Here is a 143798-nt window from a genome sequence, read left to right as displayed (position 1 = left end):
GTTCAGTGGTTCGAATCCCTAGCACCGCGTAACGGAGCGAGCTCCTGTTACTTGTCCCAGCTTCTGTCAACAGACAAATGGCTATCCAACATCTTCTTAAAGATTTGCAGTGTTGAGGCATTCACAACCTCTGGAGGCAAGCTGTTCCACTGATTAATTGTTCTAACTGCCAGGAAATTTCTCCTCAGTTCCAAGTTGCTTCTCTCCTTGATTAGTTTCCACCCATTGCTTCTTGTTCTACTCTCTGGTGCCTTGGAAAATAGTTTGACTCCCTCTTCTTTGTGGCAACCCCTGAGATATTGGAACACTGCTATCATGTCTCCTCTAGTCCTTCTTTCTCTTAAACTAGACATACCCAATTCCTGCAACCGTTCTTCATATGTTTTAGTCTCTTTGCTACACATTTTGTTCACATGCTTACTTCTGTGTGTAGCAAAAGTTTCACAGAAATTGACTGAGGCTGAAACTGGTACTTGCCAGTGTAATTTCAAGTATGTTATTGTAACTATTAAAAAGATTTACCATTTGCATATGATTTTTAATAATCTTCCTCTGGACAAAATTCAAGGTCATATTTTTCCAGTTTACCCCTACATCTTAATTCTATCTCATTGAGATTAATTTAACTTGTCTTTCACTCAGACCAAATCATCTCTTCTCTAATAGATTTTCATATCATACCTTCAAATATAACATTCTTGTAACATCTTTAATCTTAGCAAGATTAAATTTTATGACAACTAGAAGTGCTGTTTTCATTCTGATATTTCCTCATGTCTAATTAAGACTTCCTTTCATGGTAGCTGTTTCAGGCACTGCAGCTTATCACAAAAATTAGAGAACTGTGCTGGCCGCATCCATTGATACTGTAACTTCAAAACGCATGTTAGAAAAATAATGTAAGAAATTACCTTAAACTATGTTACATCACTGGCTGTGAAGCTCAGTAGTGGTTTTCGAATACTGCTGCACTGTTGGGAATTGTACTTTTGCCTTATCTGGAGGGCCACAGATATTCTACTTCTACTTTGCAAACTGATTGATAGCAATTCTCTAGGATGTCAGATATGAGCCTATTCAGTTCCTAAATAGACGTGGACCTGGATTCTTTTATATTCAAAACACTACAGCTAGTCGAGCAAGAAGGTGCACTACATTTCTTTATAAAAATCAGGTATGGCCACAGCACTATGCAAATGCCTTTCAAGTCAGTGCAGTTTGCTTCTTTCTACAATTCCTCTTAGAATTGTATCGTCCCCTCATTGGGAGACAATAGGAGCAACCTTGATAAAGTTGAATATGAATCATGTGAGAAAAATAGTATGTTTGAGCCTTTCTAAGGAAAATGATGGAGAAGGTGGTAGAGAAGTGCTATAGAGGACTGTAGAGAAAATGGATTGGCAAGATTATTTTTAATCAGGATTCAGGTCTAATCATGGAGCAGAAACAGCTTTGGTCAATCAGGTAGATGGTCTTCATCAAAACTTGATTGCTCCCAGTAAGATTTGTGGTTCAGCACACTCCATCTTGAATCTAGAATGCATAATCAGGCAATTCAAGGGTAAATGAATTCATGCCAAGAACACACAGCAACCAGGACACATAAACAAATAGCATTAAGATTTACATTAAAATGGGACACTACTAACATATGATAGATTGCACTTATTATGGGCAATCTTCTCAAACATATAAAACCCATGTGCCATAGTAGGAGAGTGACATTCCTGGTCCTGGTCTTTGTGGCATTCACTACCAAAATCCATGTTATTCTTCCAGATTGCCAACAAGAATTAAGGATTTGAGATTCCATTTTATAGTGCTGGGTAGGACCAGTTCAGAGGTGGGTTGCTCCCGGTTTGGCCCGGATTGGGCGAACCAGTAGTAGCGATGGCAGGAGGCTCCACCCATCCGCTTGGACGCTTGTGTGCATGTGCAGAAGCATTGCGCACGTGTGCGAGCGTGCACAGAAACAAGCAAACTAGTAATAATGGAAACCCACCACTGGTCCAGTTGGTGGTGCTTTGAGAGAAACACTTGAGCATTTTGAATTCTAGTAGGGTTCTCCTCTATGCTATTTAATATTTACATGAAACTGTGGAAAGAGGTGACCTCAGAAGTATTCCTCTCTTTTCCAGAGGTATATGTAATTGGTACCCTCTTTATAATTCAATTGAAGGTGAAAATATCCTTTTTCCATGAGATACCATGGCAATTTAAAAATAGAATAGAATAGAATAGAATATACTTTATTTGTATGCCGCCCTTTTCCCTGAGGGGACTCAGGGCGGCTCACAACTCAGGGGGAGGGGAGGACAAACAAGTTATAAACATGAAAAACAATACATTGTTAAAAGAAAGCACAACAGTCATACCATTCGGGTGGGGTTAGGGTCTTTAGCCCCAGGCCTGCTGGGACAGCCAGATTTTAAGGGCAGTGCGGAAGGTCTGGAGGGTGGTGAGGGTACGAATCTCCACGGGGAGTTCGTTCCAGAGGGTCAGAGCAGCCACCGAGAAGGCTCTCCTCCGGGTAGTTGCCAGGCGACATTGGCTCGTTGATGGGATTCGGAGGAGGCCTAATCTATGCGATCTTATCGGTCTAGTGGAGGTAATTGGCAGTAGGCGGTCTCTCAAGTACCCAGATCCAATACCATGAAGGGTTTTGTAGGTGACAAGTAGCACCTTGAAGCGCACCCGGAGATCAACAGGCAGCCAGTGCAGCTCGCGGTGGATAGGTGTTACGTGGGTGAAGCGAGGTGCACCCACGATCGCTCGCGCGGCTGCATTCTGGACCAGCTGAAGTCGCCGAATACTCTTCAAGGGCAGCCCCATGTAGAGCACATTGCAATATTCCAGCCTAGAGGTCACAAGGGCACGAGTGACTGTTGTGAGGGCCTCCCGGTTCAGGTAGGGGCGCAACTGGCGCACCAGGCGAACCTGGGCAAATGCCCCCCTGGTCACAGCTGACAAATGATGTTCAAAAGTCAGCTGTGGGTCCAGGAGGACTCCCAAGTTGCGAACCCTATCTGAGGGGCGTATAATTTGACCCCCCAGCCTGAGAGATGGAACACTTGGCCAATTTGTGGGAGGGAAGCACAACAGCCACTCAGTCTTATCTGGATTGAGTACAAGCTTGTTAACCCCCATCCAGTCTCTAACGGCCTCAAGGCCCTGGCTCATCACGTCCAAAATGATTTGATATGGCACTGAGTGTAGTATTTAGTGATATTGTTTATGCAGATTTCATTTTCTGCTGTTTCTTTTCTGGATTGAATTTGAAATGCCAATAGATAGCCACATTCATTTAATTCATTCCTGTGAGGAAAGAAGTTGGAAGCATCCACCTTATTAAAAGAGAACCAGGGCACAGAGGATAAGCAAGGAATGTTGAACTGATTGAGGAAAAGATCCTGACATAGCCTATGTTTCAACTTTGTATTTTTATACCAAATTAGGTGGTTTAAAAATGGACAGATGGAGTATTTTAAGAGAATAGCAAAACAGAATAGAGCCTAGATATGTACTTTAAAAAAGACAGCTCTTTCATCATCTAAGGTCTCAGTCATCCAGGTCATGGTTGCTCCAAAGGTGCTTTTTCAAAAGGCAACTGGACTTCGTTTATCTTGAAGATGTTTTGCTTCTGATCCAAGAAGCTTCTTCAGTTCTTGGATGAGAAGCAAAACATCTTCAAGGAAAGATTAAAAAAAAGTCCAGTTGCCTTTTGGAAAAGCACCTTTGGGACCTCTCTTTCATCACTGCTCTTCCTCGCCTTAATTTGTTTATTTGAGACTTACACAGAATGCTGAATCTTCCAATCAGCAGCTGGCCTGTTCTCTAAAATATGAGGAAAAAAAAACCGTGCCAAATTGTTTGGAAGGACTGTAACTTGGAATAAAGTGTGGTCTTGGCATAAGGCAATCTTGTATGGAATGAGTATCTGGGCACTCAGTGATGCTTCTTCCTCAGGGCTGAGTTAACATATTTTCTAATACATGAGTTAACATGTATTTCTATCTTGAGGCTGCAGAAAACTATACAGACATAAAAGTGACTCCCTCCATTGGAGATTCCTATCTTGCCACTGGGATGATATCAGCAAAAAGGGCTGCCCTTATTTATTGTATACAGTTCATGTTATGTACAGAGATTGTGGACTCCTCCAGGTTCCCCCCCCCCCATATCATTAGTTGGAAGAAAACATCCATCCATCATTCTGATTAGTGTGGGATGGTCTTGAACCTGGAGGAAGCAGCATATTCTCATAACCAATTACCAGGGTTGTCCAAACCTAGTCTCAGTTTGTGCAAATCTTTTGCATTGATGTATTCAAAAGAAGTCCCTCTCTGGGTGTGTTTAGCAGTACTTCAGAAGAGTGCTCCGCCCATTAAAAATAGCTTGAACAACTGACAGGCTTGGGGAGAAATTGAACTATGAAGCATGATCAAGTATCCATATCAGGTGCTGGCTTGGAGATCTGGTGGGTAGAATAGGAGAGTGCACTTTGAATGGACTGGATATTCGTGTTCTGAAAAGAACAGAATAGGCTTGTATCAGTCTGAAGATTGCCTTAGGGTAAGTGCTGGAAATCAGATGGAGACTATTTCATGAGGACATAGTAGAAGAAAGAGTTTAATAAAACATTTTTGGAAACAAATATAATTTTCTTAATTCAGATTTGTGGCTGCCTTTTCCCCTGCCTGTAGTTTTAAATAGAGAGAAAATGAATGAATGAATGTATGATTGAATGAATGAATTTGCAGGAACTTTTTCCAACCTGACCAACTGACCACATGAACCCCACACAGATTCTACAAATCTCTTTTAACCATAAAGCTATAAAGCAAACTTTTGGAGGTCTGAATGCTGGCCTGTGCCAGGGTTGAGAAAATATCCATATATTTATGCAAGAGTTTCTTTTTGGCAACCCCACAGAAATGATTTCCCATGGTCTCCTTCAAGCAGGCATTTTTGGACTGGGATTCCTTCTTAAAAAAACGACGACTGACCTTGCTTAACTTCTGAGCTCAGACAAGGTAGGCCCTTGCTGAGACTCTAATTTTAACATAAAGTAATTGAAATCTGGTAAAAGAAATATGGTCAGCATTGTTACTTGTCGTTCAACTTTCTGTAGGAATTTCAATTCAATGGAACCTTTAGAAGGATTTTGGGGGCCACACTTAAGGTTGTATAGTATTGTATGAGACCCTTTGACTTTAGCCTATAGAGACACGTTTGAAAAACCTAAAAGGAAAATCAACTTAAAAAAAAAATCCCAAACCCTTCTGCTTAAAGGTAGAAAATATTTTACCAGGCTGGTGGTCCTTAGGTATATGAAGATTGTAAGTTCCAGAATCTCCCAGTCAGGATGAGCTCCACATTCTATATGGAAAGTTATGGAAAACTGAATGTCCCCACTCCTTAGGGCAGAATGTGTATCTAGGGAAAAATAGGGCATTGTTTTGTGTGTGTGTGTGTGTGTGTGTGTGTGTGCGCGCATTGAAAATTTTTTACCCAAACAGAATTAATTAAGATTCAGACAAGCTCAGAATTGCCTCTATTGTTACTATGATTATTAAAACAGACTTATTCCATCAAAAGCAAAATATTAAGATCAGTCTTTTTCATTTTACACAAAGCTGGAAATCTTAATTTGGTTTATAAAAGTCCCTTTCTTCTGATCACCCTGCCTACAGCAGTTTGTACTTCCTTGTTCCTTATGCTGTAGATCAGTGGGTTTAACATGGGGGTGATCACTGCATAAAACACAGAAAACACCTTGCCCTGGGCTGGTAGAAAGCTATGGCTGGGCCGCACATATATACAGAAGAGGGTGACATAGAAGATGGAAACAGCAGTGAGGTGGGTGGAACAGGTGGATAAAGCCTTCCCCTGCCCCTCCGCAGATTGCATCCTCAGGATGGCACAAAGAATATAGATATAAGAGATGATAATGAAAATGCTGCTGAGAGAGCCATAAGTACAGGACATGATAAAAAGCACCATCTTGTTGATTTGTGTCTCAGAGCAGGAGAGGGATATGACAGCAGGGATATCACAGAAAAAATGATTGATCTTGGACTTGCAGAAAGTTAGTTGGAAAGTCATAACTGTGTGTGTCATGGCATTTAATAGTCCAGCAAAACAAGGTGGAACTAAGAGTAACAGGCAGGTTTTCCTAGACATCATAACCGTATAAAGCAATGGATGAGAAATAGCTACATACCGATCATAAGCCATAGAGGCTAAGAGATAACCTTCAGCAGCCGCAAAGAAGCCAAAAAACCACATTTGTGCTGCACATTCCCTTAAGGAAATGGTTTTGCTTTCCGTTAGAAAACCTATCAACATCTTTGGGGTGACCACAGAAGAATAGCAAAGGTCAAGTAATGACAGGTTACTAAGAAAGAAGTACATGGGGGTGTGAAGTCGAGAGTCTATTTGGATTAATAAAAACATTGCAAAATTTGCCAGCAACGTAATGGAATAAATTATCAGGAAGAAAATGAAGAGCAAAACCTGTAATTCGGGAGAGCCAGCAAATCCAATCAAAATGAATTCATTAACCAGTGTGTGATTGGCTATCGCCATGTGTGCTTTTTCTGCAAAGAAAAGTGAAATGTAAGCTTAGCTGCAAAATATCATAAAACATTGACAATGAATGGAAGAAGATAAAAAAGGACATTCTCACATGCAACTTTTTTTTTGCACAAAAAAATCCCCAATTTCTACTGTCATCTAAAAAAAATAGAACGTTTGGATAGCAAGTGAAACTTGACTTAAAAAACAAACAGATTACACACATCGTGTGCAATATAAAAAAATACGACTAAACATGCCTCTTAACTTTTCCAAATTCTGCAATTTTATATTTCTCTTGTCCTGAAATCATACCCCATAAAAAGCCACAATCTCTTTATGCTGTAAAACTGCATTTTCCCTTCTGTCCACCTCAACTATGAAATTTATTTCCTTCTTGTTCCTGACTGTAACCTTAATCACTCTTACCTGGGATTAAATTGTACTTTGCACAGAGAGGATCCTTTTAAGCAGTGAGATCAGAGAAAACCATGCATGGGTTCCAGAGAAAGGCTCCTTGGGATGGATTTCTGGTCTTGCAACACAGAAAGACCTCTTTATATTTGTCCTCCAGCCTTCTTAACTAGCCTTTGGGGAGTGTAGTGCCACCATCAGGTAGTAACCAATAATTACTTTTTGTTGTTCCAGAGGGCATAGCAATTACTTGCACTGAAAAAAATTGTATTTAATCTGAAAGTGCTTCAGTTTCTGCCTGTTAGTTCACATTTCTCATTGGTTGTCTTTGCAAAATACACCTATGTCTTAGAATCTGTGGAACAGGTCAGATCTCTAAGAGTCAGGACAGCTGCCCTTATCAGGGCTGAAATCCAGTTACCTTTGCTACCGGTTCGGTAGCAATGTGAGCGCACATGTGTGCATTCACCACCTCTGTGTATGAACAGTACATCCCGCACATGCACAGAGAGTTAAAAAGGTGAGGTAATCGAACAGCGGGAGGGGGGGAATCCTCTGTACTGCATGATTTATATTAGCTAGAAAGCATCCTACTGGTTCAGGTGAACCAATCCAAACCGGTAGCATTTCGCCCCTGGTCCTTATGTATTTGAATGGTTGACATATAGAAGGTGGGTTACAGTAAGAGATCCTGTAATGTTAGGAATCACCTACTTGGGTGCTCCCTCCTTTGCTGGAGGGGATCTCTTAGATGATCTCCAGGATCCACTCCAGCTCTTTTATTCTAAAATTCTCTAAGTAGTTTTATACACATCTTTCCCACCAATTTCCTTAAACATTTTTTAAAAATTGTTATCCGTGAAGTATTGAGCAGGCTTTTATTTTGCAAAGACACCTTGAAATGGGAATGACATGTTCCTGCCTTCTTTCTTAAAGCAGGGACTCTGTAATTTGGCCAAGAGCTAAAGCGGTTCAGCATTGTGCCAGATTTTCTCCTTTGAAACACGGGAGGTGGTTATTTATGGAGATGAGGTTGAGATGTAATTGGTGAAACCTTGTGAGAGATATCATTGCTTGTTTTGTCAATCTTAACCTGGCTTTAGTCAAGGGAATCTCACTTTGCAGTTTGGAAGAAAAAAGTCTAGCCAGGTCTTTCTTTGTAGCCAAAGTATTTTCCTCTGCATTTAGATTGGTTAGAGGGGAGAGTCATGCAGGGCACCAAAAAAGTAGATAAGGATCAATCAAGGAGAACCTAGGTTCAGCCACTGTGTTCTGATCCAGCTCTCCAAACATGTCAAACCCTCTGAAGTTAACTCAAAGATTCCTTTAGGAGGACGCCAGCTGTCCTGGCAAAATGTTTCTTTCCCAATGCAGGCTAACAAGTCTGGCTGGCCAGAAGATGAATAGTTGCCACATCTATTCATCTCCGCTCCATGCCTTTTATCCCCAGACCTAGGGTAGGGCTTTGCTAGTGGTGGTGGCTCTTCTGTCCCAAGGATTGGCCCATAGATTTCCACTGCTCTCCTCTTCTGCACATGAGACATCGGACCCAGCTTTTCCTATTCTTCTTCATCAGCCACCTCCAGACCTGGGAGCTGTTGACTTGCCATCTGAGGGCTGACAGATGGCCCAGGCTTTGCCCCCCCCTCTCCGCCAGCTCCATTCCCTCTTCCCCCTCGGAGCTCTCAGATTGCCTTAATGCTGACTCTGACTCCCACTCCTCCTCCTCTCCTCTTCCTCCTCCTCCTCCTCCCCGAGGAGCCAGCAGGCGACAGGTCACAATCCACTGGCTATGCAAAATCAAATCTTGTTTGGGGTAGTCCATGTCTCCAAGCTGAGTACTCATTGGAGCTCCAGTTCTTGAAGATCAGGAGGAAAGAGGTGGACCTGCACCAACCTAATGTGCTTAATCGGTGCTATACTGATCCCATTCCCTGAATGGGATCCATTGAGTGCATCACCAGCAGAACAGGGGGCCAGCTGTCTCTGATTGTATCCAGGGCAAAATCTTTTCCATTATGGGGCGGAAAAAAAGAACCCAGTGAACACCAGGACAGCTAAGGAAAACCTAAGGTTACCTTAGAATGGAGATCAGGGGACTCTCCAGAGGGACTATGTAGGTGAGGTCACAGCAGAAGAGTTTAACAAAACACAGATGGGCAACAGGTAGATACTAGCTTCTTACCTGAAATTTGTGGGTACTTCCCTGGTCTCAAGTGAAAATCAAAAAGAGGATGAATGAATGAATCTCCAGGAACTTTCTCCCATCTTGACCAACTTGACCATAGGCATATTACATATAGTATCTTATAACAGAAAATTATATATCTAAACAACAATTTGAAGGGAGGGGGTATAGCTGAAGGCTGCACTTGACCTTTGAACACAATGACAGGAGATATATTGACTAAAAATCCATATATCCATGCAGTTTTCTTGGCAATCTCATAAAACTGGTTTCCCATTGCCTTCTTTCAGGAAGCATTTTTTTGACATCCCAGGCTAGCCAAGAGTCCCAGGTGCCACCTCGCAAAAACATTTCATGACACCAGGGTTCCTTGGTGTCTCCCATCCAAAATGTAACCATGGCTGACTTTGCTTAATTTCTGTGCCCAGACAAGATAAGCCTGTTGCTGCCCCTTGCTGAACCTCTCTTCTTAGATTTCCTTTACTTTATGTTAAGATGAAACAAAATATGGGCAGCACTTTTCCCTGTTGTTTATCTGACAGTTTTCCATTTCATTCAGTGAAAACTTTGGGAGGATTCTGGGGGAAGCACGTAAGACCTTCAATGTTGCAAGAGTCTCTCTTACCGTTGAACAACTAAAAGGGAAAAAAACCTTTTTTTAAACCTCTGCTTGAAAGCAGGCATTTCTTTCCCCTAGACGAGGGGTTCCTAGGTGGTTGAAGGCTGTGATTCCCTGCCAGGGTGAGATCAACATTCTTTGTGGAACATTATGTAAAACTGCATGCACCCATCCCTCAGGACTAAAACGAGTACAGTTAGTTAATACGGGGGTGACGGAATAAGAAAGGTGAAAAAATATTATTTACAACAGAAATAATTAGCAATCATAGAAGCTCAGGATTAATTTTATTGATTCCACAGTACTGTTTTGTAACTACAACAAAATAAAATTTTATTCCGCATGATCTTCGTTATTAAAAGCTTACCTGTTGCAGGTAAGAGCCAAGGTGGCGCAGTGGTTAAATGCAGCACTGCAGGCTACTGCTAGATCAGCAGGTCAGTGGTTCAAATCTCACCGGCTCAGGGTTGACTCAGCCTTCCATCCTTCCGAGGTGGGTAAAATGAGGACCCAGATTGTTGGGGGCAATATGCTGACTCTCTGTAAACCGCTTAGAGAGGCCTGAAAGGCCTATGAAGCGGTATATAAGTCTACTGCTATTGCTATTGCTAAAAGCAAAAGATCTAAATTTTATTTTATTTTATTTATTATTAAATATCTATGCCCCCCATCTCACTGAGGCAACTCTAGGCCGCTTACAATTTAATGGCAATCATACAGTTTAAATGATGCTTTTTCTTTTTGGAGAAATATTCATCACTTAGGAGACGAGCTCAAGAGTCATGGAAGTCTTTTTCTTCTGATCATTCTCCCTATGGAATCTTTTACTTCTTTGTTCCTTATGCTGTAGATCAGTGGGTTTAACATGGGGATGACCACTGCATAAAACACAGAAAACACCTTGCCCTGGGCTGGTAGAAAGCTATGGCTGGGCCGCACATATATACAGAAGAGGGTGACATAGAAGATGGAAACAGCAGTGAGGTGGGAGGAACAAGTGGAGAAAGCCTTCCACTTCCCCTCCACAGATCCGATCCTCAGGATGGCACAAAGAATATAGATGTAAGAGATGATAATAAAAATGCTGTTGAGAGAGCCATGAGTAAAGGACATGATAAAAAGCACCATCTTGTTGATTTGTGTCTCAGAGCAGGAGAGGGATATGACAGCAGGGATATCACAGAAAAAATGATTGATCTTGGACTTGCAGAAAGTTAGTTGGAAAGTCATAACTGTGTGTGTCATAGCATTTAATAGTCCAGCAAAACAAGGTGGAACTAAGAGTAACAGGCAGGTTTTCCTAGACATCATAACTGTATAAAGCAATGGATTAGAAATAGCTACATACCGATCATACGCCATGGAGGATAAGAGATAACCTTCAACACCCACGAAGAAGGCAAAAAACCACATTTGTGCTGCACATTCCCTTAAGGAAATGGTTTTGCTTTCTTTTAGGAAATCTATCAACATTTTTGGGGTGACCACAGAAGAATAGCAAAGGTCAAGTAATGACAGGTTACTAAGGAAGAAGTACATGGGGGTGTGAAGTCGAGAGTCTATTTGGATTAATAAAAACATTGCAAAATTTGCCAGCAATGTAATGGAATAAATTATCAGGAAGAAAATGAAGAGCAAAACCTGTAATTCAGGAGATCCCGCAAATCCAATCAAAATGAATTCATTAACCAGTGTGTGATTGGCTTTTGCCATTTCTGCTTTTTCTGCAAAGAAAAGTGAAATGTAAGCTTAGCTCAAAATATCATAAAACATTGACAATGAATGGAAGAAGATAAAAAAGGACATTCTAACAAAAAAAACCCAATTTCAGCTATCATCTAAAAAAATAGAAAGTTTGGATAACAAGTGAAACTTGATTTAAAACAAGAAAAAAAACAGATTGCACACATTGTGTGTAATCTACTAAATATGCCTCTTAACCTTTCCAAATTTTGCAATTTTATATTTCTCTTGTCCTGAAATCATACCTCATAAAAAGCTGCAATCTCTTTATGCTGTAAAACTGCATTTTCCCTTCTGTCCACCTCAACTATGAAATTTATTTCCTTCTTGTTCCTGACTGTAACCTTAATCACTCTTACCTGGGATTAAATTGTACTTTGCACAGAGAGGATCCTTTTAAGCAGTGAGATCAGAGAAAACCATGCATGGGTTCCAGAGAAAGGCTCCTTGGGATGGATTTCTGGTCTTGCAACACAGAAAGACCTCTTTATATTTGTCCTCCAGCCTTCTTAACTAGCCTTTGGGGAGTGTAGTGCCACCATCAGGTAGTAACCAATAATTACTTTTTGTTGTTCCAGAGGGCATAACCATTACTTGCACTGAAAAAAATTGTATTTAGTCTGAAAGTGCTTCAGTTTCTGCCTATTAGTTCACATTTCTCATTGGTTGTCTTTGCAAAATACACCTATGTCTTAGAATCTGTGGAGCAGGTCAGTTCTCTAAGAGTCAGGACAGCTGCCCTTATCAGGGCTGAAATCCACTTACCTTTGCTACCGGTTCAGTAGCAATGTGAGCGCACATGTCTGCATTCACCACCTCTGTGCATGCGCAGTACATCCCGCGAATGCACAGAGTGTTAAAAAGGTGAGGTAAGCGAACAGCGGGGGGGGGGGGAATCCGCTGTACTGCGTGATTTATATTAACTAGAAAGCTTTCTACCTAATATAAATCGTGCGCCACAGCGGATCGTCAAAAAAAAAAACCAGTTCGCCCAAACCAGTTTCATTAATTTTACTACTGGTTCAGGTGAACCAATCCAAACCGGTAGCATTTCGCCCCTGGTCCTTATGTATTTGAATGGTTGACATATAGAAGGTGGGTTACAGTAAGAGATCCTGTAATGTTAGGAATCACCTACTTGGGTGCTCCCTCCTCTGCTGGAGGGGATCTCTAAGATGAGGCTCTCCAGGATCCCCTCCAGCTCTTTTATTCTAAAATTCTCTAAGTAGTTTTATACACATCTTTCCCACGGATTTCCTTAAACATTTTTTAAAAATTGTTTTCCGTGAAGTATTGAGCAGGCTTTTATTTTGCAAAGGCACCTTGAAATGGGAATGACATGTTCTTGCCTTCTTTCTTAAAGCAGGGACTCTGTAATTTGGCCAAGAGCTAAAGCAGTTCAGCATTGTGCCAGATTTTCTCCTTTGAAACATGGGAGGTGGTTAATTATGGTGATGAGGTTGAGATGTAATTGGTGAAACCATGTGAGAGATATCTTTGCTTACATGTTTTGTCAATCTTAACCTGGCTTTAATCAAGGGAATCTCACTTTGCAGTTTGGAAGAAAAAAGTCTAGCCAGGTCTTTCTTTGTAGCCAAAGCATTTTCATCTGCATTTAGATTGGTTAGAGGGGAGAGTCATGCAGGGCACCAAAAAAGTAGATAAGGATCAATCAAGGAGAACCTAGGTTCAGCCACTGTGTTCTGATCCAGCTCTCCAAACATGTCAAACCCTCTGAAGTTAACTCAAAGATTCCTTTATTAGGAGCACCAGCTGTCCTGGCAAAAGCAGTGACGTGTGGTCAGCTTTAGGGCTGGTGAGGCACTTTTTAGACTTGTGGTCTTCAACTCCCAGAATTCCACAGCCAGGCATGCTCAGTTCCGATTTAAAGCGACAGCATTTCCCCCCCTTGCAAAATAAGTTTTCCCATTTTTTTCTTCTCCCTCCCCCTCCTTCCTCCCTCTCTCCCTCCCCCCCCCATCTCAAACAGACACACACACACAGAGAAATTGGATCCCTCACTCACTCTCAAACAAACACAAACACAGAAGTTGGATTGGATATATTTTCCAAAGGCTTGAAAGTAGCTCCTCTGCTATACCCCTCCTTCCCCTGCTGCCTTCCGATCAAACTTTTTGAATTCCTCCCCCCTCCCCACACACACACCTTTTCCAGCTGTCTCAGAGACGATTTCAACTCTGCTTCTGCCTGCCCTGCCCTGCCCACATGAAAGGCCAGAGCTCTGAGTCAGACTGAGTTAGTTGCTCCCAGAGAACTCTAAAAAGCCTCTAAAAATGCCCTCTACAGGAGGCGAGAGAATACGTGCCTCATTTGCATAAGGAATTCTTTGCATTTTAACCCTTGGTTAACTTTTAAAGGGCGAAAAATTCCTTATGCACAGGAGGCCCCTATTTCTCTGGCCTCCTCCTATGGTTAACACAAAGCACTGTTCCAAGTCACTGTGAATCTGGTAGCAACTACCTTGGCTTTAATTATTTTTAAAAAATTCTTTAAAATTCTTTCCTTTTCCTCATGACTGGTGAGTCCATGCCTCCCCTGCCTCTAGTGACTACACGTCCCTGGGCAAAAGGTTTCTCTCCCAATGCAGGCTAACAAGTCTGGCTGGCCAGAAGATGAATAGTTGTATGCCACATCTATTCATCTCCGCTTCATGCCTTTTATCCCCAGACCTAGGGTAGGGCTTTGCTAGTGGTGGTGGCTCTTCTGTCCCAAGGATTGGCCCATAGATTTCCACTGCTCTCCTCTTCTGCACATGAGACACCGGACCCAGCTTTTCCTATTCTTCTTCATCAGCCACCTCCAGACCTGGGAGCTGTTGACTTGCCACCTGAGGGCTGACAGATGGCCCAGGCTTTGCCCGCCCCCCCTCTCTCTCTGCCAGCTCCATTCCTTCTTCCCCCTCGAAGCTCTCAGATTGCCTTGATGCTGACTCTGACTCCCACTCCTCCTCCTCTCCTCTTCCTCCTCCTCCTCCTCCTCGAGGAGCCAGCAGGCGACAGGTCACAATCCACTGGCTATGCAAAATCAAATCTTGTTTGGGGTAGTCCATGTCTCCAAGCTGAGTACTCATTGGAGCTCCAGTTCTTGAAGATCAGGAGGAAAGAGGTGGACCTGCACCAACCTAATGTGCTTAATCGGTGCTATACTGATCCCATTCCCTGAATGGGATCCATTGAGTGCATCACCAGCAGAACAGGGGGCCAGCTGTCTCTGATTGTATCCAGGGCAAAATCTTTTCCATTATGGGGCGGAAAAAAAGAACCCAGTGAACACCAGGACAGCTAAGGAAAACCTAAGGTTACCTTAGAATGGAGATCAGGGGACTCTCCAGAGGGACTATGTAGGTGAGGTCACAGCAGAAGAGTTTAACAAAACACAGATGGGCAACAGGTAGATACTAGCTTCTTACCTGAAATTTGTGGGTACTTCCCTGGTCTCAAGTGAAAATCAAAAAGAGGATGAATGAATGAATCTCCAGGAACTTTCTCCCATCTTGACCAACTTGACCATAGGCATATTACATATAGTATCTTATAACAGAAAATTATATATCTAAACAACAATTTGAAGGGAGGGGGTATAGCTGAAGGCTGCACTTGACCTTTGAACACAATGACAGGAGATATATTGACTAAAAATCCATATATCCATGCAGTTTTCTTGGCAATCTCATAAAACTGGTTTCCCATTGCCTTCTTTCAGGAAGCATTTTTTTGACATCCCAGGCTAGCCAAGAGTCCCAGGTGCCACCTCGCAAAAACATTTCATGACACCAGGGTTCCTTGGTGTCTCCCATCCAAAATGTAACCATGGCTGACTTTGCTTAATTTCTGTGCCCAGACAAGATAAGCCTGTTGCTGCCCCTTGCTGAACCTCTCTTCTTAGATTTCCTTTACTTTATGTTAAGATGAAACAAAATATGGGCAGCACTTTTCCCTGTTGTTTATCTGACAGTTTTCCATTTCATTCAGTGAAAACTTTGGGAGGATTCTGGGGGAAGCACGTAAGACCTTCAATGTTGCAAGAGTCTCTCTTACCGTTGAACAACTAAAAGGGAAAAAAACCTTTTTTTAAACCTCTGCTTGAAAGCAGGCATTTCTTTCCCCTAGACGAGGGGTTCCTAGGTGGTTGAAGGCTGTGATTCCCTGCCAGGGTGAGATCAACATTCTTTGTGGAACATTATGTAAAACTGCATGCACCCATCCCTCAGGACTAAAACGAGTACAGTTAGTTAATACGGGGGTGACGGAATAAGAAAGGTGAAAAAATATTATTTACAACAGAAATAATTAGCAATCATAGAAGCTCAGGATTAATTTTATTGATTCCACAGTACTGTTTTGTAACTACAACAAAATAAAATTTTATTCCGCATGATCTTCGTTATTAAAAGCTTACCTGTTGCAGGTAAGAGCCAAGGTGGCGCAGTGGTTAAATGCAGCACTGCAGGCTACTGCTAGATCAGCAGGTCAGTGGTTCAAATCTCACCGGCTCAGGGTTGACTCAGCCTTCCATCCTTCCGAGGTGGGTAAAATGAGGACCCAGATTGTTGGGGGCAATATGCTGACTCTCTGTAAACCGCTTAGAGAGGCCTGAAAGGCCTATGAAGCGGTATATAAGTCTATTGCTATTGCTATTGCTAAAAGCAAAAGATCTAAATTTTATTTTATTTTATTTATTATTAAATATCTATGCCCCCCATCTCACTGAGGCAACTCTAGGCCGCTTACAATTTAATGGCAATCATACAGTTTAAATGATTCTTTTTCTTTTTGGAGAAATATTCATTACTTAGGAGACGAGCTCAAGAGTCATGGAAGTCTTTTTCTTCTGATCACTCTCCCTATGGAATCTTTTACTTCCTTGTTCCTTATGCTGTAGATCAGTGGGTTTAACATGGGGATGACCACTGCATAAAACACAGAAAACACCTTGCCCTGGGCTGGTAGAAAGCTATGGCTGGGCCGCACATATATACAGAAGAGGGTGACATAGAAGATGGAAACAGCAGTGAGGTGGGTGTAACAGGTGGAGAAAGCCTTCCGCTTCCCCTCCGCAGATCGGATCCTCAGGATGGCACAAAGAATATAGATGTAAGAGATGATAATGAAGATGCTGCTGAGAGAGCCATGAGTAAAGGACATGATAAAAAGCACCATCTTGTTGATTTGTGTCTCAGAGCAGGAGAGGGATATGACAGCAGGGATATCACAGAAAAAATGATTGATCTTGGACTTGCAGAAAGTTAGTTGGAAAGTCATAACTGTGTGTGTCATGGCATTTAATAGTCCAGCAAAACAAGGTGGAACTAAGAGTAACAGGCATGTTTTCCTAGACATCATAACCGTATAAAGCAATGGATGAGAAATAGCTACATACCGATCATAAGCCATAGAGGCTAAGAGATAACATTCAGCAGCCACAAAAAAGGCAAAAAACCACATTTGTGCTGCACATTCCCTTAAGGAAATGGTTTTGCTTTCTGTTAGAAAATCTATCAACATCTTTGGGGTGACCACAGAAGAATAGCAAAGGTCAAGTAATGACAGGTTACTAAGGAAGAAGTACATGGGGGTGTGAAGTCGAGAGTCTATCTGGATTAACAGAAACATCCCAAAATTTCCTAGCAATGTAATGAAATAAATTATCAGGAATAAAAGGAAGAGCAAAATCTGTAATTCGGGTGACCCAGCAAATCCAAGCAGGATGAATTCATACACCAAGGTGTGATTTGTTTTTGCCATCTATCCTTTTCTGCAAATAAATGTAGAAAGTAAGTTCAGCTATAAATGTTTCCCCAAAAACAAAAGTGAAAACAAAACAGACTTCAGTCCCCAATATAGCATACAGTGCTGTTCTCATGCAAAAATAATAATAATAATTCCCAATTTCAACTCTTACTTAAAAAATGATTTGGTTAAGAATTCAAAGTTGATATATATATTTTAAAAAAATCAGACTACAATACTACTAAACATGCCAGTTAACCTTTCCAGATTTTGGTAGTTCTATTGCATGCTTATCTTCCCCTTGTTCTGAAATTGTATCTCATAATCACTTTAGTGTGGTAATGCTGCATTATTCCCACCATCCACCTCAATTATGAAATGATACATTATTTAGATTCCTTTCTTTCTCATTCCTGACTGTTATCCTAGGTCCTCTTACCTGAGATTAAACTGTATTTTGCTGAGAGAGAAATCCTTAAGCAGTCAGATATGCATGGTCTTCAGAGAAGGACTCCTTAGGGTGAATCTCTGGTCTTGCAGCACAGAAAGTCGTCTTTATATTTGCTTGGGTCTTTCAGCTTGCTTGCTGGAGTTTTGGGGGAATGTACTGCCACCATCAGGTGGTAATCAGCATTTTTTTTTGTTCCAGCGGGTATAAAGATTACTTGGACTGGAAAAATATATGTCAGGGTTCCAAATAGCATTCATAATTAAATCAGAGTCCAAGGCAAATCATTCCTCAAAGTTCCAATTTATTAAGAGAGCCATGTTGGCACATCTGGGAAAACCCGAATCTGAAAAGTTCCTGGTTTTCCCCACCCAGTTGAAAGTTCAAGATCTTGCCCTCACACCCACAAGTCCATCACATGGTCCAATCTTCTACTGCCATGCTGGCATTTCCACCCAACCAGTTCCAGGCAGGTGCAGAAGTGCAAAAACAAAGGATGACCTTGGCTTTCTAGAAATAATTTTGTTATGGCTACATATCATCTACAACTGTACAACCCCCCTCCCATTTCCCCACAATAGAAAATGCATAGTAGAATAATAGAAAGTGTGGCAGGCCAAAGATCCAAAAGAAAAGATGGCTGCAGGCCTGACAATATATTTAATCTGAAGATGCTTCAGTTTCTGACAGTTAGTGCATTATTAGCTATCTTTGCAAAATAAACCTGTTCCTTGGAATCTGCAGGACAGGTCAGATCTCCAAGAGTCTCATGTTCTTCAGCATTTTCTAAACCCATCTTGAGTGTCTGGCATCTCTTTCCACTTAGGGATCTAAACTGCATTGGAAGATCTTACAGTGGCATATAGAAATGGTCATGAGAGATGAGGAAGAGATTCTGCCTAGAGAAGAGCCAGATAAGAGGGCCCATAGCCTGCAGCTGCATAATGGTTGGAGAAAGAATCTTAGGGACCCACATCCAAAGTTCTCAGGTTGTAAAAGAGATGGCAGGTAATTTGTACTTTCAGATAGCAAAATTATGTTAATGCCATTTTACAAAAAAGTAGAATTTACTTATTTGGAATGACTGTGTTTGGAAAACAATTGGCTCACCTTATACCAAGGGCTTTAAATGAAAAAAACCAATTTTTCGGACCTAACCTCTAGCAAAATAGCACTAGTACTTAGACTTATGTACCAATCCATACTACTTTGCAGCCCTCTGAATGGTTTATAAATGTCAGCATATTGCTCACAACAGTCTGAGCCCTCATTTTACTGATCTCAGAAGGATGGGAGGTTGAATCAACCTTGAGAAGGTCAAGATCAAACTCCTAGCTGTGGGCTGAGTTAGCCTGCAATACTGCATTCAAATCATTGTACCACCATGGCTCCATAAACCTCAAGACAACCAATCAAACATTGAGATAAGGACTAGTGAGAAGGAAAGAAAACTCAGATATAAAACATGTGGATATGTACAAAGCAATTAAAAAAGCCAATGCAGTTCTAAACTGTATTGACAGAGGGATAATATTGTACTGGTTTATATTGTGCTGGTAGGACCACCCTTGGAATACAATATTTAGTTTTGGTCACCACAATATAAGAAAGATGCTGAGACTCTAGAAAGAGTGTAGAAAAGAACAACAAAATTATAAAGGGTTTGGAGGCTAAGCCATATGATGAACTGTTGTGGGAACTAGGTATGTCTAGTCTAACAAAGAGAATGACCAGAGTGACATGATAGTCTCCTGGTACTTGAGGAGCTGTCACAGAGGAGAGGGGAGTCAACCTATTCTCGAAAGTACCTGAGGGCAGGACAAGAATGGGTGGAAGCTCATTAAAGGAGGTTCAAACTAGAATTAAGGAGAAATTTCCTCATAGTAAGAACAATTAATCAATAGAATGACTTATCTCTGGAAGTTGTGAGTGCTCATTCACTGGAGGTATTCAAGAAGAGATTGGACAATCATTTGTCTGGAATGGTACAGGAAGAAGAGCTTGAGCAAGAGATTGGATTACAAGACCTCCAAGGTCCCTTCCAACCCTGTTATTCTATGTTATTCTATGACTGGTCTTTCCGGGAATGTTGACAGTTCTTAAGCACTATTTTACTACATCTGAAATTAAGGACATAGTATGTTAGTTTGCATATTCTGCTAATTCCCCCTTTTTTGGTATTGGAATGTAGATTGATTATTTAAATTAGTTGACCACTATTGTTTTCTAGATTTGTTGGCACACTATGATTAAACCTTTATTGATTCTTCTTCAGTTCCTTGCCATATTTCTATTCATATTCCATCAGTTCCAGGTGCCTGGTGACTAAGCAATGTCAAAAGGGCTGATCTAACTTTATCTTCTTGGGATTTTTGTAAGTAAAGACTATCTTCTAAGGCAGTGGTCTCCAACTTTGGCAACTTTAAGACCTGTGGACTTCAACTCCCAGAGTTCCTCAGCCAGCTTTGCTTTGCTGGCTGAGAAACTCTGGGAGTTGAAGTCCATAAGTCTTAAAGTTGCCAAGGTTGGAGACCACTGTTCTAAGGTATCTCAGGTGTTGGCATGTCTCCTGTACGATATTTCAGTGTACTCCTTTAAATCAGTTATTGTCTGTTCACTGGAATACTTTAGCATAACAGTTTGATATGAATCCTCCTTTCGAGTTCAGTGATGTTTTGAAATCTTATTTTTCCATCTTCTGTATCTTCATAGAAGCTGTTGTTATACTATTTTTTGTCTCTTCTAACAGGTCTCTGAAATTTTTGTTTAATTCCTTTCTGAGATTCTTGTTTTTCTTGTCTTCTCTTTTTGTTTCTTGTCAATTTCTGCAGTTTGTTCTGACCTTTTGTTTGCTTTCTTCTTATTGTTTTTCATTTTTGACCTTCATTCTTTACAACTTCTTTAAGTTCATTCCATAATTCCTGATTCTTTTCTCTTTGAAAATGGTGATTTTATAGGTGATAATCTTGAATGACAGCCAGAAAGAAAATGGAAGGCAGTGGGTCTCACATAGCAATGACATAATGTGGGAGAACTCTGGGGTGCCAAGAATTTTGTGTTCCGCTGCACTCTGGACCAGTTATAATTTCCAAATGAAAGGCTATAAGTCAGATTTCTCTCTTTTCTTAGGCAGAACTCATAAGTTCCAGATTAGATAAAGAGCAGAAATAAAAGCAACATAGAGGTAATTTTTATTAATAAAGGTGGAAATTAACTTTAAGTAGCACAATAAGCAAACATAATAAGGAATTAATGGATGAAGCCATTCTCAACCTTTCAAAATTCTAGATGTCTCATCCAGCCCCCTCCAAAACCATCAAAATCTTGTATTTCCACAAAACTACTGGTATTTTCTGAGATTTATTTTAAGAATACAGATATTTTGCAATCCTTTGAAATCTCATTAATGGACAATTGATTTGTTTATATTTAGGTCACTTTACAATCTCTATAATAGAAAAAAACACAAAACAATGATGGAATAAACAACAATGACACTTCTAAAACAAAATGAATATAGGAGAGGCTAAAATAAGCCATTGTATCTCAAGACTGGATCACACAAACTGGACTATTTTGAGCAGCATATTCTATAAATAAAATGGGTTTGAAGATAGGGCTGTAAGTCCATATTTAGATATAAATGGTGTTTTTACTGGAGATATTGCCATTTAGTGTTTTATTTATTTATTAATCAGATCTACACTGTCTATGGAGATTCTTAATCATCCAGAACATGGGTATTCCAAAGGTTTTTTCCCCCAAAAGGCAAATGGATTTTCTTGGTATTTTCTTTGAAAATGTTTATCTTCTGATCCAAGAACCCTTTGGGAGATCTACACGGAGGTCCTCAAACACAAAAATCCACCATCAGATCTAGACTGAATATAATACATTCTATGTTCCTAGCAAAAATACCTTGTATTTTCAGATTCCAATCTTTACAAATGTTATTTTAATATAATGGTAAGAATTAAAATGGACTTGTTTGCCCCTATATATCATATTCCTCTGTGTATGAGACAAGATGTTTTCCTAGTTGGACTCTGGCTACTCATGCCTATTTATTTTGTGTGGATGACATTGAATCAGACTTGACTTCTATTGACTTCATAGAGAAATACTTACCATATTGATCTGACCTTAGAAATAACTTTTAATTCTTCTAATTGACAAACATATACTTTCTTTGATTCCACCAGATTCCACTGTTTTTTTTTACTTCTGATAACTTTGCCAAGCATAGTAGTTTTTCTGTTTCATCATCCATTTTCATCACACGCCCAAAATATAAGGGGCTACTCTTGTTGATCAAGGAAGTAGGCAAATTTTATTTTGTCCAGGACTGACTTTTCCAGTCTCTAATTTATGAATGGTATGAAATGAATATACAGTATATGGCTAAATTTCATATCACTTTATAGTATTCTACTTTGAACATAAGTTTATATCATATGGAAGTAAGCAAAAGCTTAAAGCAATTTCTTTTGCTGAGTAAAAATATTCACAAGCTACTTGAACAATCAATCCAGAGCTCTCCCCAGGCACAAATGAACAGGTTCAAATTATATTTGTACAGACACATTGCATGAAGATGTAGCTTTCCATAAAAGTCTCCAAAGATAAAAAGAAAGACAAGGAAAGTATGGACAGCAGCAAGAAAGGTTGACTCAGTTATAGTGATGAAGTCATTGTTGGAAGACATGAAAGAGCAGATTAGGGACAGATCACCACGGAGAAAAACTATCTAAGCAGTTGCTAACAATCAACAATTACTTGATGGTACATAATAAATCAAGAACAGAATCCATTATAGTACATGCCTATTTATTTTGTGTGGAACTTTTTGCCTATAGTCAATTTCCTCATTGCTTCTTTTACATCCTGGTTCCTCAAGCTATAGATGAAAGGGTTCAACATGGGGATCACCACAGTGTAGAACATGGAGATAATTTTGTCCTCATCTACTGTTGAGAAGGAGCTGGGTCTCACGTAGGTGAAGAAGAGGGTTCCATAAAAGATAGATACTGTTGTGAGATGGGTTGAACAGGTCGAAAAAGCTTTGCGCCTGCCCTCATTGGAGTGGATTCTCAGGATGGCTAGAACAATGTAGGTATAAGAAACAACAATAATAGAAGTGCTTACAATACCAAGGGTGCAAGATAGACCAAAAAGCACTCCCTTGTTGAGTTGAGTATCTGAACAGGATAAGGATATGACTGCAGGGATATCACAGAAGAAATGGTTAATTATATTGTCATGACAGAAGGTCAGCTGAAAAGATAAAGTTGTATGTGTGGCAGCATTCAGCATTCCTACAAGGTAAGGAATGATTGCCAACCTGGTGCACAATCTCTGTGACATGATGACTGTGTACAAAAGTGGATTGGAAATGGCCTTATATCGATCATATGCCATTACAGCCAAGAGGAAACATTCAGTGGCTAAAAAGAGACAGAAAAACCACATTTGTAGAGCACATCCAATCAGCGAAATATTTCTTTTCTTTACAGCCATGTCTAGTAGGATTTTGGGCGTGACAACAGAAGAGTAACAGAGATCTACAAAAGACAAATTGCTTAGAAAGAAATACATGGGGGTATGAAGTTGTGAGCTCATCCTGATTAATAGGATCATCCCAGCATTTCCAGTCACTGTGATAATATATACTGTTAGGAAAAAAACAAAGAGTGGGATCTGTAGGTTTGGCAAGTCACTAAATCCCAGCAAAATGAACTCATGCACTTTGGTATAATTCTCCATGGCTTCCTATATTTTGTAGGAAAAAGAAGGAAATATTTATGTTATCAGTATAACTTCCATATCCCTGGATATTGCAAACTAGTAAAGGTAATTTTGTAGATTTTCTCAATTAGGGAAAAACAAATAGTAGCCACTAGATTCCTGGGCTTTAGGGATGTTGCCTGAATATTTTAGAAAAAGCTCAAGAAAATGGCACCCATTTTTCTGGACACATGATTTAAAACAGTAGTTTTCAGACTTTATATTTTAAGTTCTACTAAGCACACTAATAAAAAACCAGTGTCTCACCAAGAGAGGAAACAAAAACGGAATCAAACAAAAATCTAAGGCTATATATAGATTTCCATTTCCATATATTTGAAGGATATAAAATTTCAATAATTGATAGACAATATTGTTATAATACCCTATTGAGATCTAATTAGGATGAAGCCATGTTGACCTAAGCCTCAGTCAAGAGATACATGCAAATAATGAAAGTTAACTAGGATTGAAGCAGTTGCTTTTCTGTTGAGCATTCTCTAACTAAACCTGAACAAGAAATATATCCCAAAAAATGAGAGCAAATTAGGACTGAAATGTTTGCCACAGGGTAGTAGTCCGTGTTCCCCCAAGCCCCTCCCCCATAATAAAACTCATATTATACCTAATCCAAAATTTCAGAAGCTGCTCCCATCACTGGCTATAGAAAATCCTCTGGTGAGATGCCATATTCCTTTGACTCTCAGCACATATAAATGCAAATATATACATTTATTCTATAGATCACCAGTAGCGATATTTTTCATAGGCCTAGAAAGAAGGCAATGACAAATGATTTCCATTGCCAAGAAAACTGCACGGACTGTCCTTGTAATGGCCAAGAATCATGAGTGACATGAAGAACTGTAACAGCAGCATATATGGGTATTCTTGCTACTACAACATGCCCTAGATTTATTTCAGGTACAAACGACATATGATGTTAAATGAATCACTGGAAATTCTGGGATTTTTTACAGTGTTTGAGAAGGCTAAGCCAAATCTTTAAGGAACAGTGTTTAATTCTTTCTTCATCCATAGTTTCCTGAAAACCGCTATTAATAAAAATATTCTTAAAGGTGCTTACTGATTTTTGTGGTTAGTTGCAAAGTCATGTCCAACCCATCGCAACCCCAAGGACAACATTCCTCCAGACCTCCCTGTCCCCTACCATCATCTGGAGTCCATTTAAGCTCACGCCTACTGCTTCAGTGACTCCATCCAGCCACCTCATTCTCTGTTGTCCCATTCTTCTTTTGCCCTCAATCTTTCCCAGCATTAGAATGGTGCTTATTGTAGTTTACTACAATAAGTTGTAGTTCATTACAATAAGTTCACTACGATAATTAGAGGACTCATTGGAAAAGACCCTTATGTTGGAAAAATTGAAGGTAAAAGGAGAAGAGGAGAGCAGCAGATGAGATGGTTAGATAGTATGTTTGACACAATGAACATAAATTTGAGTAAACTGCGGGAGACAATGGAGGACAGGGAGGGTCTGGTGTATAATGAAGAGTTAGACACAACCTAGCAACTGAACAACAACTAGAATAATTGCAACACCAAGGAAGATGTTTGTAAAAAGCAAAAGAGAAAGGTTAAGAATTTCACTTTCACAATATGGAGCACTAAGTACAGTTCAGATGTACCTAGCTCATAAATAGCTGGAAGCATCTAGCGAGTGCTTTATTTGCAATATTGAAAGTAGGTGAACATCTGGGGTTGCTAGCAACACCATTTTATTTTTCAGACTCTAAACTAGAATTTAAATGGGAGGAAAAAAATAGAAATGCATCAAGAGAAATGGTAAATTATGTTGCTGCAATCCTACTCACCTCTGGGATAAAAACAGTACACTTTTTAAAAACTTGGTTTTGAACTGAGATAGAAAGGAAGATAGGAAACCAAGAAGTTTTATCCTTCTTTTCCAATTCATCTCATCTAATGGCAGAAGGCAGTGATGGGATTATTAAGGTAGAATCTTGGGATAGATAAAAGCTGTTTTTAACCTACCTGTTCTCTTGGGCTCTGCTACTTCTTTTTCCTCTTCCAGTTACTTTGAAATTCCTGTTTCACATTGCTGAGGAGGACACATTTGCTTATTTATTGTCAAAGAAGCCATTTCTGATTATATAAATGCAGGAAATTCCTGAAAGAGGCCATCGTGACTCTTTCTCTGCAATGGCTATATTGAAAGAGACTTTATATACTGAGCGACTGGACCTAGGGATTTTGACCTCCCAATGGAATGTATCTTTAATGGCAATTACAATTACCTTAATAGGTTTAATGGTAGAAATTATTTCCACTGCAGTGTCATTTGAAGATTCATCTTCTACAGAAGAATATTGTGTAAGATGTTGGTGATGATGGCATATTGACCCATCAGAATTCTTCAGGATGAAGATCCTGTTAGTTTAAAAAATCCTAGATTCCCTGATCAAGACGAAAAGGTCCACCTAGAAAATAAGCAAATGTTCTCCTCCAAGGCTTAGAAAAATTGCTATCGATGCTCTGGGTATGTTTAAGTAAACTTCACCCAGCCCCCAGGTCTACCAAAGAGTTCATCAAGCTCTTGTGGAATTCTAGGGTTTCACAGAACACAATTTGGAAAACCCCAACCTTGTTAATTAATCCAGGTATTTAAGTTCTGTTTTCCTATAACATCTCAGAGGTTATAATGGGTGGGGTAATATAATGCACTGAAGTGATTTCCCCTCTAGTGATTTATAACACCCTCTCATAACAAGTCATCATTATTAAAATGATGTAAATTATTTCTGAATTACTATTATTTTGGCACCAATCAACAATGCTTTATGTTAGTAGTGCATATATAACCTAAGTCAAACAAGCAGTAAGTCACACTAAGAAAAAAAGAAACACGTCTTGACATGCTTTATAAATCAGTTTTAACCTCCATGGGTTTTGAAGTCAGGCTTCATAAATCATACAGCAGCCATGGGTAGGGAGCCCTTTGCAGTGGTGAAACTCAATTTTTTTACTACTGGTTCTGTGGGCGTGGCTTAGTGGGTGTGGCGTGGCTTGGTGGGTGTGGTGTGGCTTGGTGGGTGTGGCTTGGTGGGCATGGCAAGGGAAGGATACTGCAAAATCTCCATTTCACCCCACTCTGGGGCCAGCCAGAGGTGGCATTTGTCGGTTCTCCAAACTACTCAAAATTTCTGCTACCGGTTCTCCAAACTACTTAAAATTTCCACCACCAGCTCCCCAGAACCTGTCAGAACCTGCTGGATTTCACCCCTGGTCCTTTTCATAGCCTTAGGTTGTATGTCAGTGTCTCCTGTTCCTGGTCTGGGGGACCTTGATCTCAGTCACTCATGTCCCTGTGACTGTCAGGATAGGCTATTGCATGGGGTATTGCTCTATGTGGGGCTGCCCTTGAAGACTATTTGGAAGTTTCAACTGATACAGAATGCGGCACACGGGCAGTTTCTGGTGCTAGTTATTTGGCACATGTGACACCCCTGCTCTGCAAGCTGCATTGGCTTCCATTTGTTTCATAGTGAAATTCAAGGTTTAAAGTTTTCATGGCTTACTTATAGGATTGTCTCTCTCCAATTGTTTCTACATCCTATGTCAGTTTGGCCTAATAGTTAAAGCACCAAGCTGGAAACCAGTACACCATGTATCTGACTCCTGTTTTAGGCATGAAAATCTGGCTGGCTGCCTTTGGACCAGTCATTCTTCTCTTAGCCCAACTCACTTCACAAAGGTTTTGTTGTGGGGAAAATAGGAGGAGGAAGGAGTAGTAAGTACATGGACTGCCTTGAAGTTTTTTTTAAAAAAATAATATTTTTATTATTAAAAAAATAGCATACCAAGGCATAGGTTTCTTTTTCTAATAATTTTGTAAATTTATTTTTTAATAATGGGATTAAAAAAAATCTTTTTAAAAAAGCATTCTCATGTTCAGTGTGATGTCAGAGCAGGATGGAGATACAACTGCAGGGATGTCACAGAAGAAGTGCTTGATCTATTCCAGTCTAACTGGAAAGATAATAGTATTTATATTGTGGCATTTAGCACTAGAAAGAAATAGGATATAATTACCAAGAGAGTAAAAACTCTTTCTGAACCTCAATTTGCACCAGTTCCCGTTTACCTAAACCGTCATTAGGTTGACCATTCACCCAATTTAAATTGATCCTTCTCAAATTCTTCATAACCTGGAGTTCTTGAATAATGAAGTATAATCCACAGACTTGGCTGGTTTATTGCTTATCCATAAATCAAAATCTTTGATGACATGCATCAGGAGGGGTAGCAAAAAGACTCTGAGTTAATTACATGGAGGTAATTTCTGTGCCAGCAGGCATTGCTATCATATGGCAAAGAAGGAAATGGTAGTTTTGTCAGTGGGTCAAGTGGATGTTGCTGTGATACAGAAACAGCACAGCAGAAGAGGAAGATTTTGTTACCTGGTCTCTTTCAAGTCAGTCAACACTCAGCTGTTGCTGTAATTCATGATTCAGAGTCTGACTTTGACCTGGAATCTGACAATGTTGCTCCAGCTGAGCCTGTGCTTCAGGATGGTGAGCCTCAGGAATCAAGAAGGCAGGATTCAAGTGAGGATGATCGACCATGGTAATCTCCTGTTCAGCTGGAGCAGTCAGGTGATGAGGCCCAATCCCTAAGACCCAGATCTAGGCAAATTGAGATGTGAGCAGAGCAACATTCCCCAATGAGGCTTCTCTCTAAACATAGGGCAAGACATAGGTAACTGTAGCCAACTGGATACGAAGCTTTAAATAGCCTCTTTGCTTGCAGTTTTTGTTGGAGATAACTTTCTTATTTCCTAGCTTTTGCATCTTATTTATGACCTTTGGACCAAATGACTACCAGATTTGGCATTCTGTGATTCTTGGGCAGTGGTGAAATCTAATCCCCTCCCAGTTCTGTGGGCATGGCCAACTTTTTTTTCACTTTCAGCAATTTTTTAGCTTTTAAAAACATTATTTCCCTGCCAGTTTGCCCGAAACAGCAGGAAAAAATGCTTTAAAAAGTGGAAAAAAAGCTTCCGATGATTGTACGGTTCACAGTTGAGCTGAGTGACCCTCAAAAGTTTTTTTTTTTTTTTACTACCAGTTCGCAGAACCAAGGAGAATCATCCCTGCTGGTTCACCCAAACTGGGCTGAACCAGGAGGATTTTGCCCCTGATCTTGGGTGATATTTGGGCGATGCTATCGTTCCTTAGACTGTATTCTGCTGTTTTCAGGCAAGCTCTTTCACTAGGCATTTGGCTCACATTTGGTGTTTGACCATTTTGCAACATGGGGATTATATTTCATTTCATTTTCATTTTCATTTCCTTTATTTGTATGCCGCCCTTTTCCCTGGGGGGACTCAGGGTGGCTCACAATTCAAAAAGGGAGGGGGGGAAAGACAAACAGTATTCCAATATGGAAACAATACAACATATTAAAAGAGAGCACAACAGTCACACAATTCGGGTGGGGTTGGAATCTTAACCCCAGGCCAGCCGGGACAGCCAGATCTTCAAAGCGGCGCGGAAGGATTGGAGGGTGGTGAGGGTCCGAATCTCCATGGGGAGTTCGTTCCAGAGGGTCGGAGCAGCCACCGAGAAGGCTCTCCTCCGGGTAGTTGCCAGTTTGCACTGGCTAGTAGATGGAATTCGGAGGAGGCCTAATCGATGCGATCGTATTGGTCTAGTGGAGGTAATTGGCAGTAGGCGGTCTCTCAAATACCCAGGCCCACTACCATGAAGGGCTTTATAGGTGATAAGTAGCACCTTGAAGCGCACCCGGAGATCGACAGGCAGCCAGCGCAGCTCGCGGAGGATAGGTGTAACGTGGGTGAAGCGAGGTGCACCCACAATCGCTCGCGCGGCCGCATTCTGGACTAGCTGAAGTCGCCGAATGCTCTTCAAGGGCAGCCCCATGTAGAGCACATTGCAGTATTCCAGCCTAGAGGTCACAAGGGCACGAGTGACTGTTGTGAGGGCCTCCCGGTTCAGGTAGGGACGCAACTGGTGTACCAGGCGAACCTGGGCAAATGCCCCCCTGGTCACAGCTGACAAATGATGTTTGAAGGTCAGCTGTGGGTCCAGGAGGACTCCCAAGTTTATAGCAGTGATGGATGCTTACCAAGGCAACTGAGCTGACACATAAGATAGGGCAGATGAGGAACATTAGATAACCAGTTTAGTGATTTTGTCTTTTAATGGAGGCAGAGTAGTATACCTTTTGATCTCTTTTTCATCTGAATAATAATGCTTTCCCTTTATGCCATGTAGGCAATCTGCAGGACACCTTCAGTCAATGGTGTTTCATTTGTGGCATTCTAGAATGCTGAGATCACCTCACTGAGATTTGGCAGGAAAATGATTGATTTTCAGTGGTATGATTTTTGGTAGGCAAATCTACTTCCCATACACTCAATCTCTCCCTGCAATGACCTAAAATCATGCCAAAAAACTGCTTTGGTGCGCAATTTGGTACCTTTAAAAATGATTAAAAACCTGGGGGCCCATAATCTGGCCTTACATCATCAGTCATTTTATACTGTCAATCTGTGTGGTTTTCTGGATAAAATACAGGAGTGGTTTTACCATTACTTCCTCCTCTGCAGCATGAAATCATGCATTTGCTGTTGTTGCTAAAGGGATCATTTGTCTCCAGAATCTTCTTGCATCCCTATTGCCTGATCCAGGTGCCCACGTGCTTGGGCTTGGCAGCTGGGATGACCGTCACATCCTGGGTGACTCTTCTGGGAGGAAACAGTCCTCCATGTATGACCACAACTGAGCCCAAAATTTCTGCTAAGTGAGAAATTTGTGAAGTGAGCTTTGCCCCATTTTACGACCTTTCTTGCCACAGTTGTTAAGTGAATCTGGCTTCCCCATTGACTTTGCTTGTCAGACGGTCGCAAAAGGTGATCACATGACCTTGGATCATAGCAACGGTCACAACTTTGACCCAGTTGCCAAGCATCTGAAATTTTATCACATGATCATGGGGATGCTGCAAAGGTCATAAGTGTGAAAAACAGTCGTAGGTCACATTCCTGTTGTAGCTTTGAATGGACAAAATGAGCTGTTGTTATTCGAGGACTATGTATGTGGCTGTCATAAATTCCTGGAGTTGCCTGCTCTTCCCTCCTAGGAACACCCCCCCCCCCCGCTTTCACACACACAATGAAGCAGTATATCAGTAACCTAGGGGGAATCATTCTCATATATAACTCTAAAACATTTCTTCCAATATTTTCTTCCTTCAGTTTCATTCAAAATAATTTCATAATTTTAAATTTGAATTCCTAGAGGCTTCTTGTTTCTCCCCCACTACCCACTATCCCATTCCCCCTCTCCCCCCTCTCTCCATCCAAATCAGTGCACTTTTGCCTTTCTTCATCATAACTATTCCTTGTTTTATTTCAGTTCACGTTTTTCTCTTTATATACATTGTATCAGTGTATTTTTCATTACTTTTTCTTAGCCGCAGTTTCTTTCACTTTCTCATTCTACACAGAGTCTTTTTCATATCTTCCAGAAGCATAATTCCACACAATCTTTCATTAAGCATGTATTTAAAAGTTAATATTCCTCCCTTCTCTCCTTTATTATTTCAAAATAGTAAGTTATTTCTTGGTTATACAACACAATCCTCTATGTCTATGCTTTCTTGGAAGAAAGTCACACTGTTCGGTGCCCAGTGCAATTTGTAATTCTCAGTATGAGGAAGTGTTATGCCTGAGCAGAAACCCATTTCTTTCTCACGATCCTTTTCAGCGCTTCCTTCACCTCCTTATTCCTTAGGCTATAGATGACAGGGTTGACCATAGGAATCACTACTGTATAAAAGACAGCAGCAACTTGGTCTTGTGCTCCAATGTCACTTGAGGAAGGCTTCAGGTAGATGAAGAGAATTGTGGTGTAGAACAAGGTAACAGCCATCAAATGGGAGCCGCAGGTAGAGAAGGTCTTCTTCCTTCCCCCGCTTGAGTGGATTCTTTGGATAGCAGTGATAATGTAGATGTAAGAGATAAGGATGATGAAGAATGAACACAGTCCTATCAGTGAAGAGATGACAAAAAGCAGAATCTGGTTGAGCTGAGTGTTTGAACAGGCAAGCTTCAGAATTAAAGGTACATCACAAAAAAAATGGTTTATGACATTGGAGCTGCAAAAGGGGAGGCGAAAAGTAGTGTTTGTGTGTACCATGCCATTGGCACAACCCACAAGGTAGGAAGCCAGCACCAGGCAAATGCAAACCTTCTTGGACATGACAGTAGGATACAACAGTGGGTTACAGATGGCCACATAACGGTCGTAGGCCATAGCAGCTAGCAGGAGACATTCGACACTTGCAAACACAGCGTAGAAGTAAAACTGAGCAGCACAACCAATGAAAGAAATGGATTTCTTTTCAGCCAAGAAATTCACCAGGGTTTGAGGGACAATGACAGTAGAGTAACAGAGATCTGAGAAGGACAGGTTGCTAAGGAAAAAGTACATAGGTGTTTGGAGATGGGAGTCAAGACGAATCAGTGCAATCATCCCTAGATTTCCAAGAAGAGTGATCACATAGATAGCTAGAAACACCACAAAAAGAGAGGTGCTGAGCACTGGATTATCTGTGAATCCTACAAGGATGAATTCTGACACTGTGGTTTGATTCCATTGGGCCATGGCATTAGTTCAGTAAGCCTGTAAGATAAAGAAGATTGTCAGGTCCAAGCCCAGAGGACAGAGCCAAATCCAACCCAATCCTTTACTTCAGTGGTTCCCAAACTTGGCAACTTTAAGACTTGTGGACTTCAACTCCCAGAATTCTCCAGCCAGCTCCAGCTCTGCTGGCTAGAGAATTCTGGGAGTTGAAGTCCACAAGTCTTAAAGTTGTCAAGTTTGGGAACCACTGCTTTACTTGCTAACCCCCAATGGACAGAAGGTTGCTAAACTAGCTATAACCTTCTAACCGAGTAGAGATATCCTGAAGGATTCTAGGATGAAGCTACCCCAAACTTCTTTCTCCCTCCTCCTAGGACTGCATACACTCTTGATTTGGGCTTCTCTCTGAAGGGAAGTATTCCCTCCTCCTTTGAAAAGCTTTGTGATGCCAAAGCTCCACTATTTCTCCAGGTTCACATTCTACACAAAGATGGATTGACTCATACTCCTGTAAATCTAAAAATGTGAAGAACAGCTTAAAATATATAGCTGTTATTATTATTCATTCTCTTTTAAGCTTCTTTTTGTTGCAATTTATTAGATATGTTAAAACAACCCAGGGACACATATAATAATTAAAGATGTAAATGTGATGCTGAATTATACTCCAGATACATGGAATCTAACATTTTATGGAGAATTCAGCAAAGAAAATTGTCCTACAGAGATTTTTAAAAAAGTATGCTCCTGGTATTGAACTGTGGAATTGATAGATGGGTTCTTTTATGAGTTTTGAACATGTTGTTGTATTGTACAAATAAGAAGATGGAACACCATGTTTCCATATGATCTAGATTTAAATATGTTAATGAATTTAGTTACTGCAATATTAATATTATATGCCTCATTTTTCCCCTTCAGTTTTAGTTCATGTTAATCACTATTTTGTATATATTTTTTCTGATTGTGTTACCACTGTTGCATTATTATTAGGATATACATATTACAAAATAAATAACTATCCTCCCTCCCCCAATATGAAATAAATCTTTGCAGGTCTGTCTACATCGTAGTATACATCAAGATCAAAAACCATATGTGGGAAAATCAAAGGGCTCACATCCACTATAATACTGGCATAAGCACACAGAGGAAATAAATAGACTATAAACAAACTTGAACCAATTTGATTTTGTGAAATTGTAGAACACAGCTGCCACCTGTGACTTTTTAACATTTGAAATATTTGAAAATGCACTTGAAATGAAGAACCTTGTTAGAAACATATTATCAAGGGAAGCCTTAATGTGTTTAGATTATGCTTAATGAACTCCTATTAGAAGCTTTTAACATTCTATTTTTAAAATCAATACTAGTGAATAGGGTAGAAGATAATGCATTCTTTTTGCTTAAAGCTAAGTCTACCCTATTCAAACAAGTATCACTATAATCCATCTACCTGCTGCCTAAAAGAAAAAGACACTAAAGTGCATTTCTCTTCAATTGATGTGTGCTGTCACATCCAGGTCCAAATATACCGCACAAAATCTTGAGTTTGCAGTGTGGAGAAAAGAAGATGAAGGGAAACACAATTGATATGCTCAAGTACATTCAAGAAAATGCAGAGTAAATGGGCAGGAACTGCTTCTCATGCAGAAACTAAGAGTCTAAGTAACAGGTGGAAATTGTAGTTATCTGGAACAGTCAAACCATGAAGGTTGTGGATTATCCATTTCTGGAGGTTTTTTAGAGAGGTTGGACAGCTACTTCTCAATGGCTGAATTGGTATTCCTGCACATTGCAGAAGGTTGGATTAGATGATCTGTACGGCTCCTTCCAACCTTGCAGTTTTGTTACTCTATGAAAATTGCCCATGCTTAACCTCATCTGAAGATATAGATGGGCAAACCATTTCTTGTAGGCAGTGGATGGACTCCACCCCTAGCTTTTGCAACCCCCTATGATTATTCCTGCTGTTTTGTGATGGCACATATCCCCCCACCCCCTCACAGGCATAGCATAGGTATAGCATAGCACTTAGCACTTAGACTTGTATACCACTTCATAGTGCGTTTATAGTCCTAAGTGGTTTATAGAGTCAGCATATTGTCCCCAACAATCTGGGTCCTCATTTTACCCACCTCAGAAGGATGGAAGGCTGAGTCAATTTTGAGCCGGTGATATTTGAACTCACAAATGCAGCTAACAGTCAGCTGAAGTAGCCTGCAGTTGCACTACATTCTAACCACTGTGCCACCTCGGCTCAGTATGTTAAATCTTGCAGCTTAATCTTTCCCAGTCAATGACAAAGGAGAGGGGGAAATCCATTTTAAAAGGAATGTGCAGCTCTTGACTGGAGAACTATTTCCTGCTATTAAGGAATCAGCCACAGCTGCCACAGCTTGTTGCTCTCTAAGAAAGCTCATTGATATTTACCTTCCTCTGCGGAAGATGTTGTGGGGTGTCATCTGAGATGGCTGCAACTTATTTGTGGCAACAGAAACCATTAATAAGCATTCTTATGACTGATTGTAATATCTCCATGTAATCTTTGTTTTGATTGTATCTGTGGAGAGAGATATTTGCCTCAGTTCTGAATGAGTGATGTACCAAGTCACATGAATTTTAACTGAGTATGAAATATGTTCAGAAGGATTTTAGCTCCTGTCCTGTGCTTATCTCATTATAAATCAATGGAACTACTTTGGAACATGTTCCAAAGGGCTTGCCATGCTAATCCATTCTAGAAAAAACAACAGATAAGAGTCTTTAAAGCAAGTAAGCGCTGAAGTGCAATGTGGGTTCTGACAAAATGTTACTCATTGTTGAGTAATTTCTACAGGTTTCTGTTCATTTTTTAAGCATTGCATTTTTTAAAAAAATCTGAGAGATCTCATAGGATTAATTCTCCTGAAGCCTCTGAAAAGTCTGGTGACATGACAACAATTTAGCATGGGATAACAGGAACTAAATATTCAGACTTCTGTGTAACATAATTATTCCATAGGTTTAAGGAATTGCAAAGTTTGTGACATTGCTCAAATTATATTTCTAAAGTAATATTTTGCAAAGACTTACTTATTCTGACATTCACAGAAAATTGAGACTTGTAAGGAATCAAACCCACATCTACACTTGTTTAAAACTAATGTTGAGATTGATTTCCTTTTAAATGGGCATGTTATAATTGTTATTGAAAATATCAAAGACCAAGGCTTTGAACTTTACTCTTTGTCTCCTCATCTCACATTCCTTCAGGCCACCCCTGATTCATTTCAAGTAAAGAACTAAGACTGGAATTTGGAATAGATAGTTCTGGGATTGTGAAGGAATTTTTCTCCAGTAACGCCATGAACCCACAGTTGGCTCAAAATATTTTGCTTCTTGAGACAAAGAAGAAAACAACATCTCCTCTCCCATTCATTCTACAAGACTGAACTGTGTGGGCAATAGAATGTTTAACATTGACATGAGGGCAATATCTCCATCACTCTTGCAGGCACTATACTAATTTAGAATCCATGGTCAGATTTCAGTATATAATATTCTCTCTCTCAATATCTTGCTAATGCTTCCCTGGAGGAACTACAGCACTTTGTCCAAAAATAGGACTAGTTTTGTATTAATTTAGCAAAAAAACTCTTACAAGGTAAATATTTTGAAAAGGCAGCCCCTCTAACGATAAAGAAGACATCAATTATTTAGTGAGAGAATTTAAAACCACTTTCTGAAGCTCTACCTCTTTACAAAGAACATGTTTTTGCTTGATCTCTGGCCAAGGGAAAGCAAGCACTGATGTGGACACAAGACACAAAATGTACTCTGCATGATCCTGAAAGTGACTTTACAAAGCAGAACTTGCCATTTTTGAAAGCCAGTAGTATTGCTCATGTTTTAACCATTAAAATAGCCATTAACTAGCTTCTATAAACATTAGAACATTATAGAAAAGAAAACATTTGAACAGAACTTTGATCAAATAAAACTGTGTCAGTTTCATGGCAAGAATAGCTGTTGCTTAAGAATGCATGCATTTATTAAAAGAACAGTGCTAATGTCTAATGGTCTATTTCTCTCAATGCTTTTGGGAAAGGAAGGACAAGAGTCATTTTCTTTTCACACTTTGAATTAAAATTATCAATTTATCCCAATAAGGCAATAAAGGCAAATGTTATCACTCTTTTTTATGCCCAGTGGTTGGAATTTCAGTGGATTCCTCGCCACTGTAGGAGAAACAGCACCTGCCAATATTCTATACCTCTTCATTTTTGCATCATGACATCCTAAATTTCATTTTTCTCTTGTAAGGTTCAGAGCCACTGAAATGCCAAAGAGAGTGAGACTCAAGACAAGGCTTGCAAAAAATATCAGCTTTTATTTATGGCCATAGCAAAACCTGGGTGACAAAACTATATCCAAAACATACAAACAAATGCATGTAAGGAATAGCCACCCCCTGGAAGAGTGGCTCAGAGTATTATGTACATTTTAGGCAGATAGAAACTAAGTTTATCCAATCAGAGACAAAGATTTGTTACCAACATGATCTTTAAAGTGTTCTTTTATTCAAGCTCCTGTCTCTGTCTACCTTATCTATGGAGCATTCCTATAGCCTTGTGTAGGGGGTGGCAGTCCCCCTTTGCCAAGTTGTTTTTCTGCAGAATGCTTTAAGGATTTATGAGCCAGGAAAACTTCCTACTTTGGTTTCTTTATCTGTGCGCGATGATATTCCCGTGTAACAATTTCTTCTATGTTTTCAAGAATGTGTCTAGCTTTGAAGCCAAGAATAGAAGCGAGACACAGCAGCGAGATAACATTTGCAGTAATGCCATACAGTATTAAGGTTACAATTTGCTAGGCTACAAAGCAACTAATTTCTGACAGTATACAATAATATAAGCAGAAGCCAATATTGATTCATATTGATTCATATACACCTTCACTTTGATAGAAGAGCTTGATAAAAGTTATGGGCAAATGACACAAATGAAGGTAGAATTTTGCAATGCTCCTGTGCTGCAAATTAATTCTGAACCTATTTTAATTGTTTGGGGAGGAAATCACAGTTCCCTAGCACAATATAAAACATTTAAAAGTCTAATGGGGAATCTGCCTTTCATGCAGGCTGTAAGTTCTCCTATCTTTCATTCCATCCTATGGATGAGGAAAAGAATACTGTCTGATTAGGTTGTCCTTTTAGAGTCAATTAGCATCGTTTTACACTTACCATTTATGTCACAGCTCGTCCCCCCCTTTTTTGCTTCTGATATAGCTAGAGAGTCTCATAAATATTTACAACAATTCTGGGCCTACACTCTTTCTTTTAATATTAATTCTAAGAAAAGACATATTTCTTTCCCTCTATATTCTCCTGTCTGCTTTAGCCTTGCTACTACATCTCACTAGTTTTGGTGCTCCTCCCTATTTATGGGATTTTATCATTAGAGAAAAATCTTTATATGGTGGATTTGTGACTTTGGGTCCTCCTCCCTGAGGATTTCCTATCCTCAGCAGCACAGATAAAGTAATGATGGCTATTAATTGGCTTATTTCAAAACAAAATAAATACAAAGTGAGTGCTGCATCTATATTTAGGCCACAGAAAAAGATAGACTGCTAAATATCTCAAAGTGAATTAATTTAGTTGTGCCCAGGATCAATTTAAAGAGTTTGGAGACCCAATGCAATTGCCAACTCTGCAAGGTAGACCAGAACTGAAAAAGAAATTCACAGGAAGACTAAAATAAGATTTTATTGGGAGTGTATAACAGAATCTTACAAGTTTGACTGTCCTTTTCCTCCTTGTCCTTTTGTGCTCAGGGTATTCTTAATGCTATTTCTATTCCCAGCATTTAAAGAATGCTTTTATCTTTGCTGCTTACATAACAGTTTCTGTATGCTTGCTTCAGAATGACTTCCCTTTCTATACCACCCAACACAACCTTAGCTTGATACTGCAGATGGGTTCTTCCAAATGAGATGGAAGTGGAAACAATAGTAGGTTTGCTTGCATTGACAAATTAATTTGGGAACACTCATCATGTAGTAAAATCCTACTTAGAAGAATTATGCCATTGGTTTGATCTACCCATTGCCTAAGACTTGGCTTGCTTCAAACCCCTTTTGGCCTGTATGGCCAAGATGCATCCCACTTAGCCCTATACTTGAACTTGACCGCTTGAAAATCTTTTTAGCTCAGTCTACCCACTGGCTAACAAAGAGCTGCCTTGGCCAGCAGGTAGACTGGACTTTTCAATTGGTCTGTGACAAATATGAAGCACTTTTTCAAGAGTAGAGTGACAAGGACAGGCAGTGTTCCCCACCCCTCCACTTTTGCATGCCCATAAGTCACATCTTACTGTTGTTCTGCTCCAAGCTCTGTTTTTCTGGGCTACAGTGTAGTTACATTATGACTCCTGAAACTGGTACTAGTTGTGATTCAGGATAGTCAACATGTTCATTACATATGTGATTGTCCACTGTGAACTGAACATCATTTTACTATGTGAGCTCTTTATCAAATTACTATGTGAGCTCTTTACCATATTTCTTCCAAATTATTATTCGTTTTCTAGAAACTTAAGAACTATGATATCAGACTACTGTACATTGTGAATATTTGAAAAACAAATGAAAATTAACTGAAATATTGTTCAACACTGTTACTGTGATTACATGGGAAATAACACACAGGTGACAGAATTCACACTCACTGGATTAACAGAGAACTCTCAATTTCAGCTCATCTTCTTTGGGATATTTTCTGCTGTTTATGCCATCACCCTGGTGAGTGATGACCACCCTCCGTCTGGTGATTAATGCTGACACAGGCTTACTGTTAGCCACACTTTATTCACAGCAATTACTGACAGGCAAGACATTGGCAGCAACCCAGACTCCCACAGATAAGAGATACAATACACACAAGAGCTTCTCCAGCTTGTAATGAACGGTTGTGTCCTGCAAAAGGTATCCTCCCAAAATCTCTTCTTATATACTCTCTTGGGAGGAGCCAAGCCACAACCACCTGGACTTGATTATCTCTTATGTTTCCATAACTGCTGCCTTGGTTTCTCCGTCCTTCTTTGCCTGACATCAGGGACAAACTCCCTTTGATCTTCCCCACTGCCCCATAGCCGACTCATAGGGTCCCTCGCTATCGGAGTCCATCGGCAGCTCCAACGGCTCCTGCTGGGGCACAACAGAAACCTAAGCATGATTATCTTGATCAGAATCAGTCCTTCTCTTAACACATTTCTTCCTTACCAACTTATCTTTTTTGAATACTTGTTATTTCTCCTTTGTTACCCCACAATTCCTAACCAGTCTTTTAAAAGAAAAGTTTATTTCCTATGGGGGTTGTTTAACTTAGCCTTACTTTTATAGTCTTTTGACCACCACAGAGTCAGGGACGTGCAGTCAGGGGAGGCAGGGCCTCACCAGTGTCATGAAGAAAAGAAAAGAATTTTTAAAATAATTAAAAAGGCTAAGGTAGTTGCTGCCAGACTCCAGAGTCACAGTGACTCTGAATCTGCTTAGTGCTAACTGTAGGGGGAGGTGAGAGAACTATGGGCCTCCTTTGCATAAGGAATTTTTCACCTTTTAATGCTTGCTCAGAGTTAAGCAAGGGTTAAAAGGCAAAAAATTCCTTATGCAAAGGAGGCACGTGATTCTCCTGCCTCCTGATCTGGGAGCAGCAAATCATGCCTTGGCAGCCTTGCCTAAGTAAGTTGCTTTTTTATTAATTTTTTTACATTTTCATCATGGCGGGCGGACAAGAGGAGAGTTGAAATCCACAGCTGGAAAAAGTATGTGGATCGGACGGAGGGAGGGGGGAGAGGCGGCGGAGCACAGCAGCGGCAGGGATGTTCTTGCCACTGTGTCCAACAGGCCAGGCATCTCGTGTTTATGTCCACCATAAATGCGAGATGCCTGGCCTGTTGCACATAGTGGTGGTGAGGGGAGGAATGAGCTGGCTGGGCTGGCTGGCTCACCTGGTTGAGTTCCCAGGGAGCCGCCTTGGGCACCGTGACTCACCCTGCAGCTGTCTGGCAAGAGGACCAGGCGAGCGATGGGCCCCGCGTCCAGTGCAAAGCGTTGCAGCGCTTCCCCGGTGAAGAGGTCCCACCAGATGATGCAGGAGTCCCAGCTCCCGGAGAGCAGTCAGCAAGGTGCCAGCCAGCCGGGCGGCACCAGCAGGGCTGTCATGGCGCTGCCGCTAGCGCAGCTCAGCATGCATGCCGTGGCGGTGTCTGTGAGAAAGAGTCAGGCAGGTAGCGGCCAGTATCGCCAGGATCACCCCCCGCCCCATGTTTCTGCAGCCCAGGAGCCCCACCCGAGGCGGCTCCCATGTGGGCCGGCTTCTGCTTTGCTCCAGGAGTTTTGGGGCGGGCTAAAGGGGGCTCCTGCCCTGAGCGCAAGTGCCCCCAATGCCGCCCACCACATTTAGCTCTTCCCGACGTCCCTCCTGGGCCCGACCGAGGAAGTCTTCCTTGCCTTGTCCCGGGCAGCCTCACCGGCCATGAAGCTCACTGCACGTCACTGCACAGAGTGCTACCTCCTAGCTAAGATGATCTATAATCACTATTTGGCAATATGCATTCCTCTACTCTACTTCATCACAATGTCCCAAACAAAGTGTGTTTAGCTAGTAACAATTTCCTGCATTGCTGGCATCTTAATGCTTTCATTCATACAATGGCTGCATCTAGACTGTCCTTTTGTGGCCCAAACATCATTAAGCACTTTTATTGTGAAGGTCCTCCCCTTTTTTCTCTTTCCTACTCAGATATCTTATTCTTAATTACCTGCTGGTATTTGTATTTATTTCAATTTAATAGCAACAAGCCTGACTGTTCTCACCTCCTACAAATATATCCTGGTTACCATTTTAAAGATACGATCTGCCATGAGCCATAGGAAAGCTTTCTCCACTTGTACATCTCACCTTGTGATCATCACCATTTTCTATGGATGTTTCAGCTTTATGCATGCACGACCAAGCTCTAGGTCAAATTATAACCTAGACCAAATGGCCTCTGTGTTCTATGTAGTCGTGACCCCCATGCTCAACCCATTAATCTACAGCATGAGGAACCAGGAGGTAAGAGGTGCCTTCAGAGGTATAATAGGAAGAAAGTTTCATCTTCAACAGATATATTTTTAAAAACTGTTGCTCTTTGCCAAAATTCAGGTTTAGAAAACAGCTGCTCTAAGTAGAAATTTTTTTACTATTGTGTTTCATTAGTTGTTGCCTTTGTTTTATCAAGGCCATCTGCAAATTGGTCAGATGCTATTCCTAAAATTCCTTTCCTTGGAAGAGGGTATGAGACTTGCAGAATTGATGTTAGCATTCTCAAGTAGAGCAGACTGGAAACACGATCAGAGGAGCTAATTTGACATTAGTGTAAGGCTACATTACCAGAATCTTGCTTGTCTGATAGTATAAATTTCCCACTATCTTTTTTGTACCTTACAAAGTTAGCGGGTTTTCTTTCTGAGTTTCCTTCTTTGCTCATTATGTATCTGAGGGCTATATCCTCACTTATCTGATCACCCTCTATGCAGCATTTCTCTCCTCCTCCCCATCTTCCATTGACATTCCCACACAGTGTTACAGTGAAATTTTAGTTACAGACCTCAGATTTTACTTGTTTAACTAATTTATACATTCAGTCAAATGAGTGCCTAACTCAGGTAGTGTGCATCTTCAATAAAAACATTCTGTTCCAAAGGATAGGAATAGGAACTGAGAAGAAATATCTGACAACATCTCTTGGAGGTCCATGGTTGAGATATAGAATTGAGTATCATCAGCATCCTGATGATATCTTGTCCCATGCCAATGCATGACTTCATGCACTGGTTTGTGTAGATATTGATCAGGAGTAGAAAAGAACTGAATTATGAGGCACATCACAAAGTAAGTGTCTTAGGCAAGATCTCTCTTTCTCTCATTGTTCACCCACAAAATTGACTGAAAAGGCCACAAGGAAGGACTGCAGCACTGATATGCAACACTTACATCCTTGAGCTCCCATGTTGATGGAATTCAAGTTTGACAAGGGATCACAGAGGTTGAGGAAGGTGCACCACCTCCATCATCATCCCATCACAAGTTATGAACAAGCACAACTAGTGATGTTTCTATAAAGTCTCCAAGTGTTAAACTTGACTGAAAAGAATCCTGATAATCTGCTTCATCCAAGCATCTTGGAGCTGCTGGAAATTATCCAACACAATTGAGTCCAATGATGATTTACTGAAATGGTAAAGATCATAATCTCTAAAAGGTCAGGTGCAACCAAACTACAGTCAAGGAAGAATTTCCCACATAATACATTTTGGAAGACCTTTATCAACCAGGAGCAGCATGGATCTAAAACACCCACAGCTCTCAAGAATCCAGTCACTTTCTCAGGGCCCAAAATATAAATTCTCAGTTCTCACCAAATAATCACAAAAGATTGTGCATCATCCAACTCCACAGGATCTGCACTTTCAGACTTCAATTCCTAGCGAAATCACATCAACAAGCTACTACCACTATTAAAGAGTGTTTGAAATCACTGGTCTCCAACTCAGTGTAGTTTTTTAAATATTTTCTCTGAATGATTCTATTACTATTCTGAACAGTTTTGTTAATATATATTTTTTACTTTAAATAATAATAAAAACCACATTTTTGAAAGGCACTGTCTGTCTACATGGGGTATAACATGTGTGAGAAAAGATTTGATAAAATACTATCAATAAATAAAGTGAAAGAGAGAATGTGATCGCTACTGAATACTACATTTTCCACTAGTAAATATTTCAAATTGCAATTTGATTTATTAAATCCTCACTGTGTAATTAATACAAATTAGTAGATGGAGCAGTTTGTAGTACTTCAGGGAGATGTTTCCCAAACCAATATTTTTCTCAGTAGAATTATCTTCTCCATCACTCCAAAGAGAGTTGAAGGAAACATTAATATCTGCAGCAGTGTATAAAGCTGTTGAGTTACTGGAGATTGAAGGAAAATATTTGAATTGTTTTTAGAACTGCGAAAGTTTCAAAAATCTGCAAATCAAAGCTTGAAAAATGGCAGATATTTTAATATGTGAAGGAAGTTGTTGAGCTGCAAGAAAGCAAGTGAGTTTGATAATCAAAAAGGCAACTATACATTTGTTGTGTTTTATTGTTTGTGAGAGTTTGCTTTAAGAGTTCATGGGATGACAAGTTATAGTTACTTCAAAGAGAATTGTCTGTATGTTCAGAGAAGATTCAGATCAAGCCTGTATGTCATGCATATAACCTGCACAAGGCCACTTAAAATGTTTAAATATTGTCTTTTATATAGTTCATATTACATCAGAAACCATGGGAAGCTTGGTAATCTAAGAAGACCTCAAAATTTGCATCTTTAAAAAAAATCCCTTTATATATTAGGAAATTTAGCAGTTCAGTGAGGAATTATCATTATTATTAGATACATAAGATATGAGAGTCAGTATTGTTCACTATTCAGAATTCATTTCATCATTTATTTTATTTTATTTATTTATTTATTTGTCAACATGTACAAGGTAACAGGTATTAGTATAGACATGGACATTTTCACATGAGATTGGTACAAATAGATGCAAATAAGTATAACATGAACATATAAAATGAGTACATATCAATGGGGACAGTAGATTTCTTGAGACATCATCTCAAGAAATGAGCAGCCCAAGTAGTCTAAACATCAGCTTCTACAAGTCATAGAACATGTAGATCCAGCAATGAACCAACAAAACAATATATACAGTTGAAAGCAGTAAGAACCTTTCTTCACTTAGCTTGCTAATTCTTTACTGCAGCTTCTGAAAATATCTTGTGAGAGAAAAAGTCAATACAAATCATATTTTGCTCTGATACCTTTTTGCTGTCTTTCCAGGTTTAAAAGAGAGTTCCTCACCTTGAAGATTTCAGTAGCATTCCCTTGGTCATGAATTGTCTTTAATAGTCTGTGGATAAATTTATTCATGGGCAGAAACTAAACACAAATAGTATGTTATATCCAATCTGTCCTTTTATGTAGATAGCTATTGTTATTACATGGGAAATTGATTCTGATCAGAGAGAAATATTAGAAAAACTAAGGGAAATTGACTGAAATGTTACTGTGATTACATGGGAAATAACACACAGGTGACAGAGTTCATACTCACTGGATTAACAGAGAACTCACAGTTGCAGCTGTTCCTCTTTGGGACATTTTCTGCTGTTTATGCCATCACCCTGGTAGGAAATCTAAGCATGATTAGCTTAATCAGAACCAGTCCTTCTCTCCACACACCAATGTACTTTTTCCTAACCAGCTTATCTTTTTTGGATATTTGTTACACCTCCTCTGTCACCCCAAACTTTCTATCCAATCTTTTAAAAGAGAAGAAAAGTATTTCCTATGGGGGCTGCTTCACTCAGCTCTACTTTTATGCCCTATTTGGAACCACGGAGTGCTACCTCTTAGCTGTGATGGCCTATGATCGCTACGTGGCAATCTGCAGTCCTCTACTCTACTTGATGATAATGTCCCAAAGGAAGTGTGTTCAGCTGATAGCAGTGGCCTATGTTGCGGGATCATCAATGCTTCTGTGCACACAATGGCTGCAACTACTAGATTGTCCTTCTGTGGTCCAAATGTCATTAAGAGTTTTTATTGTGAGGGTCCTCCTCTTTTTGCTCTTTCCTGCTCAGATATCAGTCTTAATTATCTGTTGGTATTTGTATTTGTTGGTTTCAATTTAATAACAACAAGCCTGACTGTTCTCACTTCCTACACGTATATCCTGGTTACCATTTTAAAGATCCACTCTGCCACGAGCCGTAAGAAGGCCTTCTCCACTTGTACATCTCACCTCATGGTCATCACCATTTTCTATGGATGTCTCAGCTTTATGTATGCACGACCAAGCTCTAGGTCAAATTATAACCTAGACCAAATGGCCTCTGTGTTCTATGTAGTGGTAACCCCCATGCTCAATCCATTAATCTACAGCATGAGGAACCAGGAGGTAAGGGGTGCCTTCAGAAGTATACTAGGAAGAAAAGTTGATGCTCAACAGATATGATTGTTGTTACCAAAATTAAGTATTAGATCAATTTGTTCTAGTAGCAAATCAGTGGTGGGTTGCAGGCAGTACGCCCCAGTACAGGTGTACCAGAGCCTGTCCAGAGCACCAGATACCATTCTGGTACGGTGCTCCGGAAAGCCCACCCGCCCGCCCAAGCTCCTTACCGGTCTTTTAAGTCTTCAGTGCTTCCGCGCACACAGACAGCGTGTACAGCACTTGTACTCAATTCCGCTGAGTGCACACGCTGCACACGTCCATGTGGATGCCCCCAGGCCTGTTCCAACCATACCAGTTGGAACGGAATCCGGAACCAACTACTGTAGCAAATGGTTTATATCATTCCGTCTTATTGAATAAAAACTATTAAGCTATATACATTTCTTTAGGCTATATGGACCTTTGAATTAAAAAAATGAAATCTGAACTCTGAAGAAGAATTATTCCATATTTTCTTTTTATAGCTAATTGTTTCCAAACCGAAGGGCAGAACACAGAAGCTAGGAAAAAGATTAGAGAAATCAGTTCTTTAGAGGTAGAGTGAAACCAGCATTTATATTTTGCTTAACACAGGCTGACCTTTTTGAAGTATAATTACAAAAATAATGACCTATTGCCATTTTAATTACTTTAATAATTTAATCAATAAGGAATTATCAAGAATATGAGCAAAGCATTTTGCTGATGTACTGATGTATTACATCTCCAATATCCAGTCTAATCAATTTAAAAAAGAATTTTAATGTGTTGACCTTTTTTAAATTCATAAATACTATTCTTAATAAATACATTAAACATTTCTTAAAAGTTGCAACCAATGATTATATAATTCAGGAAAATCCATTTCTCTGTTCCAAATTTCTGTTACGGTACATCATTGATATTTACTTTTCTCATTGTGGAGAAGCAATATTGTTAGCTTAGTCTCTAAAAAAATCTTCACCTGGGGCATTCAAATTCATTGACGTTTTCAAGGCAGTTGATATTAAATTAAATATAGCATTAATGTGACAAATACTACAGCTGAATATATTGCTATTTACTTATAGTTTTTTTTTTGATATCTTTCAAATATCTTGCAAGTGTGATGCAAAGCCATTTTTATAACAACTTCCAGAAAGATATTATACTGTAAACCTTGAAGGCTTTTTCTTAAAACCCTCGAAGGCTTTTTCCTATATCTAATGAAGCCATTACATATTTTTCAGAATGTACTGTTTAACCTATTTACCAGTTATTTGATATTATCAGAAGTTTCACAAAGCCAACATTTATAGGATTAATTACTGACAGTAATACTTTCAGCAATTTTTGTGCCAGGTTACAGTCAAAATGTTTTATCTTTACTTAACAAAGTTCCTGGGAAATCCATTCCCATTTTTAGACCAGCTATAATACAAGTGTCATGAAATGAATCAATCCCAACACAAAATAGCCATATATTCATTAATTACAGAATCACAATTTCTGTTCAGATCCCATTCAATGATTTGTAGGACATCCCTACATAAGTCCTTACTACTTTCCTTACTTTGACTAAGACCTAAATGTCAAATCTCATTCTCCCTCACCTAGGTGAAGAAAATGCCATACCATTTTTATGGTATTCCATTCAATAAAATCATTTTAAATCGTTCATCTAATTGAATACAATTTGTAGGAACAGACCTTCATTAGAAGATTAAACAAAATTACTGTCATATAAATAGGAACAAGATTTATCATTAGGTCTATTATAAATTTTTACTAGAGAAATATTCAGGCCAATACCATTCTGAGCCAGTCTGCTTTGGAAAGAATCCTGCTTCTCAATGAGTCTGATCAGTTGGTCAGGTTTTAAAACACAGCTGAAGCTTATGATTAATTGTGATCTAAGTAGGCTAGATTATTTTAGAGACAGATAGAAATTGGAATCCTTATCATAGTGCAGTTTTATAGAAACAATTCAGGGCAAAACAAGGTGAATTCTTCTTGATCTATAATCTGAATCCTTTTACATTTCTGGGAGCAAGAAATAAAGAAAAAAGTAAAAGCACTTGTAATGTTTCCCTGATGTTTTACTGATAAATGTTGATAGTTCATTGGAAGAATGATTTTGTTAAGATATTTATGATGGAGAGTGTGTTGGCCTGCAGGTCATTTCTGATCATGGTTAGATATGCTGGCAGAAGAAAGTGTGTTTTCTGAATCGTGTTGGCCCATTCAAAGGATGGCTTAGAGTCCCAACCTTACCCAAAGCATTTTTCTCTTTCCCCCCGCTGTATTCTTTGTCATTATACCTAATTGCTAGCATAAATCATTTAGCTGTGTTGGTGAATAGTAACTTTAATGTAATACCAGAAGTCTGTATTTGCAACCATATTCTTCTTGTAACTATGGTATATAGCAGTGGTGGGTTCTGGATGTCCCTTACTTGGCACCAGTCCGCAAAGGCGACCCAGGAGGCATTGTAGATGCAAGTAGTGGACTGCCTCCTGGATGCCTCGATGGTCTTAATGACCTTTGCGGAAAAATGTGCCCCTCTCAGCTGTTCCCGCTCAATCACCAGGCGGTCAGATGGAACCCCGCCGGATCCGGATGTTCCAGGGACCCCTGGTGAAGAGACACCTCCCCCGGGGGAATCCTCCAGTGAGGAGCTGAGGACAGTTCCACCAAGTGTGCTAGCCAGGGACAGCAGGGAGCCACTAGGATCATCTCTGCTCCCTCTGACACCAACCTCCTCAGAATCCCGGGAATGAGGGGAAGGGGGGGGGAAGGCGTAGAGTAGACCTGGTGGCCATCTGCAGCGAAGGGCGTCTGTGTCCATGGCTCCTCTGGACGGGAACCTTGATACAAAGCTCGGCAGCTGGGCATTCGCTGGGGTTGTGAAGAGATCCACCGTCAGGCACCCGAACCTCTCGCAGATCTGCAGGAAGATGCTGGGATGAAGCTGCCACTCTCCGTTGTCGACCGTTTCCCTGCTGAGCCAATCCGCTTGCTGGTTCTTTGTCCTGGAGATGTGTTCTGCTCTGATGGACTGGAGATGCCTCTCTGCCCAGTTCCCCAATTGGAGGGCCTCGTCACGAAGGGCCTTGGAACGGGTGCCCCCTTGTCTGTTCACATGGGCCTTGGCTGCCACGTTGTCCATCAGGACCAGGACATGGTGACTGGTCACAGTGATCTTGAAGTGACGTAGGGCCAGGTGGATGGCCCTGAGCTCCAACCAGTTTATGTTGTTGCGCAGGTCTGTTGGAGTCCAGCGGCCCTGGGCTATCTGGGCTTCCAGGTGTGCTCCCCAGCCGAACAGGCTCATATCCATTGTGAGTACCTTCCTTGATGGTTCCTTGAAGAGGGATCCCTTGTCTAATGCTGGGGTCAGCCACCAATGGAGCAATAGCAGCACCTGGGGTGACACTCGAACCTTGAAGCTGGCGTTGCTCGTCCTGGCTCTTTGGTATGGAAGCAGGAACCACTGAAGCTCCCTGGCATGTAGGCGAGCCCATGGCACAATTCCTATACAAGAAATGAATTTTCCAAGGAGCCTAGAAAGAAGAACTACAGGGACAGAGCGTAATTTGTGTATCTCATGAATCAGCTGCACAATGCTGTGCTTTTGATCCTGGGAAAGAAAGACCTCCCCAGACACGGAATCTATAATGGACCCTAGGTGCTGGAGACTGGTTTATGGGACCAGTAGCTCTTCTCTAGATTGATAGAGAACCCCAGGGACCTGAGAGTGTCGAAGGTGAGCCCCAGGTCCTGTCAGTGGGGACCTGGCTAGGACGAAGATGTCATCCAGGTAACAAAAGAGTTGGACTGGGAAGGAATGCAGGTGACCCGCAGCTACGGTCAGCACCTTGGTAAAGGTCCTGGGGGCTGAAGCCAGCCCAAAGGAAAGGGCCTTATATTGAAAATGACTGCCCTCGTGGGAAAATCTGAGGAACCTACGATGTTCCGGGGCGATTCTGATGTGAAGGTAGGCCTCCATGAGGTCGATGGAGGCGAAGAAGTCACCCTGTCGGATGCCTTCTAAGATGGATTTCAGGGAGGCCATCTTGAACCTATGGTAGACCACCCTGGAATTGAGCAGTTTAAGATCCAGGATGGCTCTCCACCCCCCTGAACTCTTGGGGACCAGAAACAGGTTCGAATAGAATCTAGAACCCTTCTCCCCTTCTGGGACCTTCTCAATGGCCCTGATGTCTAACAGGTGTTTGATGGCCTTGGCCTTAAGGGCCCGTTTGGCCAGATCTGTGGAAGAGGCGAAGGTGCGGAATCTATTTGGGGGCTGCGATCGGAACTCCAGCCGGAGCCCGAGCCTAACCATCTGGAGGACCCATTCGTCCGAGGTGACGTGTTCCCAGGCATCCACAAATAGGGAAAGGTGACCACCGATGGGGTGATCCACGATTGGATCACTTGAACCTGCGGAACGGACGGCCGCCCCCTCCTCGAAAGGGCCACTTGCCCTGCTGCTGGCCTCTAAATTTGTCCCTTGGGAACTGCCTATCCCCTTGTCTATGATATCTGGGAACTGGGTACCTCTGATTCTGGTAGTCCATGTTAGGCAGGCGGTAAGATGTTCTCCTGGGGTAAGGAGCCTGTCGGTGATCCGATCATCTGGTCGTAGTCGGGAAGACCTTCCGCTTATTCTTGTCTTCCACCAAGATCGGACCCAGCAACACACCGAAGAGTTTGTCCCCGGTGTAGTCAGCTCCTGCCAGGTGCCACTTCACCCAAGACTCCGCCTGCCAGTGGCGCAGCCACAGCAGGTGCCTGGACGCTACCAAGGATGACAAAGCTCAAGAAGCATACTTAACTGCATCCAATGTGGCGTCTGCAGAAAACTGTGTGGCTGCCAGCACCTTGGAGATGTCCTGCAGGAGACGTACCTCCATGGCCGGGGTCCTGTCTCTCAGCTGTTCCAGACACAGCACCGTTGACCTATTGAAAAATGATGCGGAAGCAGCCACCCTAATGGCCCAGGTTATTGCCTGAAATGACTTACGCAAAATCATTTCCGCCTTCTTGTCTTCTGCCTTAAGACAATTGGTGATGTCTCCAGTCACCACGGTCGAAGCAGAAGCCAGGGTGGCGACCAGAGTGTTCACCGAAGGAACCTGCAGTGCTTGAGCAAAGGTGGAATTGAGTTTATAGAATCTCCGCTCATTGCCCCCCGAGTTGGGAAAGGATCCTGGCTTAACCCACTGGGATATAAGCACTTCAAGAAACATCTCTGGAGTGGGGATCTCCTCTTTCTCCACCTGGGGCCTATGAAAGGGTTCCTTCTTATTACCCCCGCTAGGGCCAGGGGTGGCAGTGGCAGGACTGGGTTGTGGAGGGGAATCCAGGTCTGCTGTGGCCCTGGCCTTACGAAGTAAGGAACTGAACAAAGAGGGGGAAACAGTCCGGTGATGTTGGAAGCCTCAGAACCCTGGGCCTCCTCATCCTCAGAGAACCCCACCTCTTTCAACTCCCCCTCCTCCAACTCCGAAGCCTCACTGGCAGGGGAGGGGGAAGGTGACCTGGGCTCTCTGGTAGCAGAGGACCTAGGACAATCGTGGTGACTCCTGGACTGGTCCCTGGCAGATCTACTCCTGGAATCCTGGGGCTGGTGCTTCATCCCAAAAACAATCCCTTGGGCTATGGCCCTGACTAGCACCTCCTGGAAGCTCTCAGGAAGCTCTGGAAGGGAGGGGTGCAGCTCTGGGGGTTGCAGGAAATCCCTAGGCTCAGGAGATTGTGGTGCTAGCCAGTGCCTGGCAGGCTGGGTGCCCTGCACCCAAAGGGGTCTCCCCTCGCCTTGGATGGTTGGGCAGGTGAGAGGGGGGGGACGAGAGCGAACTATGATCTCTGCCTGAGCCCCCTGGGGAGCCTGGGGATGCTATCCGGGCCTCTACCAGAATGGGAGGCCTGCAGGGGGAGCGAGATCTGGAAGGAGAGAGGCTGATGGTGGAGGCCCTGGTGACTCGAATCTCCTTCCCAGAGGTTCCCTCCCTATGGGCCCTGGTGCCCTTCTTGCTGGGGGACCTCCCTCTGGTGATTGGGGGAACCCACCTGGAGGTCCCCTCCCCTGGTTCTGAATCCCCTGGGGACCTGGGCCTGGCACCCCTGCTCCTCACCGCCTCTGCCATTACTCACAGTTATGCTGCTCAGAAACCTCCGGCCTTGCTCTTCTGTGCAATGGCTCCAAGCTCGCGCTTCTTCTCTGCCGCCGATCCGCTGGGAGATCCGTTGGGGCCTTATGAAGCCTCTTCTGGCTTCGCTGGTGCCTCTTGAGCGTTCTCGGAGGAATGCCGGTCACGCGCTCACCCACGTGCTCACTGGCAGTGGAGGGGGCAAGATGGTGACCACTGACCTGTGACCCGAGCTTCTCCTGTAGTTGGGGAGCATTGGGGCGATCTCTGCCAGATCCCCGGTCTTCCGGAGGCCTGTGGCGGGCTGCTGAAAGCTGAAAGGCCATTTCACACACTCTGATTGGTCTGGAGGTTCCTTCCCCTCTTTCGCGACCGTCCAGCCACCTGGGGAGCGCGTGCATGCTAGCAAGGCAGCAAGGCTTTCGCTAGCAGCGCTTAACATGATCAAGGAGGGGTGCAGCAATCCGACGAACTTCTTGAAGGTAAAAAACGCTAGAAGGAAAAATCTTACACAAAAAACCCCTAGTCTTCGTAGGTGAGGGAGAGTCAGGAAAAACACTCCTTCTGGGCTGGAGACTGAGGTTAATCTGGGAGGTCAGAAGGAGGAACGGAGGTTTGGCCTCAAGATTTACCCCAGCCTCCAGGGCAAAAGGGCTGTGGTAATACCCACGTATGACTCCTCCCACCCCTCACTTCGGAAACTCTCCAAGTACAGGGTCTGTTATATTTAGGAGCAACAGAGAAGAAAACTAATAATGTTTTGTGTTATTCTGGAAAAACCATGCACTACAGCTGTGATGGCGAACCTATGGCACGTGTACCACAGGTGCCACACAGAGCCCTCTCTGCGGGTACGCGAGCCGTCACCCCAGCTCAGCTCCACCACATATGCGTGGGTGCCTCATGCCAGCCAGCTGACTTTCAGGTCTTTGCAGTGCATGCAGGGGGTGGAAGTGTTGTGTGCACATGCACGGGGTGGAGAACCATGCAGGCATGTGAGGGGGTGTCATGAGCACATGTGGGGGGGAGCTGCAGGGAGGCCTACCAGGCCCAAAACAGGGCATGGGGGTTGCGTGCACATGCATGGGGAGAGCTCTGGGGTCACATGTGCATGCATGGGGACCAGGGGGAGTGCAAAGGGGGGTCACATGCGCATGCATGGGGGCAGGTAGAGCGCAAGCAGGTCACATGCACATGTGCATGGGAGGCATGTGCACGGGCATGTATTGCATTGCTTTTGGCACACGGCAACATAAAAGTTAGCCATCACTGCACTACAGGATGTATAGTCTGTAGAAAGAGAGGCGATCAAATTTTCCTGTATTTTATACAATTTTATTTTTAGGTGCACAGAAGTTTCAAATGGTAGTTAGTGGCCCTTAAAAAAAATAGAATCAAACGAACAAAACAATGTCAGAGCTTAGCAGAAGAGCGTTGCTGTTTCAGGTTGTATTATACGCTGTCAACAGTTAGGAGATCAGAATTTGCATTATTGCAAGAATGCATCAAAATGTAGATTCAGTGGGAGTTGGGAGCATATAAATTATTATAATTATTATATTATTTTCTATTGAATTTCTTCAGGTATAAAACCAACTAGGACGTTGTGATAGCAACATCCTAGTATTCATAGGATGAATAGGTGTTTTCAAAAACATCAAAATAAAACACAGAAGTAGCAGGGAAATGGGAGAGTAATTCATGGGAGAGTGCCATATAATTCAATATAATATTTTATTAATAAACGTGGTTGTATACTAAAAGCCTTGTTTGGACTAACCCAAGAATTTATGGGTCAATTAACTCAGCTTTCTGCTGGAAAGGTACTGTGATTTAAAAGATATGGAAATAATTATTTTGTCATTGTTAATTATTATAAAATATGTAGTAATTATAACTACAGCTCAAATACTTTTTTGCTTGTTTATTGTGTAAATCAATTTGATTCCAAAAAATTCCACACTGGCATCAAATTTAAAAACCTTACAAAATACATTTTATCCAAGAACATTTTCCTGGACTTAATTCAGCATTAATCATGTCCCACCTTTCTCAGCATACTTTTTCCTTGTTTATTTGGACAACAATTACTCTGCTAACACAATAGTGTTCCCAAATTTGAAAAAAGAAATAATTCCTTTTGTTAGCTGTCTTATTCAATATTATTATTTTTTAATCATCCATTGAGTACAACAAAGCCTGTCTCCTCCCTTGGGATGGTCAATGATCCCTTCTATGGTAAGAGGAAATCCAGTACTCTGTTAGGCTAGGAGTCATGAAAAAAATGGAGCTTATCATTCATGCGAAAGGTTTCACCAGTAGACTATTGTTGGGATATTTTTCAAATACTTTTAAAATGACTATCTGGCATAATGTTGCAACATTTCAAGATAGAACGATTGAAGAGGATGAAAAGTCCATGTCAGCTGGATAGCCAATGGCATTTTGATAGGAGTAGGGACTGGTTATACCATTAACATACCACCAGACCAAGGGAATCCTGCATCATTCTGTCTTTTTGAATGATGGTGTGCCATCAAATAAGTACTGACCTTTTCAGCCACAAAGATAGAACTTCTCTGGCTTGATTTGCCCCAATGATCCATTCATCACCATTGTAACTGTGTGCATCCATATACCTTTCTTCCTTTCCATCTTTCCCAATGTAATTTCCCAGAGTTCTCAAGAAAGCTAGCTCTTCACATTACGTGTCCTAAATATAATAAAAATATTAATTTGAGCGATGCTATTAGTTAAGCTAATGTTACTTTGTATCACACAAGGCAAGGAAATGTCTGTGTTTTATTAATTATCTTCCCCCTTTTAAAAATAACCATGCTTGTCTTGTTTTATTATAAAATGTTTCATAAATCACACATCAGTGTTAAACCATGGCATGTATCATTGGAACTCAAGACCCTTACTGTTTATTTAATGTTCGGTAATCTATAAATATGTGGAAAGAAGATGCAGACAACTATATTTACTGATTTATCTTCTACACTGTTGCTACGTCCTCAGTCTTGGGGATAGGTTAGGCAACAAGAGAAAATTTGAAGAGAGACTGCTATTCAAACCTGCTATAGGTTACTGTGACACTTGTTCAAGAATGGTGTCCAATTGGTGCTACAGTAGTATTTCTTTGGGCCTGTGGAATGCAATTGCTTTTTTTTTTTTTTAGTTTCCCCAGTATTTTTATCCAGATATTATGAGAAACATCTAAAATGATGTCATCTCTGTTTTACATAAATGTATTTTCTATTTATTGCCAAAGATAAAATTTTGATAATGCAATCTTTTAGATCATCTTCTCCAGTATGTTACAAAGAACTCCAATGTTCAGGCGACAATTTTTTCACCTGAGCTTTTTTCTCACCTCCCCCACAATTATTTTTCTAGCAACTTCAGAAAGCTCTGTGATAAAAATGGCAAGGAATGTATTAATCCAGCTTTTGTAAGCTATTGGATCAGGCTTTCCTAAAATAATTGCAGGATTTTCAGCTAAAAAGTTGGAGACAGAAAAATGGTTGAAGAAGGGAAATATTTCTTATTTTAATTCCATTTCATCCTTTAGGTAGAAACATATTAAAATGATTGCTAGAAATATTGTAGATACTGTTCCTAAATAAGGAGTAATTATTTTAATCTTAAAGAGAATGAGATCAAGAAAGGAGAATATTTGTAGCTCAGGATTGAGATGAGGGTTTAGGTGATATATTGATGGAGTTTTTATTTTCTACTAATATAAAAGATAATGATATTTGAATGGAAGAATACTAGGAAATCTCAAATAGAAATCAGTCTAGTAAGGTGAAAAGCATCCCAGAAAAAGATCAGGATAAAGAAATAATTTCTGTATCATAGATTATGGTAGAAGACTTTACCCAACTCTTTTATTTTATTAAATCAATGCTGTAAGATTATTGGTTTAATATAATTTATTGAGACTAGCAAGCTATGAAATATCATAGATGACACATAATATCCTTTGAATCCATCATGACAGCATTTGGTAATGATATTAACAAAAAAAATAGAACACATATAATTTTGAAACATATGGAACCATAAGGTAAAATTAAAGCTCTCTGCTACCTAAACTTGAAAAAATAAAAATATGGACATATGACAGAAAAGAAGTAGTAAACATAAAATGATTAATTCATATATATTGCTTTCAAAAACTAACCTGTCAATATAATTTTACATAAATATTTCCAACTGGAATGAATTCAAGTTAGAATTCTATACATAGAGAATAAGCCAAAATGAACGCATGGAAGTTTTTTCTCAGTACCTAGGCATGCAGACTATAGAATAGAATAAAACAGAATAAGAGTTGGAAGGGGCTTGGAGGTCTTCTAGTCCAACCCCCTGCTCAGGCAGAAAACCCTATAACATTTCAGATAAATGGTTGCCAATCTCTTCTTAAAAACTCCCAGTGTTGGAGAATTCACAACTTCTAGAGATAAGATGTTCTACTGGTTCATTGTTCTGTCAGGATATTTCTTCTTAGTTCTAGGTTGCTTCTCTCCTTGATTTGTTTCCATCCATTGCTTCTTGCCCCGCCTTCAGATGCTTTGGAGAATAGCTTGACTCCCTCTTCTTTGTGGCAACCCCTGAGATATCGAAATACTGCTATCATGTCCTTCTTTTTATTAAAGTAGACATACCCAATTCCAGCAACGGTTCTTTATATGTTTTAGCCTCCAATCCCCTACTCATGTTCGTTGTTCTTCTCTGAACTCTTTCTGGAATCTCAACATCTTTTTACATTGTGGTGACCAAAATTGGATGCGGTATTCCAAGTGTGGCCTTACCAAGGCATTATAAAGTGGTATTAAGACTTCACAGGATAATACCACTTTATAATGCCTTTGTAAGGCCAAACTATTGTGTTACAAGAAAATATACACCTACAGTGTATAATGGTGTATATAAATACACCTATATGCACACTTTTACCAGTATGTAGTTCTTGAAATACCACAATATCTCATGTAAAAGTACTTTGTTAACAGCTTGATTTAAAAATAAATGGGCATAGCTTTTTTTTGTAGGGCTTTTGTGATGGCAGTTCTAACCTCCTGGTTCCTCAGGCTGTAAATCAAAGGATTTAGCATGGGGATCACCACTACATAAAATAGGGCAGCCATTTGGTCTACATGGTGAGATTGTCTAGAGCTTGGTCGTGCATAGATAAAGCTACCACATCCGTAGAAAATGCCAATGACCATGAGATGAGATGTACAAGTGGAGAGGGCTTTCCGATGACTCTTGGCAGAGCGGTCCTTTAAAATGGTGACCAGGATGTAAGTGTAAGAGGTAAGAATGGTCAGGATAGTTGTTATTACATTGAACCCAATAAGTATAAACATCAACTTTTTATTAAGGCTAATGTTTGAACAGGCAAGTTCTAATATGGGAGGAACTTCACAATAAAAATTCTTAATGATGTTTGGACCACAATAGTGTAATCGAGCTGCAGCAGCTGTGTGTACTAAAGCATTGATGATCCCGGCAATATAAGAAAATGCTGTAAGTTGGATACATTTTTGGGGGGACATGGTGATGAAGTAGAATAGAGGATTGCAGATGGCTACATAGCGATCATAAGCCATCACTGCTAGAAGGTAGCACTCTGTGGTGGCAAATAGACCATAAAAGTAAAGCTGAATGAAGCAACCTGCAAAAGAAATAGCTTTATTCTCTTTTAAAAGATTGGAAAGGAACCTTGGAGTTACAGACGACGAATAGCAGATATCCAAGATTGATAGGTTGGTGAGGAAAAAGTACATTGGTGTATGCAGTGGAGGACTGGTCCTGATTAAAACAATCATGCCCACATTTCCCACCAGGGTGAGGGCATAAATGGCAAAAAATATCACAAAGAGGATGCGTTGTAACTGTGGATCATCGGTTAATCCAGTGAGCATGAATTCTGTCACCCATGTGCTGTTTCCCATTGAATCACAATAACAGTGCGCAAACTGAAAGAATGCAGAAATTATTATTACATGTTCTCTTAAACATTTCAAGTACAAATCTAGTGACAAAGCATTAAAAAATCCTATGTATGCTGTGTTGTGGTACTGTGTCTGAATATTGGAATATTGAAATTGGTATATTCTTTACTGCCAAGTGTGATTGGACACACAAGGAATTTGTTTTCGGTGCATAAGCTCTCAGTGTACATACAAACAACAAAATGATAAGTCATAGATCATAAATCATAAGTTACAAACAAGAAGTGATAAATCATAAGATACTTATGGTTGAGAAAAAGAAGATAAAAATGAGGTGAGATTATTCCTTAGAAATAATATCTCCATAGTAGAGCAGATGTCTTCAGTATGAGAAATATCCATAATTGGGCCAAACATTTGTTTTTTTTAAAAAAACTATACTATATCAGTGTGATGGAGAAGCAGTGAATAGTAGTTTTGGCAACATAGAGCTTTCCCAGAAAGAGAGCCAGATTAAGAGACTACAAAGTCTGAGTTGGAGGAGGGAGGTGGGAAGACATTCAAGGCAGCCACATCATAGAATCTCTTAGGACATACCTATTGATTTAGGTTTTAACTTTAGTTTGACAAGATTCTATCCATTCGGTATAAGCAAATAAATGATTGGACTCAATTGGATTTTACTGTGTCAACTTTGGTCTTGGGTAAGGTGACCAGATTTTAACATTGGTAAAGAGGGACACCATTGACTGGGGGGTGGGGGTATTCTTGATTATTTTTTTTTTTAAAAAATCCGGACTTCTTTAAAATGCGTGGGACACGGGACAAATTGTTCAAAATCGGGATGTCTGGTCACCTTAATTTAGATGCCCCTCAAAGGAAAAACTCAGGGGGCTGAATTCTACAGGGGGAGGAGTAAAGGGGGGGATTTGAGGGGCAGCACAAAGCACCATCTGTCTAAATTTGCATCAGGCAGGCAGTAACATTTTCATAGACCATGATCAGAGGAGCAGCTGATCCTATGGAGAGACTCCTCCTGCATTCAGTCCCAGGCCTACAAGTGGAAGTACCCCTCCCTCCCTCCCTCCCTCCCTCCCTCCCTCCCTTCCTTCCTTCCTTCCTTCCTTCCTTCCTTCCTCCCTCCCTCCCTCCCTCCCTCCCTCCTTTCACCTTCCTTCCTTCTTCCCTCCCTCCCTCCCTCTTTCTTCCGTCTAGCCTTCCTCCCTTTCCATTCTTTCTCCTTCCTTCCTTCCTCTTGCCTATCTACCTTCTGTCTTTCTGCTCTTTAGATCTCTCTTCCCCCTCCCTTCCTTCCTCCTTCCATCCTTTCACCTTCCCTCCTTCCTCCCGTTCTTCTTTATTTTTCTATTCTTCCCCTTCTCTTCCTTTCTTCTTCCATTATTTTCTTCTTTCCTCCCTCCCTCCCTTCTTTTTCCTTCCTCCCTTCATCCTTCCTTCTTCCTTCCTTCATTCCTCTTGCTTATCTACCTTCACCTTATCCGTCTTCTGCTCTTTCCCTCTCTTCCTTCCTTTCTCCTTCCATCCTCTCTTCTTTCCTCACTCACTCCCTTCCTCCTTTTCTTTTCCTTCCTCCTTCCATTCTTTCAGCTTCCTTTCTTTTGCCTATCTACCTTATCTGTCTTTCTGCTCTTTCCATCTCTCTCTTCCCCTTCGCTTCTGTTCCTTCCTCCTTCCATCCTTTCACCTTCCCTCCTTCCTATTTCTTCCTTCTTCCTTCCTTCTGCCTATCTACCTTCACCTTCTCTGTCTTTCTGCTCTTTCCCTGTCTTCCCCTTTCCTCCCTCCCTCCCTTCTTTCCTTTCTAGTTCCATCTTTTCTTCTTTCCTCTCTCCCTCCCTTTTTTCCTTCCTTCCTTCCTCCTTCCTCTTTCCTTTCAACTTCATCCTCTTTGTCTTTCTGCTCTTTCCCTCTCTTCCCCTTCTGTTCCTACCTCCTTCCTTCTTTTCTCCCTCCCTTCCTCTTTTTCTTCCTTCCTTTCTTCTTCCATCTTCCTCCTCCTTCCTCCTTCCTTCTACTCTTTCTCCTTCCTTTCATCTTTTCTCCTTCCATCTTCTTCCCCCCTCCCTTCTTCTTTTCCTTCCCCCCTCCCTCCTTCCTTCCTCTTCTTCCCACTCTCTCCTTGGGAGGGGACAAAACCCAAGGGCTAACGGGGTCAGGGGTGGGGGGGCAGCAGAGACCAAATAAAGTCAGAAGATCTTATTAAAATTTTCCTATTTGTTGGATCGCATTGCTGTGAACATATAAACCAAATCAGGGGAACATTTTGCAACCAAGGATGCTGCAAGGAAAGGGGGGGAGGGAGACAGCCTTGCCATTTCCCCAGTTTCCTCAAGGAGTAGTAAAGCAAAGACTCAGGTCTTCATCTTAGACTTGATCAAAAATATGAATCAGATTAATCACCAGGCTAGAAGAAGAAGATATTGACCAAAGCGGTGGAGACTCATATGAAATATCAATATTCTTCCAATCTATTAGCATTTCTTCATTATTATTACTGAGGGACACAACAGGGTAGAAAATACTGCAAGACAGGCAGTTAAAGGGATGAATCTTTGTGATCCAAATTAAGGGACCAAAGGGATGTCTAAAAGAAAGCAACAGCCCATTTGTTGTAGAACACTGCAACAGGCACAATTGTTTGTCAACAGCTATTGTTAGAATAATATGTGTGTGTGTGTGTGTGTGTGTGTCTGTGTGTGTGTCTGTGTGTGTGTGTAATTTTCAGTCAATAATACATAGCAGAACAGAGCAGTTTTGAAAATGCCATATTAATAGAAATATGCAGTTAAACTTACCCAATTATACTAAGCGCAGCAACATCTACCATACTTTAAAGCATATTCTTCCTGTAGAGTTTATATTTGGTTGTGGATGAATAACTTCCATGTAAAACCAATTGCCAAATTGTTTGAGTGTCAGGAAGGAATTCAGTTGTATTGCAACTCTAGCTAATTCTAGATGTTCTTATTAATATGGTAATAAGATTTCCCCATGCTGTCTTTGGGATTATGCACAGGAACTTAATTCTACAGAAGAAATCCTTGGTATTCCCTAAATAGTTCAGATCCCACAATACATAACATTTATTCTAATAATTACCAAGGGAAGTGCATCAAAACTAAATTGTAATGTTTTGACTATATGACAGAACAAAGCACTTATTGTCAATTTCAAAGCACAGATTTCTTTATAAAATGTCACCTTGAACTGACAGGCTTTTTGTCCCACTCAGTTCTGAAATTCCCTGCTGAGTGCATCTTTTTGTCTTATGAATACCATGGAAATGCCAAAAATATTCTTGCAGCAATAAATTTAAACTGACAAAATCCAATTTTCAGTATTCCTCCCCCCAGCTCATCCAGTTCCAATGGAGTGAAATCTAAGCAAAACTGAATATATGGCACAGGGCCAAGTTATCTATGGGGTCTCCTTTCCTTAAGGATATCTAGCTGTCCTTCCAACTTATGTAGCTCCTTGGCCATTTCCTTGCCAACTTATGGGAAAAGTGCTTTTCTGTGGAGCCCTCCTCCTATGTGACACTCAGTGACGTGCGGTGAGGTTTATGGCTGATGAGGCACTGACACAGTGGTGGGTTTCAATTTTTTTTAGACTTGTGGACTTCAACTCCCAGAATTCCACAGCCAGGCATGCTCAGTTCCAATTTAAAGCGACAGCATTTGTTTTTCTCCTTTGCGAAGTTTCCTTTATTCTTTTTCTTCTCCCTCCCCCTCCTTCCTCCTTCTCTCCCTCCCTTCCCCCTCTCTCAAACAGACATACGCACACAGAGAAGTTGGATTGGACTATCTCTCCTACATCCTTTCCCACTCTCACACTCTCTCTCTCAAACAAACAAAAACACAGAAGTTGGATTGGAGCCGATCCAAGCCTTTGATTGCAGGCAGAGCCACGTTGCTTTTTCAAACTTGTAATCAGTGAAGCTGGGCTTATATAGTTTTATCCAGCTGTGTGTATGTGTGTGTGTGTGTGTGTGTTTGAAAAGGCAACGTGGCTCTGCCTGCAATCAAACTACACTTGGGGAGGGATCTACACTTGAAGATAAAGTTTGAATTCCTCCCCCTCCCTCTGACCCACACGTACCTTTTCCAGCTGTTTCAGAGTGGATTTCAACTCTGCTCTTGCCTGTCATCATGAAAAGAAAAAAATGTAAAAGGAAAAAGGCAAGAGCTGAGGTCAGGCTGAGCTAGTTGCTGCCAGAATCACCATGAATGACTCTGCTTAACTGTTTAAAAAACCCTCTAAAAAGCACCCTCTACAGGAAGAGGCAGGAGAATGACGTGCCTCTCCTACGTCAGGAATTTTTAGCCTTTTGACCCTTGCTTAACTCTGATCGAGTGATCATAAAACGCCTAAAGTCAGACTAGATGAGGCACATCATTCTTCTGCTTCCTCCTGTAGAGGGTGCTTTTTAGAGGCTTTTTTAAACAGTTAAGAGTCATCCATGGTGACTCTGGCAGCAACTAGCTTAGCCTGACCTCAGCCTTTTTCTTTTTACATTTTTTTTCTTTTCAAGATGACAGTGGTGAGGCTCTGCCTTCCCTGCCTCCCTTGACTGCACATCCCTGGTGACACTGTTCCCCCTAGCCTTCTGAAAGCACTGAAGACCTGACCTTTTCCCTCAAGAATTGAGACAAGGGTGAGATAACCACATGTCAGAAGTTTTAACTTAAGTCTCCAATTTTTCTTTCTAATATTTAAGGTTTAAATAATTTTAATGTGATTTTTATGTTATTTTATAAGTGATATTGTTTTAGTTCTTGATTGAGAGCTGCCCAGAGTTTGGTATAAGATTGGTGACCATATAATGCTTTAAATAAATACATTTATATTATTATTTTTGCACTGGAAGAGTTATTTTGTTACCAAGGAAATATCTATAAATAAGTATAACCATTTTACTGGTTATATTATTTGGACTTTCGGAGACCAAACCCCCACTGTAGGGAGGAGGAACCGACCAGGTGGTTCCGCCCCAGGCGACTTATGGACCCTCTGAGGTTCCAGACAGAGCTTGGGGTTATTCCTGATACCCTCGCCCACAGTCCGGCGGAGACTCTGGTTGCTGCTTGGAACTCGGCAGTGACGGAGTCTCTTAACCGGATTGCGCCTCTACGGCCGCTCCGAGGCAGTGGATCCAGGAGGGCCCCTTGGTTTACTGAGGAACTCCGGGAGAGGAAGTGCCGGAAGAGACACCTAGAGCACCAATGGAGATCCAATAAATCCGAATCGAACCGAGCACTTTTAACATCTTGCATCAGAGATTACATCCGGGCAATCAGGACGTCAAAAAGAACTTACATTGCCACTCTGATTGCTTCCGCTGAGTCGCGCCCAGCCGCCCTGTTCAGGATAACTCGTTCCCTCCTAAATAGGAGGGATACGGGTGATCCTTTGCATGGCAGGACTGAGGACTACATCCAGTTTCTCGCGGATAAAGTTGCTTGGTTTTGGGCGGACTTGGACTCCAACCCTGCAGAACCAGCCGAGGCACTAGGGGATAATCTGGTAGGTCATCGCTGGATTGAGTTTCAGGCTGTTGCCCCTGAGGACGTGGACAAGGCCATGAGAGCTGTAGGTGCCTCTACATGCGTGCTGGACCCGTGCCCCTCCTGGCTGGTTGTTAACAGCAGGGAGGTGACACGGGGCTGGATCCAGGCGGTTGTTACCGCCTCCCTTCGGGAGGGGGTCTTTCCCCCCACTCTTAAGGCGGCGGTGGTGAGACCCCTCCTGAAGAAACCATCTTTGGATCCAGCCGTTCTAAACAACTATCGTCCAGTCTCCAACCTCCCCTTTGTGGGGAAGGTTGTTGAGAAGGTGGTGGCCTTTCAGCTCCAGCGGTCCTTGGAGGAAGCTAGTTATCTTGATCCATTCCAGTCTGGCTTCAGGCCTGGCTACAGCACAGAAACCGCTTTGGTCGCATTGACCGATGATCTCTGGAGAGCCAGGGATAGAGGCCATGCCTCTATCCTGATACTCCTGGACCTCTCTGCGGCTTTCGATACCATCGACCATGGTATCCTTCTGCGACGACTGCGGGAGGTGGGGGTGGGAGGCACTGTTCTACGGTGGTTCTCCTCTTACCTCTCGGACAGGTCGCAGTCGGTGTTAGTCGGAGGGCAGAGATCGACCCCTAGGCCCCTAACATATGGGGTGCCGCAGGGTTTGGTCCTGTCCCCCCTACTTTTTAATATCTACATGAAACCGCTGGGCGAGATCATTCGACGGCACAGGATAAAATACCACCAGTATGCGGACAATACACAGTTGTATCTGTCCGCCCCGTGCCAACTCAATGAAGCGATGGACATGATGAGCCAGGGCCTTGAGGCTGTTAGAGACTGGATGGGGGTTAACAAGCTTGTGCTCAATCCGGATAAGACCGAGTGGCTGCTGTGCTTCCCTCCCACTAATTGGCCAAGTGTTCCATCTCTCAGGCTGGGGGGTCAAATACTACGCCCCTCAGACAGGGTCCGCAACTTGGGAGTCCTCCTGGACCCACAGCTGACTTTTGAACACCATTTGTCAGCTGTGACCAGGGGGGCATTTGCCCAGGTTCGCCTGGTGCACCAGTTGCGTCCCTACCTGAACCGGGAGGCTCTCACAACAGTCACTCGTGCCCTTGTGACCTCTAGGCTGGAGTACTGCAATGTGCTCTACATGGGGCTGCCCTTGAAGAGTATTCGGCGACTTCAGCTAGTCCAGAATGTGACCGCCTACTGCCAATCACCTCCACTCGACCAATTAGATCCCACAGATTAGGCCTCCTCCGAGTTCCATCAGCCAGTCAATGTCAACTGGCAACCACGCGGAGGAGAGCCTTCTCTGTGGCAGCTCCGACCCTATGGAACGAACTCCCCGTGGAGATTCGTACCCTCACCACCCTCCAGACCTTCCGCATAGCCCTTAAAACCTGGCTGTCCTGACAGGCCTGGGGCTAAAGACCTTAACCCTCCCCGAATAGTATGAATGTTGTGCTTTTAATGATGTATTGTCTTATATGTAACTTGGTTTGTCCTCCCCTCCCCCTGAACTGTGAGCCGCCCTGAGTCCCCCCAGGGAAACGGGCGGCATACAAATAAAGTATCTTATCTTATCTTATCTTATCTTATCTTTTTTCTCATCAGCTTTTTGCTTTCCCTCCCATGCATTTATTTCATTCTTCTTGGAAAGCAAATGATTATAGCAAAGCCATCATGACATCTTCTATCATTTCTTCTTCATCTCTGTGATATTATGAAGAGCACCTATCTCAGATATCTATTAAATATTAATAAACATTCATTGTAAAACCCAAACTTTTGGTAGAGACATCTGATTCCCTCTTTGTGCCTTCTCAAATTGCTATCAATGACACACTGCTATTTAAATTACATAAAGTTCCTTGTGCTGTTTTCATATATAGTTTGAAAAGTCTGTAGTTTGGGGACTATGTGAAGACAAGCAGCTATCTGTCTTTCAACAGAATGGAAAGTAGTTCTTACTGCAAAGTTGAGCTCAAGCAGTCTCTTAGTCATTTTGGTCCAAACATTCAGTAACAGATGAAATTTCATCCTCTCCAGTCATCCTGTCTTTCAAATGTTGCAATGTTATGTCAGATGGTGGTTTTTAAAAGTATTGAAAAATAACCCACTGACAGTCTATTGGTGAAATCATTAACATAAATGATAAGCTCCATTTTTTCATTTAGATTCTTAGCCTAAATAAAGGATTTGAGTAATTGCTGTCCAAACAACAAAAACAAAACCCAAGAAAAAAGTATATTGAAGTACTTTGAGGGAGGCAAGATCTGATTAATGTAGAATTGGGTTCAAGAGGTATTCTTGAGTAAAAATATTTTTCTTCTTCTTCTTAAATTCTTAAATTCCATGCCAGTGTGGCATGTTTGGGTATCGAACTGAATAAAAGGAGGGGGAGAAAGTATTTGAGTTGCAATTGTAGTTCCTACATATTTTATAATAATTGACAATGTCAAATTAGCTACTTCACATCTTTTATATTCAGTACTTTTCAGATAAATTGCTGGAATATTTCATAATCTCTAAATAGGCTTATTCAAAATTATCTTCAAAACATTGGTGTTGAACATTTTTTTCCCTGTACTTGGAAAAAACCCACATTGTTCTAGTTCAGGAAAGCATCTTTTTGTGGGAACTTTCAAAGCAGTGAAGACAGGTCTAATGTTTGATTTTTTTTGAACAGCAGTCCTGTTATGTGAGTCTGTCTTTCTATAACCATCCATTGTTTAAGAGCTCTACAAGTTCTTGATTTTAATTTTGAAATCTATGGAATTAATTCTTGGCAAAGCATTATATTTATCATTTCTCTTCCACCCCCAATTCAACTGAAACAGGAAGTCATATTCCAAACACTAATGCAATCTTCTCTCTTTTCTTATTAAGCCAAGTAGTTCCAATTCATGACTTCTGTTGTGTTTACGGGTTACAAATGAATTGCGGGATGGACTCAGAGGATGCTAATCAATGTCTTTTATTTTATTGTAGAAGGGAATAGCTGTGCAGATCTACACTTTCTTTTTACTTGCTTTCCAACATTTTCAAACAAAATCTTGCAGGAGGCTGGGCTTTCAGAAGTTGAAACAGTTTTGAATCAACCATAACCTGCATGTGGACAAAACAAAGTAAGATGTATGTCAGAAAAAGTGCAAGGACAAAACAGTTCCCCATCACCATCCCAGAGGGCTTTCCCCAATATTACACAGTAACATACCCCTCTTGTTCCTTAGCATCTAGTTTTTAGTAGTTGAATGGTTTGGTAGCTAAGAACATCACCCTACATGGACATAAAAGACATGAATAAACAAACTCAAAAGTATTTTCATCTCCCAAGTAATTATCTCAATACAATTTTCTAACAGACATGCAGCTCCAGGATTTCAGGAATCCAGTTATTAAGATTAAATGAGTTTATGTATTTACTTATTTAACTTTATTTGATTTCTATGGACACCTATCTGAACAAGTGCCTGTACATCATAAGTCATAAAAACAATTAAAAACAATTTAAACAGTACAAAATAAATATATATGGCATCAAGTAAAACTGTTATAATGGATGTTATAATGGATAGCTAGGAAACAGTGCCCTTAACATACTCAGGCATGAGCATATAATCAATTTTTTACAGCATTATGAAAAGCCAACAGAGTTGAGGTCATCCTGAAATCTGAAAGTAAAATATTCCAGCAGGCAGGGTTGTGGCAGAGAAGGCATGATTCCTGGTTCCTGCCAGCCAATATTCCTTATCTGATGAGACTCATAGCATGCTCAATTTCCTTCACCCAGAGGTGGTATTCAACAGGTTCTGACCAGTTCTGGAGAACCGGTAGTGGAAATTTTGAATAGTTCGGACAACTGGTGAATACCACCTTTGACTGGCCCCTCCCCCATCCATTCTCTGCCTTCCGAGTCCCAGCTGAAATAGGGATTTTGCAGTAACCTTCCCCTGGAGTGGGGAGGGAATGGAGATATTACAGTATCCTTCCCCTGCCATAACCACCAAGCCACGCCCACCAAGCCATGCCATGCCCACAAAGCAATGCCCACAGAACCGGTAGTAAAAATTTTTGAACCTCACCACTGGCTTCATCCAATTGGATAGATATAAACAACTGTGAGAAGACAGTATATTAGGTAACTCGGCTCCAAGCCATGAAGGGCTTTAAAGGAAATAACCAGCCCCTTGAATTCTGCCCAGAAACAGACACAATTTTCTAGAAAGGCCACTCCTACCAATATTCAGAACCAGGCTTAATGGAGATTAAACCTTTTAAAATCATGAGCTGAGCCTAGGAACAACTTACAAATGTATTTAGATAACCTGTGGTTCCACAGTTTCCTTTGCAGACTCAAACTTACCCTCCTCCTCTGAACTCACATCTGGAGATAATATTATATATTATTAATTATAAAATGTTCCTAACTCCCAGTAAATCTGGACTCCGATGCATTCTTACAGTACTGTAGATTTTGATCTTAAGTATTGATAGAATACAACCCAAGCTGAAACAGTAATACTGTTCACAAGTTTCAGTTGTGAAAAATCATCTGAATCTGATTCTTTTTTTTATTAAGGAACCCCTGGAACTTAAAACGTCTGTGTGCATAAATATAGAATGCATAAATATATAGAAAAAAGTGGAAGCATCTGTTCTTGCCAATATCTTATAGTATGTGAATTTTTTCCCCCCAGAGTGACACAAAACTTTATTCAATTTGCTCTCTGCCATTCTACTATATTTAGGATATATACCATAGTTACAAAAAAGGATATTGTTGTGACATGGACTCTTCTGGAATTATATTAATTGTTGACTGAGAACACATGCAGCTAAATGACTTATCCCTAGGAACGGGCAATTTAAACTCAGAATGGGGGAGGATATTGGAGAATATGGGGATTCTAAACCATCCTTCATATGATCACACTTTCTTCTACTAGCATACCCAATCTTTACCACATAAAATTGCAGTCCATTCCATTCTCCATCATAAATACATTAGCAAAACCTTGTCATTCTTCCAATCAGATTGAGACTATCATCAAGATATTATTTTTTGTTACTATACTGTTAAAGTATACATAAAGTATGCTTTTTAACATAAAGTATATTAAAGTGGCTCAGTGGCTAAGAGCTTGTTGATCAGAAAGGTTAGTAGATTGGTGGTTCGAATCCCTAGTGCCACATAATGGAGTGAGCCCCTGTTATTTGTCCCAGCTTCTGCCAACCTAGCAGTTTGAAAGCATGTAAAAATGCAAGTAGAAAAATAGGGACCACCTTTGGTGGGAAGGTAACAGCATTAAGTGTGACTTTGGTGTTTGGTCAGGCTGACCACATGACCACAGAGACATCTTCAGACAGCGTGGGCTCTTTGGCTTGGAAACAGAAATGAGCACCACCCCCTAGAGTTGGGAACAATTAGTACTTATGTGCGAAGGTAACCTTTACCTTTAACTTACTATACTGTTCTTTGGATAAAATACATTAACTGCCTTAGAAACTTATATATTTGACTGCCCAGATAATGGTTTTTTGAAGATGGAACAATTCCATTTTATCTACAATAAAAAATAAAAGAAATTTGGAGCAGAGAAGTGAATTTTCCTATATTCTAAAATCATTGGTATCAACTTTAAAAATATTAAATGCATTTATTAAAAATAGTATTTACAAGCATAAAATAAGAGCAACAAGATAAGAAGTTTTATTGGGTTTATTGGACTAAAAAATGTACATTGTTCATCCTTCATTGAAGATGTAATACATGGACAAGTAAATCAATTAAATACTTCGCTCTTATTCTTGATTGCTCCTTATTGGTTAAACAATCCTATTATGGTTCTAATATGAGGAAATTAAAATGTAAATGTCTCATTGTTCTTGTAATTATACTCCAAAAAGATCAGCCTGGATTAATCCTCCCCCCAACCCCTCCCCCATAGCTAGCTTTGTTCTAACTCTGAAGAATTTATTCTTTCTGTTCTTTTTCCTCCCTTCTGTCCTCTGCCTTTTTGGTCTGTAAGGAGCTAAAAAGCAGAGCTTGTCATTCCCTTTTAATTGACAACATTCATTAGGGGATGATAGCTATTAAAAAATGGGATAATTCTTCTTTAGATATAAATGTTTAGTTTTTGAACTCAAAAGTAGATATATAATTACCAGAGCCCTAAGAAAACTGTGCAGTATAGTGGTTTAATATTTAATGATACACAATGGTAAAAAAACATTTTCTTCTCTAAACCTGAGCAAAAATATCATATCTGTTGAACATGAAATTGTCTTCCTAGGATATTTCTGAAAGCACGCCTTACCTCCTGGTTCCTCATGCTGTAGATTAATGGGTTGAGCATGGGGGTCACCACTACATAGAACACAGAGGCCATTTGGTCTAGGTTATAATTTGACCTAGAGCTTGGTCGTGCATACATAAAGCTGAGACATCCATAGAAAATGGTTATGACCATGAGGTGAGATGTACAAGTGGAGAAGGCTTTCTTACGGGTTGCAGTAGAATGGAGCTTTAAAATGGTGACCAGGATATAAGCGTAGGAGGTGAGAACAGTCAAGCTTGTTGTTAATAAATTGAAACCAACAAATACAAATACCAACAGATAATTGAGACTGATATCTGAGCAGGAAAGAGCAAAAAGGGGAGGGCCCTCACAATAAAAACTCTTAATGATGTTTGGGCCACAGAAGGACAGTCTAGTTGCAGCCATTGTGTGAATAGAAGCATTAATGATCCCAGCAATGTAGGCCACTGCTATCAATTGAACACACTTTCTTTGGGACATTGTGATGAAGTAGAGTAGTGGATTGCAGATTGCCACGTAGCGATCATAGGCCATCACAGCTAGGAGGTAGCACTCTGTGGTGGCCAATAGAATATAAAAGTAAAGCTGAATAAAGCATCCTCCATAGGAAATAATCTTATTTTCTTTTAAAAGGCTGGATAGAAATTTTGGAGTGACACATGATGAATAACAAATATCCAAAAAAGATAAGCCGGTAAGAAAAAAGTACATTGGTGTGTGGAGAGAAGGACTCATCCTGATTAAGATAATCATGCTTAGATTTCCCATCAGGGTGATGGCATAAACAGCAGAAAATATCCCAAAGAGAATGAGCTGCATCTGTGAGTCGTCTGTTAATCCAGTGAGTATGAATTCTGTCACCGGTGTGTTATTTCCCATGTAATTACAGTAACAACGTTGAACAATATTTCAGTCAAGTTTTGATTGTTTTTCAAATATTTGTAATGTAGTCTCAGATCAGAACTAATGTTTAAGTTCCTAGCAAAAGAAATAGAAGTTGGAAGCCTTTTGATGAAGAGGTCAAGTAATAAAATAATATTCATTTTAGAGGAAGCAATATTCAGTCTGCATAAATATCTGAAAGTTGAGTCGTGGCAGTAGGGCCTATTTTCTATTGTTTGAGATGTTTTGCTGCTTATCCAAGCAGTTTCATCAATCAGAGCAAATTAGTTAGGCAGAGAGTCATTGGAATGTAGCTATTTGTCACCTGGGTGACTTAGAATCCTCATTGATATATTGGCACTTTGGAGGGAAACCCACGAGGTTTGTATGGGATGAGTTACTACATTCCAAGTATTCTCTGCCTACCTTGAAGAAATTGCTTGAACGAGTAGCAAAACGTTCAAACCAATAGAAAATAAGTTCAGTTGTCATAAGTCAACTTTCAGATAATTTCACATGGATGTCTAAGAATCTTCATTGACAGCTACATAGACATTTTCTTTCAAATTATAACTACATTACCATATTTTGAATATTACGTGCTATGCAATGAAATAATGAGGATTATTAGAATGCATTAGACATATCCTGCTAAATATGATTAAAACAGCTCCATCCCATGAATAAATTTCTCCACAGGACTGTTAAAGGCAATTAGCAACCATGAGAGTGCTACTGAAATCTTTGAGGTGAGGAACTCTTCTTTAAATCTTGGAAGACCTCAGACAAGTATCAGAGCAAATATGACTTGCATTTACATTTCCTTTAACAGGATATCTTGAGAAGCTGTTGTCTATTGCTCTGTTGGTTCATTGCTGGATTTATATGCTCCTTGACTTGTGGAAGCTGATTTTTGGGCTACAAGAGTTTCTCATTCTTGAGTCCATTAAATGAATTATGAATGGCAAAAGCTACCCTGACTCTCTTGTCATACAGTAGGTGATTCATCACTGTCAACCATGTTCTTGTATGTTGTTCGTGATGGTCTTTAATATAATCAAGTTGTTTTGCATTCTGTAAAACAGTTGTTCATTCTACGAAATAGTTCAAAGAACTATTTCTATAAAAAATTTTTGAAGAATTACTTGTTGGTAAATATAGTTCCCTTTTTTATCTTGGTTTTGCCATGTTAATGCCAGTTATGTTTTGATGGTTAGCCTTACTTGCTTTTTTGTACTACCCATTATTAACATTTAACATAACTTGTTACATTATTAAATGTTGTTACATTTAATAACATAACTTTTACAGTTTTAGAAACATAACATTTGATTTGTTCCATCTCAAAATACCTTATTTTCTATGCCAAATGAGTAGATTTGTTCCTCGCCAAACTTGTAAATTTCCTGAAATATTAAGGGAGGTTATTTTTTAAAAACTGGGGAATCAGACTGTACACTTACCATGAAAGATAGCTCTTGCCATTTCTGACTATCCAATCAGTGCTCTTTGAAGTAACAATAACTTATCTTCCCATGAACACTAAAGCAAACTTTCATAAGCAATAAAATGTATAGTTATCTTTTTGTTTTCTTCCAGCTCAACTGCATCTTCACATTTTATAATATGTATTTTTTTTCAAGCTTCTGTTGCAGGTTCTTGAAACTTGTATTAGCATTCTTTTGTTGTTTTGGATATTTTCCTTCTATCTTCAGCAACTCGGCAGCCTTTATACAGAATTATATAATTCTGTGGATAATAATATTTCCTTCAATTCTCTTTGGAATGATGCAGAGAAGAATTCTACTGAGAAAAATAATGGTTTGGGGAATGTCTCCCTGAAGTGCTTGAAACTGCTCCATCTACTGACTTGTCTTAATTACACAGTGAAAATTCAGTAAACTGAATCACAATTATTTGAAATATTTACCAGTGGAAAATGGAACATCAGAGATCACTTCTTACTAATAGTATTTTATCATACCATTCCCCACCACATACACATGATGTTTCTCATGTAGACAAAGAGTGTCTTTCAAAAATATGGTTTTATTATTTAAATAGAAAAAAGATTAACAAAACTGTGTTCAAAATAGTAACCGAATCGTTCAGAGAAAATATTAAAAACTTATGCAATGTTGTGAAGCAGTGATTTTAAAGACTATTAAATGATGGTATGAACTTGTTGGTGTGATAGCTGTGTGTGTGCTCACTTATGTTTTTAGACCCTTGCCCCTCTAGTTGGTGAAGGCCTCCCAGGAGGTCGCATGTGTCTGAGTCCGAGCAGTGGTGAATTCTTCCTTGGCAGAGAGACTGGGTACATCTACATTTAGGGAGACAGTGGTCTTTACCCTCCTCAGGAAGGCATCATTGGACTCAACTATGTTGGTTAATTTCTAGCAGCTCCAAAGGGCCCTGGATGAAGCAGACTATCAGGATTCCTTTCAATTAAATTTCACATGGCACAGTATAGAAACAGCTTTAGTCATGCTTGTTGATAACTTGTGGAGGGACACATGATAGAGATGATGCACCCTCCTTGATCTCTTGTCAACTTTCAGTACTAACAACCATGGTAACTCTTGACAACTCAAGAATGTCAGTGTTGGATATGGATTGAGGCAGTGGTGCTCCTCCTTCCTCCATGCCACTTCAGTCACAGTTGACAATGGGAAGTGAGAGAAAGAGAGAGGCCATCACATTGTGATGCGATTCAGGGTCCAGTTCTTTCCCACTCCTGATTGACATCTACATGAGAGAACTGGGTGAAATCATGCATTGGCAAGGAACAAGATATCATCAGGATGCTGATGATACTCAATTTTACATCTTAACCCAGGCCCACCAAGTGATATTATCAATGTTTTGTCTTGGTGTCTAAGAGGCTATAGGTGAGAGAATTGAGGTTCAGACTGCACCATCACAAGACAAAGTGGCTGTGGATTGTGGGATCTTCTGCATCTGGGGATCTGGGGATTTCTGAAGGGAGTTACACTTAGGCAATGTGACCCAGTATTCTCTGGAACAATATCTTCACAGTTCCCTTTGAAATAGGTCATGAATTAAGATTTGAATGGTATGATTAGCTATGGTATGACAAAATTAAAGTAAATGTTGATTTCAATAACCATTTTGTCAGACATGGGAGCAGTATATAAGTCTAAGTGCTATTGCTATGACTCCTAGCCTAAATGGATTACCCATTACCATAGAAGAGGTCATTGACCATCCCAAGGAGAAGACAGTCCTTGTTGTAATCAATGGACCATAACAAATAAGTTTGCATAAGACAGCTAACAAAAGGAAGTATTTGTTCTTTCAAAAGACAATTTGGGAACACTATTGTGTCAGCAGAGTAATTGTTGTCCAAATAAACAAGGAAAAAGTCTTCTGAAGTACTATGAGAAAGGTGAGACACAATTAATGCAGAATCAGATCCAGAAAGATATTCTTGGATAAAATGTGTTTTTGCAAGGTTTTTAAATTCGATGCCAGTGTGGAATGTTTGGCAATCAAATTGAATAATGCAAATAAACAATAAATGAAATATTTGAGCTGAGTTATAGTTTCTATATATTTTATAACAATTAACCATGACAGATTAGTTACTTCCACATATTTTAAATCACAGTACCTTTCCAGCAGAATGCTGAATTAATTGACCCCTTAAATTCTTGAGTTAGTCCAAATGAACCTTTTAGCATACAACCACACTTACTAATAAAATATTACATTGAATTATTAGGTACTCCACATATTCCTCTCCCATTGTCCTGTTACTTCTGTATTTTATCTTACATTTTCCAAAACAAAACAGAACAACAGGAGGAGACGGTGTTGGGGATCATCCATTAGGAAGTACCCGCTAAATGCTAGGATGTTGCACGATTACCCAATAGAAAATGATATAATAATAATAAGATATCATTATACCATTTTATTATAATTATTATAATAAATTATATGTGCCTGATTCCCAGTGGGCTCTGATGCATCCTTTTATTAGTGTAGACTCTGAGCTACTGAGTGTTGTTACAATATAATGCAACCTGAAACAGCAATACTATTCTGCTCCATTCTGATATTGATCTATTCATTTTATCTTTTTTTAATGGACCATTGACATTTGAAACTTCTGAGTGTGTAAGAAGATAATGATGTACAATACAAAAAATATGAACCCATCTGTTTCTACAGACTCTTTTAACTTGTAGTTTGTGATATTTCTTTATAGTTTGACTAAGGTGACCAGACGTCCCGCTTTTGGCGGGACAGTCACAATTTTTTACAATTTGTCCCGCATCCTGCGATGTTTTTAAAAAGTCCCGATTTTCATGGGTGAGTGGACGAAAGGGCATCGGCAGTGCTGCCAGGACCCGCTGTGCGAGGGCGAGGGAAGAGTAGGGCGGGGCCTGAGGAAGCTGGAGGGAGGGGACTCAGAGGGATGGGGGAGCCAAAATGGTGGTGGCTGAGGAGGAGGAGGTCTCGCGGCCGCCACTGCCACCGCCGCCACCAAGGAATTGCAGGATGATAGTGGCTGTGCGCCAGGAGGTCGGCCTGTGGGGCTGGAGGCTGTGCGGCGGCTGCGCACTGCTGAGCACTAATAGGAATCACGGGGCAGGCTGGCCAAGCGGCCTCGCGTACGTAGCTCACCTTGCCGCCCGATGGAGGCTGCCCTGCTGCTGGCGCTGCTGCACCTCTGCTCTGCCACAAAGATACCACTGCCACCCCCGCTGGCTCTTCCCGCCCAGACACCCGCCACCCAGGAGCCACCTGAAGCCTTCCTGCCCACCACCAGCTGCACCACGGCTGACTTGCCCCGGGCAGGCTGGAAGGCTTCAGGCATCTGGGTGGGAAGAGCCGGCGAGTGGATGGCGGTGGCATCGCCACCCAGGAGCTACCCGAAGCCTTCCTACCCACCACCGGCTGCACCGCAGCTGACTCGCCCCAGGCAGACTGGAAGGCTTCGGGCATCCGGGCGGGATGAGCCGGTGAGTGGATGGTGGTGGCATCGCTGCCCAGGAGCTGACTGAAGCCTTTCTCCCCACCACCGGCTGCACCACAGCCGACTCATCCCAGGCTGGAAGGCTTTGGACGGCGGGTGTCCGGGTGGGAAGTGCCGACGAGTGGATGGTGGTGGCATCGCTGCCCAGGAGCTGTCCGAAGCCTTCCTGCCCACCATCAGCTGCACCGCAGCCGGCTCGCCCCGAGCCGTCTGGAAGGCTCCTGGGCGGCGAACATCCGGGCGGGAAGAGTCGGCGAGTGGGTGGCAATGGCATCTTCAGCCGCAGAGCAGAGGTGCAGCAGCACCAGCAGCAGGGCAGCCTCCATCAGGCGGCGAGGCGAGCTGCATGCGCTAGGCCGCTTGGCCAGCCTGCCCCGCGACTCCTGCTAGTGCTCGGGCTGGAAGGCTTTGGGCGGCCAGAGCGTGAAGATGAGGCCAGGCAAGAAGAAGGACCTGGGCACGCTGGGTACGTGTTGGGCACCCCTTCGATTTCTTCTCCCCAATCAATGGTGTCCCGATTTACCAATTTTAAAATCTCGTCACTTTAAGTATGACACAAAACATTCCACTGAATTGGAATCTGAACTGAAATCTGTGAGCTCTGTAATCAATGAACACACAGCTATTTTTGTTGGGACTGATTTATTTCATAAGGTTTGCATTATAGCTAGTCTGACAGAAATGGATTGCCCAGGATCGTAGGTAAAATCAATTGAATTGCAATTGTAACACAAATGTTGCTGAAGTTATTACTACCAACAATTTGTCCTTTAAATGCTGGCTTTGCAAAACTTCTGGTAATATCAAATAATTATTGATTTCAATTTTTAAGAAATCTTAAATATATTTATTAAAATAGTATTTAGGAATTTAAAACAAGACCAATACATTAAAAGTTTTCTTTGGGTTTATTGTACTCAACAGATATTTAAGAAAACTGGTTGTTGATCTTACAATGGAAATATAATGTGAATTTATTACATGGGCTGGGTTTTTAAAAAACAGTCTTATTAGTGTGAACTAGGTTCTTGGAAGAAAATTAAAATGTATTGATTTTGTAATTATACTCAAAAATTTTTTAATTTGCCTACTCATGAAATATACTGACTTTATATTAAACTTGGACAGCTACCCAAAGAACATTATGTGTTCCTGGAAATTATTTCTGTGTCAGAGGCTACAGTTTGGCTTGATTAACTCTCAAAATTTAAATTGGCTATCTATTGACATAAAACTTATAAAATACAATTCTGAGTCAGGTTCAACTTTTTAAAAACTGTATTGTAGCAATTTATTATAGATGTCACAAGTGCTGAATATTTGTTTGTATTTCACTTAGTTTTGGAGGATGCCCTTTATTTTTCATTGTTTTAAAGGGCTCTTTTATATTGGAGTGTGTGTGTGTGTGTACACACATACACACTTTTCTAGTACTATATCAAAACTTTAAAAAAAATATATTCAAACCTACACATCCTTCCTGCTAGAACGGTATATTCTGCTGTGAACAGGCAGGACAAGAGACATTGTCCAGAAGCATTCTGGGGAGGACATGCAAAATCTCACCTTTCTCCTTTCTCCAATTCATATGAATTGTCTTTCAGTTCCCTTCCCCTGTGCACAAGGATTTGCTAAATACCTTCATCAGTTTGGAACCACATTAAGTTTTTGTCATCTTTATCTCAGTGTAATGGGACTTGCAAACTCCCTTTGTGCTGTCTGGCTTTGTTGCTGCTGATCTTAATTCAACAAAATGGAAGTAGGCGTTGCCTGCACAAAAGGCACAAAGTTTTGATTTCCCTTCTAGTTTTCACATGTTCCCATGGTCAGTTACTTATAAACATATTCATAAATTCCCAGTGTTTAGCACAGCAGGGTTTGATTTGAGTTTACAGATTATTTCCCCTTAGAATGGGTAACTTCTCCTTTAAAAGTAGATTTCAGGAAGCTTGTTAAAGCAAGCTGAAATAACTTATGTACCGTATAAAATTTGTCCTTACCAAAAAGGACTACATTTGCACCCAAGTAGCATTCGCCATGGTACTGAGGTACACAAGAACAATAGCCTGATATGCTTGAATAACTGCTACTCAGCTAAGAACACTAAAAAGGGGAGATCAGCCTGGATGAAACCAAATATAAATGCCAGCTTGTTCTAACTCTGAAGAACATATTCTCTCTGTTCTTTTTTCCTCCTGTCCGTGCTCAGCTCCTTGCTTTGTAAACAGCAAAGAGCAGAGTCTGTTATTCCTTTCTAAATGATAATAATTTAGGCATGATAGCTACCCCAAAATAGGACAATTTTTTTAGATTACAAATTTCATTTTTTTAACTCAAAAGTAAATATATAGTTACTATCAGAGCCCTAGGGAAACTGTACAGCATAATGGTTTATTATTTAATGAGACCCAATGAAAAAATGTTTGCTAATAGAAGAGCCTTTATATAAAATTAAATTTTTGGCAAAAAGCAACGACTCTTAAAACTGTTGAACATGAAATTTCCTTTCTAGGATATTTCTGAAAGCACGCCTTACCTCCTGGTTCCTCATGCTGTAGATTAATGGGTTGAGCATGGGGGTTACCACTACATAGAACACAGAGGCCATTTGGTCTAGGTTATAATTTGACCTAGAGCTTGGCCGTACATACATAAAGCTGAGACATCCATAGAAAATGGTGATGACCATGAGGTGAGATGTACAAGTGGAGAAGGCTTTCTTACGGCTTGCAGCAGAATGGATCTTGAAAATGGTAACCAGGATATAGGCATAAGATGTGAGAACAGTCATGCTTGTTGTTATTAAATTAAAGCCAACAAGAATAAAAACCAACAGATAATTAAGACTGATATCTGAGCAGGAAAGAGCAAAAAGGGGAGGGCCCTCACAATAAAAACTCTTAATGATGTTTGGGCCACAGAAAGACAGTCTAGTTGCAGCCATTGTGTGAATAGAAGCATTAATGATCCCAGCAATGTAGGCAACTGATATCAGTTGAGCACACTTCCTTTGGGACATTGTGATCAAATAGAGTAGTGGATTGCAGATTGCCACATAGCGATCATAGGCCATCACAGCTAGGAGGTAGCTCTCTGTAGTGGCAAAAAGGGCATAAAAGTAAAGCTGTGTAAAGCAACTTGTAAAGGAAATGGACTTCTTCTCTTTCAAAAGATTGGATAGAAAGTTTGGGGTCACCGTTGTTGAATAACAGGTATCCAGGAAAGATAAGCTGGTAAGGAAAAAGTACATTGGTGTGTGGAGTTGATGACTGGTTCTGATTAAGACAATCATGCCCACGTTTCCCATCAAGGTGATGGTATAAACAGCAAAAAATATCACAAAAAGGATCAGCTGCAAGTGTGGATCCTCTGTCAACCCAGTGAGTATGAATTCTGTCACCCATGTGCTATTTCCCATTAACACTGTGAAAATAAAATATAGTACTCAATGTTACATTTTCTCTTAACATTTCAACTACATAAACTATTTTCTGTGATGTTAAATAAGATATTGGAAAGAGGATTTAAAATTAAATTCTAAGAAGATAAAACTGGGTATGTCATTGTCAATATTCTGATGATACAGTATATTATAACATTAATGTTTCTTCATTTAATTGAAGAACAATCGAATCAAATTCTATAAATGAAAGGAAGCTAGTATTTGTGACCTAAAATAAGTCCTTAGAAGGAAGGCATGGAATTTTATCTATCAATAATAGTTTCTCCATCTCAAACAATTTTGAGATTCTTAGACTAGTCTGATAAACCAGAAAGCCCCCAAACCTCAACTTACTCAGTCACTCTGAACTCAACCACAATTACAATAGGCTAAAGCATTCTTTCTTTGCTGGTTGTGGGTGGATTGCTTCTATGTAAAATGAGTTAGGAGATTCTTTGTGTGTGGGTAGAAACCCAGATATATTCATTTCCAGCTGGCTATAGGTCTTCTTATTAATTTGATCACAACACTTTCTTGGCTGTCTCAGCAAGGCAATATTTTCTACTGGGAAACCTTAGTATTCCCTAAGTAGTGTTAATTTTAGACAAATGTTTTCTAGAAATGGCAGCTACATGGTAATTTTTAGATCCTTACTTAAAAGCTCCTAAGATTACATGTTGAATTAGTATGTTTTTCTTGCAACTTTTATTCTAAATTTAAGAAGTTGAAATACAATTGAAGTAATTAATACAATCAGGTATTAACATATAACTAAAACCTACATTATGTTTATCTGTTTGTCTGTTTATCAAATTAGTCCAAAGTACATCATACCACAATTCTACAAACAATATTCTTAAAGTCTACTAATTTAAATAATGTGTACAAAATCTTGGTCCCATTACATCAGGATGTCCAGACCAATTTTATTCACAAAATTGTGCCACTAAAGCATCCCTGTGGTCATGTGAACATGTTTTCCATGTTCCTTTCCAGCTTCCCACAAGCAGAATCAATGGGAAATTCAGCAGGAAGTTGAAGTCATTCCTTCTTTTTGCTTACACACAGGCATACATGTCATCTGTTTAGGTAATTCAATATTGACTTATTATTGAAGTTCATTTGCCACTACAGTTATTTTTCTATTTATGATACAATCATTTTAGATGACCATCTGGATATAAATAAATATGATCAACCGAAGTTTGCCTTGTGGAAAGAAAAGGGGGATGTCATGTTCAGGAGATGACACCAAATGTCATTGAAGGTCTAGTAGGTCACATGTTGTCTTGTATAGTCTATACTTACCATAATATAACACAGGAATTTCATCTACGGACTTGTTCCCAGTATTATTTATAAGTGATTGCATATATTTATTTGGATTTAGAATAATAGCATCATATAATCATAGAGCTGGAAGGAACATTGGAGATCTTCTAATCCAACTCCCTGCTCAATGTAGGGGACTTTATTACATCCCAGACAAATGCCTATTCAATCTTTAAAACTTTAGAGCAATAGGTCTAGACTAGAGCACCCACAGCTCTGGGAAACAAATTGTTTCAGGAATTAATTGTTCTTAATATCAGGAAATTTCTCCTTAGTTCCAGGTTGGATCTTGTCTTTAACAAGCTTCCACCATTGCTTCTGCGGTCCTGCGGTCCTTTGGATAATATGTCAATCCTCTCTTCCCTGCGATTGCCCTCAAGTTCCGGGTGATATCTATCATATCAAACCTAATCCTTCTGTTTGTTATGCTGGACATACCTACCTGTAGTTCCCTTAACCATTCATCATATGGATTAGCACTAGACCCTTATCATCTTTTTGGTCTTCTCTATATTTTTTTTTCTGTGGTCTCAGCATCTCTTTTGTATTGCGGCAACAAAAACGGGACTCAGTGTTCCAAGTGTGGTCTCACTAGTACAGTATATAGAATAGTACTACCATTTTTTTTATTAGTGGATCATTGAAACTTGATCTATGTCAGCTTCCGGTTTGGGCGTTGTCTGTGAGGAGTTGTTTTTTTTAACAGCTCCGGACCCTTGGCTACGTTAAGCTGTCTAAACAGCATCCATCAACTGTTTGACTGATTACCTCTCCTCCGGGCATAGGAAAAGAGGTGAGAAAGCTGTGTTTGGAAAGTGCTCCATTCAACCCCCCCCCCCAGAACATAAATCTGGGGGTGGAAGGTGTGAGCCGCCGTGCAACTCAGTGAATTCTCCACACCGAGGACTTTTTCTGCCTTTTTGCAGAACGAAGGCATATGTCCACCCTCTGCTCAATGATTGATTTATTACTGATTCCAATAGGGGCAGATTGATACTGGAGAACTTCTAATTGTATGTATCAGACTTTACTCCATTTTTAAAAAAAATTCCTTCTGATAAACTACTTGCCAGAAACACAAAGAAAATGGTGCCGAACAGCTTTGTAGGTGGGGTCAGGCTCTGATGTTACAGAGTTTCACGGAGCTCAGACCATTTAAAGATCATTAATTCAGTAGTGATTTATTACTAAACTAAATAATAATTGCTGGACAAGTGGCTTGCCTGGATTTAGTAATTGGGTGGAGAAGATTAAATGAGAAATGGCCTCTAAGCAGCAAAAAATAAAAGCACTGGTAATTCACCTGCTCCAGGATCTAAATTACAGTCACTACTCCACCCCAACCCCCTCCTACTGCTACAGGGGAATCTTTGACTTGAGAAATACTGCAAAAAGAACTAAGTGTGGCCTTAGCTGAGGCCTTAAAAAATTATGCAGCTCCGATGGAAATTAAAATACAGGAAAAGATATCTGTTGCCTTTAAGGAACTGTCAGAAGAAGTTATGAATTCGGTCCAGATTCGTAATCAACAAATTAGAGATGATATTTTGGATATTTTAAATGCTTATCGGGCTATGTATCAGGAATCGAGGATAAATTGGAAGATTATAATGATTCCAATATTAACCTGGTAACGAAAATGGACGTGGTCCAACAAAAGGCTGGTGATGCAGAAAATGAAATTATAATGTTGCAGTACAGACAGGTGGAATTTGCTTTAAGCATAAGAGGCCTCAAAGAGAAAAACCAAGAAAATTTGAAGCAGATCTTCTCAGAAGCTTTTGATCAATTGATGGGACGGTCAGGAGGGATTTTCGATTGGCAGATTGACAAAATATACTGTGTTAATTCCTGGCTTGCCAGACAAAAGCAACTTCCAAGAGACATTGTGGTGTATTTTGCCACAAGAGATATGAGGAATTCTATATTGCAAGAGTCTTACAAAACCAAGCTGCAAATTGGGAGTCAGGAGGTGACTGTTTTGAAGGAAATACCACCCAAAATGTTGAGATCAAGGAAAGACTATGCCTTTTTAGTCGATGAGCTCAAAAATCATCAGCTACAGTTCAGATGGGAGGTCCCAGCCGGGGTAGCAGTTACTTACCAGGGGCAAAGATATCGTCTTAACTCAGTATGGAAGGCTCAAGATTTTTATAATAATATACTGAAGGCTGGACATCCCCCCCCTCCAGGACCTAGAGAAAGAGAACAAGAAGGACAGGACAGACAGCAAGATTCTCAAGGATCATCAAGGCTGGATCAACTTCCTCTCTCAGAACTAGAAGGAGCAAAGGAGCAAAGACAAACCCACGTGATTACTAGGCGAATGGAACAAGAGTTAAAAAAGCAACAAACTTTGCAACAAACACACGCTACCGTCCAAGAACTCACAGGTTTTAGCTCAGAAGCAGTGGGAGGAGCCAGGTTGAAAGCCAAACTACAGGATTTTCAGATGGCTCTTAAAAAGCTTCAGGGAGCTAAAGATGATAACTAAGTTCTTAACCTGGAATGTTAACATCTTAAACTCCCCACAGAAAAGGAAGAAAATAAATCATTATTTGAAACAGTTTAAGAATGACATAATTTGCCTGCAAGAGACTCATATTAGGTTAATTGACCAGAAATATCTGATCAATTCAAGACTTGGACAACCCTTTGTAGCTTCTGCCCCAGAGAAGAAAAATGGTATAGTTATTTACTTAAGAAAGGACCTGAAAGCTGAATTAATTGAAGCAGACTCTCAAGGAAGATATATTGCAATAGAACTGGTATTAGAAGGGAAAAAGATGCTCCTAATGGGAATATATGCTCCCAATCAACAACAAGACAAATTTTATAAAATGCTCCACACTAAGTTAATACACTGGGACTATAGATTTTGCATATTAATGGGTGATTGGAACGGTGTTTTGGATACCAAGAAAGACAAGAAGGGTCTTCTGCAAAATATCCAAACGCGAGCGAAACTACCTAAGTCTTTTTTCGATATGATGGATGATTTTGAACTGAGAGACATCTGGTGAGAAAGGAATGCAAAAGAACATGACTTTACATTTTTCTCTGATAGACATCAATCCTTTTCTAGGATTGGCTTTATACTAACAACAAATGATTTGCTTTCTAGGGTAAAGAAGATGAAGATATGTTCCAGAGCTTTATCAGATCATAATCTGGTTTGGATGGAGTTGGAATTTGGGACAGAAGCAAGAAGGACTTAGAGATTAAATGACAATTTATTTAGATATGAGAAAAATATTAATGAATGTGAAAAATTGTTAAGAGAATATTTTGTTTTTAATATGAATAAGGATACATCTATGGAAATGATCTGGGATGCAAGTAAAGCGTACATGCGAGGAGACTTAATAAATTTAAATAGGTTACATTGACATAAACAGGGGGGGAAAAGAACTGAACTAGAGGAAGAGATCAGGAAGAAAGAACAGGAGTTAATATTAAACCCAGGAGATAAGAATATTAAAGAAGCAATTACTTTATTAAGAGCGCAATTTAATATGCTGATGTCAGACCAGGTGGCTACTAATTTGTTATATGCAAAACATAATACTTTTTGTAATGCAAACAAATCTGGTATCATATTTGATTAGGAAGAAACAGAAATCTCGCAATATATCGAAAATACATTATAAAGGGAAGGAAGTATATCAACAGGATGAGATTCAAAAGGCCTTTTTTACAGGATTGTACACAAATGACAAAATACAAGGTTTAGATATAGATAGATACCTGGACAAAGAAAAAATACCAATAGTTAAAGATGAGCAAAGGGAAAGATTGAATCAACCAATAACTTTGGGGGAAATTCTCCAGGTAATTAAACAGCTAAAGGCAGGGAAAGCACTGGGTACAGATAGTTTGACAGCGGCTTATTACAAAAATTTACAATTAGAAATGGTAGAACCCCTTAAGGAATTATTTAATAAGATCCAAATGGAAGGGAAGGTACCCCCATCTTGGAAGACAGCCTTCATATCCCTGATACCTATAGAAGATCAAGATCTTAATCAACCAAAAAATTATAGACCTATATCATTACTTAATATAGATTATAAAATTTTCACTAAAATATTAGCGAATAGGTTAATGTTGGTTATTCAGCAATTGATTCATAATGATCGAACTGGTTTTATACAAGGGAGAAAAATGAGAAGTAATGTAAGACAAATTATTAATATACTGGAATACTTGGGAAAGAATAATCAAATCCCTGCAGGAGCTTATATTTTTAGATGCCGAGAAAGCCTTTGATCGAGTGAACTGGCAATTTTTAATGAAAATAATTCAAAAGATGCAAATAGGAGAGCACTTTTTACAATCAATTAAAGCAATATATCAGGAACAAACAGCACAAATTATAGTCAATGGAAGTTTAACAGACCCATTTAAAATCGAGAAAGGTACAAGACAGGGTTGCCCCCTATCCCCATTATTGTTTATGGTAACCCTGGAATTATTGTTGAATAAAATACGGGGATCAGATGATTTACAGGGAATCAAGATTAGGCATCAAGAATATAGATTACGTGCAATTGCAGACGATTTGGTTGTAACATTAACCCAACCACAGGAATCTAGCAAGGCTTTAATGAATATGATTAATCAATATGGCCAAGTATCTGGATTTAAAATAAATTTAGGGAAAACAAAGATGCTAGTTAAAAATATGAACACTAATCAAAGAGAAGAATTAGAAGGAATGACAGGATGTGAAATAGTTAAAAAGGTTAAATATCTAGGAGTCTACATCTCAACCTCAAATGGGAAACTATACAAGTATAATTATGAGCCACTATGGTGTAGCATACAGACAGAGATGAAAAATTGGGAAAATTACAATTATCCTTGTTGGGAAGAATAGCAGCAGTGAAAATGAATGTTTTGCCTAAATTTTTATTTCTTTTTGAAATGATACTAATACTTAAAAAAGATGCAAATTTGCTAGAATGGCAGAAGGGTATTAACAAATTTGTTTGGGCAGGAAAGAAGCCGAGAATAAAACTTAAAATAATGCAAGATGTACCTGAGAGAGGAGGTTTGAAATTGCCAAACTTAAAACTATATTACAAAGCAGTAGTTTTATCAGTAATCAGTGACTGGATTAACTTAACAGTTGATAGAATACTTAATATCGAAGGACATGATTTGGTATATGGTTGTCATGCTTACTTGCTATATGACAAAAAGGTGGATAAGAATTTTAAAAGTCATATTTTAAGGAATGCTCTACTGCGGGTCTGGAAAAAATATCAATACAAACTAAATGATAAGATACCTATGTGGGCAATTCCTAGACATGCAATAGAAAACATAAATATAGTACAAAAACAGGATGTAACTACATACAGACAGCTTCTCACCCTAGAAAAAGGTGTATTACAATTGAAACCCTTGAATGTACTAAAAGAGGAAAAAGTAATTCAAACATGGTTTCAGTATTACAGGCCAGATGGAAAAAAGATCAAAAAATTGGTTTAATGCAAAATGAGGATAATTTACTAAAACAAATTAGGGATCAAAGTCAAATGCATATAAAGAGACTATATAATGTATTAATAGAAATGGATTCGGAAACAGAATTAGTTAAAGACTGTATGATAAAGTGGGCACAAAATTTTGAAGAACCAATAATGTTGGATACATGGGAAAAGATATGAGTAAGAAATGTAAAATTTACGCAAGCCCAAAATCTGAGAGAAAATTTTTATAAGATGTTTTATAGATGGCATTTAGATCCTAAAAAACTGGTTTGCATGTATCCAAATTTACAACCTAAATGCTGGAGATGTGATTGTGTTGATGCTACATATTACCATATATGGTGGACTTGTAAAAAGGTTAAAGCATTTTGGATAAAAATATGGTGGATTATGCAAAATGTTCTTTAAAAAAGGATAAATTTTACCCCTCAGTTATTCCTGTTAGGTATAATTACTGACTGTACAGTTATAGAGACTAATTTGATTTTGCATTTAATAACGGCAGCAAGACTGTTGGTGGCACAATACTGGAAGAAGGAAGATTTGCCTACTATTCAAGAATGGACATTAAAAGTAACAAACCTAGCAGAGATGGCTAAAATATCAGCATATCTCAAGGATCACTCAAATGAGAGATATAAACTGGACTGGAGAAGATGGATTGACTATACTCAAAATAAATATGGGACTAAGAAATTCCAGATAGTTTATGACTGAAGAAACAAGGAATGATATAATCTGTTTAGAGTTAGCCTAGCAAAGAGGAGTTAAAGCTCAAATGAAAGATGATACTAACTTTCTTTAAGTTTATTTTAGAATATCTTTGTTAAAGATTTATAACCTGTATTTGTTCTGGGAAGTCCGGGGGGGGGGAAGGTTTGGGGGTGTGGGGTTTGGGGGGGGGCAGGGGGGGAGGTAAACATTTGTGGAAGTTTTTTTCCTGAAATTTTCAATAAAAAAGAAAAAAACTTGATCTATGTCCAATAATATAAGTTGCAAAAAACAGTAACTGAATGAAACAATACAGGATTGAATTGTCCATGACATGTTGTCCTGCAGCGAATTGGCCATGGTGAGTTGTCCTGTGGTGAGTTGACTGTGGTGAGTTGTCTGAGGTGAATTGACCATGATGAGTTGGCCATGGCACGTTGGCCTCAGTAAGTTGTCCTAAACCTGAAAAGCAGAGCCTGACATTCCTTTCTAATTGATGGAAATCACTAGGGCATGATAGCTGCCCCCAAAAAGGACAACTCTTCTTTAGAGTTCAAATTTCATTTTTTTGAACTCAAAAGCAACTATATATTTAATTACCAGAGCCCTAAGAAAATAACATAGCACAATGATTTATTATTTAATGGACACAATTAAAAAAAAAACATTTGCTACTAGAACAGCTTTTATCTAAAGCTGAAGTTTGACAAAGAGAAAAGGTTCTTAAAGGTATGATCATATCTGTTGAAGATGAAACTTTCTTCCTAGTATATTTCTGAAGGCACCTCTTACCTCCTGGTTCCTCATGCTGTAGATTAATGGGTTGAGCATGGGGGTCACCACTACATAGAACACAGAGGCCATTTGGTCTAGGTTATAATTTGACCTAGAGCTTGGTTGTGCATACATAAAGCTGAGACATCCATAGAAAATAGTGATGACCATGAGGTGAGATGTACAAGTGGAGAAAGCTTTCTTACGGGTTGCAGCAGAATGGATCTTTAAAATGGTAACCAGGATATACGTGTAGGAAGTGAGAACAGTCAGGCTGGTTGTTATTAAATTGAAGCCAACAAATACAAAAACCAACAGATAATTGAGACTGATATCTGAGCAGGAAAGAGCAAAAAGGGGAGGGCCCTCACAATAAAAACTCTTAATGATGTTTGGGCCACAGAAAGACAGTCTAGTTGCAGCCATTGTGTGAATAGAAGCATGAATGATCCCAGCAGTGTAGGCAACTGCTATCAATTGAAAACACTTTCTTTGGGACATTGTGATGAAGTAGAGTAGTGGATTGCAGATTGCCATGTAGCGATCATAGGCCATCACAGCTAGGAGGTAGCACTCTGTGGTGGCCAATAGAATATAAAAGTAAAGCTGAATAAAGCATCCTCCATAGGAAATAATCTTCTTCTCTTTTAAAAGGTTGGATAGAAACTTTGGGGTAACACAGGATGAATAACAAATATCCAAAAAGGATAAACTGGTAAGGAAAAAGTACATTGGTGTGTGGAGAGAAGGACTGATTCTGATCAAGATAATCATGCTTAAATTTCCCATCAAGGTGATGGCGTAAACAGCAAAAAATGTCCCAAAGAGGATCAGCTGCAACTGTGAGTTCTCGGTTAATCCACTGAGTATGAATTCTGTTACTGGTGTGCTGTTTCCCATGTAATCCCAGTAACACTTCAGTCAATTTCCCTTTGTCTTTCTAATATTTGTAATGTAGTCTGAGATCATAATCAATTTTTAACTTCCTAGCAAAGGAAACAGAAGTTGGAGCATTTTTAATGAAGAACTTTAGTAATAAAATAATATTCCGTTTAAAGGAAACAATATTCTATCTATCTATCTATCTATCTATCTATCTATCTATCTATCTATCTATCTATCTATCTATCTATCTATCTATCTATCTATCATCTATCTATCTATACACATACATACATACACACACACACTCACACACATATATACACATACGTACATACTTACATACATACATACATACATACATACATACATACATATATTTCAAATTGCAACCTGCTCATCATACTTTGAGAATTAGGTCCTTTGCAATGAAATAGCCACGGTTATTAGAATGGATCAAGTATATCCTACTATCTGTGATTAAAATAGTTCCAGCCCATGAATAAATTTCTCCACAAGATTATTAAAAAACAATTAATAACATGAGAGAGCTGTGAAATCTTTGTGTAGACCTATGTACTTTCATGGGAAGACATCCAACAAATATCATAAGAAATATTAGTTACATTTACATTTCTGTTCACAGGCTACTTGGACAAGCTGTAGTATAGAATTAGCAAGCTAATTGAAGAAAGTTCTTATTGCTTTGAACTGTGCATATTGTTTTGTTTGTTCATTGCTGGAACTGCATATTCTATGACTTGTAGAAGCTCATTTTTGGATTACAAGGGTTTCTCATTTCTTGTATTGATTAAATGAATTATAAATAGCAAAGCCACATTGACTCTCATGTCACAGATGGTTGACCACCGTCAACATTTTTGTATATCTTTCAAGTTGGTATTTAATATAATTAACGCTACAAAGAAATTGTTTTTCATTGTATAAAATAGTTGTTCTGTTGGCCACATTCTAAGAACTACCTCTATGGAAATATTTGAAGATTTACTTGTAAACAAGCTCCTTTTAATCTTGGTTTTGTCATATTAGTGCCAGCTGTATTTTACTTATGCCCTTTTTGTACCATTCATTACTAAAATCACAGTTAAAAACAAAGCACTAAAGCTTTATAAACATAATATATGTTTCATCCCAAAATACCTCATTTTCTATGCCAAATGAGTATATTCATTCCTCACTGAATTTTTAAATTTTCTGATGCATTCAGATTTTTTTAATAGCAAAACCCCCTGCAAATCTGAAAGTCTTCTTGAATGGTCATCTCAAGCACTTCATTGTTTCTAATGCAATCTGAGCTGTGTAAAAGACAATATTTGCACAATTACTTGGCCTTGTGCATCAACTTGCATGCTTGCCATACTGGCTTGATCTGGCCCTTCTCTGAATATCCAATCAGTTCTCTTTGAAGTAAGTTGTCATTTCATGAACTCCTAAATCAAACCCTCAAAATCAACAAAATGCAATAGTTGTATAGTTGCCTTTATGATGATCAAACTCACTTGTTTTCTTCCAGATCAATAGCATATTTCACATTGTAAAATATGTGTATTTTTTTCAAGAGTCTGAGTGCAGACTTTTGAAACGTACTAATATCTTTTGCTGCTCTGAAGAAATTTAGATGTAATCCTTCAATCTTCAGTAACTCAACAGCTTTATACAATTCTGTAAACAATACAATCTCCCTCAACTCTCTTTGGAGTGAAGGAGAAAAGAACTCTACTGAGAAAAACATTGGTTTGGGGAATGTGTCCCCAAAGTGCTTCAAAATGGTCCATCTATTGATTTGCGTTAATTACACAGCGACGTTTCAGTAAACCAAATTGCAATTGTTTGAAGTATTTACCAATGGGAAATGTAGTATTCAATAGATATCACATTCTGTCATTTTCTTTATTTATTAATAATATTTTATCATACCCCTTTTTCCACTCAGTGATGATGTTCCATTAACAGCATTTTTTATGAGTTTTGATTAGCTCTAATTCTTTTTTCCTCAGGCTTTGGATTCAGAAGTTGTTTGATGGTCTTTTCTGGTGGCTTATGTCTTTGTCGGTTGTTGTTTTTAAACATTTTTCTTTATCATTTTTAATTGATTCATTATTGTTACTGAATTATTATTAAAGAAGCACACTGCCTGAGTTGGGCACTCATTGGAGGGACTGTACAAATTAGTTAAATAAATTTAAACTGAAATCTGTAATTGTAATAGTATGTGGGAATGCACCTGGGAAATGGGAGAGAGGGTGCTGCCCAGGAAACATAATTAGAGAGAACACAGCCTGCACATGTATTACAGGCAAAGAAACAAACTCAAAAGGGAACCTCCCTAATTTTCAGCCTATAAAAAAAAGACATTGGGAGATTTTTATTATTTACCACTCTTGCAAGATTTTGTTAATGTAGCCTAACAATAAAGTAGAATTAGCTTATCTGGTTGGGCTTCCTGTCTGGTTTTCCTGGCAATGCTGAGATAAGTTTCGCAAACTTCATGCTCTTTTCCAAAGAAAGGAATTTCAGGAATGGCCTCTGATCCTCAAATAGCCCCATTATCCAATGAGTATCTGGCAGCAGTATTGTTGAAACACCAGCAGCAAGTAGTGGCATAGATGATCAATTTGCAAAATGCCATGATAATACTAACACAAGAACTGGAACAGAGTTTGCCTCAACCTGCAGCAGCACAATAGCTGGCAGTCTAACCAATGCTCCTGCTTCCCGTGGCAGCTTGCCAGGGAAGTTCAGAGACCAGCAACATCATTTACAAACAAGGAAACCTTACACCACCACCCCCAAACACTCACCAATGCATATCATTCATGACTACAAACACCTAATTAGGGTAATAATTAAAGACCATTATCCACTCCCATTTATATCAGATCTAGTGTGGTTGCAAAAGGCCCACATCTTTAAAAAGCTAGACTTGAGCAGTGTTTACAACCTAATTACAACGAAAGAAAGTTATGAGTATTAAAAAGCCTTCTATACAAGATACAAGTTTGAATATAAACTTATGCCTTTTGACCTAGTTAGCCGTGGAGCTTGTTTTTATAGATGCATTGTTAGGAATATAATCTAACGGTTGGGTTGGCAATAAAAAAAAGTAATGGTGTGATTTCATTATTGCTATTGTTCAATGATAACATAGCATTAAACACTAAAAGTGAGCAAGAAGCTATGAGGATTATAACACTGTTAAGGATACAGTTCAGTATAAAACACCTTGGTGAGATTAGGCAACATCTTGGGTTAAAGATAGGTAAAACTAGGGGAGGATACAAAAACTCACAAACTGAGAAGATTAACCAGCTACTCAGAACGTTTAGGATGGAACTGTGTAAACCAGCTAAAACTCCAATGGATCAGGATCTGAACTGAAATTCATGACTTTTGTAATTAATGAATATACGGCTATTTTTACTTGGGAATGATGTATTTCATAAGGTTTGTATTATAACAAGTCAAAAAACAGAAATGGATTGCTCAGGATCATAGATGAAATAATTTTGATTGCAACCGTGACACAAATATTGCTGAAGGTACTAGTGTCAATATTTGCCTTTAAATGCTGGCTTTGTGAACTTCTGATAATACTAAATAACTGGAAGATATATTAATACATTCTGAAAAATATATAATGGGCATTGTGACTCCATTAGATATAGGAAAAGTCTTTGATACAGTACAAATTAAATTTCTGAAACATGTTATAAAAATGGATTCTCATCAAACCTTCAGAATTTTGAAGGATTCAAAAAACTATGTCTAAATAGCAATTTATACAGTTACAGTATTTGTCACAATCGTGCTTTGTGAAATGTAATATCAACTGCCTTGGAAACTTCTATGGATTTGAATGTGCCAGATCAAGACCTTTTTACAAAATAAACCAACAATGCCATTTCACATACAATGACATACATGCATGCATATGGTACATACATAAACTTGGGAAGAGAGAACTAGATTTTCCTGTAGTATAAAATCATTGTGTTTTAACATTTAAAGCATAATTATTTTATAATTTTTAAAGAATGTTAAATGTATTTATTACATTATTTTGAACTCAAAAGCAAATATATAATTAATACTAGAGGTCTAGGAATATTATAGAGCCTAGTGATTATTATTTAATGAGACACAATGCTAAAAACCATTTGATACTAGAACAGCTTTTATGTAAAATTAAATTTTGGCAAAAAGCAATGGCTCTTAAAAGTGTTGAACATGAAATTGTCTTCCTAGGATACTTCTGAAGGCACCTCTTACCTCCTGGTTCCTCATGCTGTAGATTAATGGATTGAGCATGGGGGTCACCACTACATAAAACACAGAGGCCGTTTGGTCTAGGTGATAACTCTGCCTAGAGCTTGGCCGTGCATACATAAAGCTACTACATCCATAGAAAATGGTGATAACAATAAGGTGAGATGTACAAGTGGAAAAGGCTTTTCTACGGCTCGTGGCAGAGCGGATCCTTAAAATGGTGACCAGGATATACGTGTAGGAAGTGAGAACAGTCAGGCTTGTTACTGTTATATTGAGCCCTACAAATACAAATAACAGTAGATCATTAAGACTGACATCTGAGCAGGAAAGAGCAAGAAGGGGAGGACCCTCACAATAAAAATTCTTAACAGTGTTTGGGCCACAGAAGGACAGTCTAGATGCAGCCATTGTATGTATAGAAGCATTAATGATCCCAGCTATGTAGGAAATTGCTATCAGCTGAACACACTTCCTTTGGGACATTGTGATGAAGTAGAGTAGTGGATTGCAGATTGCCACATAACGATCATAGGCCATCACAGCTAGGAGGTAGCATTCTGTGGTGGCAAATACACCATAAAAGTAAAGCTGTGTAAAGCAACTTGCAAAGGAAATGGACTTCTTCTCTTTCAAAAGATTGGATAACAGCTTTGGGGTCACCGTTGTTGAATAACAGGTATCCAGGAAAGATAAGCTGGTAAGGAAAAAGTACATTGGGGTGTGGAGTTGCGGACTGGTTCTGATTAAGACAATCATGCCCACATTTCCCATTAAGGTGATGGCATAAACAGCAAAAAATATCACAAAAAGGATCAGCTGCAAGTGTGGGTCCTCTGTCAACCCAGTGAGTATGAATTCTGTCACCCATGTGCTATTTCCCATTAACACTGTGAAAATAAAAGAAATACAGTACTCAATATTACATGTTCTCTTAACATTTCAATGACATTAGAAGCAATTTTCTGTAATCTGAAATAGGATCTTGGAAGAAGGAATAAAAAAAATAGGTTCTAAAAAAATAAAATTGGGTATGCCAGTCTCAATATTCTGATGATATATTATAACATTAATGTTTCTTCATGATTATTATTGAAAAATGATCAAATCAAATGCCATAAACAATAACCTAGTATTTGTGATCCAAAACAAGTCCTTTGAAGGAAGACATGTAATTGTATCTATAAATAATAGTTTCTCCAACATTAATATCAAACAATTTTGAGATTGTTACACTATCCTGATATACCCCAAAGCCTCCCAACATCCTCAACTTACCAGTCACACTGAACTCAACCACAACTACAGTACTACAATAGGTTAAAGCGTTCCTGCTTTTCTGGTTGTGGGTGGATTGCTTCTATGTGAAATGAGTTTTTCAGATTCTTACACTATATTGATAAACCAGAAAGCCCCCAAACATCCTCAACTTACCCAGTCACTCTGAACTCAACCACAACTACAATAGGCTAAAGCATTCTTTCTTTGCTGGTTGTGGGTGGATTGCTTCTATGTAAAATGAGTTAGGAGATTCTTTGTGTGTGGGTAGAAACCCAGATATATTCATTTCCAGCTGGCTATAGGTCTTCTTATTAATTTGGTCACAGCACTTTTTTTTGGCTGTCTCGGCAATGGGAATATTTACTACTGGGAAACATTGGTATTCCCTAAGTAGTGTTAATTTTAGACAAATGCTTTCTAGAAATGGCAGCTGCATGGTAACTTTTAAATCCTCATCTGAAAGTTCCTAATATTAGATGTTGAATTAATAGGTGTTTTTTTTTTAAGCTTTTATTCTAAATTTAAGGCAGGGGTAGTCAACCTTTTTATACCTACCACCCACTTTTGTATCTCTGTTAGCAGTAAAATTTTCTAACCACCCACCAGTTCCACAGTAATGGTGATTTATAAAGTAGGGAAGTAACTTTACTTTATAAAATTTATAAAGCAGAGTTACAGCAAATCCCTACTGCCTACCATGAAAGCTGGAATGCCCACTAGTGGGCAGTAGGGACCTGGTTGACTACCACTGATTTAAGGAAATGAAATACATTGAAGTAATTAATATGATCAGGTGGGTGTGTAAGTAGACATATTACTAAAATTCTCATGTGTTTATCTGTTTGTACCCTCAAATTATCCTGAGATGCATTAGAGCAGGGATGTCAAAGTCAATTTCATTAAGGGCCACATCAGGGTTGTTTTTGACCTTGGGGTCTGGAGTGGGCATGATCAGGATAGGCGTGGCCAGCTCAACATCACTCGTGTCGGGGGTGCCTGTGGCAGCCCGAGCACTTTGTAGTGAAAATGGGCTCTTGAGCTCAGTTTTCAGCTGCAAGGGCTTCCTGCAACCCTCTGTCAGTGAAAACAGAGCTCCATTTTTGCTGGCAGAGGCACCATAGGCCAGTCCTTCACTGTTTCCAGGGCAGCCCTGTGGGCCAGATCTAAGCACCCTGCAGGCCGGAGCTTGACACCCCTGCATTACAGCACAATTTTACAAAGAAGGTGCCTAAAATTCATTATTTTAAAGAATGCATAAAATATCTGGGACCTATTACATCAGGATGTTCAGACCAGTTTTATTCATAGTGGCTGCTGTAGCATCCCTGTGGTCATGCAAACATGTTTTCCATGTCCCTTGCCAGCTTCCCACAAGCGGAGTCAATGGGAAATTCAGCAGGAAGTTGGAAGACATTTCTTCTTTTTGGCTGCACACGTGCTTTTTATTTATCTGTTTAGGTAATTAAATGTAGACTTATTATTGAAGTTCATTTGCCACTACAATTGTTTTTCTATTTATGACATATAATTAATTTAGATGATGATTATATACTATCTGGCAATGGGATATAAAAAATATGGTCAATCTAATTTTGCCTTGTGGAAACAGAGACGGGGGGAGAGATCATGTATAAGTGGTGACCTGTATAAGACCTGACACGTATGAGACACCAAATATCACTGAGGACTTAGCAGGTCACAGGTTGTCGAGTATATACTTTCCCTAATATAACACAGATATTTCAGCTATAGATTTGTTCCCAGTTCCCAGTATTACAGCTAGTCTTTGATTTAGGATGACAATTGAGCCCAAAAATTCTATTGCTAATTGAGACAGTTGTTAAATGATTTTTTCTCCATTTTACAACCTTTCCTGCCACAGTTGTTAAGTGAATCATTGCAGTTGTTAAGTTAGTAAGATCGCTGTTACTGGCTTTTCCATTGACTTTGCTTGTCAGAATGCCTCAAAAGGTGATCACATGACCCCGGGACACTGCAACCGTCATAAATATGAGTCAGTTGCCAAGCATCATAAGCCACTTTTTTCAATGCCACCATAACTTTGATCAGTCACTAAATAGATTGTTGTAAATTGAGGACTACTTTTATGAGTGATTGCATATATTGATTTCTATTTCGAATCATAGAACCATAGGGCTGAAAGGGACATGGGAAGTCTTCTAGTGCAACTTCCTGCCCAAGGCAGGAGACTTTTTTGCATTCCAGACAAATGGCTATTCAATCTGTAATTCTGTTTATTATATAGCCCTACATATCAAATACAATATACAGCCTCCATAGGCCTTGCTGTTTGTTTTCACTGTAACAGGAAACTCTCCACAGAACAAAAGAACCATAGGCTATACCGTATATCTGGGATGGTGAACCTATGGCACGTGTGCCACAGGTGGCACACAGAGCCATTTGTCAGAGCATGCGCGCGCTGGCCAGCTGAGTTCAGCTTTTTTTAAAGCCATTTTGCGCTCTCACCAGGCTCCAGAGGCTTTATAGGAGCCTGGGAAGGGCGAAAACATCCTCCCCCTCCCTGGATGTCCTCTGGAGCACTAACAAAACGGCCCTGTGGGCAAACTAGAAGTTCAGGAATGGACTTCCAGTTTGCTCGTAGGGCCGATTAAAGCCCTACGGAGCCTTCAGGGGCCTTCCGGAGGATTCCCTGAGGGCTCCGGATGACCCAACGGACATACCGGAAGTCACTTCCGGTTTGCTTGTAGGATTGTTTTTAGTGACTTCCAGTTTGCTCATAGGGTCATTTTTCGTCCTCTGGAGCCTTCAGGGAAGCCTCTGGAAGGCTCTTAAAGACTCCAGAGGTCTTAAACCGGCCCTACAAGCAAACCAATAGTCCATTCCTGAAGTTCCGGTTTGCCTGTAGGGTCGTTTTTTTGTGCTCCTAAGGCTTCAGGGAAGCTCCTGAAGCCTCGGAGGGCCTTTGGGGGTGGCGAGGAGGCTGTTTTCACCCTTCCCAGGCTCCTATAAAGTCTCTGGAGCCTGGGGAGGGCGGAAAAAGCATGCAAAAATGACAGGTAGCGCCTGTCATGCGCGCATGCACACTGGGGGGTTCTCACATTGCATTATGGGTGCGGCACACCCATGCATGACTCCCCTGTGCTCCCCCTGCTTATGGCATGTGACCCAAAAAAGGTTCGCCATTGCTGCCGTATATTATAGATTATAACTAATAAACTTACAAACACTGCCATCTACTGGCTGAATTCTTCTGTAGTTGTTGCAATACAAAACACATTCCAACATGTATTCCAACACAATATTTTCTTGAAGACTTCCACGATGGAGCACCACAACTCCAAGAAGCAAGATGTTCCATTGATTAAGTGTTCTCAGGAATTTCTCCTTAGTTCCAGATTGGATCTGTCTTTAATGAACTTCTATTATTCTTCTTGTATTGACTCACTATGGCCTCACTAGTGCAGTATAAAGCAGTATTATCACTTTTCATGATCTTGATTCTATTCCTCTGTTCATGCATGGACTTTTTTGTCAGTTGCATCACACTGTTGGCTCAAATTTAAGTGACATCCATTTGGACACCAAGATCCCTCTCATAGTTGCTACATGCCTTGCTTTTCTCATCTGAACTGAACTGCGCCTTACTGGATAGGTCCCAATGCTCGAGTCTGTCAATATTCTTCTGAACCAGGGGTGTCAAACTGGATTTCTTCAAGAGCCAGATCAACATTGTGGTTCTCTGTGAGCTGGTGGGTGGAGGGTGGTGGTGGAGGGGGGGAGGAAATGTCTCCTGCAGCACCCTGCTGGCCAAAAGAGGGCATAGTGGGTCAGCATGTACTCCCCCTGTATCTTGTTTTCACCCACCATGGCCCATTTTCAGGGCCATTTTTTCAGGCCATTTTCTGTGCCATTTTTGGCTGGCAGTGTGTTGTGGGAGGCCATGGAGGGTGAAAACGAGGCTCAAGGGGGCCACACGCAGTTCATTTTAGCTGTCAGAAGCACCGTGGGCTGGTCCTTTGATATTTCCATTTAACCACCCCATGGGCTGGATCCAGCCTGCAGGCCTTGAGTTTGACACCCTTGTTCTGAACTATGACCCTATCTTCAAAGGTGTTGGCAATTCCCCTCAGCTTGTTGTTGCTGGTAAACCTGATGAGCTCCCATTCTATACCCTGATCTGGATCATTTATGAATATGTAGAAGAATACTAGGACTAAAACAGAACCTTGAAGTAACCCACTGCATGCATCCCTCCATATAGATGTAGTTCCATTAAGGATTTTATGCTGAGTGTGGTTGTTCAGCCCAGTGGAAATCCATCTGGTGGAGTTACCACATCGTTCTATATTAGCAAGAAGTATACTGTGCTCTACTTTGTCAAATGCCTTGCTTACATACTTTTATAATGTGGATAGGTATTTTTTAAACATATTTTGATCTGCATTCTTGTTCTCTCCCCCACTGTACTGCTTTTGGGCTATTGGGCTATTTCTTTCCCCTTTTGTGTAAAGACAGAGGTCACTCCCATTAGAGGACTAATCATTTTTTTACATTTTTTGGTTCCTTATATATTGAAAGAAACTTTTTTTGGTTAATTTTGGCATTTGTTGAAAGTCTTCGTTCTTTCCTGACCTCAGGCATCCTGACTTCAATTATGCAAATTCAGGCAATTTGCTAGTCTTATTTTTAGTTATGTGTCTCTCTTCCCACTTTTATGCTTGTCCTTTTTGTCCCTCAGTATGTCAGAGAGCTCTCCAGACCATTCTGGTATCATCTGGTGCCCTCTGTTTTTTTTCTCTGTGATATTGTTTTTGTTTGGATCTTTAATATTTCATTTTTCAGAGTTTGCCATACATCCTGAATTTTTTTTTTCCTTCTAGTATTTCCATCCATGGAATCCTTCTTATTCTCAATCTTAATTTGCTGGAGTCAGTTCTTTTAAAGTCTAGAATACTGGTCTTTTTTTAGTTACCTGTGCCTGCACTATGGCAAATTCTAATACAACATGGCCACTCTTCCCCAGAGTTCTTATAGTTTCCATTCCCTCAATTGTTTCATCCCTATTAAGTACAGTTTAGCTCACCCTCTAGTACCAACCTCCACATTTTAGGTGGCAAAGTTGTTAGCTAGGCATTTCAGAAACCTGTTCAATCTTTCACATGCTTTACAGTTTGTTTTCCAGTTAATATAAGGGTAGTTAAAGTCCACCATTATTACACAGGTGTTTCTGCATGCCTCAGCTAACTGATTAGCAAAGAGTTCATCTATATCCCCTGCTTGGTTTGATTTTCTCTATTGATGATATTTGTTTGAATCCTTTATTTATTATGCATTTTCTGTCATTATTATATTGAAGGTATAAATGGTCCAATTTTAAGACTGAGTCCAAGCTTTTGGGAAGGGGATGCTAGTGGTGATTGATTTTTGTTTTTTCTGCATAAGGAAAAAAATCCAGAATAGCTGCCCAAAGATTACAAAGATGGTAAGCTTACTGAAGTGAGGAGCACAGCAGAATTGTACTCAGGAAAATCAGTAGAGGTCCAAGCTGGATCTGTCCAGTCCTGTAATAGTAATAGTTATAATTTATCAAACTTGATTCTTGTAAGAACTGCATGAAATTTTGCCTGCTGACATCATGAAGTTCCATCATGTCCTCATAGAACCCACACCAGACAAAACAAGTTCCCCACAAATTGGTAAGCAGGAATTTTAAGGGGCAATTTCCTAGAATAATAGCTTCGATTTTACAACAATTTCTCCCAGTTTAGAATTTTGTTCTGAACCTGCCTGCTGGGGTTGGGGAGGGAATAAACAAAACATAAGCCTTTATATTATTAAAGAAACACCTACAATTATTGGCAAAACATTCATAAACTAAGAAATAATTTGCAGTTCTGTTCTGGCAGTCCATAGCCATACGGTGACTCTTGTGTACCAATGAGTGATCAGCATGGGGGATTTCAATTCAGAGAGCACAGAGCACAAGAAGTTTCCACACTGCCATGTTTGTTTTCAGTTAGTGTTCTATTTGAATGCACCCCTGTTACACAAACATCTGTGGACACTACATCATTGAGATTTTTTGGGTCAGAAGATTCCAATGTAGGGTTTTTCATGAAACTGCCACTGAGTGATCCTTGAAAAAAAAATCCAGAAGTAGACTCAAGACATAATCTAGGCCACCTGTGTATATATTTTATTACAAAAAGCAACAAGATGTTTATGGCACATAAATTGAAGCAGCAATAATTGAGTCAAAATGTCACAAAATACAGATCAGAGGAAACTTGGTTGAAATTATTTGTTTTTAACATGACTATTTAAGTTCACAGTCTTTCTCTTTATGATCATATAATAGTCCCAGTTTGGTTTTCTGGTTCCTTCATGCCTCATCATTCTTATCATATCTAAGATTTTTAAAATACCACACACAAACAAACACATACAAACATCTATATAGACATAGACCCAGGCAGCTCTTTGAGGTTGCATCATTAACATTTAGCAGTTGGATACAATGAATTGATTTAGGAAAAATATAGTATCTTGGGTTAATTTTCAAATGTATGAATCCCAATACTCCCTTAAATGAAAGCAAGACAAATTCATTTAAATAGTCTTCCAAGTATAAATATGTCAGGTAATTATTAATGTACACAAATATTTCTCTAGCCAGATATACGTTACTGTAGTTCTAAGGATATTCAGTGTTTGGTATAAAAAAGTAATGCAACTTTTCCCCCCAGAATTTTTCTGAAGGCAACTTTTACCTCCTGGTTCCTCAGGCTATAGATCAAGGGATTGAACATTGGAGTCACTATTACATACAACACAGAAGCTATTTGATTTGTATAATGAGACTTGCCAGGTTGTGCATAAACAAAGGCAAGACCTCCATAGAAAATAGTGATGACCATGAGGTGAGAGGTACATGTGGAGAAGGCTTTCCTCCGAGCCTTGGCAGAGTGCATTTTTAAAATGGTAATCAGGACATAAATGTAGGATGTGAGAATAGCCAGGATTGTTGCTATTAAAGTGAAGCCAATAAACACTAATTTCAACAAATTATTTAAACTGATATCTGAACAGGCAAGTTGTAACAGTGCAGGACCCTCACAGAAAAAATTCTTAATGATGTTTGATCCACAGAAGAACAACCGAGATGCAGGAATGATATGCACTAAAGAATGTAGGAGCCCAATAATGTAGGAAATGACTACTAGTTGAACACATTTTAATTGGGACATGATGACCAAGTAGACAAGAGGGTGACAGATGGCTACATAGCGATCATAGGCCATGATAGCTAGGAGGAAACACTCTGCAGTGGAAAGTGCACCATAAAAGTAAATTTGAGTAAAACAACCTACAAAAGAAATATCTTTTTTCTCTTTTAAAAGATGGCATAGGAACTGTGGGGTGATAGCTGATGAACAGCAGATATCCACAAATGATAAGTGAGTGAGGAAAAAGTACATTGGTGTGTGGAGTTGAGGACTGATCCAGATTAAGGCAATCATGCCTGCATTTCCCAACAAGGTGATAGCATAAAGGATAAAAAATGTCACAAAGAGGATGAGTTGCAAGTGTGGATCATCAGTCAACCCTCTGAGTATGAATTCTGTCACCCGTGAACTGTTTCCCATTGAATCAAAGAAGCTCTGTGGAAACTGAAAGAATGTAATAATCAGAATAATATAGTATCTGACCAATGGAAAGGTGCAAACAAGAGTAAGATATTCATAATGAGAAATTAGTTATGATTTCAATCAAAATAAAATGAACCTGATTAAAATTCAGCTTATGAATCATCACCCAATGTGGATGCAGAAGGATGAGAAGATACAATATAACATCCACACAGGGTAGATTTCTTCATTATGTAGTGACCAAAGATACAAAATGTTGAACTTGACATGCTGAAAAAACACATGGACCAAGAATGAAAAGCCACCTTCCTAGGTAGGGTATGTCAATAATATTTTTACCCTTCCTTATTATTACTGAAAAACAAGCAAATTTCATGGAGTAAAAGATGAGAGGCTAGTTTGTGACCTAAATGGTTATCAATGAAAGAAAATGAAACATTTGGTCCTAGGAAAAGAAAATGGAATGGTTAAAGAGAAATCTGCATGTTATTATTTTTCAATTCCTCAAATTGCTGAAAAATAGTGAAAAAGAAGAAAATAATTCCATTTCCCAATCTTCCTAGAATGATATAGGATAGTGGTTTATCAGTAGTTTCTATTAGAATTATGTTTATAAAGAAAGTGTTTTTAATACTGAGCAGTTTTAAAATATTCAGACTAATCTGATAAATCCCAGAAAATCCCAAGCACCCTGAACTTACCTATCGACTCTGACCTCAGTGACATCTACAATAGCATTCCTTATTTTCTGATTGTAAGTGGTTGCTTCTATATGAAATGAGTTAGGAAATTCTTTGCTTCTGGGAAGAAATGCAGATTTCTTTCAGGTTGCAAGTCTTCTTCATTTGGTCCCAGCATTTCCTTGTCTGTCTGTTGATCTTGGTTTGTGCAAGAGATCCTGAATCTATTGGGAAACGTTGCTATTCCCTAAGTAGTCCTGACCTTAGAAAAATGCTTTCTATTAATTATCATTAACAGAAATTGGAGCTATATTAGCAATAGCAATAGCAATAGCAGTTAGACTTATATACCGCTTCATAGGGCTTTCAGCCCTCTCTAAGCGGTTTACGGAGTCAGCATATCGCCCCCAACAACAATCTGGGTCCTCATTTTACCCACCTCAGAAGGATAGAAGGCTGAGTCAACCTTGAGCCGGTGAGATTAGAACTGCTGAACTGCAGATAACAGTCAGCTGAAGTGGCCTGCAGTGCTGCACCCTAACCACTGTGCCACCTATTGCAACTATTTAATGTCCAATTAATAAATATGATTGAAAATTGTAGCTTACTTTTGAAAAGTTGCTATAGCAATAGCAGTTAGACTTATATACTGCTTCATAGGGCTTTCAGCCCTCTCTAAGCGGTTTACAGAGTCAGCATATTGCCCCCAACAACAATCCGGGTCCTCATTTTACCCACCTTGGAAGGATGGAAGGCTGAGTCAACCCTGAGCCGGTGAGATTTGAACAGCCGAACTGCAGAACTGCAGTCAGCTGAAGTAGCCTGCAGTGCTGCATTTAAACACTGCGCCACCTCGGGTCTATCTGCTATACATTTGAAATGTTAGTTGACGTATGCCAATGGACATCTACAATTTTCCTTATATGACACAATAATTTCAACCATCAACTTGCTCCCAGTGTTATTAGTGATTGTATCTGTTTGTTTCTATTTGTTTATTTCTTATTATCTCTTGGTTATAATGAAAGTTTGAATGGTCATATATTAAAGATGACATACCTAAGACTGACTCAAGGCTATCTATTGATGAAGGAGCATTTTGGGAGGGAGTGCTTGAAATATTTTTGTTTTTAAAGCTTTCGGGGATGAAGAAAGAAAGAAAGAAAGAAAGAAAGAAAGAAAGAAAGAAAGAAAGAAAGAAAATAGAAAATAATAGAAAATAGAAAATAATAGAAAATATCTTGATTGGCTGCCTCTAAGTAAAGGCCACATAACACTGCAAATGTTTGCATACAGAGATGGTGTCTTGTGACAAAGCTGGATCATCTACAGATACTTTCTCGGTTACTGGTAGCCCTTGACTTATGACCAAAATTGAGCCCAAAATTTCTGTGGTTAAGTGAGACATTCATTAAGTGAATTTTGCCCCATTTTGTGACCTTTCTTGTCACAGTTATTAAATGAATCATAACAGTTGTTAAATTCATAACAAAGTGGTTAAGAGAATCTGGCTTCCCTATTGAATTTGCTTGTCAGAAGGTCACAAAAGATGATGATATGACCATGGGATATTGCAACTGTCATAAATATGAACCAGTTGCTAAGCATCTGAATTTCAATCACGTGACCATGGGAATGCCACAACTGTGATAAGTATGAAATGTGGTCATAAGTCACTTTTTTCAGTGCCATTGTAACTTTGAATGGTCATTAAACGGTTGTTGTAAGTCAAGGACTACCTGTATTCTCATTAACTTTTCATCTCTGCTTCTCATCATAAGATATGAATAATAGTAAAGGTAATTGATTAAAGTTGATTCTTGTAACACTTGAATGAGCCTTTACCTGCTGACATCATGAGGTTCTCTAATGTTTCCATGTCTAAGATAAACACTTTCCTGGAAAAGGGATTTTTAAGCTATAGATCTCTTATTTTACAAGAGATAAAAAAGAAAGAATCCTACCAGTGTGTACTTTTTTTGTTTTTAAATCTATTTCTTGGAGTTATCCTCCTTTTGCTATCCTCTTAATCTTCCATCCTTCATCAATTTTTTCATATATTCTTCACTGTATTTTCACACCTTCCTGATCATTGACACAGATAGCTCTCAGCCTTAGGTGGATGATCCTAACATCGTGGGGAAGAAAATCTCCCTAAGGTTGGGATGGCCACCAAAAATGGGTCATCTTCCAGAGCAGCTGGAGTGGAAGGATCTTGAACTTTCCTTCCGGGAATAGCTAATGCAAGGGAACTCTACAATTTGGGAGCTAACAAAAATTTGACTTCTGCGTATAAATGTATTGGTGACCAGATTGTTCCTGTGATATAGTTTTTCTAAATCTAAGCCAGACCTGGATGGTTAGCAAACAAGCCCATGCATTGTGAATTGAATTTCCGAGTAAGCTCAGTAGTTAATATTTTTACAAATTAATAAGAATTGAATAACTGATGTCAGAACAGTCTGCTCTTGCATAATTGCATCTGACCCAGCAACCAAAGCTAGGCAAAGATGCTCCTGGCCATGGTTTCCATTTTGAAGCAGGATTCTTGAAAAAAAAACAAGATCATAACCTGCTCCTTTTTCAATAGTGTAGTGTAATACAATTCAGAAGCATTTTTTGAAGTATCTAGGAAGATTTCATCTTCCTGGTCATGATACCCCAGGTTCTTCAGCACCTAAAATGCTTGCGTGATGAAGTGGCTGCAAACGAGAACTAAGCTGAGAGAGCACAAGGGATTCCACAATCCAAAACTCAGCCCACTAGATTTCTGACACAGGAACCCCAACCCTATTTTTTATCTGATCAGGTATGATAAAGTCTATTGCCTTTTCTCCAATCACTCATGTTGGTGCATGGTCTTACTGTGGATCCAAAACTTTGATTCCATTGTCAAAAACCTTCCTGGGTAAATTTTTGTTTTGGACACTCCTGCTTGGAGAGGGGGTATGAGAGAGAGAGAGATGGGAGGTAGGGAAGAAAGAGGGAGAAAGAAAGCTATAAAAATTATTTTGGTGAAGAAAAGAACAATTTTTTTCATTCTTACCATTTTTATTATCATTTTTGCTTCTTTAAAATGGTTCCTATTTACTGGGTATTAAAAAGTACATAGATGCCACTGAATTTATATCCCTTTCCTATTGCAAGAATATATTTGAAATCAAAGGAAGTATGGGCAAAATTTTGTAAGAACAATTACATTCTGCTCTGGTAACCAAAATGAACATAAAATGACTAGCATATTAATGAACATTATCAGCAAAAGTACGAAAAGGCTAAGAAATAATTTGAAATACATTGTGATTGGCCTTTGACTTTATATAAAGATATGGCAATGGTGGGTTTCAAATTTTTTAGAACCTCTTCTGTAGGTGTGGCCTGCTTTGTGGGAGTGGCTTGCCAGCCATGTGACTGGGTGGGAGTGGCTTGCTGGTCATGTGACCAGGTGGGAGTGGCTTGCCAGCCATGTGACTGGGTGGGCATGGCCAACTTGTAAAATGTGTTGAAACTCACTTAACAACACTCGTGCTTAGCAACCAAAATGTTGGCTCAGGAACTCTGGCATTGAAGTGTGCAAGTCTTAAAGCTGTCAAGATACAAGACACTTGCACCCCTAACCCTTTAGAAAAAAAAACCCAGGGGTGTTCAAACCTGACAGCTTTAAGACTTGTGGACTTCAACTCCCAGAATTCCTCCTCTCGCTCTTCATCTTGATGATGTGCAGACGGGCAGGGGGAGGGAGCTGGAACTGGTTCTAAATGGCACTGTAGATTTGTGGAACCTCTTCTATAGAAGAGGTTAGAACTGGCAGGAACCCACCCCTGCCATATGGTAACCCTTGTGTGCAAATCTGAGTGACCAGAGTGGGAATTTCAATGCAGAAACACAGAAGACATAGATGTAAAGACAATTTCCACACGGTCCCATTTGGTTTTACACAGAGTGATATTTCAATGCTCAGCCCTGTTGAACAACGGTCCATGGGAACTAAATTACTGTAATTACTTGGGTGGGAAGGTTGCACCTTTAGGATTTTGCATGCAGCAGCCACTGAATGGTTCTTTAATGAAAATGCATAATTGGACATAGGACATTAATCTAGGCCATCCTTGTATATATTTTATTTAAAAAAGCAATAAGAGATTTAAGCCACTTAAATTGAACCAGCATTTATTAAGTCAAAATATCAGAGGAGACAGACCAGATCAGACTTTGATTGAAACAATTTCTCTTTAACATGGATGTTTAAAATTGCAATTTTTATGATTACAAAACAATCCCAGTTTGGTTTTAAATATGTATTTCACATTATTATTTTACATACATTTATATTACATTACGTATATGTCACCATCTTTAACATTTAGCAATTAGATTCCATTAATTGGTTTTATGAAAAATATAATATCTTGGAGAAATATTTAAATATGAATGTTTTTGTTGTCAAAATATCCCTGAGGAACATTGCTATAGTCACTAAAATGGTAGTAAAACTAATTTAGTCAAGACGTTTTCCAAGCAGAAGTGTGTCAGAAAAACACAGTTAATATACCCATAATTGCTTCTACAGTTCTATATTTTACTGGTCTTTTCATGGTATTCAGTTTTTGGTATAAAAGATAACACAGTTTTTTCCCCCCAGAATTTTTCTGAAGGCAACCTTTACCTCCTGATTCCTCAGGCTGTAGATGAAGGGGTTGATCATCGGAGTCACTACAAGATACAACACAGAAGCTATTTGATTGATGTAGATAGACTTGGTAGGTTGTGATTGTGCATACACAAAGCCAGCACATCCGTAGAAAATAGTGATGACCGTGAGATGAGATGTACACGTGGAGAAGGCTTTCTTCTGAGATTTGGCAGAGTCCATCTTAAAAATAGCAATCAGGATATAAATGTAGGATGTGAGAACAATGACCATTGTTGCTATTAAAGTGAAGCCAATAAATATAAATTTCAACAGATTATTGAAACTGATATCTGAACAGGCAAGCTGTAATAGTGAAGGACCATCACAGACAAAATTCTTAATGATGTTTGGTCCACAGAAGAACAACTGAGTTGCAGGAATGATATGTAATAAACCATGTAAAACCCCAGTAACGTAGGAAACGACTACTAGTCGGACACATTTTAATTGGGACATGATGACCAAGTAGAGTAGAGGGTGACAGATGGCTACATAGCGATCATACGCCATGATCGCTAGGATGTAACACTCTGCAGTGGAAAATACACCATAAAAGTAAGTTTGAATAAAACAGCCTGCAAAAGAAATAACCTTTTTCTCTTTTACAAGATGACTTAGGAACTTTGGGGTGATAATTGATGCAGTGCAGATATCCACAAATGATATATGACTGAGGAAAAAGTACATTGGTGTGTGAAGTTTAGGACTGATCCTGAATAAGACAATCAAGCTCACATTCCCTAACAGGGTAATAGCATAAAGAGTAAAAAATATCACAAAGAGGATGAGTTGCAACTGTGGATCATCAGTCAATCCAGTGAGTATGAACTCTGTCACCTGCGAGCTGTTTCCCATTGAATCAGATAAATTCTGTGGAAATTGAAAGAAGGCAGTAATCAGAATTATATACTATTTGACCAGTGGAAAAATGCAAAGAATAAGATATTCATTATGAGAAATGCACTATGGTTTCAATCAAAATAAAATTGCATCAGATTAAAATGTAGCCTACAACTCAAGGTGGATGCACGAGAGGGATAGGAATATATTATATAACATCCATATTCTTTATCTTATATTTGATCAAAAGTACAAATTATTATTTATTTATTCATTTGCAATTTATTTTATTTTATTTTTATACAAGCAATTCATCTTCCATTAAACAGTGTGTCATCTGGGTATAAATGTTTTGTGCAATAACAATTAAAATTTACAGTCATATTCATTATTTAATCTATTCTTAGCTTAATACCAACAGCATACATGTCTAATACTATAACAATCCTCTTTCTGATTTATTTAACTCTATTAACTATATTAAAAAGTACAAACTACTGACATGTTGAAAGAACACATGGACCAAGAATGAAAAGCCACCTTTGAATGATGTGACAATAACATCAACTTTCTTCCTTAATATAATTAAAGAATAATCATATAGAGTACAGTAAGAGGTAGAAAGGGAGTTTGTGATCTAAAATCTTCAAAGGATGACACAAGACAGTTTTGTCTTCGAGAGAAGAGGAAACTGGAAATACTTAAAATGTTGGACGGTAAATCGACATGTTGTTATTGTTGTATTCCTCGAATATCTGGTAAGCAATGAAAAAAGAAGTCATCTTCTCTGTTACTCCTGAATGTTGGTTGAGCAACTTTATCAGATTGTATCTGATAAATGGTATAATAATTTATCATTAGTTTCAACTAGAATTGGGTGTAAAAATAACAGTTTCTGTCTTTAATACATGGCAATTTCAAAATTCTCACCCTATTCTGATAAAAATAAAAAGACGCCAAACAGGCTAAATTTACCCATTTACTCTCATCTCAGTGACATCAACAATAATTTAGAGCATTCCTTCTTTTCTGATTGTAGGTGGATTGCTTCAATATGAAATGAGTTAGGGAGTTCTGGGAGGAAATGCCGATATCTCCCAGCTCCAGGATCCTGGTGTTCTTAATTTGGTTGTTTCCTCGGCTGTCTTTTGGTCTGTGCAGGAAATCTTATTTCTAATGGGGAAACTTCTCAGTCTCTAAGTAGTTTCGAACTTAGACAAATGTTTTCTATTAATTCCCATTATCAGAAATGAGAACTGCACTGTAATTTTTCAATGTTTAATTAATAAGCTCCCTTGAGCTTACTAGTTTATTTCACTTTTGAGAAGTTGAAATTCACTTGGAAAAGTTAACATGAGTCAGTTGAATGTGGAAATGAATATCCAGAACTTTCCTTAGATGACATAACCATTTCAACCACTGTTGTAAACTCTTATGTATATTTAATTTTACTTGTTTGTTTATTAATACCTGTCAAGTATATTTATAATGTAAATATGAATGGCCATACAGTAAATTAATGATGGAGTATCCTATTGTTGAATAAATTTGTTTTTGGAAGGAGAGGGTGTTGATAAATTTAGGTTTCTACAGCTCAAGGAAGGGAAGAGAGGGAGGGAAGAAGGAAGGAAGGAAGGGTAAAGCGGTATATGTATCTATGTAAATAACAGGAATATATATTGTTAGAGATCACTACAAAATCTTCTTTGTTGCCCTCTGAGAAAAAAAATGCAATAAAAGATCCAAGGCTCAAGAACACATCAGTTAACCCACCTTTGCAGGATCTTCTTATCATTCTACAGGGTGGATAGAAAGACTGATACCTCTGCCTACTATCCCTGTGAAGCTTGGATATAACCAAGAAACTACCTTCAACTGTCCTTTTGTTTTGTTTCAGAAGCAACTTTTCCCACATTGCCTGGAAAGCAGAATGGGGAGGGGTTATTCTTAACGAGTTTTACTGCCAGGGAATGTTTAACACAACTCCCTTTCTATTCTAATGTTTCCTATTCGAACACTGAGATCTTATGTAGGAATGAAGAACCTGAGAAAAAAAACAGCAGGCAATATCTGTGAAGCTCTAAGTGATGGCGAACCTATGGCATGCATGCCAGAGGTGTCACACAGCACCCTCTCTGTGGGCATGCGAGCCATTGCCCGAGCTCAGCTCTGCTGCTCTTGTGTGCATGCCTCCCGCTGGACAGCTGGTCTTCGGGTATCTGCCATTAACCATATGGCTAACCATATTAAATTTTTCTTATGTTTATGATATAAAAGACAGTTTTCCCCACAAACATAATGTATTTTTAAGATTAATTTCAAAGTCTGAATATTCAAAATCCAATGTTCCAATGTTTGTCATTAATTTAAAACTTTCAACAGCCTTGCCTTATTTTTGCTCTTTATTTTAATTACAAATATTATAAAGATAGATATTCATTTTCAAGCAGTTAATAGGAAATCTCTGAAAGTGGTAGCAAGGGAAGTGGAATATTGATGATGAATTCTCTTGACTTCCAATTCTTATCCCATCATGAGGAGCAACCCTTAAGGAGAACAGCTTGGGCAACCTCATGTCCTCTCTTTGTCCAGAGAAGATTGACAGAGCCTGCCTATTCATGGCTCCACGTTTCACTCAGCTGATATAAATTCACCTGCTTTTTTAACCAAATCTATTGAAAAATAATTTAATGCCGCCTTCATTTTTAAACTCTTTTAATTTCAAGCAAAGAAACATGTTGTGTTTTTCTGGCCCCCAAATCTGAATCAAAAGATCAGTGAACTATACAACTGCAGAAAGGAAAAGGATTATAAACATGTTTGTGTGTGTGTGTGTGTCCTGAGATTGAAAATGGAGTGATGGACAGGAAATTATATATTCTCTTCTAAGAGCTTCTGACTGCTTATTCCCGTCTCAGAAAATAATAAAAAGTGGCAAGTTGAGAATGTGGAAGTGAATTGGTGCAGAAAAAAATATAAATCTAATGTTCCAAAGGTGCTTTTTCAAGAGGCAACTGGACTTTCTGGACATCCAGGAAAAAAAAACACCTTTGGGACAACCATGATCTGGATGACTGAGATTCTCCATAAAAATATAAATCCAATGTGCTCCTGCCCTATTAATCTACTGTTGAAGTATCATGTTGTTAGCATTGGTGCTGAAAAATAGTTGGAGTTTTAGTGAGAAGGTAATGGAAACGATTATTTTGCCATACTTTGATCATGCAGTAAGACTTTAGATAACTTAGATCTCTCTGAATGTTAAGATTATCCAGGCTACCTAAAGCAAAGGTGGGTTGCCAATTTTTTTACTACTGGTTTGGGTGCACTCCCGCATGTGCTCCTGCCACTTCTGCACATGTGCAGAAGCATTCAGGCAAGTGAGTTGCCGTTACTACCAGTTTGTCCAATCTGGGCCGAACTGGGAGTAACCCGTCTGAACTAAAGGATAAGAAAGAAATATGTTCATTTTTTTTTCATTTACTTTATTTGTATGCCGCCCTTTTCCCTGAGGGGACTCAGGGCGGCTCACAATTCAGGGGGAGGGAAGGACAAACAAGTTACAAACATGATGACAATACATCATTAAAAAAGCACAACAGTCATACTATTCGAGTGGGGTTGAAGTCTTTAGCCCCAGGCCTGTCGGGACAGCCAGGATTTAAGGGCTACGCGGAAGGTCTGGAGGGTGGTGAGGGTAAGAATCTCCACGAGGAGTTCATTCCAGAGGGTTGGAGCAGCCACCGAGAAGGCTCTCCTCCGGGTAGTTGCCAGTCGACATTGGCCAGCTGATGGAATTCGGAGGAGGCCTAATCTATGGGATCTTATTGGCCTAGTGGAGGTAATTGGCAGTAGGCGGTCTCTCAAGTACCCAGATCCAATACCATGAAGGGCTTTGTAGGTGACAACTAGCACCTTGAAGCGCACCTGGAGATCAACAGGCAGCCAGTGCAGCTCGCGGAGGATAGGTGTTACGTGGGTGAAACGAGGTGCACCCACGATCGCTTGCGCGGCTGCATTCTGGACCAGCTGAAGTCGCCGAATACTCTTCAAGGGCAGCCCCATGTAGAGCACATTGCAGTATTCCAGCCTAGAGGTCATAAGGGCACGAGTGACTGTTGTGAGAGCCTCCCGGTTCAGGTAGGGACGCAACTGGTGCACCAGGCGAACCTGGGCAAATGCCCCCCTGGTCACAGCTGACAAATGATGTTCAAAGGTCAGCTGTGGGTCCAGGAGGACTCCCAAGTTGCGGACCCTATCTGAGGGGCGTAGTATTTGACCCCCCAGCCTGAGAGATGGAACACTTGGCCAATTAGTGGGAGGGAAGCACAGCAGCCACTCGGTCTTATCTGGATTGAGTACAAGCTTGTTAACCCCCATCCAGTCTCTGACAGCTTCAAGGCCCTGGCTCATCACGTCCATCGCTTCATTGAGTTGGCACGGGGCGGACAGATACAACTGTGTATCGTCCGCATACTGGTGGTATTTTATCCCGTGCCGTCGAATGATCTCGCCAAGCGGTTTCATCTAGATATTAAAAAGAAGGGGGGACAGGACCGAACCCTGCGGCACCCCATATGTTAGGGGCCTGGGGGTCGATCTCTGCCCTCCGACTAACACTGACTGCGACCTGTCCGAGAGGTAAGAGGAGAACCACCATAAGACAGTGTCTCCCACCCCCACCTCCCGCAGTCGTCGCAGAAGGATACCATGGTCGATGGTATCGAAAGCCGCAGAGAGGTCAAGGAGTACCAGGATGGAGGCATGGCCTCCATCCCTGGCTCTCCAGAGATCATCGGTCAATGCGACCAAAGTGGTTTCTGTGCTGTAGCCAGGCCTGAAGCCTGACTGGAATGGATCAAGATAACTCAATGTGAGAACAGATTATTTGAATTTTTTTATTATTATTTTCTGAGAAGGGAATAAGAAAAAGAAAAGAAAAACTGAAAAAAGGAAAAGAAAAAGCAATTAATGTAAAAGGAACATTTTGCAAAAGATTTTCTGAGAATAAATCTATATGTAAATGCAGCCTAAACTATATGAATATTTTCAGGGTAATAAAATACAAGCACATTTTCATTTGTAATTACTTAGGGCATCTTCCACTTCATTGCTTTCTTTTTCAGAGCTTTCTTTACCTCCTCATTCCTGAGACTATAGATGAGAGGATTGATCATAGGGATCACAACTGTATAGAAGACAGATACAACTTTGTCTCTCTTCAAAGCATAGCTGGAACTTGGGCGTGAGTAGATGAAGAGGATGGAGCCATAATACAAAGTGACAGCAGTTAAGTGAGAGGCACAGGTTGAGAAGGCCTTCAGTCTCCCTTCAGTGGAACGTATCTTCAAGATGGCTGCCAGGATGAGGACATATGAAGCAAGAATAAGTGCCAGGGGTATAATTACATTAGAGACAAGAATGAAGAACAGCACTGATTGGTAGCTCTCAGGCACATTACAAGAAAGTTTGACTAATGGAGGTAGGTCACAGAAGAAGTCATCAATTACATTTCCATTACAGAAGCTCAACGTGAAGGTTTTGATGGTTATTATTGTAGCATTGATGAAACCACTGACATATGAGAGTGTCACCAGTCCTGTGCATAGCTTTCTGGACATGTGAGTGGCATACAGCAGTGGGTTTGAAATGGCCATGTATCGGTCATAGGCCATGGCTGCAAGGAGATAGCATTCACTGTAAGCAAGGCCAGCAGAGAAGAAGAACTGAGCAGCACAACCTCCAAAGGAAATGCTCTTGTCTTCACAGATGCTATTTACCAGGATCTTTGGGGAATAGACAGAAGAATACCAGAGATCCAGGAAAGATAAGTTTCCAATGAAAAAATACATAGGTGTATGGAGGTTAGGGCTGCCATAAATAAGTGTCATTAATGTGATGTTCCCTGTGAGGCTGGCTATATATATTAATAGAAATGTTACAAATAGAATCAGTTGTAGGTTTTGGTTGTCTGTGAATCCCAAAAGGATAAAATTCATCACCGTAGTATGATTTTCTTTCTCCATGAAATATTAGCATTAACTGTTAAAAAAAATACTGCAGTTATTTCATCAGATTAGCATAAATTCTCCAAGTCCTATACTTCAGAAACTTTAACATGCAAATTGCAAAAATTAAACATTTTCCTTAAAACCGCACACAAAAATGTTGGGGGAAAATACACCTACGTATGTTTGATTATGTCCTAACAGTGCAATTAATATTTGGATAAGGAAAAATTGAAAACTTCAGTTTCTTCTGTTTCTGCCTAGTGGAACTTACTTTCTTCTCAAGAACTATTACATTTTTTTTCTTTTTAGGATTCTTGATGTTTGACATTTCAGTGGTAGGAACTTTGGAGGTAAATGAACATGTCATACTAGAATTCATCTTAATGCAAGCACAGACAACCAGTCAAATTAGTGTTTTAGACTTTATCAGAATTGACTTCCACAAAGAAAGAGAGAATAGAAAGGTTTCCATGGATGGAAATTCCAGGGGGGGAAACTGTTTAGGATGGTTGGGAAACTCTGAAAAATGAGATAATAAAGGCCCAAAACAAAAGCAATACATCAGAATGAGTGAGTGAGTGAATGAGGGAGGGAGGGAGGGATACAGAGGAGAGGAGAGGGAGAGGGAGAGGGAGAGGGAGAGAGAGAGAGAGAGAGAGAGAGAGAGGGAGAGAGAGACTGACAAACTGAGGAACAAAAAGAAAAGTATAAAAATGGGAAGAGGGGTGTTAGCCTGAATCTGCGAGAAAGGAGTCAGAAAGGCTAAGACACAGAATGAACTAAGACTTGTAATAAATGTCAAAAATAACAACAAGGTTTTTTTTCAATATGTAAAGAACAAGAAGAAAGTCAAGGAAATTTTCAGTCCATTAAGGAAAGAAGATAGCAAGAAAGTGATGGGCAGTAGGGAGAAAACAGAACTCTTTCTTTGCACCTATCTTCATGCAAAAGGAAAAATAGTCCAACCTATCAAAAGCAGCACTGTGGAACACCTATCTGTTTTAAATGAGTTCAAACTCCTGGAACAGATGATTTACATCCCTGGATATTTAAGGAGCAGATGTGAGATACCACTGAACATAATCTTACACAGCTCCTGAAACACGGAACATAAAGAGCTGGAAAAGAGCTGATGTAGTTCCTATCTTCAAAAAGGGATAAAAGTGGATCCAGAAAACCTCAGACTAATCAGTTTAACATCATTACTTGGGTGGGGGGGAAGCAGCAGATTTGTCAAGAAATAAAGTGATTATTAGAAGCCACATTGGTTTGTTGAGAACAGATTATACTAGACAAACCTGTGTCAACCTGTGGATTTCTATACTCTTAAAAGATAATGGTTCCCCTCGCACATATGTGCTAGTCGTTCCCAACTCTAGGGGGTGGTGCTCATCTCAGTTTCAAACCTGAAGAGCCAGCGCTGTCCAAAGAAGTCTCCGTGGCCATGTGGCTGGCATGACTAAATGCTGAAGGTGCATGGAATGCTGTTACTTCCCACCAAAGGTGCTTCCTATTTTTCTACTTGTATTTTGTTACATGCCTTTGAACTGCTAGGTTGGCAGAAGCTGGGACAAGTAACAGGAGCTCATTCCATTTTGTGGCACTAGGGATTCTAAGCGCCAAACTGCCAACCTTCTGATCAGCAAGCTCAGCATCTTAGCCAGCCACCGCATCCCCCTATATATCTCTACTCTTACACACTCACAGAAACCTAGATGATACAAATTCATATATTCTGGCATAAATTGTAATTCTTTCATTTATACTTAAATGCATAATTTCACTTCTATCCCTGTGAATTTCAACTTTATTCCACAATATAAGTCTACTCTCCCTCAGATACATCATAGACTTATAAAATACCTATCTTCTTTTTTTAAATTGTATTTGTTAACTCATAATATTTAATATTCACTCCCCTTACAAACCTGTAGTCATATAAGGAAGTGTGAAGATAGGTTCATTTTCCTTCTTTTTCCCCTGTTTAGAATCAAGCTGGATCTATCTGGAGATCAGTCTCTTCAACAAAAACCAATGTTGATTTTTGATGGTACTTCTGATACGTTGCAGCAATTCTGCTTGTAGATTCTGGAATTATATACATTCAGAACATCAAATTGTGATGCTTCCTGAACCCAGAATTAATTTGCCAAATGAAGTTCAGGAAAACAAATTCTACATGGACACAATTACATTAGAAATGCGGTTTGGAAAATACTGAGGGATATTTATTTAGAAGATCATATTGTCTCTCAAGGATACCAGCCAAGGGACCTCTTTAATTGGTGATAGCTTCATAGCTATTCTGTGATTAAATGTTAGCTATGATATGAACAGACAAACCAGTAAAAATAACCTTTTTTAATTGATGAGAAAATAGACTTGAGAACCTATACCTTAAACTTATTCTCTGTTAGATATTTCTTTGTAGTTTCATATATTTTTCCATTTGTATTCCCTTTATAAATTGCATTAAATGTTATTATTGGTTGCCATTTCTCTCCCCCACCCCCATAAACACTTACTCATTTGATGTAAGACCTTTGAACATTCCAAAGTATAGTGACATTTCCTCTGATGTTGGTAAATTCTAATGTGATGCTCTCCTTTAAAATGTCTGTTGTCTTACAGAGCCTTAATTTTGATACACTTTGACTCATCAACACATATACTCACACAATTTATGTATAGTTTATAAATTTATCTAAAATAATCTAAAAAGAAAATCAGAATAACCAAGGTAAATCTTATAGCAATGGCATCCTTTTCATGTTCATAAACTGCGGTGATTATTACATAAAATTTCATATTTATAAAATATACATTAAAAATGTCACACTATTCCTCAGACATCAATTTTATTTATTTATTGTTTGTTTGATCTTTATTCCACCTTTATTGTTTACAGATAACTCAAAGGGATCCCTAATATCCCTTCCTCTTCCTATTTTCCCTACAACAACAACCCTGTGATCATTAATTGCTTTGGTGAGGTTCCCATGAAAAATGTAATTAGAGAGGTGTGAATCAGCCTTAATCTGAGTCAAATTTCTAAACATTTTAAAAACTGAATGGACTTTCCAGATTTCTGAACAGACTTTTTGTTCAGAAAAAGTGTGTGCATGTGCAAAAGCTTTTTAAATCTCCAGATCTAAATCTAAAACATATTATTATACAATGAGATGCAGAACACCTTGTCATGACATGTATTCTAAAAATGGCTAGTGGGGTGTCCTCATGCCATAGCAAATAGGACATGAGGATCAATCCCAATACATGATCTCTCTTCATTCTGGGAGTCAACTGAACACCAGGATAACACATCTTATGTTAGGAGATAGGATTTGCCTGGAGTTGAACCAGGGGTGGGTTGCTCCCGGATCGCACTGGTATGCCAGAAGGGGTTCATCAAATTTACCGTAGGTTTTAGAACCCATTCATCTGGTGGGACAGTACTGGAATGCTCCCTCCCACCTGCCCCCCCTCACTCGCTCCCCTTATCTGTCCGGTTGCTGCTCGCTCTCTTGCCCCACCTGTTCTATCACCGCTCGCTCGCTCACTCCCCCCGCCTGTCCACACCATGCCTTCCCTGCCCACCGCTCACTGATTGGCTGGCTCACCAATTGCTCTACCTCTGAGAGGCAGTGCGGGAGGCTTTCTTGGATGCCTTCTTTCTTTCTCCAAAGGCGTACAAGAAAGCCTCTCCCCCCCCCCCATTGCCTGGCAGGGAAGCGAGCCCTGGGCATCATCTCTGCCTCCTTCCTCAAGAGCTGGCTTCAGGGACGGCCAGCCACCCCCGTCACTGCACCCTTCACTCACCTTTCACCTGAAGACTCTGCCAGCAGGGCGCCTGCCATTTCACCTCCCGAGAGAAACTCGGGAGAGACGCACAAACAGCCACAATTCGAGGCTCCTGAGGAGGACGTTGGACACCGGGGGTGGCAGTGGCGCCCGCTGCTGCTCCTCCTGCTGCTCCCAATAATGCAGGCTTCTTGGAGAACATTATGTGTTGGAATCCATTCTGGGTGTGTGTGTGCAGGGCAGTTTTTGCTGTCTGAAACACACATACACAGGGATGCAAAAACATCACACCAGAAACATCTTTCTGGCCTAACGGTCAGGACTCACTATGCAGCCTCATGTAACATGAACTATGTGAGCCAGCTACTCCCACACCTGCCCTTTCTCCCCCCTATGCTGTGCTGTAACTTTCGATTCCCCCTTTCCCCTCCCAATGCCATGCAGCTTGTAACTTTCTATTCCCCCTTTGCCCACCCTTTGCCATGATGTGATTTTCTATTGGTTTATTTGTAGAATGCTGTGAACTTTTCATTAGTTTACTTGTACCATGTGTGATTATATATGCCTTCTTTTGATGACGCTGTAACTAACTTTTCTAATAAAAGAGACCTTTGATGTTTCATTCGAAGCTAGCTCATCCCGAGGAATTCTGTCTGGTGTTTTCCTTTTGATTAGGCGAAGATACATGAGTGGCCCTCCAGTGAGGCAACAACACTGCAATTATGCTGCAGGAGCAGTGGCGTACCGATTCCAGCAGCTGCATTTTCCCTTGAAATTTGCTGTTCCAGCAACCCAAAGGGGACATTCTCCCAGTGGTGTCTCAGGTGCTCCCCTCCTTAGCCGGGAGGGAGTAAGGATGGCTGGGCACAGTTTGGCACCTCCCAGCTAAGGGGTTGCTGGGACACCAAATTTCAAGGGAAAACATAGCTGCCACTGCACCTGCAACTTAATGCTCTCCAAAAAGCCTGCATTACCGGAAACAGCAGAAGGAGCAGCAGCGGGCGCCACCACCACATGACACCTGACACCTCTGGCTTGAGGGCTGAGAGTTTGGCAGCCCTGATGTAAATCATTATTATCTAATCGCATTGAAACAATTGTTCAACAATTGTTCAAAATTAAACTGAAAGAGGAATAAATTTATTCTTTTTCAAAGATAAAGCATTTGGAAAAGTTGCTATTTTTATTTGGAGGTTGTTGTTTTGACTGGAGTAAAATATACATATATTTAACAGCAAAAATAACAGGAGATAGATTTATTGTTTTCGGTCTAAAGTTACTTTTAGAAACCACATTATGAAGCCAAGTTTTCTTACATCAAATGCTTGATTATCATGGTGGGGAAAAAAAACCCTATCATTTGCTTTTCAACTATAAAACTGTAGATTCCTACATACGTAGAACTTTACATACAAGCACTGTAACATTTTAAATTTAGCATCTTATAACTGAGAGATGGTTATTTATGGGATAAAACTTTCTTGCTGATTACTCTTCTAAATGCTTCCTTCACATCTCTGTTTCTTAGGCTATAAATCAAGGGGTTCAGCATAGGGATGATAACAGTGTAGAACACAGAGGCCCACTTGTCCTGATCTAATGAGTAGCTGGATGGCGGCCGCAAATACATAAACATCACTGTCCCATAAAAGAGTGTGACCCCAGTGAGGTGAGAAGCACAGGTAGAGAAGGCTTTGAGCCTGCCTTCAGCAGAGCGGATTCTCAAGATGGCAGCAAAGATGAAGATGTAAGAAATTAGGATGATGAGGAGGGTGCTGAATTCGATGAATCCACAAAGGCTGAAGAGGAGGATCTCACTGACATAAGTGTCAGAGCAAGACAATGCCAGGAGTGGAGGAATCTCACAGAAGAAATGATTGATGACATTAGAACCACAGTAATCTAAGCTGAAAGTCAGACTAGTGTGGGATGCCAAGCTTATAAGGCCTATTACGTAGGAACCAACAACTAACACCAAACAGACTTGTTTTGACATGATTGTGCTGTAATGGAGAGGACGACAAATGGCCACATAGCGGTCATAAGCCATGGCTGCCAAGACATAACACTCAGCATCCACAAAGCCCACAAAAAAGGCAAACTGTGTGGCACAGCTGGAGAAGGAGATGACTTTACGCCGTCTCAAGAAGTCAGCCAGCATACGTGGGGCAATGGCTGTTGAATATCCAAGGTCCACCAAAGAAAGGTGGCAAAGGAAAAAATACATGGGGCTGTGGAGGTGTTCATCAAGCAGAATCAGGAGAATCATGCCCACGTTTCCTATCACGTTTGTCAAGTAAATGGTCAGGAACACCACAAAGAGCACAATTTCTAGGTACGGATTATCTGTGAACCCCAAGAAAATGAACTCTATCACCTGTGTGTGGTTTCCTCCAGCCATCTTCACAGAGGGAGAGGAAGAGGTGATGAGTTGAGATTTGGAGGTGAAATAAAAAACCCAGCCCAGAAAAAGGAAAAAAAAATTAGGCTCAAGAAAATAAAAATAGCCCAAGAAGCTTTTGCGATGCTGGGCAGAAATGCCAGTAGTTTTTCATCTGAGTCTCCCTTCAGTACCTTCGGTTGATGGTATCCTCAGAAGCATCACAATTTTACTCATTCTATGCTACTGTATCAAGAAAAGAAAGCAGTTCTTTATTTGATAAAAATGGCAGAAGTATTTAAAATTTTAAAAGAACAATTAAAAATTAAGCATTTGCAATAATTAGCTTCCTTGTTATGGAAGTGAAATGTCCTTCAATGAAAGCAAATATAGAATGTTATTTTGTACAGTCTAGACTAGATTTTTCCAGTCCGGAACCTTCTATACACATGAGAGTACAATTATCAGCATTCTCAGGCCTTGTGATTAGACAGAAAACCTATAGCCTACATAGCAATAGCAATAGCCCTTATATACCTCATCTTGCCCCCAACAATCTGGGTCCTCATTTTACCCACCCAGGAAGGATGGAAGGCTGAGTCAACCTTGAGCCAGTGAGAATCAAATTGCTTGAAGTTATGTCTATGTTACATGTAAATGCATATATGCAATGTCTGACTGCAGGAAAAAAGACAGAGTAAAGCTAAGTATACCAATGAGCCCTGCCCATGGTTCTTATTGATATGGTCAGGAATTAAGTGTAGTTTTACTCTGCTGTTACCAATGAGAACCAGCAACCAGTTGCCTTACAAGCAGCTCATTACTCTGGACAGGTGGTCAGTAGGAATGTGCACTTCCCACTCTTCCTGCTGGCCAGCTATCAGTGTGATGAACTGATTGACCGAGAACTGGTCATTGGATCCCTCCTGTGAAATGACATTTGGAAAAGGGATCTGAAATAAAACCATTGTGAGTATGAGGGAAAGGTGTCATTTTCTCTTCCCTCCTTGCAAAACTATTTCAAAGAACTCGGTTGCTGGGAAGAAGAGTTGCCACTTCTCTCTTTATGGCAGCCCATGAACTTTTCCCCTTCTTTTTTTGAAACCAGATTGAGACCAGACCAGTCCTCTCCACCATTATGGGATGCTCTGTGAATACTGGTGCATGCACACCTCAGTGCATGCTCATGGTCCTCAAGATGTCCTAATGCACCTGAAGGGTATCTGCTGGATTGAAAATATGCTCATTCGTGTTATCAAGATATAATGGTAGTTATTGTTTGTCTGAAGGTCACCCAGATGGAAATATACTCTGGAGATTGTCCTTTTTAATTCTATTTCTTATTTGATTTCAAGACAACAGCCAACTTTTTTGTGTATATTCTCTGCAGTATAGAAACAATTGGATACACAAATGGGGTCAAAATAAAGATTATTTCAAATCCTATATGGAGACATTTGTTGTTTGCTGCAAGGAGGTAAGTCAATAACTATAAATGCCTATTGAATGTTCAAATTATTTGTGAGAAGAGAGATGAAATCTGAAATTGGTTGAGGTTATTTGAGGAACCTGATAGACTCCATCTTGAATATCTGACTAGCAAGCAAGCTACTCTGGAAAATTACAGCTTGGAGCACAATTAGAAAGTTACAATGATCTGATCAGAAATAGCCTAATCCCTCCCTTTGTAACAGGGAGTAACAGGACATGTTTTGCAGGAAGCCGGTAATGATATTATTGTTCAGTTCTGGGAAAGCGGGGGCTTTTGGAGCTTTCTGAAAGATCAAATGATGTTGACTGGAAATTACCTGGGTTTCTGGAAACATTTGGGGAAATTCCATTTTTTGTATGCCACCAACCAGTGTTACGATACACGTGACTGTATTTTTACATTGTACTTTGTACACGCAACTATATTTTTGTATCCAAGTTATGACGCATTTGATACGTCATTTTGTGAATTTAAGGCACACCCATGTACCTTGTAGTTATTCGCTTTTGTTTGGGAATCCACTTGCACAAGTGAAATAAAATAGATGCTTTTTGTTGATCATAGTGTCCTTGGGCATTTTTTTTTGATATGCAGAAAATATATCTGGGATATTTTTCTCGCATATTAGACTTATTTTTTAAAGACTGCTTTATTATTGTTCTAGACACCAAAATGAAGAATAAATAAATGTTTGATCTGAAGAGGCCCAGTGCTATTGTATCTTCTTTTAAATAGCAGAGAATAACTATACTTCCAGAAAGCCACATCTATTTTAAGAGCACCTATACAAGTATAGTCTGAAATGTAACACCACAAACAGTGTATATCATCTGTACTGTTTGCTGTTTGCTGCAAGGAGGCAAATTGCTGGGAGGCAGAGGCAGATTTCCCTCCCCCTTGTTTTCCTCCCCAAAAACTAGGTGTATCTTATACTTCGGAGTGTCTTATACGCCAAAAAATACAGTAATATGGTTTAGAGTCATGAAATAGATTACTTTGATGTCACATGACTTAGTGAAGATTGATGTCACATGACTTAGTGAAAATCGTTTGCGAATGCAGCTGTTCTAAATAGATTTTCCAATTAATCCTGAATTCTATTTGTATATGAATAATTTGTGGCACTGCCCAGGTGAACTAATCTCAGCTAAGATATGCCATGTTATCCCAGTGAGGCTTCTGCTCTGTGCACTTAATTCTTTTATTCTGTGTATTCCTCAAATAGGGCCATGCATGCAGGTCAGCAAAATAATAATAATATTCTGAATTAATTGAGAAATAGTCCTAACTATTTTTTGGAAAATAGAATTTTGAAAAAAACACATTTCATTAAAATATTATCCAGTCATATTCAGAATTTCCTACAATGCATAGAGATTCTATAAGCACAGAAATTCCTCTAATGTATATAGCTGCTAAATAATTAATTTGCCTTTAGCTTAACTTGACTTACCTTACGAATCTTTTCTGCAACGTCCTGGATTTTGTGCCTTTCTTTTGCCTTTGAAAAACATAAGCAGAATTTATCAGTAGGATTATAAATTCTTTGGGGGACTGGAAGCTGGGGTAAGGATGGACTTACTTTTTAAAACTGAATGGAGGGCAGTGAGATTCTTGACTTTCTTTTCTTTTAGCAGCAAAATTGCCTTGGGGCTCACAGCATCAGAAGTCTCTCTCCTTTGCAGTACTTTCTAGGGGTGTCCAAGTAGCATTTTTGGGAGCATGCAAGGTATGTTTTCTGTTTAAAGAAAGCTAAAGCCAAAGAATCCTTGATCACTTGTATACACACACACACACACACACACACACACACACACACACACACACACACACACACACACACACACACACACACACACACACACACACACACACACACACACACATATATATATATATATATATATATATATATATATATATATATATATATATATATATATAATAAATCCAAAGGTACTGCTTCAAACTATCAAGGATAACATTTGTTTTTCAAAGAAGGAAGTAAAATGTATTGGATTTCCACCCACTGGTTCTGAACCAGTTAAAGGAAAGAATGGGAGGAAATGCAATAGCAATCTCATCTAGTCCTCATCTAGTGACAGAATGTGATACCAAAATGAACTTTTTATCTAGAGTATTATGGCCAGAGAATTTGACATTGAGGAGGTAGATTCAAAAGCTTTCTACATTAGACACAATTGATTGGGAACATGCAGGCTAGGTAGTCCCTTTTTCCCATAACCTATGAGATGAATCATGGCAATGGGCTTCTAACTAAATAACTGTGAGTGATGTTTTCGTCTTCTCCTTTCATTTCCTCAGCTAGAAGGATCCTGTGTTGTGAATCAGTGCTTGGGAAGGGACAGAGCAAGAGATAACTCTCTTATCATCCTTCTTATACTGGTTGCCTTCCAGATGTGCTGGTGTCACAGTTCCCATCAAAATCTGAGAGATGTAGGTCTGACTCCAACACCTCTGGAAGATATCAGACAGGAAAATCTGGCCCATATTGTCCAAATGGCTCTAATTTTTTCCTGACATTGCTTCCTTTTCTGAGCTAACCTTATTTTGGAGAATCTTGTTATTTTCTTTGTGAGATCTACAAGAATGGAACAAACCATTGGATTTTTTTTCTGTTATGACCTGAATCATTATAATAATTCCAATATTCTAGGTACTATGTCCAGGCTGGCATTTCTGCTAAAGCAAATACTCTGTGTTAAAGCAAAGCAAAAGTAGTAGTTTTGCATGGAAAAAAGGAAGCAAGGACTGTGTAAATACTGTAATGTCAAGCATATGAAACACCAAAGCATGTTTATCACACTACTTTTGGAAGAAAAGAGCACTGTGGCTTTTTAGAAATTACTTATATATCTGCTTCTTACCCTTCTTAGCAACAGTTTTTATTCAGGAGATGTCTGATTATCATTAAAGACTAGCTTGACATCTCAGCATCTCTATTTATCTCTTTTCTTGGCTTTTATCAAGGAGAATCTTCTTATTGCATCTTTTCTATATTGCCTTGGAATTTAGATTTCCCAAATTCTGGTTTTGCAATACCCAGCCTCACTTTCTCTAAAACTATATCCTACCTGCCTGGAAATTATGGTAGGAATCTTGTGGATTAGTCAGTTACCACTTAGAATGCTCAGAGAAGATGGTCAAATAGGATGCTCAGAAGATGATCGCCCCATCCTTTGTGCTTCAATTATTCAGACTGACAAATTGGAGGTATTTATTTGTCTATCTCAGAGTCCCAGACATCTAATGCAAGTATTGCATTGCTCACAGGAAGCCATTAAAAACAATCATTTCCCAAAGGACTTCTACTTTTACTGAGTTAATTAAAGAGATTCACTTTCTCTTGAAATTTTGCCCCAGGAAAAATATTGTTACATGGGCATAAAAAAGTCATTTGAAACTGACACTATCCCACCAAATTATCCAAATCAATACCCAATACAATGCACAATCTTTCTTAGAAGACACTGTCAGGATTATTTATCTGTCAACATATATAATACATCTGTATGACAATTTATATATATATATATATATGTTATGGAGACAATTACATTTAGCCAAACTAGAATACATATTTTTATTAATACTGTTTATGTTTAGATTATTTTCTTGTTGTCTTGATCCAGGACTGATTTATTTGAAAAGTAGTGTATTGACTTAACCATAATTCCTGATCATGTTCCAATACTAATATCATGCTTTGACACATGGACTTTAATTTTAGAAAGAAATGGTTTTTTTAGAGATGATTGTTAGATTGTTTGATTAACAATCAAAGAAAAATGGTACTGATTCTTTTTAAACAAACAGAGAACTGACCAATTGTAAGAGCAAAGACACCACTGTAAGATAGAACTCTTCAAGGAAACTAGGAATTTCAAGCAAGGTCACTGGGAAAACTGGAAGCTTATATCTTCTCTCCCTGAACCTGCTGAAGAGCAGTATTTCTCCAGGGTGATTTCCATTTCTCCTTTGCTCCATTTCTCCATTTCTCCTTTGTTCTCTACTCTCCACTGAAAAACTGATCAGTTAACGCAAGAAAAAAAAGTGGGTGGGTTTTCTGTTGAGTTCCCAAGAATTCACCAGTTTAAGTTGTGAAGCTTTTCTTTTGCCATCTATTGACTTTTGCCATCAATATTCTAGCCTAGGCTAGAATATTGGACAGAAAATCTCACTTCAGAGGAAGAATTATCTTTATCTGGCGAAGATCAAGAATTTGGATTATTTAATTACGGTTCACTTGTTACAGCATGGAATATTGACATTCAGAAGGTTGTAGGAATCTTCCCTTTTTAAAATTCTCTGTTTCAAAGAGATTGAAATAGACAGAAGCAGATCCATGGTTTTCTAATCTTTCCTCTAGGGAAGATTTGAAGCCAAAGTACAAACATATTTCAGTTTACACAAAGGATTTACATGACTGATAATCCTAACTGTGTTTTAAAATATAATTCCAGAAAGGGCTTCATACATATATTTGTACTTTATTTATGCATATATGTGTATCTTTTACTTAACATGTAGTGTAGTACGACAGGCATACTGTTATATTTCTGGAATGAATAACTATAATTTTTACCAACTGACTGACTGGTGGTGATTTCATTAACTTCTTTATCTACATAATAACAGATGGATAAATGTACAATACCAATAGTAGACGTTACAAGCAGAAGACAAGCAGGAGAGAACAGTTAGTTTCATTTCAAAGTTCAGAGCAGACAGAGTCTTAAGTTTCTGTTTCAATTCTTTGCACAGACTCAGAAGAAGATTGCAGGTTAAACCACGCCCTGGCCCCTAGCTGTTTCAGCTCCGTATTGACCGACTTAGTTGCTATGGCTATTCTTTGTCTGACCTTGTTATCATGTCTCTCCCAGTCATGAATATTCTAACAATTTTGTGTTCCTTTTCAGAGAAGATGAGCTCATGGAAGGGCTTTTGTAAACAAGCAGGCTATACCTGGCCTAAGGCATTGACTGCTTTTAGCTAATGTGTGGTCTAAGGTTACCTATGCTCATGTAAATAGTCACTATTAATACAATACTTAGTCTGGCTTTGAGTTTACCAGCAAAACATTATAAACAGCCACATTGGGAGGGGGGATTATAAATAATAGTGTATTGGTTTTTTTTTTAATCAAGTGTCTATTCCCTTTTAAAAGGAAAATGGTTAGGATTAATTAAAATATTCAAATAACTAGTATCAACACTACTGAAAGAGGCTTATTGGTAGCAGTTGGGAATGAGAAAAGGCCTTTCATGCTGGGGGCCTTCCTACTGACAGCTGGTAGCCACCCATGAAGCAAAATCCTGGATTATGGCTTGATAAAGTAGGGCTCTTCTACTATTCTTAAAATAATTCAGAGCATGATCAATATCAGTCTGTTTATTCACTCCCAATGACGTGGATTGCCTGTTGCTATTGTATTGGTTTGCTTGCTTCTCAAAGTGGTGCATATATTTAGAGATATTTCCTTTCTCTAAGTTGGTCTGATGCAATATTCTCTACTATTCAAAAAATCTCTTGAGGAGAAAATGGTAGGATATTCTTTATGCCAACTTTCTTCTATAAGCGTTCACCCACCCCATTATTCCTGTACTTCATTTCTGCACCATTAGTTCCAACTGTCAGGAACTGTCAGGCAAATACATTATGTGAAGAGGTTGATTTAGATGTTCCTGGGAAGAAGAGAAAACGGTATCCTCTCTAACATCCGGTTCCACTCAGCAACTCAGCAACTGGGTACATATGGCCATAATGCATTTATAACCCCTGCAGTATCCCCATGGTCACATGATTTACATTCAGATGCTTGACAATTGGTTCATATTTATGATGATTGCAACGTCCTGGGTCATGTGGTCATCTTTTGTGATCTTCTGATAAGCAAAATCTGGGGAAGCCAATTCATTTAACAACCATGTTACTAATTTAACAACTGAAGTGATTCACTTAATAGATGTGGCAAGAAAAGTCATAAAATGGGCAGAACCCACATAACAAATTTCTTACTTAACAACATAAATTCTGGGTTCATTTGTGGTAAGTCGAGGACTTACCTATACTGTAATAAATTGTAAATTTTGTTTCTTAAGATACTCATCAATTCCAGTAATCCCATCCAGTCCCTTGTCTGCTCCTATCTAGTTTTCCATGAATCCTTATAAGAAGTTAAGATAGATTTGTCAACAAAAGATTTGTTTCCTGATCTTATTGAACTCCCCCAAAGATGTACAGCAATGGTTGTGTTTCAATTTTTGTATGCTGGAGATCAATAGATGTGAAGGGACTATGATTCATATGTTGTGGTCTCTTTTGTGTTGGCTTAATAAGGTAGCAAATTGGATAGGAAAATGACATAAAAATCAAACCTGTGAATGTCTTATTAAATTAGATTTTGAAAAATTGGAATTAGTGAAAAAATGAAGAACTTTGGACATATAGGCATAAGCAGCAACTAAGAAAATTGTTTTACTCCAGTAGAAAGTTCACACTGTACCTGACCTAAAATCCTGGATGGAAACACGTCTACAAATTTTACATATTTTATAACAACATTAATACTCAATTTGGTATTATAGTTATTATTAAAGAATTTTATAATATATAATAATTTAATAATTATTTCAAAATAATTCCTTTATTGTTTCTTTGCTATTTTCAAGTATATTTTGTTTTGCCTTTTACCTTAACATTCATTACTAAATTTGATTATTGCTTTTTTCTCATTATATACTAACAAGCAATTTTATAAAAGAGTCCAAAAGAAACTAATGACATTTAATTATATAATTTAAAAAGGAACTGTGGATGTCTGTTGGGCAAGCCAATGTATCTGGATGATAATGATTTACTTTTGTATAAAGATATACATTTAGACTAATGAATGCAGTTGTCATTAGTGCAAAGTTTACAGCATTCATCCAAGCTCTTTAAACACATTTTATATAATTTCTTTTCTAAGTGTGGAGAATACACTTAGGACTATTTTGCCACAGGAAAAAGATAAAGTTCACAGGGAATAATTAAGAAGTATGCCACAGAGTTTTCTATGTTGCAATTAAAAATAATAAGACTGCATAAACAAAAAATAATAATCAAACCTTATTTTCTATCAGTGATATCGTCTGTAGAAAATTATATGTTCATCTGTTTGCCATCTCTGGAGTAAACATGTGTTTTTAAGCTGTCATCTTAATGAAGTCCTAAAGGGCTGCCGCAAACAATTGAACAAGTTGCTAGTTAGAAACAGCAACTTGCCTGAACATCATCCTTTCTTATTAGCAAAGAAAGACCATAACTATAACTATCCTGGCTACAGAAAAATATTCCACATTCCTTCATAACATTCTTAACTAGCACCATCTAATTTGCCAGCTCTGTAATCTTATTTAGAGATGAAACCTCCACAGATGATTAATATTCTGGTCAAAGATATATGTAATAATCACTGATTCAGTTTCCTTTTTTGAAAAGTTTTATTGTTTTAATTAAACAAAAACACAAAAAAAATCATCCTTCATTACATCTTATAGAAAGTGTGTCGATTGGTTACAAATACATTTCATGTGTTTCTTCCACAATCATTACATATACTTCATTCAAATTGAATAGTACATTTTAAATCAATTTTTTTATGTATTTTACTATCACTGTACCACAATTCTCATTTAATTACCATTATTTAAATGTGTTTTTATCTGAAATCATTGGTATTTAAAAACACAACCACCTATTGGCATTCATTTGCAATTTCAATAAACCTCTAATAATATTACACCTTTTTAACCTATTCTGAAACAAAATCCTTTCCCCCCCAACTCACAATTTAAAGCTTATATCCAATTTGCTTTTACTCATACAACACACACACACACACACACACACAAACACACACAAAAACACATAATTAAACATCCATCCATCAACATTTCCTTGTTATTATTGTAATTAACTGAACATTATTTACTATTTATATAACCTCTCCTCTCGTCAGGCCCAAAAGAAATGATACCTTTATAGCAATCTATAAGATTGCTATAGATAGACAAGAATTTATTAATAAAATTTATAGGTCTTTTCCCTATGTCCCAATTTACAATTTATATCCAAGTTATTTTTACTAATTAAGGTTATCATTTCATTATTATTATCGTAGTTAATTATATGTTAATGAATGAACCTTTAATAACACTCTAAAACAATCTACAAAATGCTAACATTCCTACTTCTTAATCACCAAAAATATCCATTAACATTTCCTTGTTATTATTGTGGTTAACACAAAATTATTTCTATTTATATCACATCTCCTCTCTTCAGACCCAAAGGCATTATACCTTTATAACAAGATCTAAACAAAGATTTATTAATAAAATTTATAGGTCTTTTCGCCAAGTCCCAATTTACAATTTATAACCAAGTTACTTATACTAATTGGGGTTGTCATTTCATTATTGTTGCATAGTTAATTATATGTTAATGAATAAACATTCAATGATAATCTAAAACAATCTACAAAATACTAAAATTCCTACTTATTAATCACCAAAAATTAACTTTTTATCATCAACTTTCATTATCAACCTGTATCTTTCCAATGGCAAAACAGTCTTGTCTCTCGTGCCAGTTGTTGTATCAATTCTCTTTTCAGCTCCTTTATAAAGTTTTTATGAACTTATCTCCACACTTTATTGCTTAAAAGATATCTCAAATAGTCTTGTTGCCCTTGAATTGTTATTAGCATTAGCTTGTCTTTGGTTGTCAAACTTATTTCTGAAAAGGTTTCTCTTCTTAACTCCATCATTATCATCCTTTTTTTCCCTCCTGTATCTTGAAATCTGGGATAAAGCTCCAAATTGTCAAATTCACTTTTCCATCTTCCCTTCTTTCCACTTTCACCCATATTTGCTCCATAAAAAGGTTCATCTATTGTCTTGTCCTTATCTTCTGTATTTTCATTCTCTTCTTTAATTTTTGGGGCTCCAACCCCATCATCTTTTGCTGTGAGAAACAATAGTCTATCCAACTTCTTCTCAAATCTCCCAAATCATTCCAAAATATTTTGAATTCCAGCCAGGATGTTTCAAAATTTTAAGGTTTCCTCATCTGGATATTGATCCATTTTTCAAAACAAATGGAGGAGAAAAAAAGAAAAAAGGAATCTGATAGCCACTGCCACTCTAGCCTTCCAAGCCTCTTGTGTGTGTGTGTGTGTGTGTGTGTGTGTGTGTGTGTATAAAGTTAACTTAAGCACAAGTTCTTTTATACTCTTCAAAGAAGAAGGGTTCTATCTTTTTCTTTCCTTTCCTTCTCTTGCCAAAATATTTTCCAAGAGCACATGCAAAAAACAATTCATGCCCTTGACTCTTTATCAGATTTTTTAAACAAGTTGCAAACCCTTCAGTTACAAAGTCAGTAAGATCAAATAGGAATGAACAAAGGATGCATTGTTTCAAAGAGAGAACTCCAGACTTTGGCTTCCGAATGGCAGATTCAACTTTTTCATACTTTTCTCAATCTTATAGAAAACAAAAATCTTTTGTTGTCTTTGGTGGAATTTAATAACAAATAGTAGGAAGAATTTGTTAAAATAAAAAAGAGAGTTTTAATTTAAGCCAAAAAATAAGGTGATAAAAAATAGAGGGGAAAAAAATCAATCCATTCACTTCAAGTGGAGAAACAAGAAACGTTACGGTCACTTCAATCCACAAAATATCATTACAAGAAAAAACAAAAACTTTCCAAGGGAGTCCAATAGGAATTAAATTCATCACTTTATTCTTTTACTTAAAGGACTAATTTATTTTTAAAAAAATATTTGGGGGCAATCTTTCTCAGAATAAAAAAAAACCTCATCCGATGGACTCACTTTCACTTCTTTCCTTCTGGAGCCATCTCTGACTTCGTCAGCCTGGGGGCTGCCTGTTTGCCACCGGCTTGAAGCACTTCCCTTGAGTCAATCAGGGACTTTGCAATGTCCCTGAGACCAGCAACACTTTGTCTTCCTGTTCACCATTTCTATGGGACGGTTTAGGTCCTGCTGGACCGTCCAGTGGCAAAAGTGTCAATGGCAGTCTCAGACTGTCGAAACTGCACGATGTGTTGTCACGACGTTGGCTTCTCCCTCTGGTTCAGTTTCCTTTTCAATTCATTAATTTACAAACATTTAACTGCAAATTTACAATTTCCACAAAATTTGTTCTTATCTAAGTCCTATAATGAACTGTATATATCAGTTGTCCCAAAGTTACTTAGAGCAAATCAGTGCAGAAGAATGGATATCTAACTCCAATTAATTATTTTTATGCTTGAAAACAGGAAAGGAAATCAGGTTTTGCATGGTTCAAAAGCGCAGTTTTCATAACTTGCTTTTAAAACTGCTAATGCTGATAGAATTATAAAATGACATTGTGAATAGCAATAGCACTTAGACTTACCCTATATACCAATTCATAGTGCTTTTACAGCCCTCTCTAAGCGGTTTACAGAGTCAGCATATTGCCCCCAACAATCTGAGCCCCCCCTCTTCTCTCTACTTTTGTATTCATGAATAGCAAAATGATTTGAGCATTCGCTACCTCAAATCTCAGGAAACATGCTAGCTAAAAATATGCAATACAGTTAAATGACAAAATAAGTACAATAGATACAAACTTGAGGGAGGGGGTGATCACAATTTTCAGAATTCTTCAACTATCAAAAGTTGATTTTTTTTCCTTAAGGGTCCCACCTACAAAAAAGCATAATACCTGCTGTTTTAGAACTACTATTAAAATGCTGTCTCCTGATATATAACTGAATTAATTTAGCCCATTTTTAACATGCTGATTCCAGTAATTTCTTTTCTAATAAAATTAATCTGGATAGCACCCAGCTTACTGGTGTAAAACAAAAAGTTTGCACATGAACTTTTTAAATACTAAAACTAGATATGCAAATCATTATAATTGCAATTCTGCATACATGAAGAAGCCCAACTGAAAGAAACCCTTACTTCCAGATAAGGGAGTTTGCATGTATAGCTGAATACTTTGTGGTTGAAGATAATCATGAAGTTTGAAGCAAAGGAATGAAACAAAACACCGTGTTTACACTTTGTAGAAACAATCTTTTTATATTGTTGAAATATGGGAGGGATAAGTACATGGAAAGTGCTTTGCCATCAATGTGAAACTGCAGGAGAGAAATAATCAGCCTTGGTTTATTATTATTATTATTTCTTCCCAATTCACCATGTTCAGGGATCTCTGGTTTTTTTTTCCTCATTTCCGTTTTGAATCTTTTCCATTATTGACATTCTATGTTGTAATTTTATCCTTTGTTGTTGCTTACAAAGGTTTAGCTTAGAGGAAAAGAATGCAGGATTCCAGAAGTTGAATCTCCCAGTTTCTCAACTCACATATTCCCAGAGTTCCTAGATCATTTTTAAAGTGAAGATTCTCTTGTCCTTACTCTTGTTAAGATTGTGTTGATGCAACAAATTCCCTTTTTGCACTCTCCAATGAATTGTTTTTTTTTCTCCAGAAGCCTGGTATTCACTTACATTTCCTGCTCTTTTCTCATCACTCCCAACATGCTATGTAACTTCCATACAGAGTGACCAGCAGTTTAAGAAAAGTTACAATAAGGCTTTATCCCCACACATCAAGGCCCTCAAGTGGCTGGAGAAAATTATTCTGTATTTCTTATTATATTTTTGAATGAAACTCTCTCTCTCTGTGTGTGTGTGTACATACATACACACACACATATACATACATATATACTTTATTGAAAATAAAATAAAATGGGCAGTGAATACCCAAGAAAATATAGTATAACAACAGTACTTATTTCTGTTTATTGTATTTTAGAGTGGGTTTGGATAACTTTTAACTAAATTTTCTATTGTTTCAGAACCTAGCTCTGATTGAATGGTATGCAGGAACTGGTGCAGATGAGAGTCAGCTGAGATCCTGTCTTTTATATTTAACTTACACCTATGATAATAAGTTTACAATACGAGGATAGAGTCCAAAAGGTGCTTTTTTTCAAGAGGAAACTAGACTTTCTGGTTTTTCTTTGAAGTTGTTTCATTTCTCATCAAGAAGCTTCTTCAGCTCTGACAGGATGAAGGGGAATGGAAGGATTTATGCTTCTTGCAGACAGCTGGCCATTTGCATTCTTTTAGAGAGTCATTGAGACCACGAAGAGGTTTATCTTTGTCGCCAGGGTGACCTGAGTGGTGCAAATGGGTGTGGAGCCTTCTTGGAACTGTTGAAAGGACTATGTTGTGGTCTGGAGAGAGATGATGCTGTATCCTTCCGCTTCTGTTGAGAGATGACTGTTCAGTTTTAACATAGATGGCCTTCTTGACCTCCTTTCAAACCACTGGTCCTCTCTGTCCAAAATGTGGAGTTTGCTGTCTTCAAAAGAGTGGCATTTGGTTTTTAAATGCAGGTGGACTGCTGAATCTTGTCCTGATGAGTTTGCTCTCCTGTGTTGTGCTATACATTTATGAAATGGTTGTTTTGTATAAACATTTATAATTGAATTCTTGCCTTTGCAAAGTTATTTTTTTCATCAGTTTTCATCAACCTTCTACAAGAAAACCACATCACCACCTTATTATATTAAATTATGCTAATTTAAAGGTCAGATTGTGTGCTGTTGTTAGTGACCTGGAAACTAACTGTGTTATTTGTTATTATGGTAATGAAGAATACAGATAAATATATGTGCTCGGGTTGAGGCCTGGAATGACCTGGCTGGAACTAACTAACTTAATATCCTAACTGAGGACCTACATAGCTAATTGTACAGACATCCAGGGCATCCTGGAAACATTAATCCAAAGCAGTGTGATTATGGACAGATGGCTGTAATGAGAGAATGGAGGCAAAATAGGTAGTGAAGAGGTCTTAAAGCAATAGGTAGTATGAGAAACATATCAAACAGATACAGCAGCTTTTGCCTTTGTAACAAAGTCATATACTGGCAAGTATTATTTTGAAAGTTAAAAACCCAATTGGAAGATATTCATCATCATACATCTTATAGTTAGATATGGGTGTTTGCATAATCCCAGTTGAACGACAGGTATTGACAGAATAGCATTCAAAGAAAAAGGAAGAGGGAATGAAAAGGGTGGATCAACATGAACACATCAGCTAGCATGTGATTCCCTGGTATGTTCTCTTTGAAATCACCTGTCTTCCTAGAATCAGAGTCTGGGCAGTGAGCTAGTCCAAATCAACAACTAAAGTTTATTCCATACTTAGATTGAAATAAACGGTAATAAATTTCATTTGGCATGGAGAGGTAACCATTCTTTAATGACGAACCAGAAGTCTCCCTCTTCTTCTCTTCAGGGCCTCTTTAACCTCCTTGTTTCTCAAGCTGTAGATCATGGGATTCAACATAGGGATTACAAGTGTGTAGAAAACTGAAGCTATTTTATCAGTACCTAGGGAGTGATTCGTGCTTGGCTGCAAATACATGAAGATCAAAGTTCCATAGAAGATGGTGACAGTTGTCAAGTGAGAAGCACAGGTAGAGAAAGCTTTGTGTCGTCCTTGAGCAGAGCTGATTCTTAGGATGGCAGACAGAATAAACACATAAGAGATAAGAACAATAAGAAGGGAGACTATCATATCAAAGCCAGCAAAAGCATAGATCAGTATTTGCTTGGTGCTGGTATCAGAACAGGAGAGGGCTAAGAGCGGGAGATCATCACAATAGAAATGGTTAATCACATTTGAAGAACAGAATGATAGTCGGAATGTAACAATGGTGTGGAACAGGGCAACGGAAAAGCTATATATATAAGGTGCAGCTACTAACCGGATGCAGACTCTCTGGGACATGATGGATAGATAGAGCAGTGGGTTGCAGATGGCAATATAGCGGTCATAGGCCATCACTGCCAGCAGGAAGCACTCTGTGATCATGAAAGTCAAGAAAGAGCCCAGCTGGGCTGCACAAGCATGGAATGAAATGGTTTTCTTAACTGCTAAGAGGTTTGCCAGCATTTTGGGGGCAATAACCGAGGAATAGCAGAGATCAACAAATGCCAAGTGGGTGAGGAAGAAATACATAGGGCTCTGCAGCTGTCTGTCAGTCTGAATCAAAAGGATTATGCCCAGATTTCCCATTAGAGTGATGCTGTAATTCAAGAGGAAGATAGCAAAGAGGGGCACCTGCAGCTCAGGGCGGTTGGTGATTCCAAATAAAACAAATTCCTTCACTGTACTCACAGTCAAATTGATATCTGCCATTTATTCCATCACCTCAATTAAGTTCTGCTAAGGAAATGGGTGAACAAGGAATATACTTTCTTCTTTAATGTTCAGTCATGCTCTCTCATACTCAAGAGATGATAAATTCTTTCGGGTCTATTTTTATTTAAAATTGAACCATTTCCTTGTTTATTCTACTGATACATACATCCTGATTTAGCTGTACCATCTGAAATGATTTTAGAGCAATGCCATGAAAATTTGTTCCCATTATAAAAGTGCATCATATTTCATAACACACGTGAATGCCACAGCAACACTAAGAAGATAGCTTATGTGCAGTAAAACATCTCAGCCCTGTTTGAATACTGGAAAAAAGTTAGGCTCCATCTATCAATCCACGATACACATTGACATTTTATCTTAGAAAGCAAGTGAACATCAACACATATACACGCACCGTAAGATGGACCAGGAAAGCTGAACCACACTTATATCACATGTACTGAAAAGTCCAGAATTGGTCAAGACTCAAATAGCTGCCTGATAAAGTTTCACATATACATTGTAGAATCTCGATTGCTTCGCTTGGGTTGCTTGTTTCTGTACAGAAAAAAAGGGCACATTTTTAGAAAAATTATAAGCTGCATGCAAGAGTTCTCATAGTACTGGTTTTTATTTCATCCTATGGCTTTTCAGAAGCTCTTCCAAGAAAGCTAACACCACACAAACAATTGACACCTATGAGATTTTCACCTTTGATTTGCACCTCATCCACTTAACAATCTTGTAGAAAATTGGTTTGTCAGCAGAATTTGATATAGAATTTAGCCATATGTAGTTGAGGCTGCGCAAGGTATTTCTTGTTGATATTATAAACTGTCCTGGCTTACATTTTGAAAATGAGATAATACATTGGAATGTAATTACTTTTGGATGTTGACTCTGTGTCATACTTTACTGAAATTTTGATGGAGCAAAAGAGACTTAGGAAAATGTATTTCATGAGAAAGAACATTGAGGAATGTATATTTTGAGGAAAAAATAAATGTTCAGAAATGCATATTAAAAAAATCAGTACTATTCATTTTTTAAAAAAATAATAATACATAGTGAACATTTTCTTGATTTGTTTTAAAACCCTGAAAATTTTTTGTTTTCCAGAGTGCAAGACTTGGAGAATTTGTGAGCTGTTCCAGTTTGAGAGTGATGTCTAAAAACAAACAAACCAATGAATTACTAGGTTATTCCCAGACAAATGCACATGATTTACTCTGAGATTCTCCCTATCTAAATGTGGTTGGCAAAGGGCTAAGAGGCACTTTTTAACTTGGTATTTTTCCCTGCTTACCTCTGTTTGCACTTTCTCTTCTGTCTGTTATTTGCAGATGCTTGCCCTCATCAGGTATCTGCCTCGGTCTGAGTGCCTTTGGCCTTCTAATAATGTGCTTCCAGAGGTTTCTGGAGATCTTCTGCTCCTCAGAGATTTTCCTTGTGAGACTTGACTCCTCTGGGAGAGGTGCTGAGTTTGTAAATAACAGATCTGTAATGATGGTGAGATGAAGAAAATATAAATCCATAATGAACATTCTAGATTCTCAAGTGTCAGTGAATTTTTGTAAGTCATTTCTCAACCATTCAAGTGATTATTTACCATATCCTTCTGGGTTGGTGGTACAAGTATTGGAACATTCATGTCCCATGCAAAGTGGAGACTAAGACAAACAGAAAGCAAGGTGATTGAGGTTCATGAACCATCATTTGTCAGCTGTGACCAGGGGGGCATTTGCCCAGGTTCGCCTGGTGCGCCAGTTGCGGCCCTACCTGAATCGGGAGGCCCTCACAACAGTCACTCGAGCCCTTGTGATCTCTAGGCTGGAATACTGTAATGTGCTCTACATGGGGCTGCCCTTGAAGAGCATCCGGCAACTGCAGCTAGTCCAGAATGCGGCCGCGCGAGTGATTGTGGGCGCACCGCGGTTCGCCCACATAACACCTATCCTCCGCGAGCTGCGCTGGCTACCTGTTGATCTCCGGGTGCGCTTCAGGGTGCTACTTACCATCCATAAAGCCCTCCATGGTAGTGGATCTGAATACTTGAGAGACCGCCTTCTGCCGATTACCTCCCTCCGTCCCATCAGATCGCACAGATTGGGCCTCCTCCGAATTCCATCCGCCAGTCAGTGCCGACTGGCGACCACGCAGAGGAGAGCCTTCTCAGTAGCAGCTCCGACCCTTTGGAACGATCTCCCCGTGGAGATTCGTACCCTCACCACCGTCCAGACCTTCCGCACAGCCCTTAAGACCTGGCTATCCTGTCAGGCCTGGGGATAAGATTTTAATCCGCCCCGCCCGAATGCTGAATGAATGTTGTGTTTTACTGTTTTGTTTTATTTTATTCACATTTATGTTTTGTCTTGCACTCCCTCCTACGAGTTGTAAGCCGCCCTGAGTCCCCTCAGGGAAAAGGGCGGCCTATAAATGCCAAATAAAACTCTAAAAAAACTCTTAAAAAAAACTATAAATGTTCTGTTATACTACAAACCTTTCAACAAATGCCAAGGAAGAGAGAGAGGTAGGCTATGAAATAGGAAACAGCAAAGTCTTGAAACAATAAAAGAGAGAGTTTTTGCCATGCAAATTATTCCAGTGGTACAAGGCTGCTTACTCAGAGAATGTTTCTCAACCTCAGTTACTTTAAGATCTGTGGACTTCAAGTCTTAGAATTCCCCAAGCTGACAGGTCTAAAATATTGAAAGGTAATTGCTATTTTACTATTGAAATGATGAATGTTTTCTTCCTCTATTAATAAAAAGGCCATAGTTCTGTCAGCAGGTTTTCAGCCAAAACTCCCAGTGGCAACCAAGACCAGGCAAGGTCTTTTAGAAGTAGTACCTAGCCAACTCCCCATCAGAGATTTTACAATGGACAAAGAGGTGGCATCCTGGGTGGGAGATTGTGGCATAGTGCAAGTGCACATTGGGGCTGTACAACACAGAAGCATCAAATGATGCCATCGGTTGGGGAGAAGTTGTCCTGGAGTACTAGGCAGTACTATGTGACTTCTTCAATAGTGAACTTAAATGTCATATCTTGATAAGATGACATCTTTTATTTTTAAAATGAAGTTGATAACCAAAACTACATTACTTCATGCCCTTTAGATGCTTCAAAAGAGTTCAGTAGGGATTGATTGCAATTGCCTTGCTGGGGGAAATGTAATTTCAGACTTGAAACATTAACTCATGTCCAGATTTGTCTTATTATGGTCCATTTTGGACTAAACTCACAGAATAACTCTAGACTGCACATAAAAAATCCATAGGTTCTTCTCATTTAAATCTTGTTTATGTCAAACAAGGCATCAAGAACTGCAGAGTTTTTGAGAATGTAGACAAACTAAAATTTAACATAGAACACCAGAAAAAAAAACCCCACTGTTGGATTCGTAGCATTAATTTGTTGATTTCTGTTGTCATTTGACAATACATTTCTTTATTTTTGACAAAAGGACACAAAAGATGATTTTTAAGCAGTATGAACAATATTTCAAAGTTGTCCTACTTTATAACATATAGATCATTGGGACAGAAATGTCCCTAATTTTGTTCAACTGACAGGATGGTGGCATAAATTTCTCACCGATCCTCTACTTAAATGATTTTCATAATTCTGCTCTGCATCAACAAACAGTAAAAAAAAACAAATGTCACAGGAGAATGGGAACCTTCAGGGATTTTTAAAACCACTTTAAATAAATGGAGCCCTCAGCCACTCAGCAATCTCTGCAATGCTATAAGTATTTCATTTCTAGGTAAGCTGCATATTTTGAGAATAGTGTTCACAGAAAGAGGTCTTGGAAATTTTGGCTAGAAGCTGTAGCTTACAAAAGTCCCACAACATTACTTATGTGGCTCCCTTAAAACAAAGAAAAGGATGCATCAGTGATGAAATTATAGTTATTTATTCTCCCATTAGAAGCAGTAGAAGAAATTCGGGTGGGGGGAGATCTATTCCGTACAAGTATGGGAACAACTAATTTTCTATTCTTTCTGGTAGGGTTTAGGAAGCCTTGTTCCTGTTAAATTGTCAATATATTTGGAAAATGCATCATACACAAAGTTCTGGTGGTCTTTTAAAAATAGAAGGTAAGTACATATTTCCTCGTTCTATTTATTTACAGAGAATAGACCCTGCTCTATCATTGGCCAGGCCCAGAATAAATGAAGATAAAAGGATTTTCCAACTATTAGCTGGTTATTAACCATGCTGTCCATCTCCTGATAAACAGCATGTCTAAATTAATTTGCCAGAGAACCAAGATAATGTTATCAACCAGTAGTAATTGTGTACTTAAATTGATCCCCTGCAAGTCACCTTCCAGATGGCAACAGAATTCCTCATGCTTTCAGAGATAAATGCAATGTGAGGAGACAGAAAACTGATCATCTGCTTGGGGCATAGCTGGGTGTTACACAACAAAAATTATGGCCATCTGTATTTATAGTAAGCAGAAAAATGTAGAGAATGGGACTAAATCATAAATAGAATAGTGAGGAAGACTATATTTTAGCATGTAGTATGTTATCCTGATAATATATAGGAGATCTCAAGCTGGATATTATGTTCTAAGTTAGTGTTATTAGAAGGAGTAGTAAGTCTCCTTAATTTGAAAGGAGGGCATAGCCCTAGGGATTGAGTGAAACTCTTCTCTTATACATTATTCCAGAAGTGAAATTCATTTTTTTTTACTACCGGTTCTGTGGGCAGGGGAAGGATAGTGCAAAATCTCCATTCCCACCCCACTTTGGAGCCAGGCAGAGATGGTATTTGCCGGTTCTCCAAACTACTCAAAATTTCTGCTACTGGCTCTCCAGAACCTGTCAGAACCTACTGAATTTCATCCCTGCATTTTTCTCCATCTTAACATATCTTTACACCACCACAAGTTGAAGGAATGGCATGGAACTCATGGCTGGAGTATATATATAAACTAGGGGGAAAATAGTTGCATTAAGTTACATTGAAATTTGAAAGAAAATAAATAATATATTTATAGATTTCAAAATAATATAGTCTCATCTATATAACATATACACTCTATGTGATAGGAAGAAATTGTATGGGTCTCGTGCTTTAGTTACTTTACAAAGTAAGTAGTTAATTCCAATCTTTGTCTAATTGCATTTTTTCCCTCCCAACAATTAATATACAAAGAAGAAATGTCTATGTGGAATCACACACAGGTCTCCAAGTTCATTCTCCTGGGCATCACAGATAAAAAAGAACTGCAACTGTCCCTCTTTGTGTTGTTCCTATTGGTGTACATTATCACCCTAGTAGGTAATCTAGGAATGATTGTGCTAATCAAGACAGATTCTTCACTCCACATTCCCATGTATTTTTTTCTCAGTAATTTGGCATTTGTAGATATCAATTTTTCTTCCAGCATTACGCCCAATATGTTGGTGTCTCTTTTAACAAAAAGGAAAAGCATTGGATTTGCTGCATGCGCCATTCAAATGTTTGTGTTTGTTATATGTGGAAGCACTGAATGTCTTCTTCTGGCTGTGATGGCCTTTGATCGGTATGTGGCTATTTGTCATCCTCTGCGTTATTCAGCAATCATGACAGGAAAAATCTGTGTCTGGCTGGCAGGTATTTCATATTTCCTTGGCATTTTTTATGCAGTTTTACACACCACACTCAGTTTTTCTTTAACCTTTTGTGGATCAAACATGATCAATCATTACTATTGTGATATCCTCCCACTCATAAAGCTTTCTTGCTCTGATACTCACATCAATGAGACAGTACTATTTGCACAAGTGAGTATAAACGGTGTAAGCACCACAGTAACCATCTTGTTCTCATATGCCTCTATCTTAATCACAATTTTAAATATCCGTTCTACACAGAGCAGACGCAAGGCCTTTTCTACCTGTTCTTCTCACCTGATTGTTGTTAGCTTATTCTATGGGACAATCTTCTTTATGTATTTACGGCCCAGCTCCTCATATTCCTTGGAAAAAGACAAAGTGGCATCTTTGTTCTACACAGTGATAATTCCCATGTTGAATCCTCTCATCTACAGCCTGAGGAACAAAGAAGTGAAGGAGGCATTTTGGAGAATGTTTAGGAAGACAGTGTAATGGTGGAGAACCATTGTCCCTGTATACATATACATATACATATACATGTACATGTACATGTACATGTACATGTACATGTACATGTACATATACATATACATATACATATGTGTGTGTGTGCGTGCGTGCATATATGTATGTACCTTATGTCTGTATGTATGTATTCATATATAGTACTTCCATGGATATTTAGTACCACCAAAAACCATTTTTTTTTGCTCAAGAATATTATGGTTGTATTTGTTTATGATTGTTTTGGGGGACCGGGGGAGTTATGACATTCTATTTCAGAAATGTAATACAGGCTCTTTTGTGCACCTGAAAGGCATGTGTGATAACAAAAAATTTGTGAACCATATTTTTCACCATTAAATGTTGTCTACAAAATCTTATTTATTTCTAAAGGTGAGACGTTTATACATCACGTTTCCAGCAAAGCCAGCCTACATTTGTTTTGTTCTAAATTCAACAAAAGTATTAAATATCTTAAATATTAAATAACTATTATTAGGTCCTTCTTAAAGATGAGTGCCTGGATAAAGTTCTGCAGCTGTCTTGGCAATATTTTCAGAAAGTGGCTTGTCCTTGTCTTATTCTTAGGGCCTCAAAATAATTAAATGGCTTCATTCCTAAGACAGGACTAGAATTCATGGTCTCAGTTTCTAGTCTTGTGTCTTTAACCATTATACCAAACTGTCTAGCCATAAAATAGCAGATAATTACAAAATGCTTTTGGGTGTGATTGAAGATAATATCTGTTACTTACAAAGCCCTACATGACATAAGACCTGATCACTTGAGGAACTGCCTATTTCCCATCAATCTTGTAGAATAGGTATGCTCTGGGTACCTTCAATAAAAAAAGATCTGCAACTCAGGATGCCATGTGTGTGTGTGTGTGTGTGTGTGTGTGTGTGTGTGTGTGTGTGTGTGTGTGTCTGTGTCTGTGTGTCTGTGTGTACAGCACCTGCCCACTTGAATAAGTGCTCCAGGTGGGTAGCCTCCTATTGGTGTTTTGGAGGACCTGGCTTTGCACAGGCCTTGGGCTGGACAGTTGAAGCCTCTCTGGGGTAGTGTGGACATGTTTCTTGTGATTGTCCAGCTTTTGCCATCTTTGGTTTCTGGCTTATTGTTGTATTGCTTTGTAGTACTTTGTGAACTGCCCAGAGTTGCTAAAAGTCAAGTAAATAAAATAAATAAAAATGGATCAAATAAAACAGCAAGTGGAAGTATAAAGAACAGCACAGAAACATGGGATTAACACAGAAAATAGCAGACAGCAGAATAAATGGAGGCTCTGCGGAACAAGGGTGACTGCATAACTGTACATTTGATTTTTTTTTCTTGAAGAAGAAAAAAAAGAAGATGCAGTCTCTGCCATTAGAAGAGGAAATTACAGACATGCCCCAGAAAAGGTCCTGATTTTAGGACATTCCAGGTGAATGTGTTTCTGCATTGGCATGGAAAGAAAGCTGGTAAGGTAGTAAGACCAGCTGAGTCTTGAAGTTAGCTTCCAAATGCTTCCTGTTCCTTTTGGTGACAGCTGATGCTACCATGTATTGATTGAAGTACAACACAATTGTCCTCCTTTCTTAGACAATTTGAGGGGCAATTGTAATTGCAATAGTCAAGATGGATTATAACCAAGATCTGGACAATCATGTCAAGTCCAAGAAACCCACTAGTTCATCTTGTACAAATGTATGCCCCTCCAGATCAAACCCTGTAAATCTCGTGACCAAAGAACATTCTCATCCTGTGAATCTGTTCTTTCTGGGGGAAATAGTTCCATCTAAATCAGGCTTAGTCATATCTACATCTCCTAATTCAATGTTCTCCTAACTATACCTCTCTCCTTTCTGGATTTAGTTTTCATTTGCTCTTTCCCAACCACTCCAGTATTGACTTCTGTGTTATCACTTCCCTGAAGTTAATTGATATAGTAATGTAGACATCCCATTCCTACATTCTAAATTTTGCTCCCTAGAAATCTCACATAGATTGGTGTTTCTTTATTCAGGAGCCTTTCCCACTTTTAAAAATTATGGAGGGCACCAATGAACTTTTATTTCTTTGAGTTATATTTGTTGACATTCATGCATTTGTAGAATATTTATTTAATTAATCACATAACAAACCCTGACCCTAAATCCATTAGATATTAACATACATAAAGTATGTTTCTTGAAAAACCCTATTTTTAAACAATTAAAGCAATGAGAAGAACGCGTTTTCTAAAATTTATTTTGAATCCCACTTTTATTATTGTTTCAAAAAAACTCAAAACAATGAACATATCCAACACACCCTCTTCCATCTGTTTTCCCAACAACAACCACCCTATGACGTGGATGGAATTGAGAAAGACTGGCCCAATGTCACTCAGCCACTTTCATGCCTAGGCAGGATTTGAACTTACCGTCTCTTGCTTTCTAGCAATAGCAATAGCAATAGCAGTAGACTTATATACCGCTTCATAGGGCTTTCAGCCCTCTCTAAGCGGTTTACAGAGTCAGCATATTGCCCCCAACAACAATCCGGGTCCTCATTT

The 143798-nt window shown here is 39.3% G+C and overlaps 16 protein-coding genes and 2 pseudogenes across 17 annotated transcripts; 3 read left to right on the top strand and 15 right to left on the bottom strand.

The window, feature by feature from the left end:
• Positions 1-5655: 5655 nt before the first annotated feature.
• Positions 5656-6834, bottom strand: LOC148049471 (olfactory receptor 5G9-like). 2 transcript variants are annotated; one of them, XM_087716408.1, is made up of 2 exons: positions 6825-6834; positions 5656-6578 (listed from the first exon to the last, which is right to left on the bottom strand). In XM_087716408.1, exons 1-2 carry the CDS (start codon positions 6832-6834, stop codon positions 5656-5658), a joined length of 933 nt encoding a protein of 310 aa, XP_087572534.1. The 2 variants fall into 2 exon arrangements, with proteins under 2 accessions (XP_087572534.1, XP_087572491.1); XM_087716365.1 differs by lacking the exon at positions 6825-6834 and having other exon boundaries at positions 5656-6588.
• Positions 6835-10577: 3743 nt separating this feature from the next.
• Positions 10578-11510, bottom strand: LOC148049470 (olfactory receptor 5G9-like). The gene has a single exon (XM_087716283.1). The coding sequence runs from the start codon at positions 11508-11510 to the stop codon at positions 10578-10580; it is 933 nt and encodes a 310-aa protein (XP_087572409.1).
• Positions 11511-16207: 4697 nt separating this feature from the next.
• On the bottom strand, positions 16208-17821 carry LOC106543771 (olfactory receptor 5G9-like). The gene is made up of 2 exons (XM_014059850.2): positions 17730-17821; positions 16208-17315 (listed from the first exon to the last, which is right to left on the bottom strand). Exon 2 carries the CDS (start codon positions 17303-17305, stop codon positions 16373-16375), a length of 933 nt encoding a protein of 310 aa, XP_013915325.2. The 5' UTR covers positions 17306-17315; positions 17730-17821; the 3' UTR covers positions 16208-16372.
• Positions 17822-22565: 4744 nt separating this feature from the next.
• Positions 22566-23510, bottom strand: LOC106543772 (olfactory receptor 5G9-like). The gene has a single exon (XM_014059851.2). The coding sequence runs from the start codon at positions 23499-23501 to the stop codon at positions 22566-22568; it is 936 nt and encodes a 311-aa protein (XP_013915326.2). The 5' UTR covers positions 23502-23510.
• Positions 23511-31246: 7736 nt separating this feature from the next.
• Positions 31247-32215, bottom strand: LOC106543773 (olfactory receptor 5AS1-like). The gene has a single exon (XM_014059854.2). It carries the CDS (start codon positions 32189-32191, stop codon positions 31247-31249), a length of 945 nt encoding a protein of 314 aa, XP_013915329.2. The 5' UTR covers positions 32192-32215.
• Positions 32216-38845: 6630 nt separating this feature from the next.
• Positions 38846-42022, top strand: LOC106543774 (olfactory receptor 5J3-like; annotated as a pseudogene).
• Positions 42023-44329: 2307 nt separating this feature from the next.
• On the top strand, positions 44330-45270 carry LOC106543775 (olfactory receptor 5AP2-like; annotated as a pseudogene).
• An 11143-nt stretch (positions 45271-56413) lies between these two features.
• LOC106543776 (olfactory receptor 5J3-like) lies at positions 56414-57352 on the bottom strand. Its single transcript, XM_014059856.2, has one exon. It carries the CDS (start codon positions 57350-57352, stop codon positions 56414-56416), a length of 939 nt encoding a protein of 312 aa, XP_013915331.2.
• An 11812-nt stretch (positions 57353-69164) lies between these two features.
• LOC148049469 (olfactory receptor 5J3-like) lies at positions 69165-70103 on the bottom strand. Its single transcript, XM_087715878.1, has one exon. It carries the CDS (start codon positions 70101-70103, stop codon positions 69165-69167), a length of 939 nt encoding a protein of 312 aa, XP_087572004.1.
• Positions 70104-77590: 7487 nt separating this feature from the next.
• On the bottom strand, positions 77591-78529 carry LOC106543777 (olfactory receptor 5F1-like). The gene has a single exon (XM_014059857.2). The coding sequence runs from the start codon at positions 78527-78529 to the stop codon at positions 77591-77593; it is 939 nt and encodes a 312-aa protein (XP_013915332.1).
• Positions 78530-86829: 8300 nt separating this feature from the next.
• Positions 86830-87768, bottom strand: LOC148049468 (olfactory receptor 8D4-like). Its single transcript, XM_087715796.1, has one exon. It carries the CDS (start codon positions 87766-87768, stop codon positions 86830-86832), a length of 939 nt encoding a protein of 312 aa, XP_087571922.1.
• Positions 87769-91983: 4215 nt separating this feature from the next.
• LOC106543778 (olfactory receptor 5J3-like) lies at positions 91984-92931 on the bottom strand. Its single transcript, XM_014059858.2, has one exon. It carries the CDS (start codon positions 92920-92922, stop codon positions 91984-91986), a length of 939 nt encoding a protein of 312 aa, XP_013915333.2. The 5' UTR covers positions 92923-92931.
• A 7076-nt stretch (positions 92932-100007) lies between these two features.
• Positions 100008-100949, bottom strand: LOC106543779 (olfactory receptor 5J3-like). The gene has a single exon (XM_014059859.2). The coding sequence runs from the start codon at positions 100947-100949 to the stop codon at positions 100008-100010; it is 942 nt and encodes a 313-aa protein (XP_013915334.2).
• A 5283-nt stretch (positions 100950-106232) lies between these two features.
• On the bottom strand, positions 106233-107180 carry LOC106543780 (olfactory receptor 5J3-like). Its single transcript, XM_014059861.2, has one exon. The coding sequence runs from the start codon at positions 107178-107180 to the stop codon at positions 106233-106235; it is 948 nt and encodes a 315-aa protein (XP_013915336.2).
• A 5075-nt stretch (positions 107181-112255) lies between these two features.
• On the bottom strand, positions 112256-113191 carry LOC106546024 (olfactory receptor 9G19-like). The gene has a single exon (XM_014062781.2). It carries the CDS (start codon positions 113189-113191, stop codon positions 112256-112258), a length of 936 nt encoding a protein of 311 aa, XP_013918256.2.
• A 5245-nt stretch (positions 113192-118436) lies between these two features.
• Positions 118437-119402, bottom strand: LOC106543799 (olfactory receptor 5AR1-like). Its single transcript, XM_014059877.2, has one exon. It carries the CDS (start codon positions 119376-119378, stop codon positions 118437-118439), a length of 942 nt encoding a protein of 313 aa, XP_013915352.2. The 5' UTR covers positions 119379-119402.
• Positions 119403-134189: 14787 nt separating this feature from the next.
• On the bottom strand, positions 134190-135143 carry LOC106543781 (olfactory receptor 8U3-like). Its single transcript, XM_014059862.2, has one exon. The coding sequence runs from the start codon at positions 135132-135134 to the stop codon at positions 134190-134192; it is 945 nt and encodes a 314-aa protein (XP_013915337.1). The 5' UTR covers positions 135135-135143.
• Positions 135144-140317: 5174 nt separating this feature from the next.
• Positions 140318-141247, top strand: LOC106556380 (olfactory receptor 5AP2-like). Its single transcript, XM_014075376.2, has one exon. The coding sequence runs from the start codon at positions 140318-140320 to the stop codon at positions 141245-141247; it is 930 nt and encodes a 309-aa protein (XP_013930851.2).
• The last annotated feature ends 2551 nt before the right edge of the window (positions 141248-143798 follow it).

This window comes from Thamnophis sirtalis, unplaced genomic scaffold, assembly GCF_051295495.1.
Source record: "Thamnophis sirtalis isolate CommonGarterSnake01/CBP01778 unplaced genomic scaffold, rThaSir2_p1.2 scaffold_1, whole genome shotgun sequence".
Taxonomy (NCBI): domain Eukaryota; kingdom Metazoa; phylum Chordata; class Lepidosauria; order Squamata; family Natricidae; genus Thamnophis; species Thamnophis sirtalis.
This window is presented reverse-complemented; position numbering and strand designations above follow the sequence as displayed.

Excerpts from the sequence above, each read along its gene's own strand:
- LOC106546024 (XM_014062781.2), bottom strand. The coding sequence starts at position 113,191 with ATGGAGAAAGAAAATCATACTACGGTGATGAATTTTATCCTTTTGGGA.
- LOC106543776 (XM_014059856.2), bottom strand. The coding sequence starts at position 57,352 with ATGGGAAACAGCACATGGGTGACAGAATTCATGCTCACTGGATTAACC.
- LOC106543780 (XM_014059861.2), bottom strand. The coding sequence starts at position 107,180 with ATGGGAAACAGCTCGCAGGTGACAGAGTTCATACTCACTGGATTGACT.
- LOC106543773 (XM_014059854.2), bottom strand. The coding sequence starts at position 32,191 with ATGGCCCAATGGAATCAAACCACAGTGTCAGAATTCATCCTTGTAGGA.
- LOC148049469 (XM_087715878.1), bottom strand. The coding sequence starts at position 70,103 with ATGGGAAATAACACACCGGTGACAGAATTCATACTCACTGGATTAACA.
- LOC148049468 (XM_087715796.1), bottom strand. The coding sequence starts at position 87,768 with ATGGGAAACAGCACACCAGTAACAGAATTCATACTCAGTGGATTAACC.
- LOC106543778 (XM_014059858.2), bottom strand. The coding sequence starts at position 92,922 with ATGGGAAATAGCACATGGGTGACAGAATTCATACTCACTGGGTTGACA.
- LOC106543777 (XM_014059857.2), bottom strand. The coding sequence starts at position 78,529 with ATGGGAAATAGCACATGGGTGACAGAATTCATACTCACTGGGTTGACA.
- LOC106543771 (XM_014059850.2), bottom strand. The coding sequence starts at position 17,305 with ATGGCAAAAACAAATCACACCTTGGTGTATGAATTCATCCTGCTTGGA.
- LOC106543781 (XM_014059862.2), bottom strand. The coding sequence starts at position 135,134 with ATGGCAGATATCAATTTGACTGTGAGTACAGTGAAGGAATTTGTTTTA.
- LOC106556380 (XM_014075376.2), top strand. The coding sequence starts at position 140,318 with ATGTCTATGTGGAATCACACACAGGTCTCCAAGTTCATTCTCCTGGGC.
- LOC106543772 (XM_014059851.2), bottom strand. The coding sequence starts at position 23,501 with ATGGAGAATTATACCAAAGTGCATGAGTTCATTTTGCTGGGATTTAGT.
- LOC106543799 (XM_014059877.2), bottom strand. The coding sequence starts at position 119,378 with ATGGCTGGAGGAAACCACACACAGGTGATAGAGTTCATTTTCTTGGGG.
- LOC106543779 (XM_014059859.2), bottom strand. The coding sequence starts at position 100,949 with ATGGGAAACAGTTCACGGGTGACAGAATTCATACTCAGAGGGTTGACT.
- LOC148049470 (XM_087716283.1), bottom strand. The coding sequence starts at position 11,510 with ATGGCAAAAGCCAATCACACACTGGTTAATGAATTCATTTTGATTGGA.